Source organism: Littorina saxatilis, linkage group LG6, assembly GCF_037325665.1.
Source record: "Littorina saxatilis isolate snail1 linkage group LG6, US_GU_Lsax_2.0, whole genome shotgun sequence".
Lineage (NCBI taxonomy): Eukaryota > Metazoa > Mollusca > Gastropoda > Littorinimorpha > Littorinidae > Littorina > Littorina saxatilis.
Genome location: NC_090250.1, coordinates 1162957 through 1267956, shown reverse-complemented (window position 1 = coordinate 1267956; position 105000 = coordinate 1162957). Strand labels below are relative to the sequence as shown.

At 42.5% G+C, this 105000-nt stretch overlaps 2 protein-coding genes and 3 long non-coding RNA genes across 6 annotated transcripts in view; 2 read left to right on the top strand and 3 right to left on the bottom strand.

Annotated features, from left to right (window-relative positions):
• Window positions 1–8111: 8111 nt before the first annotated feature.
• Window positions 8112–16211, bottom strand: LOC138968236 (uncharacterized). Its single transcript, XR_011456111.1, has 3 exons — window positions 15885–16211; window positions 10999–11175; window positions 8112–9147 (listed from the first exon to the last, which is right to left on the bottom strand). It is a non-coding gene; the product is annotated as an uncharacterized lncRNA (long non-coding RNA).
• A 10044-nt stretch (window positions 16212–26255) lies between these two features.
• On the bottom strand, window positions 26256–50612 carry LOC138969656 (zinc finger protein 184-like). The gene is made up of 4 exons (XM_070342514.1): window positions 50484–50612; window positions 33551–33725; window positions 31498–32529; window positions 26256–31003 (listed from the first exon to the last, which is right to left on the bottom strand). Exons 2-4 carry the CDS (start codon window positions 33651–33653, stop codon window positions 28809–28811), a joined length of 3330 nt encoding a protein of 1109 aa, XP_070198615.1. The 5' UTR covers window positions 33654–33725; window positions 50484–50612; the 3' UTR covers window positions 26256–28808.
• A 33048-nt stretch (window positions 50613–83660) lies between these two features.
• Window positions 83661–87997, top strand: LOC138968271 (uncharacterized). 2 transcript variants are annotated; one of them, XR_011456116.1, is made up of 3 exons: window positions 83661–83774; window positions 84165–84391; window positions 86329–87997. It is a non-coding gene; the product is annotated as an uncharacterized lncRNA (long non-coding RNA). The 2 variants fall into 2 exon arrangements; XR_011456117.1 differs by having other exon boundaries at window positions 83680–83749.
• A 4504-nt stretch (window positions 87998–92501) lies between these two features.
• LOC138968272 (uncharacterized) lies at window positions 92502–97487 on the top strand. The gene is made up of 2 exons (XR_011456118.1): window positions 92502–92806; window positions 95700–97487. It is a non-coding gene; the product is annotated as an uncharacterized lncRNA (long non-coding RNA).
• A 6623-nt stretch (window positions 97488–104110) lies between these two features.
• Window positions 104111–105000, bottom strand: part of LOC138968213 (uncharacterized) — a 9245-nt gene continuing 8355 nt past the window's right edge. The window contains exon 4 of the mRNA XM_070340765.1: window positions 104111–104149. Coding sequence (XP_070196866.1) covers window positions 104111–104149 — 39 coding nt within the window. The remainder of the gene's footprint in view (window positions 104150–105000) is intronic.

Sequence of the window (105000 nt, the reverse complement as noted above, 5' to 3'; positions counted from 1 at the left end):
GTATGTGCGTATGAGTGTGTGTTTTGTGTGTATGAGATTTGTGTGAGTCAATGTGTGAGTGTGTGTGTGTGTGTGTGTGTGTGTGTGTGTGTCTGCGGGTGTGTGCGTGCGTACATGCGTGCCTATGTACATGTGAGTGTGTGTGTGTGTGTGTCTGTTTGTATAAGAGAGAAAAAGAGAGAGAGAGAGAGAGAGTGGGTGGGTGGGTGTGTGTTTGTACGTGTGCGTAAGTGTATGTGTGTGTATGTGTGTTTGTTTATATGTGCGTATGGGGGTGTGTTTTGTGTGTATGAAGTGTGTGTGAGAGAGTGAGTGAGTGCGTGTGAGTGAGTGTGTATGTGTGTACGTGTGTAACTTGGGGTATGTGTGTGTGTGTGTGTATGTGTGTGTGTGTGTGTGTGTGTGTGTGTTCGTGTGTGTTTGAGAGAGAGAGAGAGAGAGGGAGAGAGAGAGAGAGAGAGAGAGAGAGAGAGAGAGAGAGAGAGAGAGAGAGAGAGAGGTTTGTCTTTCGCTGGGGTATGCAGTGCCTTGGCGTTGCACATCTACTTAATTTGTTTGTTTGTTTGCTTAACGCCCAGCCGACCACGAAGGGCCATATCAGGGCGGTGCTGCTTTGACATTTAACGTGCGCCACACACAAGACAGAAGTCGCAGCACAGGCTTCATGTCTCACCCAGTCACATTATTCTGACACCGGACCAACCAGTCCTAGCACTAACCCCATAATGCCAGACGCCAGGCGGAGCAGCCACTAGATTGCCAATTTTAAAGTCTTAGGTATGACCCGGCCGGGGTTCGAACCCACGACCTCCCGATCACGGGGCGGACGCCTTACCACTAGGCCAACCGATAAGTTCTATCCACGCAGTAACAAATTCAAAACACAGTGATGTAAGGGGAGGGAGAACTTACACAGGGGAATGTGGGAAGCACGAATGCACCTTCATTTTGAACCGGGTAGATGTAGGGGGTGGAGTGGGGAGTAGAAAGATGGGGGGTGTAATAAAATAGAGGGGAGAGTAGGACAGAGGGTTTAGAGGGCGAGTAGAGAGGGAGGGGGCATGGGTGAGGAAGTGGGGTGAGGGAAGGGTAGGGGTTAAGTGACGTAGATTGGGGGATTTAGCGGGTGAGTGAAACTAGGAGGGGAGAGGGTGGGGTGGGATAGAGGAGGGGGTATGTCTTTGGGTTCAAAAAGGTGGGTGGGGGTCCTTAGAGGGGCATATGGATGAGGGAGTAAGGAAAAGTGAGGGGCTACGAGGGGTGAGTGAGAGTAGAGAAGGAGAGAGACTTCGGGAGGAAAGTGGAGGTACTAGAGGAGCAGATAAGGATGGACAGGGTGGGAGGTATGCAGGGTATTAAAAGGTCTGGAGGGCGAAAGGGGTGGGTATGCTGAGAGAGAAGGGGAGTAACAAGATAGATAGAGAGGGAGATGAGGAGGAAGCGAGAAGCGGAAGAGGGGGTGCGGTTCTTAGAGAGATAAACCAGTACATGTATAGAAAGCGATTGAGACTAGAGGGGTGGGGTGGGGTGGGGATAGGCGTAGACTAGGAGGGGTAGAGGTTGGAGAGGGGTCCGGGTTGGACTGAAAGGTACAAATACTTCAGAGGAAGAAGGTGGATGTGGAGGAGGTTAAATGGGGGAGGAGAAATACAATCGCATTTTAAAAGTATTTGAGGCCCTACTTAATATTTTTCGTTTTTGCTTGTTTAATTGCTCTTTAATTAAAAGACACACACCCAATATCAGTGTACTTTATCCTATGCATGCGCACAGCAAAGAAACCTGCAGGCCTGGAATGCAACCCCATTTTGCACTAGCTTTCAGTGCCAGGTTTCACCCATTCCTTGCAGTCTTCCAAGACGGTTTGCACAGATCGGGGCAGTTGGATTATTTGCTTTTGTGTTCACAATTTCAATAAACACTGAAACTAACACACATACAGGTGTTCTTTCTTTCTTTATTTGGTGTTTAACGTCGTTTTCAACCGTTCAAGGTTATATCGCGACGGACATACAGGTGTGCATGCACACACACACACACACACACACACACACACACACACACACACACACACACACACACACAACCATTTACATGTATATCATTTTAGCACATACTTTACACACAACCATTTACATGTATATCATTTTAGCACATACTTTACACACACACCTAAACACGTGCACACACACACACGCACACAACCATTTACATGTATATCATTTTAGCACATACTTTACACACACCTAAACACGTGCACACATGCACACACACACACACACAACCATTTACATGTATATCATTTTAGCACATACTTTACACACACACCTAAACACGTGCACACATGCACACACCCATTTACATGTATATCATTTTAGCACATACTTTACACACACACCTAAACACGTGCGCACATGCACACACACACTTTACACACACTTACACACTAGCGCACATGCACACACACACACTGACACTGACAAACACCCCCACACACACACTGACACTCATAAACACCCCCCCCCCCCCACACACACACACACGCTGACGTGCTAAAGAAAGTAGAAAATGAGTAAATGTTTTCAGTTTTTAATTGAAAACAAAAAGACTTTTTCAAGAACCCATGTAATCAGTCACTATTGTAAATGCACCTGAGATCTGACTCATAACTATCATAAACAAGAAATTCCTCCGAGGTAGGAAAAACACCCCCGTCAAAGGGAAATAACCTTCTCAGTTGGTGGCAGTGACTGAGTGAGAATGGTTATTTCCCTTTGACCATTAAGATGTCCCTCTATAAGTCCTTGTATAATTTTAATCCACCAATAACTCCCTAACCGTGTGTTTGACTGGTCCCAATTTTTGTTTGTTTGTTTGTTTGTTTATTTGTTGCTTAACGTCCAGCCGACTACGCAGAGCCATATCAGGACGAGGAAGGGGGGGATGAAGGGGGCCACTTGTCAAGCGATTCCTGTTTACAAATGCACTAACCCATTACTTGTGTCCCAGCAGGCTTTAGTAAAACTAAATTAATACCTACTGGAAGATTACCAGTTTCCAGTATGTTAAAATAGGCTTAACCTATCTACTGCTGGACTTACATCAGAACACTAACAGATTAAACTATACATGAATCGCGAGACAAGCGGCAAGAGAAGAGATTTTTGGAAAAAATACAGGTGAATGAGCAAGAAGGCAGAAAAAAGAAAAGAATTCATGAAGAAAAAGAGAGCATGACAGGAAAGAGGAACCAAAAATCTACCTAACAGCAAACTAGAAAGCTCCTGCGGTTCCAAAAACAGGAGGGGCCTTTAAATTAATTTCATAACCGCAGTGCCCCACTGCGTCCCAATTTTTGTAAGGACCGTCTCAGGAATGTATAGAACCTGTTCACCAAGTTTGGTGACGATCGGTCCGTTCATTCTTGAGATCTATATGCGAACCTATACACACCCCTATACCGGGGGTGTAAAAACACCCATCTTCCCCCTAACCCGCGGGGGGTCATGATCCGCTAACTTCGACCATTATTTTTAATAATCACTGAGACCCGGCATGTAACCTCTACCTCTCCTGTATGGGTCAACAAATGTTGCTTCAAATCACAAGACCTTAATTAAGGCTGTCCGCCTTAATTGAGCCCGAAGTCGACTTCGCAAAAACTTCGCAAAGTCATTTGACCGAAAACTCAGTGCTATATCTCCGTGCCGTCAGCTTCGCGAAGCAAATTTCGCGCAGTCAACTTTGGACTGGGTGGCCGAGTGGTAACGCACTTGCGCTCGGAAGCGAGAGGTTGAGAGTTCAACCCTGGATCAGGGCGTTAGCAATTTTCTCCCCCCTTTCCTAACCTAGGTGGTGGGTTCAAGTGCTAGTCATTCGGATGAGACGAAAAACAAAGGTCCCTTCGTGTACACTACATTGGGGTGTGCACGTTAAAGATCCCACGATTGACAAAAGGGTCTTTCCTGGCAAAATTGTATAGGCATAAATAACAAGTCGCGTAAGGCAAAATTACTACATTTAGTCAAGCTGTGGAACTCACAGAATGAAACTGAACGTAGTCCGCCGCTAGTGCAAAAGGCAGTGAAAGTGACGAGCCTGTTTGGCGCTGTAGCGGTTGCGCTGTGCTTCATAGCACGCTTTACTGTACCTCTCTTCGTTTTAACTTTCTGAGCGTGTTTTTAATCCAAACATATCATATCTATATGTTTTTGGAATCAGGAACCGACAAAGAATAAGATGAAATAGTTTTTAAAACGATTTCGGAAATTTGATTTTAATCATAATTTTTATATTTTTAATTTTCAGAGCTTGTTTTTAATCCAAATATAACATATTTATATGTTTTTGGAATCAGAAAATAATGAAGAATAAGATGAACGTAAATTTGGATCGTTTTATAATTATTTTTTTTTTTTACAATTTTCAGATTTTTAATGACCAAAGTCATCAATTAAATTTTAAGCCACCATGCTGAAATGCAATACCGAAGTCCGGCCTTCGTCGAAGATTGCTTGGCCAAAATTTCAATCAATTTGATTGAAAAATGAGGGTGTGACAGTGCCGCCTCAACTTTTACAAAAAGCCGGATATGACGTCATCAAAGACATTTATCGAAAAAAAGAGAAAAAAAAAGTCCGGGGATATCATTCCCAGGAACTCTCATGTCAAATTTCATAAAGATCGGTCCAGTAGTTTAGTCTGAATCGCTCTACACACACACACATACACCACGACCATCGTCTCGATTCCCCCTCTATGTTAAAACATTTAGTCAAAACTTGACTAAATGTAAAAATTTCCACCAAAAAAACCCGTGTGACTTGAAATAATAGGCCGTGAAAAGTAGGATATGCGCCGAAATGGCTGCGATCTGCTGGTCGATGTGAATGCGTGATGTATTGTGTAAAAAATTCCATCTCACATGGCATAAATAGATCCCTGCGCCTTGAGTCCGAGTCTGGAGATACGCGCGCGATATAAGACTTCATATAATAATATTGGACACCCTTTATTAACGTACCAAGCACCACCCCATGAGTATATATGCATTGACCGGCACGGTTGGCCTAGTGGTAAGGCGTCCGCCCCGTGATCGGGAGGTCGTGGGTTCGAACCCCGGCCGGGTCATACCTAAGACTTTAAAATTGGCAATCTAGTGGCTGCTCCGCCTGGCGTCTGGCATTATGGGGTTAGTGCTAGGACTGGTTGGTCCGGTGTCAGAATAATGTGACTGGGTGAGACATGAAGCCTGTGCTGCGACTTCTGTCTTGTGTGTGGCGCACGTTATATGTCAAAGCAGCACCGCCCTGATATGGCCCTTCGTGGTCGGCTGGGCGTTAAGCAAACAAACAAACAAACAAAAAGTATATATGCATTTTCTCTCCTGTATGTGTTACTTTCTTTATTTGGTGTTTAACGTCGTTTTCAACCACGAAGGTTATATCGCGACGACTGTATTTGTTAACATGTGTCTCTTCAAAACACACACCTCTGTGAGTCTAGCACATCTCTGACAACGCTTGCCTTTTCTCTCCTGTATGTTTTAACATGTGTTTCTTCAAAACACCAAAACGGGCAAACCTAGCATCACATTCGGTGCATGCATGCCTTTTATCCCCTGTATGTGTTAACATGTGCTTCTTCAAATTACTAGACTGGGCAAATCTAGCATCACATTCGGTGCATGCATGCCTTTTCTCACCTGTGTGTGTGAACATGTGCTGCTTCAAATTACTAGACTGGGAAAATCTAGCATCACATTCGGTGCATGCATGCCTTTTCTCACCTGTATGTGTGAACATGTGCTGCTTCAAAGTACTTGAATCGGCAAACCGAGCATCACATTCGGTGCATGCATGCCTTTTCTCACCTGTATGTGTTAACATGTGCTTCTTCAAATTACTAGACAGGGCATACCTAGCATCACATTCGGTGCATGCATGCCTTTTCTCACCTGTGTGTGTGAACATGTGCTGCTTCAAATTACTAGACTGGGAAAATCTAGCATCACATTCGGTGCATGCATGCCTTTTCTCACCTGTATGTGTCAACATGTGCCGCTTCAAAGTACTTGAATTGGCAAACCTAGCATCACATTCGGTGCATGCATGCCTTTTCTCACCTGTATGTGTGAACATGTGCTGCTTCAAAGTACTTGAAACAGCAAACCTAGCATCACATTCGGTGCATGCATGCCTTTTCTCACCAGTATGTGTGAACATGTGCCGCTTCAAAGCACTTGAATCGGCAAACCTAGCATCACATTCGGTGCATGCATGCCTTTTCTCACCTGTGTGTGTGAACATGTGCTTCTTCAAATTACTAGACTGGGCAAATCTAGCGTCACACACAGTACATGCATGCCTTTTCTCTCCTGTATGTGTCAACATGTGTTGCTTCAGATGAAAAGACAGTGTGAACCTAGCATCACATTTTGTGCATAAATGCTTTTTCTCTCCAGTATGTGTTAACATGTGTCTATTTAAACTACCAGACAGCGTGAACTTTGCATAACACTCCCTGCATCCATGCTTCTTCTCGCCTGTATGTGTTAACATGTGTCTCTTCAAATTATCAGAGTCTGTGAACTTTGCATCACACTCAGAGCATACATGCTTTTTCTCACCTTTATGTTTATGTTTCAACATACGCTGCTTCACAGTACCAGACCGTGTGTCACTTGTCTCTCTTACTTCTTGTTCCAGCCAGGTGTCACTGTGAGTGTTGACTGTAGTCTGTGTTTCTGGTGTCTGTATCATTTGTTTCAGCCCGGTATCACTGTGAGTTTTGCCTGTAGTCTGTGTTTCTGGTGTCTGTATCTTTCGTTTCAGCCAGGTATCACTGTGAGTGTTGACTGCAGTCTGTGTTTCCAGCGTCTGTATCTCTTGTTTCAGCCAGGTATCACTGTGAGTGTTGACTGCAGTCTGTGTTTCCGGTGTCTGTATCTCTTGTTTCAGCCAGGCATCATTGTGAGTGTTGACTGCAGTCTGTGTTTCTTGTGTCTGTATCTCTTGTTTCAGCCAGGTATCACTGTGAGTGTTGCCAGTAGTCTGTGTTTCCGATGTCTGTATCTCTTGTTTCAGCCAGGCATCATTGTGAGTGTTGACTGCAGTCTGTGTTTCTTGTGTCTGTATCTCTTGTTTCAGCCAGACATCATTGTGAGTGTTGACTGCAGTCTGTGTTTCTTGTGTCTGTATCTCTTGTTTTAGCCAGGTATCACTGTGAGTGCTGACGGCAGATTGTGTTTCTGGTGTCTGTATCTCTTGTTTCAGCCAGGCATCATTGTGAGTGTTGACTGCAGTCTGTGTTTCTTGTGTCTGTATCTCTTGTTTCAGCCAGGTATCACTGTAAGTTTTGACTGCAGTTTGTACTGCTAGTGTTATTATCTCTTGTTTTAGCCAGGTATCACTGTGAGTGTTGACTGCAGTCTGTGTTTCTTGTGTCTGTATCTCTTGTTTCAGCCAGGTATCACTGTGAGTTTTGACTGCAGTTTGTACTGCTGGCGTTATCTCTTGTTTCAGCCAGACATCATTGTGAGTGTTGACTGCAGTGTGTGTTTCTTGTGTCTGTATCTCTTGTTTTAGCCAGGTATCACTGTGAGTTTTGACTGCAGTTTGTACTGCTGGTGTTATTATCTCTTGTTTCAGCCAGGCATCACTGTGAGTGTTGACTGCAGTCTGTGTTTCTTGTGTCTGTATCTCTTGTTTCAGCCAGGTATCACTGTGAGTTTTGACTGCAGTTTGTACTGCTGGTGTTATTATCTCTTGTTTCAGCCAGGCATCACTGTGAGTGACGACTGCAGTCTGTGTTTCTTGTGTCTGTGTTTCTTGTTCCAGCCAGGTATCACTGTGAGTGTTGACTGAAGTCTGTGTTTCTTGTGTCTCTATCTCTTGTTTCAGCCAGGTATCACTGTAAGTTTTGACTGCAGTTTGTACTGCTAGTGTTATTATCTCTTGTTTTAGCCAGGTATCACTGTGAGTGCTGACGGCAGATTGTGTTTCTGGTGTCTGCACCTCATGGTTCAGCCTGGTATCCCTGTTACGAATACGAATACTTTATTATCTCATACAGAGAAATGTCAGTGTGGTGCACATTAAACAAATAATAAGACAACAGATAAAAATACCATACGAAGCATACTACACTCGCGCACGCATATGTACACTAACAGGAATAGTAACATGATTCCAAATAGGTTAAAAGTTTAACGCTAAAAACTATCATTATCACAGGACTAGATATGTCATTGAACAATATTTATCACAGGACTAGTCATTCGAGGGTTATCACACTCATCACAGAAATCAGTGCATATGTTCACCGGCACACATACTAGTTTTAATTAACTTAGGTATTTAAAAAGCCAATTGACTTTGGAATAAAACTGTTCTTAGTTCTGAGCGTGCGGAATCTGGGAGTGCGGAGGCGACGTCCTGAGGGCAGGACCTCAAAGTGGTGAGCGAGCACATGACTACTATCCTGGATGATGCAACGGGCCTTTCGCACCACACGTCGTTCATACAGCACAGTCAATCCTTCCTGTCTCACCCCCACAATCTTACCACATGTGTTCACCACCCGCCCAAGCACATTCTTACTCTTCACACACAGACCTCCATACCAGCAGATGAAAGAGAAAGTGAGAATGGATTCAATGAATGAAGTATAGAATGTTTGGAGGATGCGGCTGTTGATGTTCAGACTTCTGAGCTTTTGTAAGCAGTAGATTCTTGACTGACACTTCTTGTGGATAGCTTTAGTGTTTGAGGAGAAATTTAGTTTGTTGTCAATGACTGTTCCGAGATATTTGTATTCAGTCACTCGCTCAACTTTCACACCATCTATGTACAAATCTGAAACTGTAGCTGGGTTTTTGCGAAAGTCAATAACTAGCTCTTTTGTTTTTGTTACATTTAGGGCTAAATAGTTATCTTTACACCAGGAGCTGAAATTTTGAACTTCAGAAAAATAAACAGAATCAGAGTCAGACAGGTCTTCAAGGGCAGAATCGTCAGAATATTTCACAAGAGGGGTCGTAACAGTGCCTTGACAATCTGTTGAGTCTGACTGCAGCTTGTCCTTGCAATGGCTGCACTGTAGCCACCATAGATTTGTTCTCTGTAGTCACTGCCTCCCCCTCTTGTACTGGAAAAGAAAGGAGACACTGATTATGATCAGTTCATAATACAGTGTTGAACATTTCTTCGTTTAAAAAAAACAAAAACAAAAAATTTTTTAGCAACACTATAATAGCTATGTCATTAAACATCAACCGTAAAACAAGACACTACTTAGTCTGGATTCCAGCATCAAATACATATACATTTTAGCAAAATAACTTAACAATTCCACTTCACGCAGTTTCCTGAAAACTGCGTCATATACGAGATACGCGCATGCGTAGACGGTCATATCACGCGCGTTCAATGGCGGTCGAACGTGTGTCGATTTTTGCACTGACAAAATCGACGTAAATCCGAACTTGTTTTAGTTCATCGCAAGCTATTGTGTTTCTCTTTGGCGCTGAGAGTTGATTGTGTGTTCTTTCAAGTAAGTCTGGAGTAGGCCTATTTGTTATAGTTTTCCTATACTTTTGAGGCCAATACGTCTGACTCTGACCGGCTTCGTGATCGGGGGAAAAAACGGCCACATGGCGAAGATGAAAGGAAGAAAGTTTTTTCCACATGCAAAAAACTGGGACAGCCAGTACTACCCTCGGGGGAGGGGCAGAGCCAGGAGTGCTATGTACTACCCACGGAGAGGCAGGACACAAGGCTACCAGCGAGGCAGGAGCCGCAACTTTCTGAGAAGATCTCAAGATTAAAGCCACAAAGTAAGGTAAGTGATGATTGTACACCGAGTGAAGGAATACACAGACCACTACATTTCAAAGCAGGTAGATTGACAGAATATCTTGAAGAATGGCAAAAAATTACATCAGATGAATTCATACTTGGTATGGTTCAGGGTGCTGAAATACCCATTACTGACTATGATCAGTTGTCAAACATTTCTGCAAGTTCAAATCAGGTCCAAGGAAATCAGCAGAAAGTCATGGATGCAGAAATTCTAAAGCTACTTGATCTTGGTGTCATTGAAAAGAGTGTAAATGAAAAACACCAAGTTATTTCTCCTATCTTTCTTGTCAGGAAACCAGATGGTTCGTTCAGACTGATACTGAATCTAAAGCGATTTAATGAATCGGTTGCATATGAGCATTTCAAAATGGAAAGTTTGACTTCTGCAACAGATATAATAACACCTTGAGTTCCGAAGGTGAATAAATGTTCCATGATGATTACTTCTTGTATTACCAATGTTTTGCTTTGTGATGAATCGGTGTGATTGGAATTTGTTCAAACGACTTTAAAGTCTTGTATATGACGCAGTTTTCGGGAAACTGCGTGAAGTGGAATTAGAAACATAAACGAGTACTTACGTAGGAAGTCGAAGTCGAAGTTTGTGTAGAATTCCACGATGCAGTTTACCGGAACGGAGGAATATACGCCCTCCCTTATTAGTTCCCTCCCTTGCTTGACTTCGAAAGATGACGATATTGTCATCTGTTTGAAACATTACTATGATTACATGTATTGGTTTATGTTATCAGTTGTAACAAATTATTTTATCATCTTTAAGAATACCATAATATGGGGTATTCTCAAGATAAATTTGACAGGTCTTGGTAGACCTGTACTTTAAATTATGACTGTCCACGCATGCGCGTATCTCGTATATTCCTCCGTTCCGGTAAACTGCATCGAGGAATTCTACACAAACTTCGACTTCCTACGTAAGTACTCGTTTATGTTTCTAATCAAATTACAACAACATATTAGCCACTTATGAACAATACCATGAGAATAGAAACACATGTACTTAAAAAAGTCAGCGCAACAACAAGAGCAAGCAGTCTGCAGGAAATTAAGGCACACGTTTTTAGCAGAGTTGTTGAATTTGTTCCTTTTTATGTCTGAGGTGTCTTGCTAGCCTTACCGGCTGACTGTGGTTCCGTCATGTGCCAACACTGCGGTAGGTCTTCAGCCACATCAATCTCTATCTTGACGTCGGACACAACTGATGTGTCCCTTTCCTCCATGTTGTAGAGAGAAGCCAAGGTCCCGGACTGTTCGGTGTTCAAGGCGCTTACGTTCCTGACTGGTCAATGTGCCCCTGTGGAAAAAAAGAAAAACAAAATTTGAAAATCAGGGCAAAAGGCTCACTACATCAAAATTAATGATTATCAAAAAAATCCTTTTTACAAGATACTCTGTCACTTCTTTTTTTTCTCCTTCGCTTCTTCTACTGTTCTAGACATCCACTCCTGTGGCACGCACAAATGCTGCAGTCTTGTTTAGGGCCACCAGGTTTGTTTGCTTAACGCCCAGCCGACCACGAAGGGCCATATCAGGGCGGTGCTGCTTTGACATATAACGTGCGCCACACACAAGACAGAAGTCGCAGCACAGGCTTCATGTCTCACCCAGTCACGTTATTCTGACACTGGACCAACGAGTCCTAGCACTAACCCCATAATGCCAGACGCCAGGCGGAGCAGCCACTAGATTGCCAATTTTAAAGTCTTGTTTAGGTCCACCAGGTCGCCAAACAGCTTCTACTGGGAGGGTCTCATCTGGCCAAGCTGTGCTTCTTTATTCTTCCTTTTTACATTTAGTCAAGTTTTGACTATATGTTTTAAAATAGACGGGGAATCGAGATGAGGGTCATGGTGTATGTGCGTGTGTATGTGTGACCTGAACCTGCCGGACATCGACTGGAAGACTGGCTGCATCAAAGGTAACCAGTACCCCAAGGCAACAAACCAGGCATACCTCACCAAATGCCAGGACGCCGGCCTATTCCAAGCAAACCTTGAACCAACAAGAGACCAAGCAGTGCTGGACTACTTCTTTACAAATAGGCCCAGCCTCATCAGCAAGATCGGTATAATCCTGGGACTGAGTGACCATGACATTGTCAGGGTTGACAGCAACATCAAGCCAGTCAAGGTCAAACCAGTCCCCCGCTCCGTCCACCTGTGGGGCATGGCCGACACCCAAGCAATGAAGAGAGACATAGAGTCCTTTACACAAGACCTGCTGCGTGTCGGCCAGGACAAAACATCAGTCCAAGAAACATGGGACAAAATACACAGCGCCCCTTTGAAGGCGCTCAAAGACCATGTACCCACCAAAGTCTGCTCAACCAAGCACCACCAACCCTGGGTTAACCAAACCATCAAACGCCTCTCCAGAAGAAAGAATCATGCCTTGAAGAGAGAGAAAAGGTCCCAGAGGAGAGCAGACTGGGATCGTTTCAAGACCCTGCAAAAGAAAACCAGGAAGACGTGCAGGTCAGCGCATTCCACCTACGTCTTTCTTTCTTTCTTTGGTGTTTAACGTCGTTTTCAACCACGAAGGTTATATCGCGACGAGGGAAAGGGGGGAGATGGGATAGGGGAAAGGGGGGGGGGAGATGGGATAGAGCCACTTGTTAAGTGTTTCTTGTTCACAAAAGCACTAATCAAAACATTGCTCCAGGGGCTTGCAACGTAGTACAATATATGACCTTACTGGGAGAATGCAAGCTTCCAGTACAAAGGACTAAACATTTCTTACATACTGCTTGACTAAAATCTTTACAAACATTGACTATATTCTATACAAGAACCACTTAACAAGGGTAAAAGGAGAAACAGAATCCGTTAGTCGCCTCATACGACATGAGGGGTGCAGAGAAATAAGGATGTGGAAAAGAAGACTTTTGGTAAGTGAAATAAAGGTGATGGATCCATTCAGGTAGAAATAAGACAACAAGAAAAGAATTGGAAAACTGCAGGGAATAGTAGGGAGAGTTTTCTTGGAAGGAAATATAGGTGAAAGGACTGGTAAGGCAGAAATAAGACAAAAGAAGAGAAGAAACAGAACCGTTAGTCGCCTCTTACGACATGCTGGGTAGCATCGGGTAAATTCTTTCTAGTCCCAACCAATATGGGACTCCCCCTAACCCGCAGGGGGTCCACCTACGTCGCTGACCTTATCTCAGAAGAGGGTAACCTGAAGAAGATGTGGACTTACATCAAGAGTAAGAAATGCGACGCGACAGCGATCCCTCAGTGAAGGCCAACATATTAAACGAACAATTCTGCTCAGTCTTTACTGAGGAAAACAAAACCAGCATCCCGGATCTTGGCGAGAGCCCCCACTCCTCCAATTAACTGACGGATTGAGCTCCAAACTTAAGCATAATTAATTAATTTGGTTGTTCAATCGCCGAAAATGCACCGAAAATGGCGTACGTTGTCAACCATGGGACATCATTTACTACACGAAAGAGTTGTTTCCCTTGCCCCGCTCATACGGACCTTCTTTGACCCATGTAAACGAAATGCATTCGTACAGTTCATCGGAGTTCATTCCGTAACTTCAAAGGGATCTAAAATGACTTGTTATGATTACAAGTGCAGGTTCTACAAATTTGGAGACTTAAATGCCTCTGAATTATGAGCTATGAATTTAACACACTAAAGTTCAAGATGATTACCAAAATTGAGGGCCCCAAAGGGTTTAAAACCGTGATCGTGATTGGCGTTTTTTGACCTTTCTGTGACCGTGATTGCCGAAATTTCCATTTCTGTGATCGTGATGGGACTTTGCCCGTGATCCGTGATGAAAAAAAAATCAAGTCTCGTGATCGTGATCGTGATTTGTTTTCGTGATCGTGATGGGCATTATTGCAAAGCATTTTATTTTCAACGTACATTTTTCACAGCTGTATCACTCTATGATCCTCTAGTCTATTCGTCAAGGAGCCAACTCCGATTGAAGGGAAGCAACAACACATTCAGAAATATGATTTTGACAGCGATTGCTTCCCTTTAAAAGAGATCCAATCAGAAGGCAAATTGCAAAGGTCTTCCAAACTTCATCCAATGGAAGGGCTTCGTGCAAAAGTTTTGAGTGCATTCAGTCAAATTCGAATTCGAAGATCAAACATGGCGTGCAGCGGTACTGTCATCGAACTTCTGTTATATTTTGTGGATTCAAGCCAGACCAAAGCAGGCGGCGAGAATGCCTTCCTTGGTGGAAAGGTCAGGCTACGGGTCGGTCTTTCCGAAGACGAAATAGCAAGCGGTATGTTGATCTATGTTGCTCTATGACTGTTCTGAATGTAGGCAAAGATCTTGAAATTTGTTCAAGATCTTTGAGTTTGAGTGAGATCATTGACATTGTCGACATTGCCACGTCCGGCTGTCACTCGCTCAGTGTGTCCTCGACTGGCTCGAGATCGAGTCTGCGTGTAGCCAAAACCGAAACTAGAAATGTGTTTTTCATCCCAGCAACGTGGACACGCTTGGCATAGATTCTAATTGTCGCTTCTTTGCATTAAGCTTGGATTTATATTAGCGCCTGTAAACTTTAATATCAACAATGGGTTAAATTCAGAAACAATGGCGGGGAGACGTGCCAGTTTGGATCACTTGATCCTCATGTCAAAGACAATCAAAGTCATGTTCGTTGGGGATTTTGTCAGGCATGCTACTTTTCCGGTAGCCTAATTAACGGAAATTCGATAAAGCCGTTTTCAAAATCCGGTAAAGTCAAATTTTTTCCGGTGAAGTTAAAAAATATCCGCAAAAACGATCCGTGTGAATATCGCGCAACGCGACCAGGCGCCGGTCTCAATGAAGCCAGCGCACAGTAGTGTTGTTTTCACCAGTTTGGAGGTGTGTTGAATGGTGGTGGGGGGAGGCTAAAATGGGATTTTTAACAAGATCACAACACTATTACAGCCCGGAAAATGATGCCCAGAATGCACCAGATTGCACAGATTTTAACCGTTTTTTGACAAAATTTCCGGGGGGGCATGCCCCCGGACCCCCCTAGTTGGCTCGCCTGCTTCGCAGGCTCAGGCTTGTGGCTTCGCCACTGGCACTGCGCGCTTCTTTCAGGTAAAACCATTTTTGGCCTGTAGCATTCCTGTTTGTTTTTCAAGGACATGAAACCAGGCGATGGTGTACCCCCATCACACATTCATGTACTTTAATTTCAATCCACCCAATAGTTGGGGAGAAAATGGGTTTTCAAGATTTTGCTCTGGAAATGTCAAATTGTGCAAGTATATATTCATGTGTGTGAGTGAGGGTGTCTGAGTTGAATGTGTATGAGTGTAGACTAGAGAGAGAGAGAGAGAGAGAGAGAGAGAGAGAGAGAGAGAGAGAGAGAGAGAGAGAGAGAGAGAGAGAGAGAGAGAGAGAGAGAGAGAGAGAGATAACGAAATAGAGAGAGATAACGAAATAGAGAGAGATAGAGAGAGAGCGAGAGAGAGAGAGAGAGAGAGAGAGAAAACAATGAAAACAACATTCTTGTTACTGATTACAAATCATGATATGTATTTCTATGTGTGTATGAAAGAGAATTCAAAAAATAATAATAAAAAGTGCAACACTCACTTTGTGTTGAATAAACAATAGATCCAGAGGAGCGAATTACTGTGTGGTTGTGTTTACTTTGACACGTGCTTTCTGTACATGCAACTTTTACCGTGACCGTGATTTGCCACTGGTGTTCGTGATCGTGAAAAAAAAAATCAAGGTAACTGTGATCGTGAAAGCTAAAATTTCCCTTCCCGTGATCGTGATGATACCCCCCCTTTGGGGCCCTCAAAATTCATTAGCCTAATGTAGTAGCCTAATGAGTGTGCTCAATGAAGTTCTCATTAAAATTGATTTTTCGCACACAGATTTTAATTTAAATTGATGGCATTAAATAATTTGTATTTCTCATCATTCGCTGTGAGAGAGAGAAAAGGTAAAGATCGAGAGAGAGCGTCAACCTAGCTTAATGTATCTGTGCGTGCAATGCACGTCGATAAAATCTCACCTTTTGCATCTCCCGTTGTTCACAATCACAGCAAAGAACTAAGGAACGCAGGCTTCTTTTACGCTGTGATGACACACGTGGTCTTCCTTGGTCAGCTCCTATCATTGTGGTCTACGGCCGATAATTCGTACGGCCAGTTGAACAGTGAAGCAGAATGACTTCCCTTCCCTTATTACGTCTTTTTGCCAAAAACTGCCGAAAACAACCCGACGTCGGGCAAATAAGTAATGGAGGCTCCCAGGCTCGAGAACCGAAACTCACAATCATTTCTCAAAACGCAGGTTCCTTTAAAAACAATTTATTTATTCTTTATTTTGCCTGAAATGACAGTTGCGTCCTTCGTGTAGTGATAGTCGCTGTGCGGGGTTCTCAAGCCGAATCAAATAAAGTTATTCTGTTTTAACTTGAATACTGTCTGGGTACATTTGATTTAGCTGCAAAGTGAGAGTGGTGATTCTAGACTGGTTCCAGTGAGAGTGCCAGACAGGTGCGGGATAAAAAAAACCAGAGTGAAAGTGGTGCTGGTGCTACGAGAGTGAGAATGCTGGTGCCAAAGTGTGCATGGTCATTGGTGCCAATATTGTGTATTGAAAAGTCAGTTTTACTGGGTGCTGTTTATACATTTTCATTTATTAAATCATTTTTCAAATTAGGTCTAAGTTCATCCTGAACTCAGTTCAAAATGAGTTCGGCTCATTCTCTCCCTGACAGGATGCCTTGAGTTTCCTTGTCTGGCAAGGAAACCGATCATGTTTGTTTGTTTTTTAAACATATTTAGAGCTTTTTGTAATGTATTATTGATATAAGCAGATTCGCGATCGTCGATAATGATTTTTCAGGGTGTTCTGTAATTTTTAAATGACAAAGGAATTGATATGTAAGCCAAGCGAGCTATTTTTTGCGGCTGTATTTACTGTGCAAACAACTCTAAATAATTATGGCAAAAGTGTCACGTGATAATCAACCGTTTGGTTTCGGCGCTCACTGGAGCAGACAATTTTTCTGTAACAAGTTGACAGTGATGAAACCATATATTACGGTCTCCTTCCGGCAGCAGTCCCAAAATTTTGACTTGTTTTGACCTTAGAACGATGTCTTTATCATAACTGTGAAGAACAGAACGGAGATCACTGTCGAAGTCGGCCAATCTGCAATCATTTTCGTCTCGCGAACACTGATCTCAAATTTAGATCAGTACTCGCGAAAAACATATGGGAGATAACTCTGTATTCCTAGTTTTGATAGATTTGCGTAGGACTGTAGCGTCCGGTCAGAGAGACAACTGGCAATAGCTGTGGAGCGATGCTTATCAGCATGGTGCACGGGAGTGCATCTTACGTGTTTGTGTCTGTCTGTGTATTCTGTGCGATGGAAGTGTGAGTGGTGCATGGAACACACATACACACATATAATTACACACACACACATCCACATACGCATTGCTAACACACTTGCGCACACATACCCATACACACAAATATCTATGTGAATCCAAAAAATGGTTTTATTACAGTGTAACCCCCCTTTAAAGACCGCCCAATTTAAGACTCAAGACTCAAAGATTTTAATGTCCTTATAAAACAAGGAAAAGTGTCTCGCAGTGTCAGGCGGTTTAAAACACGAAAAACCCATCTCATTCACTGACAGTTCGAAATTTCACTAAAAAGATCCACAACATTCTTAGCAATCACTCATGGATCATACACCCACATTAACACACGCACGGCACAGGCACACAGGCTCTCCCGCACACACACAAACACACACACACACACACTGAGGCACACACTAACTATCTTCCTCTGTATGCTCTCCCTCCCTTTTAAAGCCTCACTCCGCCTCACATGAGGTTTACAGAATGATGAAATCTTTCATGAAATAAGCAATTCTAACCTTACACTTGCACTAGCATTTAACAGCATTAAATGACACAGTTCATTTGAATGGCTATTCAGCATGCGTAAACCACACACCGATTCTCAAGGTTTATTCAACCCCCGAGCGTTCGTGGACCCATGTGGCCCACTTTCCTGTTTTCACATACCGTATGATACGTGATTAATTTCGTCGTCGGTTTGTGGTTTCAATGTGACTAGCTGTATCTGCAATAGCACGTTATTGTGTAACTCTGACGGTTTAAAATGCAACAAACGTTTGCGAGTCACACAAACTTATCGGCGGCGGTTGACTTGAAAGAAACCAGCGATATGCAGAAAATTCGTCTGCTGGGGCAAACACGACCTTGCATGACCTGCTTCCAGAAGCTCCCTTTTTTCAAACTTTCAAAACTTCAAATTGTACTGATCTTGTCTTGATGAAAAAAGAACTCTTTTATGATTTAAGAATGTTTGTCTCACATCCTGTCAATTTATTATTTAGATTTTAAAGGTAAGTTCTATCGCCAAATTAAGTCTCCCGATTGTCTACATTGTATACTGACGTCCAAAAGAAACGCGAAAAACAGTGTCTGGTGTAATTTATTGCCTAATAAAAAAATCGTACAAAAATTCAAATTTCATTATTAATGTCCAATTTTTGGTAAAGTAGAACACTGACTTATGGTCCATAACACCGTAAAGTTGCGGAGACGATGCGTTATTAGCGCTTAACAGAACAGTCAATAGCGTGTGTGGCCCCCATTAGCATCGATGACGGCCTGGCATCGGCGGTGCATTGAGCGGACCAACGTGTTGCTGGCTTGCCTGGGAATGTTGGTCCAGGCCTGCCGGACGGCCCGATCAAGATCAGCGACAGTTGTGGGCCTTGGGACCACCCTGTTGAGCTGTTTCTGGAGCAAGTCCCAAAATTGCTCAATAGGATTCATGTCAGGAGATAACGCTGGCCAAGGCATCACCTGGATGCCTGAGCGGTGCAGGAGATCCTGAGTGGCCCTGCCATGGCAGTGTGGGGGCGCGCGTTGTCACGGTTGTGCTGGAAAACCCAGTTTCCATGGGCTTGAAAAAAGGGCAGCACATGAGGGTGCAGCACCTGGTCCATATAGCGCTGCGCTGTTACGCCGTTGCCGGGTCCAGGACCCAGGCCTTGGAAGATGACGGGACCTAGCACCTGGTTGTGGCCGATGGCGCCCCACAACATGAGGCTGGGCCCACCCCAGGCGTTGTTCTCCACGACACAGTTGTCAGCATAGCGGTAACCACTTCTTCTCCATACCCGAACACGCCCGTCGGCATGGTCAATGCAAAAACGGCTTTCATCGCTGAAAAGCACGTTCTGCCAGCGAACATTCTTCCAATTGAGGTGGCCTTGCGCCCAATGCAGGCGTGCCTGTCTATGGCGCACGGTGAGGACGGGTCTCCTGGCTGGACGGCAGTTCCTCAGCCCCCCGAAGCGCAGTCGCCGGCTGGCCGTTTGCCTAGAAATGGGTGCCTGGTGTGTCCCTATAATATAACAGTTCTAGCTGTTTCTGCAGCTGTTCTGAAGGGATGTGCAACATGGCTGGGGAAAATGTGCCGATCTTGCCTTGGCGTCGTCACTCGGGGTCTGCCGCTTTGCTCAGCATCAGCAGTAGAGCCAGTTATCACAAATCGCTGCAGGAGACGATAAATGGTGGATATGTGACATTGGAAAGTCGCAGCCACGGCTTCCGGCGTGTCCCCAGCCTCCAGACGTCCAATGGCTCTCTCGCGTTCAGCAGAAGTGAGTCTTGGCATGGTGATAGTGTCGAATGAGGGACTGATGAAACCTGTAACTTTGTGCCATTTTTATCCTCTAGTGACAGTGAACACCACTCACTGATCAGCTTTTGTGCTTTTCTTGCATGTGCAGCTGAACTGCACAAGAAAAATGTCTCAGCTAACTCGGGCTTTACGTGGATTGCAAGTGCGCTGATGCAGTAAAATTCACAATACACCTTCCTCAGACATCGGTCTTGATATACTGGCTGCCAAAAATAACGCAACTTTTGTTAATCCAGAAAAAAATATTTGTAAAATAAAAATATTTTTCGCGTTTCTTTTGGACGTCAGTATATATCCTGTTTTTACAGCACAAAATACATTCTTTGAAAATGTCTCACTTCGTCTCCGGAAAGCAGCCAGGATGTTCCCGAGCGGTAAGCGTTCAAATGAAAGTATGTTTGTACTGTCTGTAACAGCTAGGAGCTCAGAAATCAGAAATAGGTGGTTTACGGGAGGCGGAGGGTGGCTTTAAGACCCATGAGAATCCTCAGTTTTTGTTCATAACCTCTGTAAAGGTACCCCTATTATAAGACCCTTTTCAGACCTGATTTTCAAGGGAGGTTACACTGTAACGCATGTGATTACTGTTGCAGCTTCACCTGGGTTCTATTTGGACTTGTTACGAGATTCACACACATACAGACACAAACCAGTTACTCAATATCAGCGTTGGTTCACATCCTGGGTTCCCCAAGGGATTTATTTCCGAGTCAACTCTGTGCAAACTCTCCTCTGTGTCCAAACACCTTTGAGTGCATGCATGCCCACGGTAAAGATCCCAAGTTCACAGCGAAAGTCTCAAGGCTTAGAAACATGTACACACGCATGCAGGAAAAATAAACAAAAATAATTAGCGCTATACTAAAAGGCAGCTCACTTTTCCCTTGGAGAAAGCAGACCAATTTTCCATGAGAGTAACCTCGCAGGACTGGATAAAACCTTATTCTTATCCCTTTTCTCTGTGAATAATGCACGTTGTTTGTGTGATAACAGGCTCATCCAGGGCTTTTGGGGGGAGAAATTTGACCTTGAGAAACTTGACCTTTACGCTGTTGCATTTCTTTATGAGCTTCGTGCAGAGCTCTCTGGATGCTAAACTTGACGTCTGCTTGAAGGTCCTCGTCCAGCTTCCTCAGTTCACACACAACATGGTTGACAAATGCCAACTCGCAATCACTCGTCACACCAGGCGATGACTTTTCCACCAGCTTTGTCACTAAAGTCTGCAGAAGGTTTGTCATCTGACTTGTCATCACATTTGTCACCTGATTTGTTATCTGACTTGCAACATCTGTAACTTCACTGGCGGTGTGGTTTGAGTTTTGGCTGGACACCATAGTTGTCAACTCATCTCTGTTAGCAATGTTTACTTGTCTTGCCTTGTTCATGTGTATCCTATCATCTGTGTTCATGGGACCACCTCTGACTGTGGGGTGATTTTCACCTGCATTCTTCAACTGACTTGAACCATGGTGAGCCATGTTATATTCTTGCGACTGTGGTTGCACAGTGGCTTGTTTTTCTTCTTTGATTTTCTTCCTGACAGGTTCTCCACTAAAGCTACTAGAACTAGAATTTGTTGCATTGCAGCTGGAGACCTGATCCCGTCTATTTTCATCAATGTTCTTGTACATGAGCACAGAAGGCTGACCAGAGCTAAGAGCTGCCTCCATTGGTGAAAGGGAATGACCGTTGTCTTGGGAACTGTTTGGCGCGGAGAGAACAGAATGCCTGGCGGGGAGGGGTGGTGGAGGAGGGGAAGGGGGTGTAGCGAATCTTTCTCGTTTCAGGTTAACTTCTTCAGAGTTTTGACTTGAATCTTCTGCCTCCAAGGCATTTCTGTGACTGTCAACCGCTGAAGTCAGTTCAATATCTTTTGCTGATGAAGTCCCGTTGCTGTGTGCCGAGGTTTGTGCTTCTGGCCTCACAGAGGTCAAAGAATCTGAGGTCATGGCATTCTGGGACTCTGCATCCCCCTGACCATTTTGATTTAATGTACGTTCTTGCTGACCTTCATAACTATTTGAATGTCCAGGAACATCCAAATTACAACGCTGGTCCTTAGTATTACTGGACGTGCCACCTGTGTTTTCTTGAAAGGCTGAATTGTGTCTTGCAAAGAACAAACTTAATGAGGATGGAGACAGCAAAACACATTTGGATTAGAATAATTATGATACAGCAATGACAATATATATAATAGTAAGAAGAAGAAGCAACGACAGACCATTTATGTGATTTCAAATAATGTCATTGTGTTATGCATGATTCTTTATTTGCATCTCATATTAAGCACTGAGTGGGTTTTTTTCAAATGTAATTTAATTTGTGTGTGTGCTGAAACTTCTGATATTCAGTGAATAATGATGTAGGTTTTCATTTCTCTGTGTCTGTGCGTGCGTGTGTGTGTGTGTGTGTGTGTGTGTGTGTGTGTGTGTGTGTGTGTGTGTGTGTACATGTGCGTGTGTGTGTGCGTGTGCGTACGTGTACGTGCGAGTGTTTGCGTTCATTTGATGTTTGACATTTAAACAAAAATATATCAGAACTGAAATACGTTTTTATTTCGAGAGTCCTTGTTTCGAGGCTAAATACACAATTAACTAACAACGAACACATGCAGAGACATCAAAACTTCCTACACTAATCAGGATCAGATCAGAGAAGGTCAGTTCAGATCATATGCATTTCTGAATTTCAAGATAAACAAAAGCTTTTGTTGTTGTTGGTGTAATGTTAACGGATTTGTCAGAAACATAGCTTAAATTGCTTCTCCGCATCCAAAGAAAGAGAAAAGAGCACCTCTTTAAATACAATTCTTACTCCTCCTCCTCCTCCTCCTAGGCCAGTTAAGATAGAGCAGTAAAACGTCTTTTATGGCATGCAAATTTGAATAAAATAATATGGGTTTTTTTTTTTTTTTAATTCGGGGCCAACAGAAAGTGTCGCAATACCTTTTTTGTCGAGTTGATATCGAGTCACTGGCGGAAGTGGAATGGCTAGATATGAGCTTGATGTCAAAAGCAAAAACCTCTTGGTTGCTTCTTTCTAACTGTGTTGATGCACATGCACAAACAAAAACATGAACAAGAAAAGCTTTCCCATATGACGTCTTTTTGTCAAAAACTAACACAAACAATCCGACGTCAGGCAAATAGTGTACGAAGTGGCTGAGGAACCTACTCTAGAGTCTCCCAGGCTCGAGAACCGGCACTCGATCACGACTAGCGCTCGAAGCGCAGGTTCCTTTCTTTCTTTTCTACATTTAGTCAAGTTTTGACTAAATGTTTTAACGTAGAGGGGGGAATCGAGACGAGGGTCGTGGTGTATGTGCGTGTGTGTGTGTGTGTGTGTGTGTGTGTGTGTGTGTGTGTGTGTGTGTGTGTGTGTGTAGCGATTCAGACTAAACTACTGGACCGATCTTTATGAAATTTGACATGAGAGTTCCTGGGTATGATATCCTCAGACGTTTTTTTAATTTTTTTGATAAATGTCTTTGGTGACGTCATATCCGGCTTTTCGTAAAAGTTGAGGCGTCACTGTCACGCCCTCATTTTTCAACCGAACTGGTTGAAATTTTGGTCGAGTAATGTTCGACGAAGCCCGGACTTCGGTATTGCATTTCAGCGTGGTGGCTTAAAAATTAATTAATGACTTTGGTCATTAAAAATCTGAAAATTGTAAAAAAAAACTTTTTATAAAACGATCCAAATTTACGTTCATCTTATTCTCCATCATTTGCTGATTCCAAAAACATATAAATATGTTATATTCGGATTAAAAACAAGCTCTGAAAATTAAATATATAAAAATTATCATCAAAATTAAATTTTCCAAATCAATTTAAAAACACTTTCATCTTATTCCTTGTCGGTTCCTGATTCCAAAAACATATAGATATGATATGTTTGGATTAAAAACACGCTCAGAAAGTTAAAACGAAGAGAGGTACAGAAAAGCGAGCTATCCTTCCCAGCGCAACTACTACCCCGCCCTTCTTGTCAATTTCACTGCCTATGCCGTGAGCGGTGGACTATGAGTATAGGGTCTTGCTGCGTTGCATTGCGTTCAGTTTCATTCTGTGAGTTCGACAGCTACTTGACTAAATGTTGTATTTTCGCCTTACGCGACTTGTTTTCATTTTGCCTGAAATGACAGTTGCCTTTTTCGTGTAGAGGACCGGGCTGCCGTCGGTTCTCAAGCGGAAACAGTTGTTCTGTCCTGAATACTCTAGCTACAAAGATGAGTATGAGTTCCTAATTAAAAAAGGTGGCAGTCACAGATGATATTTACAGTCTTCCCTGACAGTGTGGGTGCTTTGTCGGCGGCAGATGCAAATGTCATTTCTTGAAACACAAGGGAATACAGTAGCTAGCAAGCAAACGACAGTGCATAAGTTCTATCCACGCAGTAACAAGTTCAACACACAGTGATGTAAAGGGAGGGAGAACTTATAAAGGGGAATGTGGGAAGCACGAATGCACCTTCATTTTGAACCGGGTAGATATAGGGGGTGGAGTGGGGAGTCGAAAGATGGGGGTGTGTAATAAAATAGAAGGGAGAGTAGGACAGAGGGTTTAGAGGGCGAGTAGAGAGGGAGGGGGCATGGGGGAGGAAGTGGGGTGAGGGAAGGGTAGGGGTTAAGTGATGTAGATTGGGGGATTTAGCGGGTGAGTGAAACTAGGAGGGGAGAGGGTGGGGTAGGATAGGGGAGGGGGTATGTCTTTGGGTTCAAAAAGGTGGGTGGGGGCATATGAGGGAGTAAGGAAAAGTGAGGGGGGAGTGAGAGTAGAGGAGGAGAGAGACTTCGGGAGGAAAGTGGAGGTACTAGAGGAGCAGATAAGGATGGACAGGGTGGGAGGTATGCAGGGTATTAAAAGGTCTGGAGGGCGAAAGGGGTGGGTATGCTGAGAGAGAAGGGTTTGTTTGTTTGTTTGCTTAACGCCCAGCCGACCACGAAGAGCCATATCAGGGCGGTGCTGCTTTGACATATAACGTGCGCCACACACAAGACAGAAGTCGCAGCACAGGCTTCATGTCTCACCCAGTCACATTATTCTGACACCGGACCAACCAGTCCTAGCACTAACCCCATAATGCCAGACGCCAGGCGGAGCATCCACTAGATTGCCAATTTTAAAGTCTTAGGTATGACCCTGCCAGGGTTCGAACCCACGACCTCCCGCTCACGGGGCGGACGCCTTACCACTAGGCCAACCGTGCCGGTAGAGAAAGGGAGTAACAAGATAGATAGAGAGGGAGATGAGGAGGAAGCGAGAAGCGGAAGAGGGGGTGCGGTTCTTAGAGAGATAAACCAGTACCGTAAAATCCCTAGCATAAGCCCACCCCCCCTGTGCACAGATTTAGGGCAAAATTGGGGGGTGGGCGTTTGCTAGGGATAGACCCCTTTGCACAAAGTAAGTGTTGTGCTCAACCGTGTAATTGAGTGAATACAAACCCCGAAAGCATGTAAGTTAGGTCGTGTGAGTAGAAGTGAAGGAAAAAAGAAAAAAAAGGACTTTGAGGCAAAGAAGGCCAACCATGAGAGAGAGAGAGAGAGAGAGAGAGAGAGAGAGAGAGAGAGAGAGAGAGAGAGAGAGAGAGAGAGAGAGAGAGAGAGAGAGAGAGAGAGAGAGAGAGAGAGAGAGAGAGAGAGAGAGAAAAGGACTGGCTCTTCTGAAAACAACACGAGCATAGTCATTCATATGAATTTATAAAGTAAAAAGAAAATCGCCAGACCTTTGCAAGGACAAACAATAACAACACAATTCCGGGAAAAAGAAACTTGATGAAATGTCGAAATGTCAACACCAATGAAGCCCTTTCTTTCTGTACAGGGAAGAAATTACACGATCGTCTTTGGAAATGAAACGTTAACTGAACTTGGATTTTGTCTTCAAAAGGCCCAATCTTTCTGAGAAAGAAAAACCCACAAACTTAGGGAAAAAAAGAGAAGAGAAACTCGAAAAAACCTGAACGATGGGTGGGAGTGAGGAGAGGGGACAAAGAATAAAAAAAACAGGAAAGAAACACGAAAAGGTAAAGAAGGGGAAAAAAGATGACTTTTAGAACAGTCTGCACAAATCCTAGTGAAAGTGAGCCTATAGTCTCTTTGAAAAAAGCAGGGTGGGCGTTTGCTAGGTAGTTAACCCTGTCTTTAATTAAAAGACACACACCCAATATCAGTGTACTTTATCCTATGCATGCGCACAGCAAAGAAACCTGCAGGCCTGGAATGCAACCCCATTTTGCACTAGCTTTCAGTGCCAGGTTTCACCCATTCCTTGCAGTCTTCCAAGACGGTTTGCACAGATCGGGGCAGTTGGATTATTTGCTTTTGTGTTCACAATTTCAATGAACACTGAAACTAACACACATACAGGTGTGCATGCACACACACACACACACACACAACCATTTACATGTATATCATTTTAGCACATACTTTACACACACACCTAAACACGTGCAAACACACACACACACACAACCATTTACATGTATATCATTTTAGCACATACTTTACACACACACCTAAACACGTGCACACACACTTTAAACACACATACACAATAGCGCACATGCACACACACACACACTGACACTCACAAACACCCCACACACACACACACACACACACACACGCTGACGTGCTAAAGAAAGTAGACAATGAGTAAAATGTTTTCAGTTTTTAATTAAAAACAAAAAAGACTTTTTCAAGAACCCATGTAATCAGTCACTATTGTAAATGCACCTGAGATCTATATGGACTCATAACTATCATAAAAAACACACACACTCACATCCACACTCAGACATTCTAAATGTAACTGAGTGCCCGAAGCACAAGAATCACCTTTGGAGGCAAAGCCAGTCAAATAGGATTGATATTTTAGAGCTAAGTTAATAGCCCTACAAAAACTGCTATGGGTACGCAAAGGTTTCAAAGACCATACCAGGAGACAACAGTAGCCGGGTCTCATCACAAACAGTTTTTTACAATTCGACAGGTGTCTAACAGGTGTCTAATGTACAAGAAACGTCGAGCTGGAGTTGGGTCCACTGGTGCCAGGGATTGGTCGTTGTCATGGGAACTGTTTGACGCGAACCGAATGTCTTCGGCCTCTAAGGCATTAACGTGACTACCAATGGCTGATATCTTTCTTTATTTGGTGTTTAACGTCGTTTTCAACCACGACGACAGGGAAAGGGGGGAGATGGGGTAGAGCCACTTGTCAATTGTTTCTTGTTCACAAAACAACGTCGTTTTCAACCACGCGACAGGGAAAGGGGGGAGATGGGGTAGAGCCACTTGTCAATTGTTTCTTGTTCACAAAAGCACTAATCAAAAATTTGCTCCAGGGGCTTGCAACGTAGTACAATATATGACCTTACATACTGCTTGACTAAAATCTTTACAAACATTGACTATATTCTATACAAGAAACACTTAACAAGGGTAAAAGGAGAAACAGAATCCGTTAGTCGCCTCTTACGACATGCTGGGGAGCATCGGGTAAATTCTTCCCGGATCCCCCTAACCCGCGGGGGGTCATGATCCGCTAACTTCCACCATTATTAGCGTTAGCAATTTTCACCCCCCTTTCCTAACCTAGGTGGTGGGTTCAAGTGCTAGTCATTCGGATGAGACGAAAAACCGAGGTCCCTTCGTGTACACTACATTGGGGTGTGCACGTTAAAGATCCCACGATTGACAAAAGGGTCTTTCCTGGCAAAATTGTATAGGCATTGATAAACAAGTCGCGTAAGGCGAAATTACTACATTTAGTCAAGCTGTGGAACTCACAGAATGAAACTGAACGTAGTCCGCCGCTAGTGCAAAAGGCAGCGAAAGTGACGAGCCTGTTTGGCGCTGTAGCGGTTGCGCTGTGCTTCATAGCACGCTTTACTGTACCTCTCTTGGTTTTAACTTTCTGAGCGTGTTTTTAATCCAAACATATCATATCTATATGTTTTTGGAATCAGGAACCGACAAGGAATAAGATGAAATAGTTTTTAAAACGATTTCGGAAATTTGATTTTAATCATAATTTTTATATTTTTAATTTTCAGAGCTTGTTTTTAATCCAAATATAACATATTTATGTTTTTGGAATCAGAAAATGATGAAGAATAAGATGAACGTAAATTTGGATCGTTTTATAATTTTATTTTTTTTACAATTTTCAGTTTTTTAATGACCAAAGTCATCAATTAATTTTTAAGCCACCATGTTGAAATGCAATACCGAAGTCCGGCCTTCGTCGAAGATTGCTTGGCCAAAATTTCAATAAATTTGATTGAAAAATGAGGGTGTGACAGTGCCGCCTCAACTTCTACAAAAAGCCGGATATGACGTCATCAAAGACATTTATCCAAAAAAAAAGAAAAAAAAGTCCGGGGATATCATTCCCAGGAACTCTCATGTTAAATTTCATAAAGATCGGTCCAGTAGTTTAGTCTGAATCGCTCTACACACACACACAGACACACACACACACAGACAGACAGACACACACACAGACACCACGACCCTTGTCTTGATTCCCCCTCTATGTTAAAACATTTAGTCAAAACTTGACTAAATGTAAAAATGTCCACCAAAAAAACCCGTGTGACTTGGAATAATAGGCCGTGAAAAGTAGGATATGCACCGAAATGGCTGGGATCTGCTGGTCGATGTGAATGCGTGATGTATTGTGTAAAAAATTCCATTTCACACGGCATAAATAGATCCCTGCGCCTTGAGTCCGAATCTGGAGATAAACGCGCGATATAAGACTTGATATAAAAATATAGGACACCCTTTATGAACGTACCAAGCACCACCCCATGAGTATATATGCATTGACCGGCACGGTTGGCCTAGTGGTAAGGCGTCCGCCCTGTGATCGGGAGGTCATGGGTTTGAACCCCGGCCAGGTCATACCTAAGACTTTAAAATTGGCAATCTAGTGGCTGCTCCGCCTGGCGTCTGGCATTATGGGGTTAGTGCTAGGACTGGTTGGTCCGGTGTCAGAATAATGTGACTGGTTGAGACATGAAGCCTGTGCTACGACTTCTGTCTTGTGTGTAGCGCACGTTATATGTCAAAGCAGCACCGCCCTGATATAGCCCTTCGTGGTCGGCTGGGCGTTAAGCAAACAAACAAACAAACAAAAAGTATATATGCATTTTCTCTCCTGTATGTGTTAACATGTGTCTCTTCAAAACACACACCTCTGTGAGTCTACCACATCTCTGACAACGCTTGCCTTTTCTCTCCTGTATGTTTTAACATGTGATTCTTCAAAACACCAAAACGGGCAAACCTAGCATCACATTCGGTGCATGCATGCCTTTTATCCCCTGTATGTGTTAACATGTGCCTCTTCAAATGACCAGACTGGGCAAATCTAGCATCACATTCGGTGCATGCATGCCTTTTCTCACCTGTGTGTGTGAACATGTGCTGCTTCAAATTACTAGACTGGGCAAATCTAGCATCACATTCGGTGCATGCATGCCTTTTCTCACCTATATGTGTGAACATGTGCTTCTTCAAAGTACTTGAATGGGCAAACCTAGCATCACATTCGGTGCATGCATGCCTTTTCTCACCTGTATGTGTGAACATGTGCTGCTTCAAATTACTAGACTTGGCAAATCTAGCATCACATTCGGTGCATGCATGCCTTTTCTCACCTGTATGTGTGAACATGTGCAGCTTCAAAGTACTTGAATGGGCAAACCTAGCATCACATTCGGTGCATGCATGTCTTTTCTCACCTGTATGTGTTAACATGTGCTTCTTCAAACTACTAGACTGGGCAAATCTAGCATCACATTCGGTGCATGCATGCCTTTTCTCACCTGTATGTGTGAACATGTGCTGCTTCAAAGTACTTGAATCGGCAAACCTAGCATCACATTCGGTGCATGCATGCCTTTTCTCACCTGTGTGTCTGAACATGTGCTTCTTCAAATTACTAGACTTGGCAAATCTAGCATCACATTCGGTGCATGCATGCCTTTTCTCACCTGTATGTATGAACATGTGCTGCTTCAAAGTACCTGAATGGGCAAACCTAGCATCACATTCGGTGCATGCATGCCTTTTCTCACCGGTATGTGTGAACATGTGCTGCTTCAAAGTACTTGAATGGGCAAACCTGGCATCACATTCGGTGCATGCATGCCTTTTCTCACCTGTGTGTCTGAACATGTGCTTCTTCAAATCACTAGACTTGGCAAATCTAGCATCACATTCGGTGCATGCATGCCTTTTCTCACCTGTATGTGTGAACATGTGCTGCTTCAAAGTACTTGAATGGGCAAACCTAGCATCACATTCGGTGCATGCATGCCTTTTCTCACCTGTGTGTCTGAACATGTGCTTCTTCAAATTACTAGACTGGGCAAATCTAGCGTCACACACAGTACATGCATGCCTTTTCTCTCCTGTATGTGTCAACATGTGTTGCTTCAGATGAGAAGACAGTGTGAACCTAGCATCACATTTTGTGCATAAATGCTTTTTCTCTCCAGTATGTGTTAACATGTGTCTATTTAAACTACCAGACAGCGTGAATTTTGCATAACACTCCCTGCATCCATGCTTCTTCTCGCCTGTATGTGTTAACATGTGTCTCTTCAAATTATCAGAGTCTGTGAACTTTGCATCACACTCAGAGCACACATGCTTTTTCTCACCTTTATGTTTATGTTTCAACATACGCTGCTTCACAGTACCAGACCGTGTGTCACTTGTCTCTCTTACTTCTTGTTCCAGCCAGGTGTCACTGTGAGTGTTGACTGCTGTCTGTGTTTCCGGTGTCTGTATCTTTCGTTTCAGCCAGGTATCACTGTGAGTGTTGACTGCAGTCTGTGTTTCCAGCGTCTGTATCTCTTGTTTCAGCCAGGTATCACTGTGAGTGTTGCCAGTAGTCTGTGTTTCCGGTGTCTGTATCTCTTGTTTCAGCCAGGTATCACTGTGAGTGTTGACTGCAGTTTGTACTGCTGGTGTTATTATCTCTTGTTTCAGCCAGGCATCACTGTGAGTGTTGACTGCAGTCTGTGTTTCTTGTGTCTGTATCTCTTGTTTTAGCCAGGTATCACTGTGAGTGTTGACTGCAGTCTGTGTTTCTTGTGTCTGTATCTCTTGTTTCAGCCAGGTATCACTGTGAGTGTTGACTGCAGTCTGTGTTTCTTGTGTCTGTATCTCTTGTTTCAGCCAGACATCATTGTGAGTGTTGACTGCAGTCTGTGTTTCTTGTGTCTGTATCTCTTGTTTCAGCCAGGTATCACTGTGAGTTTTGACTGCAGTTTGTACTGCTGGTGTTATTATCTCTTGTTTCAGCCAGACATCATTGTGAGTGTTGACTGCAGTCTGTGTTTCTTGTGTCTGTATCTCTTGTTTCAGCCAGGTATCACTGTGAGTGTTGACTGCAGTTGGTACTGCTTGTGTTATTATCTCTTGTTTCAGCCAAATATCACTGTGAGAGTTGACTACAGTCTAGTGTCTTTGGTGTCTGTATCTCTTGTTTCAGCCAAATATCACTGTGAGAGTTGACTACAGTCTAGTGTCTTTGGTGTCTGTATCTCTTGTTTCAGCCAGGTATCACTGTGAGTGTTGCCTGTAGTCTGTGTTTCCAGCGTCTGTATCTCTTGTTTCAGCCAGGTATCACTGTGAGTGTTGCCAGTAGTCTGTGTTTCCGATGTCTGTATCTCTTGTTTCAGCCAGGCATCATTGTGAGTGTTGACTGCAGTCTGTGTTTCTGGTGTCTGTATCTCTTGTTTCAGCCAGACATCATTGTGAGTGTTGACTGCAGTCTGTGTTTCTTGTGTCTCTATCTCTTGTTTCAGCCAGACATCACTGTGAGTGTTGACTGCAGTCTGTGTTTCTTGTGTCTCTATCTCTTGTTTCAGCCAGGTATCACTGCAAGTGTTGACTGCAGTCTGTGTTTCTTGTGTCTCTATCTCTTGTTTCAGCCAGGTATCACTGTGAGTGTTGACTGCAGTTTGTACTGCTGGTGTTATTATCTCTTGTTTCAGCCAGACATCATTGTGAGTGTTGACTGCAGTCTGTGTTTCTTGTGTCTGTATCTCTTGTTTTAGCCAGGCCTCATTGTGAGTGTCGACTGCAGTCTGTGTTTCTTGTGTCTGTATCTCTTGTTTCAGCCAGACATCATTGTGAGTGTTGACTGCAGTCTGTGTTTCTTGTGTCTGTATCTCTTGTTTCAGCCAGGTATCACTGTGAGTGTTGACTGCAGTCTGTGTTTCTTGTGTTTGTATCTCTTGTTTCAGCCAGGTATCACTGTGAGTGTTGCCTGTAGTCTGTGTTTGTGTTTGTATCTCTTGTTTCAGCCAGGCATCATTGTGAGTGTTGACTGCAGTCTGTGTTTCTTGTGTCTGTATCTCTTGTTTCAGCCAGGTATCACTGTGAGTGCTGACGGCAGATTGTGTTTCTGGTGTCTGTATCTCTTGTTTCAGCCAGGCATCATTGTGAGTGTTGACTGTAGTCTGTGTTTCTTGTGTCTGTATCTCTTGTTTCAGCCAGGTATCACTGTGAGTGCTGACGGCAGTTTGTACTGCTGGTGTTATTATCTCTTGTTTCAGCCAGACATCATTGTGAGTGTTGACTGCAGTCTGTGTTTCTTGTGTCTGTATCTCTTGTTTCAGCCAGGTATCACTGTGAGTTTTGACTGCAGTTTGTACTGCTGGTGTTATTATCTCTTGTTTCAGCCAGACATCATTGTGAGTGTTGACTGCAGTCTGTGTTTCTTGTGTCTGTATCTCTTGTTTTAGCCAGGTATCACTGTGAGTGCTGACGGCAGATTGTGTTTCTGGTGTCTGCACCTCATGGTTCAGCCTGGTATCCCTGTTGAGTCTGACTGCAGCTTGTCCTTGCAATGGCTGCACTGTAGCCACCATAGATTTGTTATCTGTGGTCACTGCCTCCCCCTCTTGTACTGGAAAAGAAAGGAGACACTGATTATGATCAGTTCACAATACAGTGTTGAACATTTCTTCGTTTGAAAAAAAACAAAAACAAAAAAACTTTTAGCAACACTATAATAGCTATGTCATTAAACATCAACCGTAAAACAAGACACTACTTAGTCTGGATTCCAGCATCAAATACATATACATTTTAGCAAAATAACTTAACAATCAAATTACAACAACATATTATAGCCACTTATGAACAATACCACGAGAATAGAAACACATGAACTTAAACAAGAAGAGCAAACGCTCGATCGAGTCACTTTCGCAGTTCTGAATATTATATGAGGCATCAGATGGACAGGAAGAAATTGCTATTCACAACACAATGCATACCTGAAGAATTCAAGACATACCTGTGACCTTGAAAAAGGTCAAAGGTCACCAAAGCAGACGTCAAAGTGTAGAGGTCACTGGGAGTCACGTTCACATAAAATTTGAGCCCGGTCACTTTTATAGTTTCCGAGAAAAGCCCAACGTTAAGTTGTGTGTTGCCGAACAGAAAAGGCTAGTTATCTCCCTTGTTTTTCTGATAACGTTCATAAAAGGCTACAGATGTAAATACTTTGATGTAAAGAATAATCCTACAAAGTTTCAATCACATCCGATGAACTTTGTCAAAGATATAAAATGTCTAATTTTTCCTTTGACGCTGACCTGTGACCTTGAAAAAGGTCAAAGGTCAACGAAACTATCGTTAAAGTGTAGAGGTCATTGGAGGTCACGACTAAACAAAATATGAGCCCGATCGCTTTGATAGTTTCCGAGAAAAGTCCAACGTTAAGGTGGTGTCTACGGCCGGCCGGCCGGACGGCCGGCCGGACAGACTAACACTGACCGATTACATAGTCACTTTTTCTCAAGTGACTCAAAAAGTCAGCGCAACAACAAGAGCAAGCATTCTGCGGGAAATTAAGGCACACGTTTTTAGCAGAGTTGTTGAATTTGTTCCTTTTTATGTCTGAGGTGTCTTGCTAGCCTTACCGGTTGACTGTGGTTCCGTCATGTGCCAACACTGCGGTAGGTCTTCAGCCACATCAATCTCTATCTTGACGTCGGACACAACTGATGTGTCCCTTTCCTCCATGTTGTAGAGAGAAGCCAAGGTCCCGGACTGTTCAGTGTTCAAGGCGCTTACGTTCCTGACTGGTCAATGTGCCTTTGTGGAAAAAAGGAAAAAAAATAATTTGAAAATCAGGGCAAAAGGCTCACTACATCAAAATTAATGATTATCAAAAAAATCCTTTTTACAAGATACTGTCACTTCTTTTTTTTCTCCTTCGCTTCTTCTACTGTTTTAGACATCCACTCCTGTGGCACGCACAAATGCTGCAGTCTTGTTTAGGGCCACCAGGTCGCCAAACAGCTTCTACAGGGGGGAGGTCTCATCTGGCCAAGCTGTGCTTCTTTATTCTTCCTTTTTACATTTAGTCAAGTTTTGACTATATGTTTTAAAATAGACGGGGAATCGAGATGAGGGTCATGATGTATGTGCGTGTGTATGTGTGACCTGAACCTGCCGGACATCGACTGGAAGACTGGCTGCATCAAAGGTAACCAGTACCGTACTTTCCGTGTCATAAGGCGCGACTTTTTTCCCTTGAGTTTGACCCCTGCGTCTTGTATAAGAGTTGTTCTTCAGTACTGGTGACAGAAAAGGGGAAAAGTGGACAAAATTCAAATCTCTAGTTTTGTTTTTGAAATATAACTTTTCATAAAGCAGAAACACTTTGTTTGTTTGTTTGTTTATTTGTTGCTTAACGTCCAGCCGACTACGCAGAGCCATATCAGGACGAGGAAGGGGGGGATGAAGGGGGCCACTTGTCAAGCGATTCCTGTTTACAAATGCACTAACCACAGAGATATAGAATAGAGCCACCAAGCGCCGCAAAACGTGCAGTAACCGAGACCCGCGCGCCGGCCATCGCGGTGTGCCCATTCTTTCGCTGGCACACCCTGTTTCGCTCTGTCCGGTCTTTGTTTTTTGAGAGCTACAATCTCAATACCACCTTGTTTAAACTTTATAATCATGTTAATAAAAAAGGCAAAGTTGTAGAATAATGATGCGTGTGTCTGTATGCTGCTTAATTTTGCTTTTTTAAATTTTATTATTATTGAAAATACTAACCTGTTGATTTTGTAGTAAGACATCTCTCTCTCTCTCTCTCTCTCTCTCTCTCTCTCTCTCTCTCTCTCTCTCTCTCTTATTCTCTCTTTTTTTCTTCCCCTCTCTCTCCCTCACCCTCTCTTTCTCTCTCTCCCTCTCTCTTTCTCTCCCTCTCCTCTTTCTCTCCCTCTCTCTCTCCTCTTTCTCTCTTTCACCCTCTCTCTCTCTTCCCCCTCTCTCTCTCTCTCTGGCTCTCTCTCTCTCTCTCTCTCTCTCTCTCTCTCTCTCTCTCAGTCGGTTTTCAGTGGGACCATTTGCCAGCACTGCTTTTTCTTTAGTTTTACTTTCAATTATATTGTATATTTATTGTATGGAGGACAATCGACTTCAACAATTCAGATTCGTTTGAAATACTCATGTTTTAATGATGAGATTGATGTATCGTTCATAAATAAGTTCACTCATGTGTTTGTACTTAATCATGTATTAAAGATTTTGGCTGAAAGATGTCAGGTTTGTTTGACTGATACAGACACTGACATGTTTCACTGATTGTAATAAGCTTGCTGTACATTCTTCTTTTGAGTACTCTTCTGTGTATAATGCTCGGATTTAAAGAATTTAGCTTTGACATGATTTCAGCCGACTTGTTTGGTTCGAAAACAAATGTATCAAGTTGCTGTTTCTTTTACAATGGAAACCCCCTTTTAAAGACACCCCCACCCTCAAATGGCTGTATCGTTTTTGTGTCACTCGTGTATACTGACTTAACCTTTGCCGGATGCCGCTTTTGACTACACACTCCCGACGATGCGGGTTTGTCTGAACCCATACATTTGAAAGAGGGTTTTTACCGTTTATTCCTCTAACGACGATGCGGGTTTGTCTGAACCCATACATTTGAAAGAGGGTTTTTACCGTTTATTTCTCTAACGACGGGGTGGGTTCAGGGAAACCCACAGCGCTACTTCAGTGGGTGCATCGAGTTTCTCCCTTCACCAACCTCTTGCAGGGGAGGGAGAGGGAGAGGGGGAGGGAGAGACTGAGAGAGACTGAGAGACTAAGAAAGAGAGAGAGAGAGAGAGAGACTAAGAAAGAGAGAGAGAGAGAGACTAAGAAAGAGAGAGAGAGACTAAGAAAGAGAGAGAGAGAGAGACTAAGAAAGAGAGAGAGAGAGAGAGTCTAAGAAAGAGAGTGAGAGACTAAGAAAGAGAGAGAGGGAGACTAAGAAAGAGAGAGAGGGAGACTAAGAAAGAGAGAGAGAGAGACTAAGAAAGAGAGAGAGACTAAGAAAGAGAGAGAGAGACTAAGAGAGAGAGAGAGAGAGACTAAGAAAGAGAGAGAGACTAAGAAAGAGAGAGAGAGAGACTAAGAAAGAGAGAGAGAGAGACAAAGAAAGAGAGAGAGAGACTAAGAAAGATAGAGAGAGAGAGACAAATAAGAAAGAGAGAGAGAGAGAGACTAAGAAAGAGAGAGAGAGACTAAGAAAGAGAGAGACAAAGAAAGAGAGAGAGAGAGACTAAGAAAGAGAGAGAGAGAGAGAGACTAAGAAAGAGAGAGAGAGAGACTAAGAAAGAGAGAGAGAGAGAGACTAAGAAAGAGAGAGAGAGAGACTAAAAAAGAGAGAGAGAGACTAAGAAAGAGAGAGAGAGAGACTAAGAAAGAGAGAGAGACTAAGAGAGAGAGAGGCTAAGAAAGAGAGAGAGAGAGAGAGAGAGACTAAGAAAGAGAGAGAGAGAGACTAAGAAAGAGAGAGAGAGACTAAGAAAGAGAGAGAGAGAGACTAAGAAAGAGAGAGACTAAGAAAGAGAGAGAGAGACTAAGAAAGAGAGAGAGAGACTAAGAAAGAGAGAGAGACTAAGAAAGAGAGAGACTAAGAAAGAGAGAGAGAGAGACTAAGAAAGAGCTAGAGAGAGAGAGAGACTAAGAAAGAGAGAGAGACTAAGAAAGAGAGAGACTAAGAAAGAGAGAGAGACTAAAAGAGAGAGAGAGAGACTAAGAAAGAGAGAGAGAGACAAAGAAAGAGAGACTAAGAAAGAGAGAGAGACTAAGAGAGAGAGAGAGACAAAGAAAGAGAGACTAAGAAAGAGAGACTAAGAAAGAGACTAAGAAAGAGAGAGAGAGAGACTAAGAAAGAGAGAGAGAGAGAGACTAAGAAAGAGAGAGAGAGACTAAGAAAGAGAGAGAGAGACTAAGAAAGAGAGAGCGAGAGACTAAGAAAGAGAGAGAGGGAGACTAAGAGAGAGAGAGACTAAGAAAGAGACAGAGACAGAGACTAAGAAAGAGAGAGAGAGATACTAAGAAAGAGAGAGAGAGACAGAGAGACAGAGACAGAGACAGAGAGTCAGATAGACAGACAGTCAGATAGACGGATAGACAGATAGACGGATAGACAGACAGACAGACAGACAGAGCAACTGACAACAGACATACAGACAGAGAGATACGGACAGACAGACAGAGAGACAGACAGTCTCTTGGAGACAAACAGGCAGACAGACACTGTTCCGCCGCTTTGGTAATTATGGGTGTAGCAGAACCCGCGCCGTCGGCAGAGGGATAGTTACAATCACTACTACTCTTTAAAAGTATGGGTTTGTGTGAACCCGCGCCATCGGTAGTGTTTATGTAAATTATCATAATCAATTAATTCTGATGTTTTGTCATGTACACACTAAAAATTTGCAGACAGAGAGCAAATTAGGTGTGTGAGAGATACTTAAAATTTCAAAACGATACCTTTAATGGTTCCAGAGTTACAATGATTTTAGTGTGTCTCTGGGTACAGGTGAACCCAGGAAGCACGGCAAAGGTTAAATTGACAAATTTAGCTTTGATGTCACTATTGCATTTCCTATTACGGCAAAGATTGTTTCATTTACAGAGAGAGAGAGAGAGAGAGAGAGAGAGAGAGAGAGAGAGAGAGAGAGAGAGAGAGAGAGAGAGAGAGAGAGAGACAGAGAGAGAGACAGAGACACAGAGAGAGACAGAGAGGTGGATAAGGGTGGGGGCGAAAGAGAGAGAGACAGAGAGAGAGAGAGAGAGAGAGAGAGAGAGAGAGAGAGAGAGAGAGAGACAGAGACAGAGACAGAGACAGAGAGAGACAATGACAATGACAATGACAATTCTTTATTTAACGAGGGTAGTAGATTAAGCAGTAGTCTGCTTTTGTACATCCAGCCCTCGCCCTAAAGATCAATCAATCAATCAATCAATATGAGGCTTATATCGCGCGTATTCCGTGGGCATGGGTACAGATCTAAGCGCAGGGATTTATTTTTTTATTTTTTTATTTTTTAACTTTTATTTTATGCAATTTATATCGCGCACATTTTCAAGGCGCAGGGATTTATTTATGCCGTGTGAGATGGAATTTTTTTACACAATACATCACGCATTCACATCGGCCAGCAGATCGCAGCCATTTCGGCGCATATCCTACTTTTCACGGCCTATTATTCCAAGTCACACGGGTATTTTAGTGGACATTTTTATCTATGCCTATACAATTTTGCCAGGAAATACCCTTTCCTGGACCCTTTTGTCAATCGTGGGATCTTTAACGTGCACACCCCAATGTAGTGTACACGAAGGGACCTCGGTTTTTCTCATCCGAAAGATGAATAAAGAGAGACTAACTACAAAAAATGAAATAAAAATACAAGATAAAAAAAATAGAAAAAAAAGAAAAACTAAAATTCTACATTTTAACAGATAACTAAAGTGAAAACACATTATACATATATGCACACAAAATGCATTGCATTGAGGTCAATTGCGAGTTAATTGATGTGAATTAAGTGGTATGGTGCAGCTTGCACTTTTTCAACATCATGCGAGAGAGAGAGAGCGAGAGAGAGAGAGAGAGAGAGAGAGAGAGAGAGAGAGAGAGAGAGAGAGAGAGAGAGAGACATCATGCGAGAGAGAGAGAGAGAGAGAGAGAGAGAGAGAGAGAGAGAGAGAGAGAGAGAGAGAGAGAGAGAGAGAGAGAGAGGTTTATGAATAACATCTACAAATTTGTTTAACTTTGTCATCTTGATGTTTGCTTCGTCTGATTGGCTTCTCTTGTGACACTAACTGGTTTTGCATCATTTTTTTAATTGTTATAAAATTAATGTTCTTGGTTTCGTATAACCTTTTTGTCTCAATCTGTCTGACAGTCTCTGTCTCAGGTGTGTGTGTGTGTGTGTGTGTGTGTGTGTGTGTGTGTGTGTGTGTGTGTGTGTGTGTGTGTGTGTGTGTTTTCGTTCGTTCGTTCGTGTGTGTGACTGTGCGCCCGGTTTTTTCTCTCTTTCGATCAGTGTAACGTATTTAGTATGCGGTAAGAAATACCATTCTCCCCCTTCCATCCACCAGGTACCGCCACTAGCAGATCATATTATTTTCTGAATAGTTTCTTCATTACTCAATAACATTATGCCAGCTGATTCTAATCAACCAACGGAGATAAGAAGCCCAGTGTGCCACATTCCCACTGAAATGTACACTGCTCAGGCTGTGGGATGGGCACAGCGAAATGGCGGCCCGGTAGCTGCAATCGTTTCCCCTGCCAGCACAGCGCTTGGTGGCTCTATTCTATATCTCTGTGGCACTAACCCATTACTTGTGTCCCAGCAGGCTTTAGTAAAACTAAATTAATACCTACTGGAAGATTACCAGTTTCCAGTATGTTAAATAGGCTTAACCTATCTACTGCTGGACTTACATCAGAACACTAACAGATTAAACTATACATGAATCGCGAGACAAGCGGCAAGAGAAGAGATTTTTGGAAAAAATACAGGTGAATGAGCAAGAAGGCAGAAAAAAGAAAAGAATTCATGAAGAAAAAGAGAGCATGACAGGAAAGAGGAACCAAAAATCTACCTAACAGCAAACTAGAAAGCTCCTGCGGTTCCAAAAACAGGAGGGGCCTTTAATTTCATAACCGCAGTGCCCCACTGCGGGAAGCAGAAACACTGTAGTATCTGATTTACAACAAAAAAATCACTGATTCACATGGTTCTTACATAATATTACTTTTAAAGCTGGTTTTTGTATGTCTGTGTGTGTGTTTGTAAGATAACGACAGGCTCCGAAACGGTTGCACCGACTGAGACGGGAATTGCAGAGAATGTTCTTTTCCACTCGAATCGTGTCATAGTGTACTTTTGGAATAGCAAATTTGAAAGGATTCTGTAAAAGAAACGGGGGAAAACATTTGACATCCTTTGAGCTATGGAGGATCCTGGATGTCAAGGCTCTCGAAACTTGGTCTTGGTAACAAAGACAATTCTGTGACGTCACGCTCTCTCTCTCTCTCTCTCTTGGATTATAAGTGGTGTGATACGAACATGCGCAGCGTTCTCCGCTCTGTTCTGATTTAATAAGTCATGTAACACGACCGTTCGCAGCGAACATAATTATGTATGTGTGTGTGTGTGTGTGTTTGTTTGTTTGTTTGCTTAACGCCCAGCCGACCACGAAGGGCCATATCAGGGCGGTGCTGCTTTGACATAATCGTGCGCCACACACAAGACAGAAGTCGCAGCACAGGCTTCATGTCTCACCCAGTCACATTATTCTGACACCGGACCAACCAGTCCTAGCACTAACCACATAATGCCAGACGCCAGGCGGAGCAGCCACTAGATTGCCAATTTTAAAATCTTAGGTATGACCCGGCCGGGGTTCGAACCCACGACCTCCCGATCACGGGGCGGACGCCTTACCACTAGGCCAACCATGCCGGTGTGTGTGTGTGTGTGCGTGTGTGTGTGTGTGTTTGCGTGCATGCGTTGGTGTAAGTGCGTACGCGCGCGTGTGCACGTGTGCTCGCTCTCTCTCGCTCTCTCTCTTGCCGCAAGCAAAAGACGTGTACATACAAATATCTCTCTCTTCTCTGTGCGGGTTAACAAGTCGTGTAATACGAACGCGCTGCAGCGCGTGTAAACATAAACGAGTATAATGTGTGTGTGTGGTGTGTGCGTGTGTAAGCGCCCGAACCTATTAGAGGGTTTCCTGAAAAAAAACGCCCCCCCCCCCCCTCCCCACCACCGATCCGCCCCTGTGCTTCAAGTTGTGTCTCTTTCTTCCCTATAGTTTTGGATTTTTCTCAAATGGTTAAACGGGGAGATCAAAGAGGTTATAAGCTGAAACAAAGGTCCGACTCTTGATTTGTTGCTCTGTACTCTGAACTTTTTTTTCCATTTTGTTATTCTAAAATGTTGTGCAGTGCAGTGTTACAAAAAGAAGACTGGTGTCTTCAACCACTGCCTGTGGTGTCAGATCAAGACTACAGTTATAATTCACAAAACTCATGCACACGATTATGTTTTTGTACAATCGAACCTGTTTAAAGAGACCACCAAAGAGAAGTGGTCTCTTTAGAGCGGTGGTCTCTTAGACAGGTGATTAATATAGTCGTAAAAACCGTCGGGGATCCTTTGGGGTGGTCTTTAATGGGCATGATGTGGTCTTTATGGACAGGTGGTCTCAAGGTAAGGTTCGACTGTACAATCTGTTTTGGATGAACGTATTCGTCTTTGCACAATGATCTAAAATTAATTAACCTGATTTTGCAACTGAAGGAGATCACTGATTCAATTAATGCACACTGGGATGATTTTTGACACTATCATGAATTATCAACCTTATATTCTACACACACACTGACATACACACACACACACACACTGTGACACACACGCACACACTAGGCCGCCCCCCCCCCCCACACACACACATACACACAAAGAAACACATTCATCTTCTGTGAAATGCACAAGCACCACCACAAACGCGAGAGACACTCATATGCTGATTAAATGTATAAATAACCGGCAAAACAAACAATTCCTCTTGTAAAATTCCAAACTCCGAAGGATGATTTGAATTCGTGTGTTTTGTCCAGTTTGGGGTTAGCTTGTCACATGTGAAATTCCTGACTTTGTTCCATCTTTGAGTGTACTGACTCATCACGCACTTTCCTTGTCGCACTGGTACCCCCCCCCCCCCCCCCCCCCACACACACACACACACAGCAACAAATTTGGATATTCGGCCCTCCTTCTCAGCTGTCTCAGATATACTCGAAGTATATTTTGCGAATTTATGTTGCCAAATAGATCATAGATCAATATTTCACTACACGGATCGATGCACAGCCGAAATAGGTGTGACTTTCACACTACCTATGACTACTTACCAGCAGTAGCTCACGAAAAACAGAGAATAACAGATCTAAAAAAAAAATAGATCCGTTACAGCAATTCGCTCAAGAACAGTTACTCCGGTTATTTGTGTTTAGTTATTTCCCCTGCAGTCAGTTTCCTTGCAGTCGCGTAGTGAAATTAAGTCATTGGAAGATTTTTCGAGTCGTCTCAGTCTATTGGGCACGGTAAGTTCTATGCTGACAAAAGTCACTTTCGGACAACACGACGATTGACTTAATTTATGAGCCCAAATGTAACAATATCGACAAGAATGTATGCATTTGACATTAAATGAAACATTCATAGGCAGTTTCCAACTCACCAGATCTGCCAAAGAACCTTCATTCGTGAAAAACGATGATTTTAATCCGACAGGTATCGGAAACAATCTCTTGGTAACCTGCGTTTCTCCTTCCGAAGCGAAGTGACGGCGCCACATTTGTTTGTTTAAGGCTGTTTATCGCGAAACAACACAGTTGAAATTTGTGTGTAAAATACCATAAATGTGTGGCGTGTAATCTCCGAATCAGTTCGTTATAGATCTGCGTTTCGATGGTAATTCAGTTAGCGTGGATTTACTTTAAATCGAAGGCGAAGGTAACCTGCGTGAGCAAATTTGATTGCAATATTTTATACAGGAAGTACATTTTAATGATTCTGACTCAGTCTTGTAGATCTGTTATGCAGTGTGTTGGTAGTGTATCTGCTTTTCTACTATGAAGCTCATTTGGAGTGATACGCTAATCGAAGTGGGGTACCCTATGTGGGACATCAGCCGTATGCAGATTACGCCTCAGAACACTCTCGTATTTCACAAAGACAACAATAATTCGCAACATTTCAAGAACTGCATCAGTTTTATTAGATACTATTTCAACAAAAACAGCACAAACACGACTATTATCAACAACACAGAACGGGAGGTAAGTCTTCAAAGACGCACCAAGTGTGCGTTCCCGTTTTTGGACGCCATTTTTGCTAGCATTTTCACAGTAAATCTTAATATTTCCATCCGCGCACACACAGAAACATCACTCTCTCAGACATCAAAGAAGACCGCCCCATAGGTTAAACTCGGTCACTGAGTACAAGGCAACCCAGCTATCACAATGGACCTGCCTTTGATCTCGCCGCACACACAGAAACATCACTCTCTCAGACATCATAGAAGACCGCCCCATAGGTTAAACTCGGTCACTGAGTACAAGGCAACCCATCTATCACAATGGACCTACCTTTGATCTCGCCTCACACACAGAGCACACATATTTCCACTCTGTATTCTTCCTTTAATGTGCGGCTTATTTTCATTCTTCGACCGTTTGTTACCGGTATACTTTTTCAATCTTGGTGCGCCCTATCGGCCCCCTGCGCCCAATGGGTGACTGAATTACAATTTTTTGTAAAAAGAAGGGGGTGCGCCTTATGCGCTGTAGCGCCTTGTCACCCGGAAAGTACGGTACCCCAAGGCAACAAACCAGGCATACCTCGCCAAATGCCAGGACGCCGGCCTATTCCAAGCAAACCTTGAACCAACAAGAGGCCAAGCAGTGCTGGACTACTTTTTTTACAAATAGGCCCAGCCTCATCAGCAAGATCGGTACAATCCTGGGACTGAGTGACCATGACATTGTCATGGTTGACAGCAACATCAAGCCAGTCAAGGTCAAACCAGTCCCCCGCTCCGTCCACCTGTGGGGCATGGCCGACACCCAAGCAATGAAGAGAGACATAGAGTCCTTTACACAAGACCTGCTGCGTGTCGGCCAGGACAAAACATCAGTCCAAGAAACATGGGACAAAATACACAGCGCCCTTTTGAAGGCGCTCAAAGACCATGTACACACCAAAGTCTGCTCAACCAAGCACCACCAACCCTGGGTTAACCAAACCATCAAACGCCTCTCCAGAAGAAAGAATCGTGCCTGGAAGAGAGAGAAAAGGTCCCAGAGGAGAGCAGACTGGGATCGTTTCAAGACCCTGCAAAAGAAAACCAGGAAGACGTGCAGGTCAGCGCATTTTACCTACGTCACTGACCTTATCTCAGAAGAGGGTAACCTGAAGAAGATGTGGACTTACATCAAGAGTAAGAAATGCGACGCGACAGCGATCCCTCAGTGAAGGCCAACATATTAAACGAGCAATTCTGCTCAGTCTTTACTGAGGAAAACAAAACCAGCATCCCGGATCTTGGCGAAAGCCCCCACTCCAACATGCCTGACATGGAGGTGTCGACAGCTGGCGTGTTAAAGCTGCTGAAAAACCTAAACCCCCGCAAGGCAGCTGGGCCTGACAACATTCCATGCCGCCTGCTTGTCGTAGTGGAAATCACCCCAGCACTTGCACATCTTTTCAGGATGTCCATCACAACCGGCAGCCTCCCTGATCGTTCTTCCCGTCAGCGATCCGCCTCTGGAATACCTTCCCCCAAGAGGCTGTGAGCGCAGACTCCGGCCCCGAGGCCTTCAAGACCATCGTTGAGGCCTGGCTCCAAGGCGCGAGCCCATAAGCACCCCCTGTCAGAATCCACTCCCTCTGTTACCCCCTCCCCTCCGCATTAGATTCACCTACCCTTGCATAGATTTCCTTCCCCTCTCTCATTAGACCCATCCCCCCTCTCCATCCCTTGCAACCCATAGTTTGTTTGTTTGTTTGCTTAACGCCCAGCCGACCACGAAGGGCCATATCAGGGCGGTGCTGCTTTGACATATAACGTGCGCCACACACAAGACAGAAGTCGCAGCACAGGCTTCACGTCTCACCCAGTCACATTATTCTGACACCGGACCAACCAGTCCTAGCACTAACCCCATAATGCCAGACGCCAGACGGAGCAGCCACTAGATTGCCAATTTTGAAGTCTTAGGTATGACCCGGCCGGGGTTCGAACCCACGACCTCCCGATCACGGGGCGGACGCCTTACCACTAAGCCAACCGTGCAGGTGCAACCCATAGTAATTAGTAGTGATATACATGTAGGTAGAATCTATTACTCTTGCTCCATATTGTTCGTCCTGTTTGTATTGTTTCGTCTGGGCCCAGTAAAAATTGCTGCGCTAGGTAGCGCTGGGTGGTAGGCTAGCCCCTCAGCCCAGGGCCTGAAATCGAGCGCCACGGCAAATCATGTAGCGAAAGCAATAGCTTGCCTACCAACCCACCACTGTTTTGATTTTCGTAGGTACACTATCCACTTTATCTTTCACTCTAGGGAAATTAGGCGCACCAACCAAAATGAGGATCGTTGCCCTGTAAAGGGATTTCCTCACGAATATGAAGAAGATTTTGTTTGTTTGTTTGCTTAACGCCCAGCCGACCACGAAGGGCCATATCGGGGCGGTGCTGCTTTGACATATAACGTGCGCCACACACAAGACAGAAGTCGCTGCACAGGCTTCATGTCTCACCCAGTCACATTATTCTGACACCGGACCAACCAATCCTAGCACTAACCCCATAATGCCAGACGCCAGGCGGAGCAGCCACTAGATTGCCAATTTTAAAGTCTTAGGTATGACCCGGCCAGGGTTCGAACCCACGACCTCCCGATCACGGGGCGGATGCCTTACCACTAGACCAACCGTGCCGGTATTATGAAGAAGCAGAAGAGAGTTCCTAGGCATGATAAAATTGATATCCCCAGAAATATCTTTCATTTTGTTGATAAATGTCTTTAATGACGTCATATCCAGAGTTGGAGGCTTAAAAATTCAGGTAATCTTGAACTTTAGCGTGTTAAATTCATAGCTCAGAATCCAGTGACATTCTTTACTTATTTTTGATACAAGTTCATGTAAGCAAGCTAAAGAACATTTGTCGTGAAATTAACTGACGGATTGAGCTCCAAAGTTAAGCATAATTAATTAATTTGGTTGTTCAATCGACGAAAATGCACCGTAAATGGCGTACGTTGTCAAGCATGGGACATCATTTACTATACAAAAGAGTTGTTTCCCTTGTCCCGTTCATACGGACCTTCTTTGACCCATGTAAACGAAATGCATTCGTACAGTTCATCGGAGTTCATTCCGTAACTTCAAAGGGATCTAAAATGACTTGTTATGATTACAAGTGCAGGTTCTACAAATTTGGAGACTTAAATGCCTCTGAATTATGAGCTATGAATTTAACACGCTAAAGTTCAAGATTACCAAAATTCATTTGTCTAATGAGTGTGCTCAATTTTTGTTTGTTTGTTTGTTTGCTTAATGCCCAGCCGACCACGAAGGGCCATATCAGGGCGGTGCTGCTTTGACATATAACGTGCGCCACACACAAGACAGAAGTCGCAGCACAGGCTTCATGTCTCACCCAGTCACATTATTCTGACACCGGAACAACCAGTCCTAGCACTAACCCCATAATGCCAGACGCCAGGCGGAGCAGCCACTAGATTGCCAATTTTAAAGTCTTAGGTATGACCCGGCCGGGGTTCGAACCCACGACCTCCCGATCACGGGGCGGACGCCTTACCACTAGGCCAACCGTGCCGGTCAATGCATATATACTCCTGGGGTGGTGCTTGGTACGTTCATAAAGGGTGTCCTATATTATTATATGAAGTCTTATATCGCGCGCGTATCTCCAGACTCGGACTCAAGGCGCAGGGATCTATTTATGCCGTGTGAGATGGAATTTTTTACACAATATATCACGCATTCACATCGACCAGCAGATCGCAGCCATTTCGGCACATATCCTACTTTTCACGGCCTATTATTCCAAGTCACACGGGGTTATTTGGTGGACATTTTTACATTTAGTCAAGTTTCGACTAAATGTTTTAACATAGAGGGGGAATCGAGACGAGGGTCGTGGTGTATGTGTGTGTCTGTGTGTGTGTGTGTAGAGCGATTCAGACTAAACTACTGGACCGATCTTTATGAAATTTGACATGAGAGTTCCTGGGAATCATATCCCCGGACATGTTTTTCATTTTTTTGATAAATGTCTTTGATGACGTCATATCCGGCTTTTTGTAAAAGTTGAGGCGGCACTGTCACACCCTCATTTTTCAATCAAATTGATTGAAACTTTGGCCACGCAATCTTCGACGAAGGCCGGACTACGGTATTGCATTTCAGCATGGTGGCTTAAAAATTAATTGATGATTTGGTCATTAAAAATCTGAAAATTGTTATAAAAAAAATAATTTTAAAACGATCCAAATTTACGTTCATCTTATTCTTCCTCATTTTCTGATTCCAAAAACATATAAATATGTTATATTTGGATTAAAAACAAGCTCTGAAAATTAAAAATATAAAAATTATGATTCAAATCAAATTTCCGAAATCGTTTTAAAAACTATTTCATCTTATTCCTTGTCGGTTCCTGATTCCAAAAACATATAGATATGATATGTTTGGATTAAAAACACGCTCAGAAAGTTAAAACAAAGAGAGGTACAGTAAAGCGTGCTATGAAGCACAGCGCAACCGCTACAGCGCCAAACAGGCTCGTCACTTTCACTGCCTTTTGCACTAGCGGCGGACTACGTTCAGTTTCATTCTGTGAGTTCCACAGCTTGACTAAATGTAGTAATTTCGCCTTACGCGACTTGTTTATCTATGCCTATACAATTTTGCCAGGAAAGACCCTTTTGTCAATCGTGGGATCTTTGACGTGCACACCCCAATGTAGTGTACACGCTGGGACATCGGTTTTTCGTCTCATCCGAATGACTAGCACTTGAACCCACCACCTAGGTTAGGAAAGGGAGGTGAAAATTGCTAACGCCCTGATCCAGGGTCGAACTCTCAACCTCTCACTTCCAAGCGCAAGTGCGTTACCACGCGGCCACCCAGTCCAAAGTTGACTGCGCGAAATTTGCTTCGCGAAGCTGACAGCACGGAGATATAGCACTGAGTTTTCGGTCAAATGACTTTGCGAAGTTTTTGCGAAGTCGACTTCTGGCTCAATTAAGGCGGACAGCCTTAATTAAGGTCTTGTGATTTGAAGCAACATTTGTTGACCCATACAGGAGAGGTAGAGGTTACATGCCGAGTCTCAGTGATTATTAAAAATAATGGTCGAAGTTAGCGGATCATGATCCCCCGCGGGTTAGGGGGAAGAATTTACCCGATGCTCCCCAGCATGTCGTAAGAGGCGACTAACGGATTCTGTTTCTCCTTTTACCCTTGTTAAGTGTTTCTTGTATAGAATATAGTCAATGTTTGTAAAGATTTTAGTCAAGCAGTATGTAAGAAATGTTAAGTCCTTTGTACTGGAAACTTGCATTCTCCCAGTGCCGGTCTAGTGTGCTCAATGGAGTTCTCATTAAAATTGATTGTTAGCTCACAGATTTTAATTTAAATTGATGGCATTGTATTTCTCATCATTCGCTGTTCTTTCTTTATTTGGTGTTTAACGTCGTTTTCAACCACGAAGGTTATTGGTGGCCGAGTGGTAACGCACTTGCGCTCGGAAGCGAGAGGTTGCGAGTTCGACCCTGGGTCAGGGCGTTAGCAATTTTCTCACCCCTTTCCTAACCTAGGTGGTGGGTTCAAGTGCTAGTCTTTCGGATGAGACGAAAAACCGAGGTCCCTTCGTGTACACATAGACCAAATAGCCTGGACCGCCAACTCGTCACGTGACCCTTCGAGGTTACGACTTTGGGACTTTCAGGGGCGCGTTGCGACCGGTTTGAAAGGCCAGCGATTCGAAGACAGTGAAAAGAAAGCACGCTCCAGTTATTTGTGACAATGGGAGGTGACAATGAACTGGATTTTCCAAAACTCCAAACTAAACTTAACAAAACTCACCAAAAAACATGTTCCATATGCACTTTTGCTGAGTTTATTTTAGTATTTTCAGAACTTACCTCGGCAACTTCGTATATACACACACAAAATACAGCTTTTTCCGTATAAACAGGCAGGTGGGGATATTTCAATAAGAGAGAGACAGAGAGACACTTGCACAGACGTAATACAGACAGGTGGGGATATTTAAATAGGTCCCCCAATTTTTAGTATGTACCCCCCATACATCAACTCCCCTTACTTCTCTCTCTTTTCCCCAAAAAAGAACCCTTTTGAGTGGAAATGTGTGTTTGTCAGTCATGCTGTGTGTATATATATATACTCCCGATATACCCCCAACTCCTTCTTTGCGCTATGTACAGAAAGTACTGAGTTGGGGGTATATCGGGAGTATATAATATAGACAGTCCAGGGGAGAGTAGCACTTCTTACTTCATTAAGCTACAAATTATTTGCTATTACTATTATTATTGCTATTATTATTATGAACCAACCACTTCCTTCGCTGCACTTGCCCACCTGCCGTGTTTTCCGCCGACGGGGCCGAAATCGCGTGTGGCCCGTGCACTTGTAAGTTATTCCTTACTCTTTAATTATTTACTATTATTATTATTATTGTTATTACTATTATTTTTATTATGAACAAATCATTTCCTTCGCTGCACTCGCCCACCTGCCGTGTTTCCGCCGGCGGGGCCGAGGTCGCGTGTGTCCCGTGCGTCCCGTGCGCTAGGCTTATAGTTAATGCCACATTACATTCATATATTCCATGTGTCACCTTAGGTGTATATATTAGATTAGACAGCCAGCCTCTGCCTACCATATCTGAGACGTCCGTCTCTTTTGGGAGGAGGAGGGTGGCCTTTGTAGCTGTGCGAGAGTATGCGAACGACTGTGTATGACAGTGTAAATAGCCTATCCTCTTTTTCTCACCCCCACCCCAGAGGGGGTTACAGAGACACATCTCTGGCCTCCTCACCTGATCCCCTTCCCATGCCTCTGTAGACAGAGGGTGCCATAAAGGCGTTGATGAATAAACCGACATAAAGTCGCAGCCCTGTACATATGTTTTTAACCGGCCAGTATAGGTCCTAGGGAGGACCGGGTTTGCTTTTCGCCAGTTGACTAGCCGCCGAATCCACAAGTACGTAGAGGGTGCCTCAGCTTCTCCACCACGACCCTCCTTGGTCTGACACTCACTCCTTTGCCATGATCAGTCGGATGCCACTTTTCACAATTTTATTCTAAAGTACCAACAAATCAAATCAATTCCCTTCCGGAATAGCAACGTTCCACGTTTCTTGAATACAAAAGCATTTCTGCCTCGGAATGAAAGAATAAATCTCTACAATCGTGTATCTCCTGCAAGGAATTGATTTTAAATCCTGTTCTTCCAGCATTTCCATTACGGAAAGTAAAAGGTGTTTTTGTTTTTTTTGTTTTTTTTGTTTTTTTTGTTTTGTTTTGTTGTTGCTCATCTTCACCCAGGCACACATCGTAGAGCTTCGGCTCTGATATCTTTGACCCAAATTGCTCTAAGCAGAGAGGTCGTTAAACTGTATTTTCGTCGAGAGTAGCACTGATTTCAAGTTCAGTCTACTTGAAGTGGTTCTCTCCCCGAAATACAAGAAACACTTAACAAGGGTAAAAGGAGAAACAGAATCCGTTAGTCGCCTCTGACGACATGCTGGGGAGCATCGGGTATATTCTTTCTCGTCCCAACCAATATGGGACTCCCCCTAACCCGCGGGGGGTATCATTCGCTGTGAGAGAGAAAAACTAAAGAGAGAGAGACAGAGAGCGTCAACCTAGCTTAATGTATCTGTGCGGGCAATGCACGTCGATAAAATCTCACCTTTTGCATCTCCCGTTGTTCACAATCACAGCAAAGAACTAAGGTACGCAGGCTTCTTTTACGCTGTGGTGACACACGTGGTCTTCCGTCGACTTTACCTGGGCTTGGTCAGCTCCTATCATTGTGGTCTACGGCCGTAGAATGATTTCCCTTAGACCTTATTACGTCTTTTTACCGAAAACTGCCGAAAACAACCCGAGGTCGGGCAAATAAGTAATGGAGGCTCCCAGACTCGAGAACCGAAACTCACAATCATTTCTCAAAACGCAGGTTCCTTTAAAAACATTTATTCATTTATTTATTTATTCTTTATTTTGCCTGAAATGACAGTTGCGTCCTACGTGTAGTGATAGTCGCTGTGCCGGGTTCTCAAGCCGAATCAAATAAAGTTATTCTGTTTTATCTTGAATACTGTCTGGGTACATTTGATTTAGCTGCAAAGTGAGAGTGGTGATTCTAGACTGGTTCCAGTGAGAGTGCCAGACAGGTGCGGGATAAAAAAAAAAAACAGAGTGAAAGTGGTGCTGGTGCTAAGAGAGTGAGAATGCTGGTGCCAGAGTGTGCATGGTCATTGGTGCCTTCTTCTTCTGCGTTCGTGGGCTGAAACTCCCACGTACACTCGTGTTTTTTGCACGAGTGGAATTTTACGTGTATGACCGTTTTTTTACCCCGCCATTTAGGCAGCCATACGCCGTTTTCGGAGGAAGCATGCTGGGTATTTTTGTGTTTCAGTCTATAACCCACCGAACTCTGACATGGATTACAGGATCTTTTTCGTGCGCACTTGGTCTTGTGCTTGCGTGTTCAAGGGAGGTTACACTGTAACGCATGTGATTACTGTTGCAGCTTCACCTGGGTTCTATTTCAACTTGTTACGAGATTCACACACATACAGACACAAACCAGTTACTCAATATCAGCGTTGGTTCACATCCTGGGTTCCCCAAGGGATTTATTTCCGAGTCAACCCTGTGAAAACTCTGCTCTGTGTCCAAACACCTTTGAGTGCATGCATGCCCACGGTAAAGATCCCAAGTTCACAGCGAAAGTCTCAAGGCTTAGAAACATGTACACACGCATGCAGGAAAAAAAAATTAGCGCTATACTAAAAGGCAGCTCACTTTTCCCTTGGAGAAAGCAGACCAATTTTCCATGAGAGTAACCTCGCAGGACTGTATAAAACCTTATTCTTATCCCTTTTCTCTGGGAATAATGCACGTTGTTTGTGTGATAACAGGCTCATCCAGGGCTTTTGGGGGGAGAAATTTGACCTTAAAACGATCCAAATGTACGTTTATCTTATTCTCCATCATTTGCTGATTCCAAAAACATATAAATATGTTACATTCGGATTAAAAACAAGCTCTGAAAATTAAATATATAAAAATTATTATCAAAATTAAATTTTCCAAATCAATTTAAAAACACTTTCATCTTATTCCTTGTCGGTTCCTGATTCCAAAAACATATAGATATGATATGTTTGGATTAAAAACACGCTCAGAAAGTTAAAACAAAGAGAGGTACAGAAAAGCGTGCTATCCTTCTTAGCGCAACTGCTACCCCGCTCTTCTTGTCAATTTCACTGCCTTTGCCATGAGCGGTGGACTGACGATGCTACGAGTATACGGTCTTGCTGAAAAATGGCATTGCGTTCAGTTTCATTCTGTAAGTTCGACAGCTACTTGACTAAATATTGTATTTTCACCTTCCGCGACTTGTTGATAAATGTCTTTGATGACGACATATCCGGCTTTTCGTGAAAGTTGAGGCGGCACTGTCACGCCCTCATTTTTCCACCAAACTGGTTGAAATTTTGGTCAGGTAATGTTCAACGAAGCCCGGACTTCGGTATTGCATTTCAGCGTGGTGGCTTAAAAATTAATTCATGACTTTGGTCATTAAAAATCTGAAAAATGTTAAAAACATTTTTTTTTTATATAACGATCCAAATTTACGTTTATCTTATTTTCCATCATTTGCTGATTCCAAAAACATATAAATATGTTATATTCGGATTAAAAACAAGCTCTGAAAATTAAATATATAAAAATTATTATCAAAATTAAATTGTCGAAATCAATTTAAAAACACTTTCATCTTATTCCTTGTCGGTTCCTGATTCCAAAAACATATAGATATGATATGTTTGGATTAAAAACACGCTCAGAAAGTTAAAACGAAGAGAGGTACAGAAAAGCGAGCTATCCTTCCCAGCGCAACTACTACCCCGCTCTTCTTGTCAATTTCACTGCCTATGCCGTGAGCGGTGGACTACGAGTATACGGTCTTGCTGCGTTGCATTGCGTTCAGTTTCATTCTGTGAGTTCGACAGCTACTTGACTAAATGTTGTATTTTCGCCTTACGCGACTTGTTTCCTTTTGCCTGAAATGACAGTTGCCTCCTTCGTGTAGAGGACTGGGCTGCCGTCGGTTTTCAAGCGGAAACAGGAAGTTGTTCTGTCCTGAATACTCTAGCTACAAAGATGAGTATTCCTAATTAAAAAGGTGGCAGTCACAGATGATATTTACAGTCTTCACTGACAGTGTGGGTGCTTTGTCGGCGGCCGATGCAAATGTCATTTCTTGAAACACAAGGGAATACAGTAGCTAGCAAGCAAACGACAGTGCATAAGTTCTATCCACGCAGTAACTAATTCAAAACACAGTGATGTAAAGGGAGGGAGAACTTATAAAGGGGAATGTGGGAAGCACGAATGCACCTTCATTTTGAACCGGGTAGATATAGGGGGTGGAGTGTGGAGTAGAAAGATGGGGTGTGTAATAAAATAGAGGGGAGCGTAGGACAGAGGGTTTAGAGGGCGAGTAGAGAGGGAGGGGGCATGGGGGAGGAAGTGGGGTGAGGGAAGGGTAGGGGTTAAGTGATGTAGATTGGGGGATTTAGCGGGTGAGTGAAACTAGGAGGGGAGAGGGTGGGGTAGGATAGGGGAGGGGGTATGTCTTCGGGTTCAAAAAGGTGGGTGGGGGTCCTCAGAGGGGCATATGAGGGAGTAACGAAAAGTGAGGGGCTACGAGGGGGGAGTGTGAGTAGAGGAGGAGAGAGACTTCGGGAGGAAAGTGGAGGTACTAGAGGAGCAGATAAGGATGGACAGGGTGGGAGGTATGCAGGGTATTAAACTACTCACTTATCGCCCCCCCCCCCCCCCGGCGCAAATCAAGAGCACACGATAATCCCAAAGAAATGACGCTCCTGTTTCTCTCCCTCTTATTACTTACAGTTATACCCACACACCTGCGCGAGCACACACTCACATACACCTGACACACACGCAATCACTCTCGTGCGCACATACATCACACATAGCCAAGTCATGTATTGATTTGGGCAAATAACGAGGGCAGTTTATTCAAGAGAATACCATCTGACAATGAGAGATATCATTGTGCAGTGATAAGTCCACAACAAAAAACAACAAACATTTGGTTACACTAACAACAAACACAAGGAGCCCTCACTCAAAAATTTAACACCGTGAATAATGATTACATAACAAGGTTCGAGTCGCTTCATGCACAACCTCACTTCAAGTGAAGGCACAAACAGGCATGCATTTGCCTCAAAATTAAAAACATCATGCAACGGATTGCTAACAAAATACAACGGTGGATGCCGGGGTGGATGGGGGGTAAGAAATAGTTGGCATATGCCCGCTGCGCCGCGCTGGTAAGGACTGACCACAATGTGTTGCTCTCCCGTTCTTATAGACCCCCGCTGATGCATCACACGTGCAAGCCCCCCGGCAACATGGACATTGCGGCTGGGCTCTTCTCCTTGACTTTCACAAGTCCTCCTCTCCCCTCTCTTTCTAATTACGGGCCTAAGTGTTGATATCCTGCTTTACTACCCTCTCTTCCCTACCTGCCAACACTGATCCCTTTAGGCCTACCTCAAGTATCTTCTTCTTGTCGTTCGCTGTTAGATCGTCAGTCCGGACTGCAGGGCGAAATGTGCTGTCCTCTCCAAGTCCTCTCTGGGGCCGTATAGCTTCTTTTGTAGCGCTGTCTCCTCTGGCCAGGTGGTGTCCCTCAGAGCACTGTGGTATGGACAAGCCTGCAGGATGTGCTCTGCTGTCTGATTCTTGCCACACGGACATAGGGGGGAGGGAACTAGCTTCAGCTTTGTGGCCATATGATGGTTTAGTCTGTTATGTCCAGTGCGGAGTCTGAGTAGGACGACTTGTTCTTCACGTTGGAGCAGGTGGTAGTCATCTTTCTCCGCTCTGGTTTTCCTCTTGTTTTTGATGATTGTCTTTTTTTCCTTGTACTGCAGCTGGGACGTGAACTGTTCCTTTGAGGCACCTTCCTTGGCAAGTTTGTCTGCAGCCTCGTTTCCTGCTATGTCACAATGAGCTGGTATCTAACATCCTCCTCCTCCACCCGCGGCTAATCTGTCTCGTTTAAATAGAGTTTATCTGACGCTGTCCGCTCTATCTAAACTCACACTTAAAAGGTCTGGAGGGCGAAAGGGGTGGGTATGCTGAGAGAGAAGGGTTTGTTTGTTTGTTTGCTTAACGCCCAGCCGACCACGAAGGGCCATATCAGGGCGGTGCTGCTTTGACATATAACGTGCGCTACACACAAGACAGAAGTCGCAGCACAGGCTTCATGTCTCACCCAGTCACATTATTCTGACACCGGACCAACCAGTCCTAGCACTAACCCCATAATGCCAGACGCCAGGCGGAGCATCCACTAGATTGCCAATTTTAAAGTCTTAGGTATGACCCGGCCGGGGTTCGAACCCACGACCTCCCGCTCACGGGGCGGACGCCTTACCACTAGGCCAACCGTGCCGGTAGAGAAGGGGAGTAACAAGATAGATAGAGAGGGAGATGGGGAGGAAGCGAGAAGCGGAAGAGAGGGTGCGGTTCTTAGAGAGATAAACCAGTACATGTATAGAAAGCGATTGAGACTAGAGGGGTGGGGTGGGGTGGGGTGGGGTGGGGTGGGGTGGGGTGGGGTGGGGATAGGCGTAGACTAGGAGGGGTAGACCGGGTTGGAGGAGGGATCCGGGTTGGACTGAAAGGTACAAATACTTCAGAGGAAGAAGGTGGATGGGGAGGAGGTTAAATGGGGGAGGGGGGGGGTGAAATACAATCGCATTTCGAAGGTATTTGAGGCCCTACTTAATATTTTTCGTTTTTGCTTGTTTAATGGCTCTTTAATTAAAAGACACACACCCAATATCAGTGTACTTTATCTTATGCATGCGCACAGCAAAGAAACCTGCAGGCCTGGAATGCAACCCCATTTTGCACTAGCTTTCAGTGCCAGGTTTCACCCATTCCTTGCAGTCTTCCAAGACGGTTTGCACAGATCGGGGCAGTTGGATTATTTGCTTTTGTGTTCACAATTTCAATGAACACTGAAACTAACACACATACAGGTGGGCATGCACACACACACACCACACAACCATTTATATGTATACCATTTTAGCACATTTTTTACACACACCTAAACACGTGCACACATGCACACACACACACTTTACACACACATACACACTAGCGCACATGCACAAACACACTGACACTCACAAACACCCCACACACACACACACACGCTGACGTGCTAAAGAAAGTAGACAATGAGTAAAATGTTTTCAGTTTTTAATTAAAAACAAAAAAGACTTTTTCAAGAACCCATGTAATCAGTCACTATTGTAAATGCACCTGAGATCTATATGGACTCATAACTATCATAAAAAACACACACACTCACATCCACACTCAGACATTCTAAATGTAACTGGGTGCCATAAGCACAAGAATCACCTTTGGAGGCAAAGCCAGTCAAACAGGATTGAGAGTTTAGAGCCAAGTTAATAGCCCTACAAAAACTGCTATGGGTACGCAAAGGTTTCAAAGACCATACCAGGAGACAACAGTAGCCGGGTCTCATCACAAACAGTTTTTTACAATTGACAGGTGTCTAATGTACAAGAAACGTCGAGCTGGAGTTGGGTCCACTGGTGCCAGGGATTGGTCGTTGTCATGGGAACTGTTTGACGCGAACCGAATGTCTTCGGCCTCTAAGGCATTAACGTGACTACCAATGGCTGATATCTTTCTTTATTTGGTGTTTAACGTCGTTTTCAACCACGAAGGTTATATCGCGACGGGAAAAGGGGGGAGATGGGATAGAGCCACTTGTCAATTGTTTCTTGTTCACAAAAGCACTTTCTTTATTTGGTGTTTAACGTCGTTTTCAACCACGAAGGTTATATCGCGACGGAGAAAGGGGGGGAGAAGGGATAGAGCCACTTGTTAATTGTTTCTTGTTCACAAAAGCACTAATCAAAAAATCGCTGCAGGGGCTTGCAACGTAGTACAATATACGACCTTACTGGGAGAATGCAAGTTTCCAGTACAAAGGACTTAACATTTCTTACATACTGCTTGACTAAAATCTTTACAAACATTGACTATATTCTATACAAGAAACACTTAACAAGGGTAAAAGGAGAAACAGAATCCGTTAGTCGCCTCTTACGACATGCTGGGGAGCATCGGGTAAATTCTTCCCCCTAACCCGCGGGGGATCATGATCCGCTAACTTCGACCATTATTTTTAATAATCACTGAGACTCGGCATGTAACCTCTACCTCTCCTGTATGGGTCAACAAATGTTGCTTCAAATCACAAGACCTTAATTAAGGCTGTCCGCCTTAATTGAGCCCGAAGTCGACTTCGCAAAAACTTCGCAAAGTCATTTGACCGAAAACTCAGTGCTATATCTCCGTGCTGTCAGCTTCGCGAAGCAAATTTCGCGCAGTCAACTTTGGACTGGGTGGCCGCGTGGTAACGCACTTGCGCTTGGAAGCGAGAGGTTGAGAGTTCGACCCTGGATCAGGGCGTTAGCAATTTTCACCCCCCTTTCCTAACCTAGGTGGTGGGTTCAAGTGCTAGTCATTCGGATGAGACGAAAAACCGAGGTCCCTTCGTGTACACTACATTGGGGTGTGCACGTTAAAGATCCCACGATTGACAAAAGGGTCTTTCCTGGCAAAATTGTAAAGGCATAGATAACAAGTCGCGGAAGGCGAAATTACTACATTTAGTCAAGCTGTGGAACTCACAGAATGAAACTGAACGTAGTCCGCCGCTAGTGCAAAAGGCAGTGAAAGTGACGAGCCTGTTTGGCGCTGTAGCGGTTGCGCTGTGCTTCATAGCACGCTTTACTGTACCTCTCTTCGTTTTAACTTTCTGAGCGTGTTTTTAATCCAAACATATCATATCTATATGTTTTTGGAATCAGGAATCGACAAGGAATAAGATGAAATAGTTTTTAAAACGATTTCGGAAATTTGATTTTAATCATAATTTTTATATTTTTAATTTTCAGAGCTTGTTTTTAATCCAAATATAACATATTTATATGTTTTTGGAATCAGAAAACGATGAAGAATAAGATGAACGTAAATTTGGATCGTTTTATAATTTTTTTTAATTTTTTTTACAATGTTCAGATTTTTAATGACCAAAGTAATTAATTTTTAAGCCACCATGCTGAACTGAAATGCAATACCGAAGTCCGGCCTTCGTCGAAGATTGCTTGGCCAAAATTTCAATCAATTTGATTAAAAAATGAGGGTGTGACAGTGCCGCCTCAACTTTTACAAAAAGCCGGATATGACGTCATCAAAGACATTTATCGAAAAAAAAGTCAGGGGATATCATTCCTAGGAACTCTCATGTCAAATTTCATAAAGATCGGTCCAGTAGTTTAGTCTGAATCACTCTACACACACACACAGACACACACACACACACACATACACCACGACCCTCGTCTCGATTCCCCGTCTATGTTAAAACATTTAGTCAAAACTTGACTAAATGTAAAAATGTCCACCAAAAAACCCCGTGTGACTTGGAATAATAGGCCGTGAAAAGTAGGATATGCGCCGAAATGGCTGCGATCTGCTGGTCGATGTGAATGCGTGATGTATTGTGTAAAAAAGCTAGTTATTGACTTTCGCAAAAACCCAGCTACAGTTTCAGATTTGTACATAGATGGTGTGAAAGTTGAGCGAGTCACTGAATACAAATATCTCGGTACAGTCATTGACAACAAACTGAATTTCTCCTCAAACACTAAAGCTATCCACAAGAAGTGTCAGTCAAGAATCTACTGCTTACAAAAGCTCAGAAGTCTGAACATCAACAGCCGCATCCTCCAAACATTCTATACTTCATTCATTGAATCCATTCTCACTTTCTCTTTCATCTGCTGGTATGGAGGTCTGTGTGTGAAGAGTAAGAATGTGCTTGGGCGGGTGGTGAACACATGTGGTAAGATTGTGGGGGTGAGACAGGAAGGATTGACTGTGCTGTATGAACGACGTGTGGTGCGAAAGGCCTGCTGCATCAACCAGGATAGTAGTCATGTGCTCGCTCACCACTTTGAGGTCCTGCCCTCAGGACGTCGCCTCCGCACTCCCAGATTCCGCACGCTCAGAACTAAGAACAGTTTTATTCCAAAGTCAATTGGCTTTTTAAATACCTAAGTTAATTAAAACTAGTATGTGTGCCGGTGAACATATGCACTGATTTCTGTGATGAATATTTTTTACACTCTTTGATGTGCACCCTTATGCTGAGTGTGATAACCCTCGAATGACTAGTCCTGTGATAAATATTGTTCAATGACATATCTAGTCCTGTGATAATGATAGTTTTTAGCGTTAAACTTTTAGCTAAAGCTGACGGCAATTAACCTATTTGGAATCATGTTATTATTCCTGTTAGTGTACATATGCGTGCGCGAGTGTAGTATGCTTCGTATGGTATTTTTATCTGTTGTCTTATTATTTGTTTTGTCTTTTAATGTGCACCACACTGAAATTTCTCTGTATGAGATAAAAAAAAAAAGTATTCGTATTCGTATTCGTAAATTCCATCTCACACGGCATAAATAGATCCCTGCACCTTGAGTCCGAGTCTGGAGATACGCGCCCGATATAAGACTTCATATAATAATATAAGACACACTTTATGAACGTACCAAGCACCACCCCATGAGTATATATGCATTGACCGGCACGGTTGGCTAAGTGGTAAGGCGTTCGCCCCGTGATCGGGAGGTCGTGGGTTCGAACCCCGGCCGGGTCATACCTAAGACTTTAAAATTGGCAATCTAGTGGCTGCTCCGCCTGGCGTCTGGCATTATGGGGTTAGTGCTAGGACTGGTTGGTCCGGTGTCAGAATAATGTGACTGGGTGAGACATGAAGCCTGTGCTGCGACTTCTGTCTTGTGCGTGGCACACGTTATATGTCAAAGCAGCACCGCCCTGATATGGCCCTTCGTGGTCGGCTGGGCGTTAAGCAAACAAACAAAAAGTATATATGCATTTTGTCTCCTGTATGTGTTGACATGTGTCTCTTCAAAACACACACCTCTGTGAGTCTAGCACATCTCTGACAACGCTTGCCTTTTCTCACCTGTATGTGTTAACATGTGCTTCTTCAAATTACTAGACAGGGCATACCTAGCATCACATTCGGTGCATGCATGCCTTTTCTCACCTGTGTGTGTGAACATGTGCTGCTTCAAATAATTAGACCGGGCAAATCTAGCATCACATTCGGTGCATACATGCCTTTTTTCACCTGTGTGTGTGAACATGTGCTGCTTCAAATTAATAGACTGGGCAAATATAGCGTCACATTCGGTGCATGCATGCCTTTTCTCACCTGTGTGTGTGAACATGTGCTGCTTCAAATAATTAGACCGGGCAAATCTAGCATCACATTCGGTGCATGCATGCCTTTTCTCACCTGTATGTGTGAACTTGTGCCGCTTCAAAGTACTTGAATGGGCAAACCTAGCATCACATTCGGTGCATGCATGCCTTTTCTCACCTGTATGTGTGAACATGTGCTGCTTCAAAGTACTTGAATGGGCAAACCTAGCATCACATTCGGTGCATGCATACTTTTTCTCACCTGTATGTGTAAACATGTGCTGCTTTAAAGTACTTGAATGGGCAAACCTAGCATCACATTCGGTGCATGCATGCCTTTTCTCACCTGTGTGTGTCAACATGTGTCGCTTCAAAGTACATGCATGCCTTTTCTCACCTGTGTGTGTCAACATGTGTCGCTTCAGACGAGAAGACAGTGGGAACCTAGCATCACATTCTGTGCATAAATGCCTTTTTTCTCCTCTATGTGTGAACATGTGTCTATTTAAACTACCAGACAGCGTGAACTTTGCATAACACTCCCTGCATCCATGCTTCTTCTCGCCTGTATGTGTTAACATGTGTCTATTTAAATTACCAGACTTTGTGAACTTTGCATAACACTCTCTGCATCCATGCTTCTTCTCACCTTTATGTTTATGTTTCAACATACGCTGCTTCACAGTACCAGACCGTGTGTCACTTGTCTCTCTTACTATTTGTTTCAGCCAGGTATCACTGTGAATGTTGACTGCAGTCTGTATTTCTGGTGTCTGTATCTTTCGTTTCAGCCCGGTATCACTGTGAGTTTTGCCTGTAGTCTGTGTTTCTGGTGTCTGTATCTTTCGTTTCAGCCAGGTATCACTGTGAGTGTTGACTGCAGTCTGTGTTTCTGGTGTCTGTATCTCTTGTTTCAGCCAGGTATCACTGTGAGTGTTGCCTGTAGTCTGTGTTTCCAGCGTCTGTATCTCTTGTTTCAGCCAGGTATCACTGTGAGTGTTGACTGCAGTCTGTGTTTCTTGTGTCTGTATCTCTTGTTTCAGCCAGGCATCATTGTGAGTGTTGACTGCAGTCTGTGTTTCTTGTGTCTGTATCTCTTGTTTCAGCCAGGCATCATTGTGAGTGTTGACTGCAGTCTGTGTTTCTTGTGTCTGTATCTCTTGTTTTAGCCAGGTATCACTGTGAGTGCTGACGGCAGATTGTGTTTCTGGTGTCTGTATCTCTTGTTTCAGCCAGGCATCATTGTGAGTGTTGACTGCAGTCTGTGTCTGTATTTCTTGTTTCAGCCAGGTATCACTGTAAGTTTTGACTGCAGTCTGTGTTTCTTGTGTCTGTATCTCTTGTTTTAGCCAGGTATCACTGTGAGTGCTGACGGCAGATTGTGTTTCTGGTGTCTGCACCTCATGGTTCAGCCTGGTATCCCTGTTGAGTCTGACTGCAGCTTGTCCTTGCAATGGCTGCACTGTAGCCACCATAGATTTGTTCTCTGTGGTCACTGCCTCCCCCTCTTGTACTGGAAAAGAAAGGAGACACTGATTATGATCAGTTCATAATACAGTGTTGAACATTTCTTCGTTTAAAAAAAACAAAAACAAACAAGAAGGGCAAAGCCCATACGACTCACATGCTTTACACATTTTTCCTACCAAAATACATGTGACCTTGACCCAAGGTCAAGGTAATCCAAGGTCATGCAACACAAAGCTGTTAATTCAAGACATAGGAAGTACAATAGTGCTTATTGGCTCTTTCTACCATGAGATATGGTCACTTTTAGTGGTTCACTACCTTATTTTGGTCACATTTCATAAGGGTCAAAGTGACCTTGACCTTGATCATATGTGACCAAATGTGTCTCATGATGAAAGCATAACACGTGCCCCACATAATTTTTAAGTTTGAAACAGTTATCTTCCATAGTTCAGGGTCAAGGTCACTTCAAAATATGTATACAATCCAACTTTGAAGAGCTCCTGTGACCTTGACCTTGAAGCAAGGTAAACCAAACTGGTATCAAAAGATGGGGCTTACTTTGCCCTATATATCATATATAGGTGAGGTATTGAATCTCAAAAACTTCAGAGAAAATGGGAAAAATGTGAAAAATAGCTGTTTTTTAGGCAACATTTATGGCCCCTGCGACCTTGACCTTGAAGCAAGGTCAAGATGCTATGTATGTTTTTTGGGGCCTTGTCATCATACACCATCTTGCCAAATTTGGTACTGATAGACTGAATAGTGTCCAAGAAATATCCAACGTTAAAGTTTTCCGGACGGACGGACGGACGGACGACTCGGGTGAGTACATAGACTCACTTTTGCTTCGCATGTGAGTCAAAAAACTATAATAGCTATGTCATTAACAGACCTGTTTACCCTAAACCTGAGGCAAGAGTACTTTTTCAAAAAGTTAAGTGTATTTTCCAAAAAGTTGGTGTACTTTGCAAGCAAAGCCATATGGGCTAGGCAAAACGTACGCCGTGGGTGCAAACGTGTTTGTGTAAGAATAGCATATCTTGTGAACATCTTCAGAATTTAACTCCTTCCGATACAACAAGTATAAAACAATTTTATTTACCTGTCAGTTTATAACATTATAACCAGTGTCTTCCAAGCAGATTGATAATGAAAAGATGAAGTTCGTGAAATAACATCTGCGGTTGACAGTGGCAAGTTCATTTTTACAATCATCTCAGAAAACATTGCTTCAGCACGGACTACAGCCTTTTCTTCTGGCAGGATTTGCTTTGCGGGAATGAACTTAATAATTCCTTGGCAGCTTTCTTTTTTTTTTTTTTTTTTTTCTTTTAGGAGATCAGACATTGTTAATCACACATGTGCGTGCGTGCGTTTTTTTTTTATCAGAAGTTTTTTTTAGTTTTTTTTTTAAATCATTTTAATTCTTATTAAGTTATTATTGTTTTCCTTCAGTCTCGCTCTTTCTCTCAGCTTCACACTCAATGGACAGTAAACAGATCATGGACAATTGTTTATAAATTTTTTTTAATTTACATTTACCCTCTCTCTCTCTCCTGTCTCTCTCTCTCTCTCTCTCCTCTCTCTCTATCTCTTTCTCACACTTGTCCACACAACATCTCTCTCTCTCTCTCTCACACCTGTCAAACGAAAGTGCAGCTGTGATTTCGATGTCTGCATGTGATGAACAACAATCTGACGGTGAGTGGCCTGAGCTGTCATCAATAGATTCTGACACTTCCACCCTCATCATTGGTGACTCAGTTGTGTCAGGCCTCCATCAGGCAAAGATGAACATTGACAATGAAAGATCACAAGTATTGTCTCTTTCTGGCCTTGACAGAGAACAACTTATTGGGCTTCTAAAAGGAACAGCAATACATCCCAACGTCACCACAGTTGTCCTGCATGTAGGGATCAACGACTGCAAGCGTGGTGGCGTCCTTGGAAAAGGAGCATGGCGCTCGATCATTGCACACACTCGGCGCTGTTTTCCAAAAGCAAGATTAATCATGTCTTCAATATTGCCCCACCGAGATCAACATGAACATATCACAGCATGTATAAATGAATCAAACGACAACTTAATGCAGCTCTGTCATCAACAGCACATTGATCTTGTCAACAATGACGTCAGCTTTTTCACCATACGAGGGGACATCAAAACAAGATGGATGAGGGATGCTCTACACCCCAACAACAGAGGGACAAGTGCCTTAGCTATCAACATCAAGCGTAGTTTCTCTGGCAACATCCCTGAAAACAAACATTCAACAACATCAAGACAATATCATAATGATGTTGGACGATCAGAAAAACGAGGAAACGATGATATATCATCATGGTGTGATAAGACCCAACCACGTCCTCAAAGGCAAGCGACTGCATCATTCGTTGGACGTCACTACGGACCCAAAACTTCAGGCCCGCCACAACACCAACAACCTCCAGGTCAAGTTCCTCAACCTTTAATGGCATTGTCAATTGCTCCGGGAGTCAGCCAACAACCGGGTGTACATGTATTTGCTGAGCCCCACCCTCGGATCAGTGCAAGAAACCTGGATCAGCACCTCGGATGGCACTCACAGGAACAAAAACCTCCTCTCTTCCATTTCCCTAATATGCCACGTCAACAGCTGCCAGAATTGTATAGACCTGAACATATGTCTCTGCATCAACAGAGCATGAGATCAGAGGCTCCGAGTGCCCTCGACAAAAAGTTAATGTTTGATCTACTATCTAGAGCACTATCTTCCATTTAAACCCAGCGGTGTGCATCTGTGTCGCTTTTTGCAATATCAGTTATTGTGTTAGGATATAAACGGTTTCGTTTTAACCGAAGTCCTGAGTCTGAGTCAGCTGCCTCTTTTCAAATAACCTTGTAAGTTAATTGTGTTCATTCTGTATAAATATGCGTTCAAAAAGTGGATTAAACATTGGACACGTGAACGTATATCACTTGGGGAACAAACTGCATGATGTCAGTTTACTTCTCAATACGTCACCATCGCTTCATCTACTTGGGTTAACAGAGACAAGACTGTCAAACCTAAAGCATAATGATGATTCTGTTGAGATTCAGAATTATTCTTTTATAAGACGTGATGCTGCTCATCCAAATCACACGGGAATCGGTGTGTATGTGCACAACGATTGTTTTCATGTTGTAAAACGCCGGCATGACCTTGAACCACAGAGTGTAGAGTGTATTTGGCTAGAAGTAAGGCCAAACAATTCATCTCCTATTCTAGTTGGATTCTTATACAGAAATCCCGCCTGCACGGATGAATGGTTTGATGACTTTATAGATATGATGGACAAAGTCAACGTGTGCAATTGTAATATGCTATTATTGGGAGACTTTAATATTAACATGTTAGTAAACCAATCTCAATGGCTTGACAAAACTGAATCGCTAGGTATTACTCAACTTATACAAGAGCCCACAAGATTGATTATTTGTTGCTTAACGTCCAGCCGACTACGCAGAGCCATATCAGGACGAGGAAGGGGGGGATGAAGGGGGCCACTTGTCAAGCGATTCCTGTTTACAAATGCACTAACCCATTACTTGTGTCCCAGCAGGCTTTAGTAAAACTAAATTAATACCTACTGGAAGATTACCAGTTTCCAGTATGTTAAAATAGGCTTAACCTATCTACTGCTGGACTTACATCAGAACACTAACAGATTAAACTATACATGAATCGCGAGACAAGCGGCAAGAGAAGAGATTTTTGGAAAAAATACAGGTGAATGAGCAAGAAGGCAGAAAAAAGAAAAGAATTCATGAAGAAAAAGAGAGCATGACAGGAAAGAGGAACCAAAAATCTACCTAACAGCAAACTAGAAAGCTCCTGCGGTTCCAAAAACAGGAGGGGCCTTTAATTTCATAACCGCAGTGCCCCACTGCGGGAGAGCCCACAAGAGTAACTAGCATGTCTTCAACTCTTCTGGATCATATATACACGAACAATGATAGCATGGTTCTAAATGCTTCAACATCTAATATTTGCATGAGTGACCATAAACCGATCACGTGCACTTGGTCGTGTAAACGACCAAAGGTAATGTCAAAAGGTCATACCTATATCACGTATAGATGTTTTAAAAAATTTGACAATTCTGCGTTTTTACTTGACTTAAGTTTGGCAAATTTCCAATTGGTGTCAAATTGTTTTGATCCTGAAGAAGCTGCATTGTTATTTGTCAGAACATTATTATCTGTTGTTGACAGACATGCTCCAATCCGCAGGAAAAGAGTTAAATTTTCGACTGTACCGAACTGGATGACAGGTGAAATTAAAGATGCTATGTTAGTTCGAGATTTTCTAAAAAAAAATTAAACAGTTTGAACTTTACAAAAAAATGCGAAACAAAATTTCTGAATTGGTGAAACTTGCAAAAAAGAAATATTTTCAAAATCTTATAATAGATAAAAATGACATATGTCAAATTTGGCGTGCCTTGAATGAACTGACTAGTAAATCACGTAAAGCCCCATCCTGTATTAATCCTAATATAACTGCTGATGATTGTAATAGTTACTTTCTATCTATGTATGACCGACAATGTTCTTGATTCCTCAGCCAGTTCTGATCAGATTGGCTATAAGGTGCCTGAAGTACTCAGTCAATTTTGTAATGAGAAACTTTTGCCATCTGACTCGTTTGATATACCTGTAATCACAGTCGTTGAAGTTGGTGCACTAATTTCTAAACTAAATAACAAAAAAACAATGGACACAAACAATCTTAATTCACAAATTGTAAAAATGTCACTTCCTTATATTGTAAACAGTTTAACCCATGTATACAATCTCTCTATCAGGAAGAATGTCTTCCCATCAGTGTTTAAAACGGCTAAAGTTATTCCAGTACCAAAGTCAAAAGACACCGATAGCCTTGACAACTACAGACCAATATCTATTCTCTCTATACTGTCTAAACCCCTGGAAAAGCATATACACACCCATCTCCTTAAATATGTTGAAGAAAACAATATTTTTCATCCTTATCAATCAGGTTTTCGTCCTAAACATTCATGTCATACTGCCCTTACCCGGCTCTGTGATACCTGGCTAAAAGCAATAAACAATCGTGAAATGGTTGGAGCGGTATTCCTTGATCTCAGGAAAGCATTTGACTTAGTTGATCACGCTATTTTGTTAGACAAATTACTTATTTACCTGCAAAATAGCTCATTTGTTTGTTTGTTTATTTGTTGCTTAACGTCCAGCCGACTACGCAGAGCCATATCAGGACGAGGAAGGGGGGGATGAAGGGGGCCACTTGTCAAGCGATTCCTGTTTACAAATGCACTAACCCATTACTTGTGTCCCAGCAGGCTTTAGTAAAACTAAATTAATACCTACTGGAAGATTACCAGTTTCCAGTATGTTAAAATAGGCTTAACCTATCTACTGCTGGACTTACATCAGAACACTAACAGATTAAACTATACATGAATCGCGAGACAAGCGGCAAGAGAAGAGATTTTTTGGAAAAAATACAGGTGAATGAGCAAGAAGGCAGAAAAAAGAAAAGAATTCATGAAGAAAAAGAGAGCATGACAGGAAAGAGGAACCAAAAATCTACCTAACAGCAAACTAGAAAGCTCCTGCGGTTCCAAAAACAGGAGGGGCCTTTAATTTCATAACCGCAGTGCCCCACTGCGGGAAAAATAGCTCACCTGTGTCCTTTTTTTACATCATATCTGTCAGATAGGAAACAAGCAGTCTACCTAAACGGTTCATATTCATCACAAGGCACTGTAAAATGTGGAGTCCCACAAGGTTCTATCCTTGGTCCCTTACTGTTTGGACTATACATTAATGATTTACCATTACACCCCAAACAAGAAAATGCTGTACTTGATCTTTTTGCGGATGACTCAACACTTCACAGCAGTAATACAGATACATATAAATCTCATAAGAAAAGTACTCCAAGAAAGTATAGCAAATATTAATGATTGGTGTAATTGTAACAGAATGGCACTGCATCCTAAGAAAACAAAAAGCATGTTAATAACCACAAGACAAAAACACCAGCGACAGCCTCTGAGCCTTGATCTTATGCATGGTACAGTTAGCATTGCTCAAGTCCATCAACACCGTGTGCTTGGAGTTGTAATTGATGATGAACTTAACTGGCGCTCTCACATTGATACAGTTTATAAACGAGTTTCTAGGAACCTTTTCTTACTTAACAAGCTCTGGTGCGTTGTTTCTGTGGATGCCCTTAAAATGTTTTTCCACGCACACTGTCTCTCTCACATTTGCTATGCATCTACTGTCTGGTGCAATGCCAGTGATGTTCATATAAAGAAAATAAACACACTTCACAAGAGAGGTGTAAAGTTATTAAACCGAGATCCCAATATGACTACTCAAGAAAAATACACTCAACTGAACATTCTTCCGCTACATCAGCAGTTCTTTTTAAATGCTAGTGTTTTCATGTTTAAAATGTACAACCATGAAACACCTTCATACATCCAAGACCTGTTTGAGCGTCCTCCTGGTAGAGCGAGGCTTTTGAATTATACGCTACCGCTCCCACGCATTGATTTGTATAAATCTAGTTTATCCTACTGGGGATCGCTTGTGTGGAATATACTTCCAATGTACTGTAAAACATGTCAAACCCTTTCATCTTTTAAAAAAAATGTTCGAAAATATCTTTGTCAAAAATAATTCTCTCCCTACGCTTTAAAATCATAACTGTTACTGCATAACATCTTAATCATCATTTTATTAATCAATGAACCACGTTATTATAACTAGTGTTTTGTTACTTTTAACCTGATTACAAATTCTTAGTTAATTAGTTATTCGTTTGGCTGTTCAATACATGTTATATAAATATATAATTGTAATATATAATGTCATGTATGTCTAAAAGGGACAGGTTGGAAGATTAGGCATTGCCTAAAACCTTTATCCCTTTGTATTAAAGTTTTGAATCTGAATCTGAATCTGAATCTCTCTCTCTCTCTCTCTCACACACACACTCCCTAGTCTGTCTTTCTCTGCATCCACTTTCTTTCTCTTCGACTTGTCTGTTTTTTTTCTGAATTTTGTTCTTCGGAATTTTCTGTCTTCTTCTTTGTTCTTTTTTGCTTCGTCTCTCTCTCTCTCTCTCTCTCTCTCTCTCTCTCTCTCTCTCTCTCTCTCTCTCTCTCTCTCTCCCATACTCTGTCGGTCTCTCCCATAGTCTGCCAATATCTCTCTCTCTCTCACTGTCTCCTCTCGTTCTATCTTCTCTCTCTCCACCTATTTTTTTTTTTTTTTTACATTTTGTCCTATATTTTCTTCCGTCATCATTTCTCCTTTTGTTACCTAACGTTTCTTTATTTCAATTTCACAGATAGCAACATATATGCTAGTCACAAGTCAATTATTTTTCTTAAACTTAACTCTTTTTCAAAAATACATCCGATCTCTAAAGGGGTACCGTATCTATAAATACCTATGCACATTTTTGCAATCAAGATCAGCAAATTGACATAGTTTGCTTCAGCGGATGAAATAGAATTCCTTTTAACTAGGCCAAATAGGGCATCCCGCACATCAACATGAATTCTCTTTGAACAAGCGGTGAAGAAGGCTTCTTCAACAAGATTCCACACTTTGCTTATTTTTATACAATAATAAAAGAAATGTTCGATATAATCTGTCTCTTCTGTACAATGTGTACAACTAATACTCTCAGCAATGCCCATTTTATACAATATAATGTTCGTTGGATAAATGTTATGAGTTATTTTCCAGTGTAGCAGTCTCAATCTTACTTCTTTTGATGCGTTGCTTGCTATCTGCCAAATGTCCTTGTTTATGTCAATTCCCATCTTTCTTTTCCAGAAACTGACTGCAATAGTGTCAGTTTGATAAGCGTCGTGGCAAGACAATGTTTCTACGTGATTGGGTTACATCTGATATATGCTATGTGAAGGATTTATACGAGAATAATATGTTTTTACCATTTCACAGGATTTGTGAAAGAGTTGGGCATAAACCAACAAGACTATTTGAATATGGGGCAATTCGCACAGCAATAGCATCCCTTTTTTTGAAGATGAATGATAATGGAATACAAGCTATGAAGGTAATGGATTATCAAAAAATAAGTACATTTAAACCCAGGCAGTTTCGTAAATTAATGGCCTTGGCAGCTTTCAGCGGATTTCTTTGCAGCAACCTTGTCCATGCGAGTTTTGGAACTGCAGTGCAGTGTCGTTCGATGTCATATATTTCCCAGCATGGACAACGGAGAAATCTGATGTACAATACTTGCAGTGTGCATGACTTTTTCCCATAGTAGACTCCACAATTCCTGGCTCTTTCTTATATTTCTCCAAGAAAATCTGCTGCTTCTGCTGTTTAGACTTGGTACAGTCATCCGAAACTGGCACATTTTACCGCTTCATTTTGCCACGATTGTCCAGACGATCGCACGTGCCAACAACTGAACAAGGTTTCCACAGCTGAAGACTCGCTGTCATAGTTATCTCCCTTCGACCGAAACCGGTATCAGTTGTACCATCCCGTAATCAGCACACCAACACCGGAAAACGTATTCTAGATTTTTTCTTATGCGTATTTTGTGCGTGTGTCGCGTATTTGCGTACTGATAATAATTTGGCGTACAAAATACGCCCAAATCGTACTGGTAAACAGGTCTGCATTAAACATCAACCGTAAAACAAGGCACTACTTAGTCTGGATTCCAGCATCAAATACATATACATTTTAGCAAAATAACTTAACAATCAAATTACAACAACATATTAGCCACTTATGAACAATACCACGAGAATAGAAACACATGTACTTAAAAAAGTCAGCGCAACAACAAGAGCAAGCAGTCTGCAGGAAATTAAGGCATACGTTTTTAGCAGAGTTGTTGAATTTGTTCCTTTTTATGTCTGAGGTGTCTTGCTAGCCTTACCGGCTGACTGTGGTTCCGTCATGTGCCAACACAGCGGTAGGTCTTCAGCCACATCAATCTCTATCTTGACGTCGGACACAACTGATGTGTCCCTTTCCTCCATGTTGTAGAGAGAAGCCAAGGTCCCGGACTGTTCAGTGTTCAAGGCGCTTACGTTCCTGACTGGTCAATGTGCCTGTGGAAAAAAGGAAAAAAAAAATTTGAAAATCAGGGCAAAAGGCTCACTACATCAAAATTTGAAAATTTTCATCTAAATTGATTATATACTTACCCAACTCACATCAAGCAATTTACTCCAGTTTAGTGCTAGGACGCTGAATAGCATCGCCTTGGTAACAAGGGGAGGTCACCCTAAAAAAGAGCTACCTTGACCCCTTATCATGACAAAGTCACGCGTGACTTCCTGACCTTGCCGCCATCTTTGAATCATTCAATCGAAAGCGAACATAGAAAAATTTCCCTCTTTTTTAGGAAAAAACCCCCATAAAAACCCCAAAAGCGGGGCAGGCGGGCGGGTATCAACTATGTGAGTTGGGTAAGTATATAATCAAATTAAAATTTAGATGAAAATTTTCAATTAAATTACATTCTTATCCCAACTCACATCAAGCAGAATGCTAATGAAGGAGGTGGGGAAACAAAATTCCACTTGTCCAGCCGACAATGGCTGGTAGGGAGCTACTGCCACCATGACGAGTGCTGGCCACATCTCGCAGGTAAAAGTTGATGAAAACACCCTGCGATTTCCAGTAGGCAGCGCCTAAGACCTCTGCCAGCACGCCTGAGCGGAGGACTGCCAGAGAAGTAGCCCAGGCTCTGGCTTCATGAGTTCTTGACAACTTCATAGGAAGGACAGAATGCCCAATCCCAACTTGTCTGTGCCACCACGCATACGCTTGTTTAATAAGCGTAGAGACCCATCTTACCAAAGTGACCCGCGACAAGTCCTTGCTCCTTTCAGTGTCAACTGAGATGAAGAGCAGATTATGGTCCCTAGACCTAAAGGGCGTGGTACGGGATAAGTAGCTGGTAAAAGTACGAACAGGACAATTGACCATATCAGGGTCACCAGACGCAAGCATCCTACTTAAAGGAGGAATGCGAATAACAGAGGAGGACAGACCTTGTTTTTGGATTTGGCAAGGAACTCCGGCCGAAATCTTAAAACAAAAGAGCCATAGCTCTCAAAAGAAATATCCTTAGCCAGGCCTGAAAGAGCGTGCACCTCACCGCCTCCACTGGCAGAGGCTAACAAAACGAGGAACAAGGCTTTACGAGTCAAGTTAGCTAAGCTCGCTGAAGCTAAAGGTTCGAAATCCGAAGAGGCTAGAAACTTGAGTACCAAAAAATAAGTCCCACGCGGGAAGAGGGGACTTAGCCTTCGTAAAACCAATCGCTGCCCCCTTAAAGAACACTAGCAATTACACCGCCCAGGTTAATGCTATGCCCTAATTGCTTCAGAGTAGAAGAAATGGCTGAGCGTCTGACTCTCAAAAAAGAAGGAGCCAAGCCCTGAGCAGCCAAACACGAGAGATGATTTGCTACATGCATAGAGCGAGGTGAAGTAGCAGTAACTCCATTCTCCGAGCACCACTTTGTCCAAGCTGACCAGTGTGACGCATAAACAGTGCTGGTCGATTCCCTGTGGGCCTTTTGGACAAAGCCTAAAGTAGCGTCTGAGGAGCCAGAACGGCGCAGCGACCTAGAAAGAATGGAGGGCCGTCTGCGAGGCGAAGGAGGACGGGGAACCAATGTTGGCTGGGCCACCAAGGGGCCACCAACACCAAGCAAGGCTGTCCCCGCTCCGCCTTCCTGAGAACCTTTCCCAAGAGATGAAACGGGGGGAAAGCATAGGTTCAGACGCGACCAATTTACTTCGAGGGCGTCTGTTTCCCTCCCCTCTGGGTCTGGAAAGGGGGAGATAAAGACCTGAAGCCTGCAGGAGAATCTTGTCACAAACAGATCGACTGTAGGCTTGCTGAAATGCCACCCAGACGTTGTAGGACCTGATGAGTCAGAGTCTACTCCGTGTGCATCGTACACTACGGGCGACTGAAGTAGTCCGCAAGAACGTTGAGTATGCCTGGGACGTACTTCGCTGACAACAGAATAAGGTGCTGGCTGCCCCAGGCAAGAATCTGACCTGACCTGACAGAAAGAGCGAGAGACAAAGTGCCTCCCTGTTTGTTGAAATAGGCCGCCATGGTCGTGTTGTCTGTGCGAACCCCAATTTATTCGTTCCTGACCATAGACAGAAACGATTGGAGTCCCAGGAAAACAGCCTCTAACTCTAGGGCATTAATGTGCCCCCCACTCTGCGTCTCGTTCCACAGACCTGACGCAGTGTGAACAGAAAGATGGGCACCCCAGCCCTCCATAGACGCGTCTGTGAACAGAAACTCGTCCGGGGGGGGCAAACGAGATTGGCACTCCCTGTGAAATCCCAGGGAGCAGCCACTGCCTCGTTGTGTGCCGAAACCAGCTTTCAAGAGAGACTACTGTCTCCCAGCCCTGAAGAGAAGGCTTCCACAGCGAACTCAGGGCAGCCTGAAATGGCCGCTTGTGGACTCTGCCTAAGGGCACAAGAGTGGCCATCGAATCCATTTGGCCAAGAAGAGAGGTCAGAACACGTACAGCCGCTCTCTTTATCAAGGACAGAGTACGAAAAAGACTTTGCAACCTGTCCACCCCTCTCTGTGAAGGGCGTACCCGCCAATCGACGGTGTATGTCTTTGCGTGTGGAAGAAAAACAACCCCAATGCTAAAAACGTCTGTGCCAAACCTAGGCTTAGCCACATGATGGTGTTTAGTTCTTTCCGTAACCTCTTAGAAAGAAAAGCTGAAACTAAGGAAATCCTGCGAGTCCTTTGTGCTGCGCAGCGAAAGTCGCTGACAGAAGCCACTGCCTCAAGAGGTAGGCTTAGCCGGAAAAGTTCCGACTGAGAGGTTACGAGCAATGGCTCAGTGAGCCTAAAAATTTAGTCAGAATGTGAGCCCATAATCTGGACATGTTCTGGCGACTTGTCAGAAACCAAAGCTTATGACCCTGATGAGAAAGCGCAATTCCGTAAGCCGTAAAAGCCGAGAAAGTTTTAACAGCTTGCCTTGTTTTTCACCACAGAGGCAAAAAACAAAAATTGAGGCCTTAGCAACTTCACCCTAGAAGGTGAAAAATAAGAGGTATGCCGCACCAAAGATGGGCGTACATACCGCGAAGCTGCCTAAGGCAGAGGGTTTAACCCAATGTGTGTTTGCTTAGCTCCGCATCTTGCCTAAATAAAGGCCAAATGTGGCCAGCCGACGCAGATCACAGCTTCTCCCAGAAGATGAACCACAAAAAGCAAAGAGCGGAGTAGATCCGCCTCTTGTTTGCAACCTGAGCCAAGCAATGTGCCAAGAAAAGCGCTGGGAGGCTCCGCTGTTCAAAAGACTTTAGCCAAAGCAGCTAGAAGCGACATGACATCCTTCTCCCGAGCGTCACGACGAAACTCGAAGTTAACAAGAGCAGAGAAGATAGAGCTCTATAAAAAAATCTTGCAAAGTTTCCTAAACAGAGGATAACTTGAAAAGATCATGTGCTTATTCCCCCAGAGACAAGAAAGAGGACTCAGTATAACAAACTGTTCTACTGTAGCCGTCTTCCCTACCAGAAGAGTGACAACTTTCTCTACCGCATCGTCACGAAACCTGAATGGGTCTAATGACGACGCGATCAATCTCGACAGAGATCTCTGCACTGTAGGAGCAGAGGGACCGTGTGCAAGTACCAAGGCAGGGTCTGACAAAGGCAGAAGTCAGACAAACCGGCTGAAAGCCGGAGCAAAATCAAAACACGTCTGTAGACACAGATCGCTGGAGAGTGAATGATTCAAAGATGGCGGCAAGGTCAGGAAGTCACGCGTGACTTTGTCATGATAAGGGGTCAAGGTAGCTCTTTTTTAGGGTGACCTCCCCTTGTTACCAAGGCGATGCTATTCAGCGTCCTAGCACTAAACTGGAGTAAATTGCTTGATGTGAGTTGGGATAAGAATGTAATTTAATAATGATTATCAAAAAAATCCTTTTTACAAATATACTCTGTCACTTCTTTTTTATATTTAGTCAAGTTTTGACTAAATATTTTAACATCGAGGGGGAATCGAAACGAGGGTCGTGGTGTATGTGCGTGTGTGTGTGTGTCTGTCTGTGTGTGTGTGTGTGTGTGTGTAGAGCGATTCAGACGAAACTACTGGACCGATCTTTATGAAATTTGACATGAGAGTTCCTGGGTATGAAATCCCCGAAAAAAATTTTCATTTTTTTGATAAATGTCTTTGATGACGTCATATCCGGCTTTTCGTGAAAGTTGAGGCGGCACTGTCACGCCCTCATTTTTCAACCAAATTGGTTGAAAATTTGTGACCCTCCACCACGAAATGAGTCGCATGTCACCTCGCGCGGTTCTGCGCTAGGCTTAATATAAGACCGGGGAGTGTATGGTAACAGTGGGAGGATCACCTTAGTCACAGGCTTATAACTCAAACAGTTTTTGCTCTTTTCTAAAACGGTTTGCACCACTGGATAGAGCTTAAAAAACTCTTTAGGAAAATGTAAAAATATGAAAATCATGCAAAGGTGACATGCGACTCATTTCGTGGTGGAGGGTCACATTTGGTCAAGAAATCTTCGACGAAGCCCGGACTTCGGTATTGCATTTCAGCTTGGTGGCTTAAAAATTAATTAATGACTTTGGTCATTAAAAATCTGAAAATTGTAAAAAAAAATAACAAGAAGGGCAAAGCCCATACGACTCACATGCTTGACCTTGACCAAGGTCAAATAACTAAACCTAGCAATGACATCATACACTAAGAACTGCTTTACACATTTTTCCTACCAAAATACATGTGACCTTGACCCAAGGTCAAGGTCATTCAAGGTCATGCAACACAAAGCTGTTAATTCAAGACATAGGAAGTACAATGGTGCTTATTGGCTCTTTCTACTATGAGATATGGTCACTTTTAGTGGTTCACTACCTTATTTTGGTCACATTTCATAAGGGTCAAAGTGACCTTGACCTTGATCATATGTGACCAAATGTGTCTCATGATGAAAGCATAACATGTGCCCCACATAATTTTTAAGTTTGAAACAGTTATCTTCCATATTTCAGGGTCAAGGTCACTTCAAAATATGTATACAATCCAACTTTGAAGAGCTCCTGTGACCTTGACCTTGAAGCAAGGTAAACCAAACTGGTATCAAAAGATGGGGCTTACTTTGCCCTATATATCATATATAGGTGAGGTATTGAATCTCAAAAACTTCAGAGAAAATGGAAAAAATGTGAAAAATAGCTGTTTTTTAGACAACATTTATGGCCCCTGCGACCTTGACCTTGAAGCAAGGTCAAGATGCTATGTATGTTTTTTGGGGCCTTGTCATCATACACCATCTTGCCAAATTTGGTACTGATAGACTGAATAGTGTCCAAGAAATATCCAACGTTAAAGTTTTCCGGACGGACGTCCGGACGGACGGACGTCCGGACGGACGGACGGACGGACGGACGGACGGACGACTCGGGTGAGTACATAGACTCACTTTTGCTTCGCATGTGAGTCAAAAATTTATAAAACGATCCAAATTTACGTTCATCTTATTCTTCATCATTTTCTGATTCCAAAAACATATAAATATGTTATATTTGGATTAAAAACAAGCTCTGAAAATTAAATATATAAAAATTATTATCAAAATTAAATTGTCGAAATGAATTTAAAAACACTTTCATCTTATTCCTTGTCAGTTCCTGATTCCAAAAACATATAGATATATGTTTGGATTAAAAACACGCTCAGAAAGTTAAAACAAAGAGAGGTACAGAAAAGCGTGCTATCCTTCTTAGCGCAACTACTACCCCGCTCTTCTTGTCAATTTCACTGCCTTTGCCATGAGCGGTGGACTGACGATGCTACGAGTATACGGTCTTGCTGAAAAATGGCATTGCGTTCAGTTTCATTCTGTGAGTTCGACAGCTACTTGACTAAATGTTGTATTTTCGCCTTACGCGACTTGTTTTCTCTTTCGCTTCTTCTACTGTTCTAGACATCCACTCCTGTGGCACGCACAAATGCTGCAGTCTTGTTCAGGGCCACTAGGTCGCCAAACAGCTCCTACAGGGGGCTGGGGGGGGGGGGGGGGTCTCATCTGGCCAAGCTGTGCTTCTTTATTCTTCCTTTTTTACATTTAGTCAAGTTTTGACTATATGTTTTAAAATAGACGGGGAATCGAGATGAGGGTCATGGTGTACAGCAGTCTCTGCAATGTACTGCCCCCGGCGTGAGCGGACACCTGACATGTACGGACACATTTGCTCGGCACGGAGTGTTTTCCTTCTATATTTGCCCCCCCTTAAACGGACACCTGCAAAACGTGGACGCGGACACTCATTTTTGGTCCCAACAGCAGGTCATACCTCCAATGTACGGACAGACCATCGTCAAATTTTCACCACAACAAAATCGATAACAGAGCAGTCCGGCTCTTGGTACAAAGATCACAGCCGCAATGGCGTGATGACAGTCACTGGTAACTTGAGTGCACCTGTACCCATCAGGAGGGGGGTAGTTTTGGTCAGGAGTGGAGTACATGCGAAGATGCCAACATGAAACTGCACTGTGCTCATTATTCTTGTCTGTTGGACGTAAACAACAGAAACCACAGTCGATGAAGGTCCTGAGCGAAAGAGAGTGAAAAACCGGCCACAGTTCTCAGCATCGTGTGTCTGTGTGTAACCTCTTTCATTGACAAGATACTCTTGTTTCCCCTCAGCCTTGACCAGTGAGTCGGTTGCCTAATCTGTGAACCCTTCAGTTGTCTTGCTTTGTCAAAAGTTACGACACAGTCAACTGGTTTTGCTCTGAGTGAACAGTTGGAGCTGACCTCTCTGGCCACAGCTATGACGGCTTACTTGTGCCAAAACCTAGGGTTATCGTTTTCACGTGAAAATTAGTAATTAACAGTGTTAATTACTAATTTTCATTTTTGCCTCGTTTTCGGTCACAGTAGTCGGATTTTAAGAGTCCGCACTGAGAGGCTTCAACGCGGCCCGGCAAACATCACTCTCACACTATTTCTAAAATATCTTTTAATAGAAGGCCTTATCGAGCAAGTAATTCGACGGGAAGATGCATGTCACTGTTTTCTGCAATAGCGCTATCCTAAACGTTGTTTTGGGTATCTTAGAAAAGAATAATCGACCCTGAAAACTTTCGAAACGAAGCTGTTCGTAGCAGACGGACTTTTGATCGGCTGTGGTCTCACACTTTCACAGATATCTTTCAATATAATTCCTTATTCGAAAAATTGTCAGGCAGACAGCTGTACTTCATATTTGTTTCCACTACCACACTCATACATTTGCTTAAAAGTGTATTAGGGAAGGACAATCGATCCGAAAATGTTCGAACCGAGAGAGGAAAAATGGCGGCCGGTCGGACATGTGCAAAAGGTCCGACGACTAGCAGACGGATCTCTTCATCGAGACTCACACACTTTCACAAATATCTTTCGATAGAATTCGTTATTCAACAAGTTTTCGGACAGACAGTTGTATGTCACGGTTATCTACACATGCGCTCAGCTCTTAGTGTTAATTTACATCTAATTAAAGAACTATGGACCAGAAAAGTTTCGAATCGAAGGATGTTTTGCTCTGGCAGGTGAAACAGTCGCGCATGCGCATTGAGCCCCCACAGTCACGAGGTACAAGAAAATTAGTAATTAACGCGTGAAAATTACTAATTTTTAGTTTTGGCACTAGTAAGCCGTCAGGAAGCGAGCCAAAACTGAAAATTAGACATTAACACTTGAAAATTAGTTATTAACACTAGAAAATTAGTAATTAACACGTGAAAATTACTAATTTTCACGTCAGAATTGTAATTTTCTCGTGAAAATTAGTAACTTTCACGGGTTAATTACTAATTTTTAGTTTTGGCGCTAGTAAGCCGTCATACACAGCACCAAACAGTACATGGCTGAGGGGAGGGAGAGAGAGGGAGGGGGGGGGTGGTGGAGGGGTAGCTGGCTAAACTCGGTGGGGTGTCCGGTGTCACTGCATGTCAGCAGGAAGAGCATTGGAGATAAATAGAGAGGTGTACTCTTCCACACAATTTCCAAGCATCAGTTGTCACGGCTTGGGGTAGGCATTAGTGAGGGAGAGTGGGAGCTGTGTTATGTACAGTGTATTTCCGACTGAAGAGTGAAAAGTCACTGCCATGCCACATGATCGGCATGCAGTCAATAAAGTCAGACAAGATGAAAATAAATTACATGATTATGACATGCAGCTCTATCTGCTGCTATTTATTCAAACTGGTCTGTTAAGCTTATTCTTGCAAGGCATCTGCACACGCTCCTCTGTGCTGTGTTTGTGTGGCTGCTTTCGTATGTCAGTGCATATGGTGAGTGTGTTCACTGCCTTGAAGATTTATTTTATCTCTTCTTTTCAACACTTTTCATACAAATCATTTTTACAGAACGTTTAAAGAAGTATTAGGAGTTTATTGTTTAGCAGCCACAAGAAGTGATTAGCATAGACTCAATGCTGTTGTTTGTGTGTCTCTGTGTGTGTATGGGGGAGGGGGTGGTGTGGTCACCCCTCCCGTGACCGGACACCTGCAATGTACGGACAGTTTTGCTATGGCCCAAGGGTGTCCGTTCATGAGAGGGACTGGTGTATGTGCGTGTGTATGTGTGACCTGAACCTGCCGGACATCCACTGGAAGACTGGCTGCATCAAAGGTAACCAGTACCCCAAGGCAACAAACCAGGCATACGTACCTCACCAAATGCCAGGACGCCGGCCTATTCCAAGCAAACCTCGAACCAACAAGAGACCAAGCAGTGCTGGACTACTTCTTTACAAATAGGCCCAGCCTCATCAGCAAGATCGGTATAATCCTGGGACCGAGTGACCATGACATTGTCAGGGTTGACAGCAACATCAAGCCAGTCAAGGTCAAACCAGTCCCCCGCTCCGTCCACCTGTGGGGCATGGCCGACACCCAAGCAATGAAGAGAGACATAGTCCTTTACACAAGACCTGCTGCGTGTCGGCCAGATACACAGCGCCCTTTTGAAGGCGCTCAAAGACCATGTACCCACCAAAGTCTGCTCAACCAAGCACCACCAACCCTGGGTTAACCAAACCATCAAACGCCTCTCCAGAAGAAAGAATCGTGCCTGGAAGAGAGAGAAAAGGTCCCAGAGGAGAGCAGACTGGGATCGTTTCAAGACCCTGCAAAAGAAAACCAGGAAGACGTGCAGGTCAGCGCATTCCACCTACGTCGCTGACCTTAATTATCTCAGAAGAGGGTAACCTGAAGAAGATGTGGACTTACATCAAGAGTAAGAAACGCGACGCGACAGCGATCCCTCAGTGAAGGCCAACATATTAAACGAGCAATTCTGCTCAGTCTTTACTGAGGAAAACAAAACCAGCATCCCGGATCTTGGCGAGAGCCCCCACTCCTCCAATTAACTGACGGATTGAGCTCCAAACTTAAGCATAATTAATTAATTTGGTTGTTCAATCGCCGAAAATGCACCGAAAATGGCGTACGTTGTCAACCATGGGACATCATTTACTACGCGAAAGAGTTGTTTCCCTTGCTCCGCTCATACGGACCTTCTTTGACCCATGTAAACGAAATGCATTCGTACAGTTCATCGGAGTTCATTCCGTAACTTCAACGGGATCTAAAATGACTTGTTATGATTACAAGTGCAGGTTCTACAAATTTGGAGACTTAAATGCCTCTGAATTATGAGCTATGAATTTAACACACTAAAGTTCAAGATGATTACCAAAATTCATTAGCCTAATGTAGTAGCCTAATGAGTGTGCTCAATGAAGTTCTCATTAAAATTGATTTTTCGCACACAGATTTTAATTTAAATTGATGGCATTGTAATATTTGTATTTCTCATCATTCGCTGTGAGAGAAAAACTCAGTAAAGAGAGAGAGCGTCAACCTAGCTTAAAGGGATAGTATCCGCCGGGAAAAGGCCTTCAGATCGCTTTCAAAGCTTCACCATAAGATTCTATGTTACAAATAATGCTACCATCCACGAGGAATAACTTTACTTTGCAAATTCAACAGTTTTGATAGCTAATTAACTGTCGTAAAAGAATCCAAGGAAAGAGCACTCTTGTAATGGTTGGGTGGGGTCTGACTAATTACTACGCGACCGCACGCAACCACACGCGACCTTGCACTACCTTGCGCGACCTCAAACTAAAGCATGTACATGTAGTATCTTCACAACATTATCTGACTTTATACCAAGTTTTAAGTCAAAGAAATTAACAATAACGGAGTTATAATGTATTTTGCGACAAGCTATCGAGCGAAACTGAAAGCATCGTGGTTCAGCGTCCGACCATGTTCGCATTGATTTAAGAACGCAGGCTCAATGCGAACATGGTCGGACGCAGATATCCGATGCTTGCACTTTTGCTCGCTAGCTCTTCGAAAATACATCATAACTTCCTTATGTTTTATATCTCTGACTTAAAACTTAGTACAAAGTAATGATAATGTTGTAAAGATACTAGATATATAAACATATTACATGAATATTTATTTAGTTTGAGGTTGATCTTAAATCAATGCGAACATGGTCGGACGCTGAACCACGATGATTTCACTTTCGCTCGATAGCTCGTCGCAAAATACATTATAACTCCTTTATTTTTAATTTCTTTGACTTAAAACTTGGTATAAAGTCAGATAATGTTGTAAAGATACTATATATATAAAAATATTACATGTACATGCTTTAGTTTGAGGTCGCGCAAGGTAGTGCAAGGTCGCGTGTGGTCGCGTAGTAACTAGTCCAATTTGTCACAACAATCAAAATGGCATCTCTCGGCGATTATTTTAGTCTGACAAGGTGAGTGTTACATAGTAAACGTTATCTGACAGAAAATAATGCTTTCAATGAGACAGTCAGTATCTGTTTACAAGTTGCTCTGAGCAGGACTGCAAAGCCTGAATCGATCATGCGAGTCAAATAGCTCTGGTGCACTCCGAATCTTCTTCTTCTTCTTCAGCGTTCCAGAATTGTCTGGTTACGTGTGAGCTCGTTTGCCTATTTGGGTTCCCCACACTATACTCTGAGAGCATAGTCAGCTTCACTCCGTTTTCGTTGAGTAGGCATGCTGGGTATTTTCGTGTTTCCATAACCCACCGAACTCTGACATGGACTACAGGATCTTTTCCGTGCGCATTTGGTCTTGTGCTTGCGTGTACACACGAAGGGGGTTAAGTCACTAGCAGGTCTGCACATAAGTTGACCTGGGAGATCAGAAAAATCTCCACTCTTAGCCCACCAGGCGGCAGCGACCGGGATTCGGACTCCCGACCTCCCGATTAGGAGGCCGACGTCTTACCACCACGCCACTGCGCCCGTCTACTCCGAATCATTCGCCTTGATAGAGATCATTCAGTACAGGTAGTGGTAGTACTTGGTCCGATTATTTTGGACATGTTTGTTGCCTGTTGGTGATCCTTTCAAATATATATGTCTCTGAAGTTGCACGTTTACTCCCTTACGTATCTATGCATTGTTAAAACTTCCATTCATGTCACTGATCGATCACTTGTGTAGTAACGGCCGAGCTGTAAACATATAACAAGACGAGACATTTCACGCATGCACTCTATCGCTCTGACGTACATGTAAACACACGTGTTAAAAGGCAGAACCCAAGCCCAGCTCGGAAAGTGCTGCTAATTAAAAGACGTAAACGCCGCCCGGGGCTTGTAAGGCCCAGCCTTAGGCAAAAAAAAAAAAAATTGTCTGTTTAGGGTAACCCGACCGACCCTATCGATTTGGCGCCGACCCAAAAACTTTTTTTTGATTTAAACAAAAAACAAAACAAAAAAAGAGGTAACAAGAGGCGAAGCCATCAAGGCTCACGTAAGAAATCGACAAACAGTAACACAAACTCAATCACTCCGTCACACACACACACACACACACACACACACACACACACACACACACACACACACACACACACACACAGAAAGAGCATAGGTGAAACTGTGCAAGAAAGCGAGACACTAGATCTAGATCTGTCTGTCTGCATGTAGCCTACAGTACTTACAAGGACACGACTGCCAACTAGTCTCGGCGCGCTCAAAATAATAATGACCGAGACTGTCAGTACTTCCTTCGCGTGACGTCTAACCCTCTTACGTCATAATGTGACGTCAATGTAATGTGACGTCTTCAAATGTTAGAGTTTCTACCACAGACATACACACGCACAGACGCACGCACGCACGCACGCACAGACAGACAAAGTTACGATCGCATAGGCTACACTTACGTGAGCCAAAAATGCTTAAAAGAGACATTTGGCGTTTCTTTCTCTCCCTTTCTCTGTTTTATTTATACGTTAGTTTTGAAACATGTGTTCATCAAATATAAGAAGTGAATGTTCAGCCAACATAGCATTTACACACACACACCAAAAAAAAAAAAAAAAAAAAAAAAAAAAACTTACCTACCTACCGACCCTACTTTTTTTGGTCATGTTACCCTAAACAGACAATTTTTTTTTTTTGGCCTTATCTTAAGCCCGGACAGCATAACGCCACGACTACATCATTGAGTCACATAAAGGGTTTGCGAGCTCCTGCGGGGAGACTTACCTTAGTTCTCTGTTACTGTCTTCGGTTACGGCGCGCTCGGTGCAATACGTCTGCTCGGTTCAGTTTCTCAGTCAACACTCCCCAATAAGCCCGCCGAAGCGTGGCTTATTGGTTCCGGTCACGGGAGGGGAAAAGGGAGTTGTTTCCCTTACTCCGTACGGGAAATCCACAGATACTACACTTGGAACAGTAAACGTGCGCTTTGCGTGCAAGACGGAGTTCGAAGCAGTATTTCACCGAACATGAGAGAGCTCTTGTGATGTTATTGTTTACTGTTCATGTTGTTGTATAACAGTATGTGTGTCATTCACTCACGCTCACTGCATACTCGGGAGAAAGGGGTATCCATCTTGCAGGAAGTACAGGCATAAGGAAAGGGAAGATACTCTTATAACAGTATCCGCTATAGCTCAGAGGTACTGTGTTCCTGGTGTTTCACAGGTACCATGGATATCATTACAGCTCTGAAAATCGTGTTTATTCTCAGAATAGTAACCCAAAAGAGAAGACATACTTATCCCACTGAACAGTGTCGAGGAAATCATTGTCTTGTGCATCTGTTGTGTGTGTGTGTGTGTGTGTGTGTGTGTGTGTGTGTGCCTGTGTGTTTGTGTGTTCTCAGACTTGTGTATGCATGATCACTGTGTGTGTGTGTGTGTGTGTGCGTGTGTGTGTGTGTGTGCGCATGCAGGGGAGTATATATGTCAAACTCAAGTGAGCTTTTCTTGAAGTTGATGATGATTGAAGTTTGATACAATAACTCATTAACTGTAAGGTGGATTGATGAATAGTGTAGGCCTATCCTTTTCATGAATTTGTCTTTATTTCCAGGCTATGGAAGTTTCATGTTCAAAACAACAACAGAGCTGCCCCTGCAAGAGAAAAGGTGCGGAGGCAGGATAGGGAGAGGAATTAGCAGTCTCTATGTGTGGGCAGATGAAGAGGAAAGGACTGGTCTAAGTCCTCTCAAACTGAAATTGGTTTGCTGGGGAAGAAGGCTGATCAAAAAAACAACACCGCCCTCCAAGTCCAACCCTCCTCTAAACTCAATAATTCCAGTAAGTACCTTTTTATTCTGCAAGATTTGTTAGGTGGATGACTTTGTGGCCGAGTGGTAACGCACTTGCGCTCGGAATCGAGAGGTTGCGTGTTCGACCCTGGGTCAGGCCGCTATTTTCTCCCCCCTTTCCTAACCTAGATGGTGGGTTCAAGTGCTAGTCTTTCGGATGAGACGAAAAACCGAGGTCCCTTCGTGTACACTATATTGGGGTGTGCACGTTAAAGATCCCACAATTGACAAAAGGGTCTTTCCTGGCAAAATTGTATAGGCATAGATAAAAATGTCCATCAAATACCCGTGTGACTTGGAATAAAGGCCGCGAAAGGTGAATGCTCGCCTAACAGGCTTGAGGTTTGCTGGTCGATGTGAATGCGTTATATATTGTGTGTAAAAATGTTTGTTTGTCTGTCTGTCTGTAAAAAAATTCCATTTCACACGGCAGAAATTAATATGTAAAGCGCGGAGAGCACAGTTAATTGTGGTTCGCGCTATATAAGCTCACCATAATAATAATAAAATAATAATAATATTAAATAATGACAAAAAGTGAGGTTTGCAGGTCTCAGTCGCAAATTATATTACTGGTGCCTATTGTTTTTTGCTATTCTAGTGAATGTGTATGTATACATATATTTATTTCCTATTTTCAGAAGATAATGACAAATAATTAAAATTCAGCTTCAGCATCCAGATTTTGTCGAGATATTTTGTGCAGTTAAATGTCACTACACACAACCTTTTAGTGTCTCATAAAGGGAAATACAAATGAACAGTCCCCACAATTGGGGTGCTGTACCATGAAACCCCTCTTTTAAAAACCTTTACAATTCAAGATCTCCCCTATTTTAAGACCTTGCGTTTCAGATGTTTAGGTCATAACCTCTGCAAATGTACCTTCATTGTAAGACTTCTTGCTTTTTAAGACCTTATTTTCTCAGATTTTGGGAGGTCATAAAAGGGGGTTCCACTGTATTCTAAAATATGAATTCTTGTTTACTGTTTAAACTACACCCATTTGCTCTTTGTAAATGAAGGATATTTTTCAGATTGATTATTTCTGCCTCCATACTGATCTTTATAATATATATGACACATTGGCGAGCAGATTCCATGATCATGCTAAAAATGTAGGAAGTCATAATTATGATGTTTTAAACTTTTAGAATTGTGTATGCCTTGCAGTTCAAATTCATGTCTGCCATCCTGTTCAATTGTTTAAAAATCAAGACAATCCCTGAGACACATTTTCCAACCACATGTCACACAGCAGTTCTGCTTGAAACATCAGAATCGAATAGTATACCAAACAGGCCTTTATGCGGTTTAGCACTTGACTACTGCTGCTTCAATACCACTTGTGCAGAAAAAAATTAGAGATACAGTGGAGCCCTTCTTTTAAGATATTACAAACTCAATTAAAGATCAAAACTTGACTAAATGTAAAAAGCAATATGTTTTAGAATGGAGGTTATAAACAAGACATCTGAGAAAGTAATGTCTTAAAAGACAAATGTTTAGAAAAAAAAGGCGGAGAGGGGGGGGGGGGGGGGGGGGTGGGGGCTGGCAAACTTAGGTTTTACTGTTCAATGCATGGGTAAACTGGGCATTCATTCCAAGTACCTAAAGATGTGTAACTGGCACTTTTGCTCATCGGTAGTACTGGAACACATTTTTACACAGTGCCACTGGTCAGTGTGTCAGAATGCCAACAATCTGGAAAGCCTATGCCCACAAGTAAACCCCCCCCCCCCCCACCACACACACACACCTTTTACTCACACCTGCACCCCATTACATAGATAAATAGATTACAAATACTATTCTTTTACTTTTTATTTTCACACTTTTTCTTGCATTTGGTTCATGTTTATTACTTGAAGTTTGATTCTGAATCAAGCGTCTTTAGTGATGGGTGGTTTTCTGTTTATGCTCCAGGACTTCAAGGCACTGGTGCTTGATGACAGCAGGCTCCCACTGGCCCACACACAGAGAAGAGATTGGAGGTGACCTCGCCCTGGAAGAAGAAGAGGATGGGAATATCAATAAAACAAAACGATACGCAACAATACACAGCTTACATTGTGGACATACATATTTGGGTGAAGGTCGCCATGTGCAGTTGCTGTGTATGGGTCATAGGAATGACAATTTAGATCCAACTGGCCAGTACACTGACTTTCGTCCTAGTCGCCTGTATTGAAGTACATTGTGGTGTTATATGAAGTACATTTCGTTGGGGGTTGGTGTAACCATACTCTGTATTTAGCACCGTTCTGAATTTGTGTATGTTTTATCTCTCAAAGCACATTGTTTTTTGCTTTTTTTATGTACCATAAACTACCTTTTCAGCGCCCGCAGTACCTAGTTAACGCCCATCCTCCAACATTTGGATCAGTGTCGTCAACATATGTTGTGTGTTTTGTGTGTGTGTGTGTGTGTTTTTTTTTAAATGATGTGCACAGTTCTGCACCCTGTAGTGACATTGTCATTCTAGGGAATGCTGAAAGACAACTATAATGTTTATTTAATACTCTGGTCACTGGAGTATCTGGATAGCCCTGTGAAAAGAAGATGGAGATGAGAGAGCGTCTTCGGAAGTTGAAGAGGTCTGATTTTAGTGATTTAAGGGAGCATGTGAAACGACCAGTGTTTGGTTACGCCATTTCCTATGGATTGGATCAGTATCAATGACTGACTGACTATTAACTTTGTGGTTTTTAGGATGTGTGTTCATTCACTCTCAGTGAATTTTTTGTTGTGTTTTTTTTTCTGTTTAGACACTTGCATATCAGACGAAAGATACTTACAGGGTGACTAATTGTGCACAGATACATCTCCAATTAAAATGTTCACACCAAGATACCAAATATCACCATTTCTAACGAGGAACTGATCCTGCACAGGCACAGTACCTAGTAAACGCCCCACCCCCTACTTTGGGCAAAATCTGTGCATAAAGCGGATGGAGACTTAAAAGGCAATTTACAGTACTAATATTTTTCCTCATTTGAATTTCTAGTCTCAGTATAGTTTCGTGTAGGTATTGGGATAATTGGAGTTACAGGTATATATACATGTGATTTCACTTGCAATTCTTTGCATAAAATAAACTCAAATGAGCAGACATAAAGGTGCACCTACAATTATTGTGACTGTTGCTGTAAAACAATTTCCCCTGTTTAAGATGTAGCTGATTTTCTCAGAATTTTACAAGTTCCACTGTAGTATTTCCCTCTGCAGCATTATTGTCAGTCAAAAGGGATACACAATCTGGCACAAAGAACGGCTGACATGAACAATAAAGTCTGGGGAAGGGTCCTGAAAGTATCTTGATTAATGCGTTGAATTGACAGGTCTAGTAAACCTTGTGCAAAACAAATATGTGTTGAAGAGTGCTCGTTGACATGTTGCAGCAAGCCAAGCCATAATTATACCCTGTTGAAGTAATACAAATCATGGGTGTGGGTTATATTAATTCACATCTTTTATATGATTGAAATGCAGAATTCTAAGACTTGTTTCTGAAAATGTGTACATTTGCATTTAAGATCTACATGGAATAAAACTGACACTGTTCTCGACAATTGAGTATGTTTTTGTGTGCGCATGTTGCTTAGTTTATTGATAATAATTGACTTTTGGTCAAGTTGTAACCACGAGTTTTGTAGCAAAGGTGCAATGATAACAAGAAGAGCAAACGCTCGATCGAGTCACTTTCGCAGTTCTGAATATTATATGAGGCATCAGATGGACAGGAAGAAATTGCTATTCACAACACAATGAGTCACGTTCACATAAAATTTGAGCCCGGTCACTTTTATAGTTTCCGAGAAAAGCCCAACGTTAAGTTGTGTGTTGCCGAACAGAAAAGGCTAGTTATCTCCCTTGTTTTTCTGATAACGTTCGTAAAAGGCTACAGATGTAAATACTTTGATGTAAAGAATAATCCTACAAAGTTTCAATCACATCCGATGAACTTTGTCAAAGATATAAAATGTCTAATTTTTCCTTTGACGCTGACCTGTGACCTTGAAAAAGGTCAAAGGTCAACGAAACCATCGTTAAAGTGTAGAGGTCATTGGAGGTCACGACTAAACAAAATATGAGCCCGATCGCTTTGATAGTTTCCGAGAAAAGTCCAACGTTAAGGTGGTGTCTACGGACGGCCGGCCGGACAGACTAACACTGACCGATTACATAGAGTCACATTTTCTCAAGTGACTCAAAAATAGACAGAAGATAATCAGATAATAAGACACTGGGCTGCAAATTGCTTTCAATTGTCATTGTATTTATCTGTAAAATCATCATGATTTCCATGGCATGTATAATGCAGTGGAACCCCCCTTTTAAGACCCCAAATTTAAAACTCCCTCCTTTTTAAAACCTTGTTTTCTCACATTTTCTGTTCATAACGTCTGTAAAATTACCCCCATTTTAAAGGCATACTAACGCACTCGGCCGTGTTTACAAAGTGTAGTTTGCCCACAATCGATGTCAAACGCACCATAAGACAATATAATGACGATATGTCACCATGCGCGGACCATAATACATGCATTACAGCTTGTTCTAGCCTCTGAAAAAGTGAGGATGTCAACAAAGCCGCGGTGTTAGCTCCCTTGCTTCAACGTTACATGTGTTGCCAAATCTATAAATAGGACCATCTAGATCAAAATAAAAATTCAAATATCTCAACATTTAAGGGCTCCTAGACCACAATATTTTGCAGGGAACTTAATTTAGTCTGTCTCCAGCTCTGGGTAAAGCAATTAGCGTGTATATTCATCAGCTTTCTATGCCTTTAAGACTCATTCCTTTTTAAGACTTGATTTTCTCAGATTGTTTGAGGTCTTAAAAGGGGGGTGCCACTGTCGTTATAATGCATCTTCAGAAATTGAAGACACATGCTGCAGTTTTGTTATAACCACGAAGAAGAAAAATACTGTTTCTAAACGTTTACAGTGTCTTATCCTCTAACTACATCTTTTTCAAGACTCCATAACTTTTAATCACTCAACAATTCCTCTCTGTATGGCTGCAGTTCAAGTAAACCAGAAATGGTAAACCATTGCCACACTCAAGGAATTGGTTCCTGGCAACTTATGTCGGGTGCGCAGCCTGAGAGAGACACGACAGAGATAGTTGCTCAAGATAAAAGATAAGCTTGACTTACACCAAAATTATGAACATTTAAACTCACCTTACTGATCTTTTTGTCTGAAATATGTTAGGCCAAAAAAAAAAAGGTATGTTTACGGTAACATAGGGTGAAAAAATAGGGTCGGTAGGTCGGCTTTTTTTTTTCTTTTTTTTTTCTCCCCTCTCTATGATGTTTCACAGTTCATTTCTTCTCATCAATCCCTGTTTTTGCCCAAAATAACTATAAACAGTACTTTGACCTTACCTCCCTTCTGTCGTCTGCTGTTTGAGCGCAAACAGCTCTATTTTGGATGCGTTTTTTTTTTCTTTTCAGAAGATCCAAAAAAAAGATTAGGGTCGGGCCTAAAAACTAGGGTCGGTCGGGTTACCGTAAACAGACTATTTTTTTGAGTCACTTGAGAAAAAGTGACTCTATGTAATCGGTCAGTGTTAGTCTGTCCGGCCGGCCGTCCGGCCGGCCGTCCGGCCGGCCGGCCGTCCGGCCGGCCGGCCGTCCGTAGACACCACCTTAACGTTGGACTTTTCTCGGAAACTATCAAAGCGATCCGGCTCATATTTTGTTTAGTCGTGACCTCCAATGACCTCTACACTTTAACGATGGTTTCGTTGACCTTTGACCTTTTTCAAGGTCACAGGTCAGCGTCAAAGGAAAAATTAGACATTTTATATCTTTGACAAAGTTCATCGGATGTGATTGAAACTTTGTAGGATTATTCTTTACATCAAAGTATTTACATCTGTAGCCTTTTACGAACGTTATCAGAAAAACAAGGGAGATAACTAGCCTTTTCTGTTCGGCAACACACAACTTAACGTTGGGCTTTTCTCGGAAACTATAAAAGTGACCGGGCTCAAATTTTATGTGAACGTGACTCCCAGTGACCTCTACACTTTGACGTCTGCTTTGGTGACCTTTGACCTTTTTCAAGGTCACAGGAATGTCTTGAAGGAAAAAAATTGAAATATCATATCTCTGAAACTATTCATCGGATTTGATTCAAACTTTATAGGATTATTCTTTACATCAAATTATTTACATCTGTATTGTGTTGTGAATAGCAATTTCTTCCTGTCCATCTGATGCCTCATATAATATTCAGAACTGCGAAAGTGACTCGATCGAGCGTTTGCTCTTCTTGGTTTTTTTTTGCCTTATGCCATTATTGCCACACATTGCAAGAATGTTTGATGTCCAGGTGCTTGGTCCCTGAAAATGTCAGAAAATTGTTATAGTAATTATAGCAACATCTAAAACCACTAAGTGTAAACCAAAGGCTGGCCAATTACATAGTTCTACAGCAACATCAGTTCTGAACATGAAGCTTTGAACATGCACAGCGACACTTAAAATGGCAGTCAAAAAAGAAAGGATGAATGAAATTCTGCCACATTTAGTGTTTGCTTCAATGAACACTGAGGAAGAATGTGTTCTTCATTAAAAGTAACCCTTTCACAAAGCTTTACCAATAAACTTCAATCATAGTTCTTACTGCACAGAAAAACTCATACCACTGAGAATATAAAATGTCAGTTATAGATAACATGTTCTGTTGCACAACCTCCAAAGACTGCAAAGAAACAACTGCCCATAAAGCGTTAAAATATCAGTATCACCCTACTTTTTTCCATCTGAATTTTTTTTTTTAGGGGGATTACTCACAGACTGGCTACTCTGTCAGTCTCTGTCTCATATACAGTGCATCACAGGAGCTTGTATTCAACCGCCGGTCGATCATTATTTACTTCTGCATGCTTACCCTTACTACGATGATAACTTTGCTACGATGATCGACCGGCGTTTTGATACAAGCTCCTGTGCAGTGCACAGACACACACGCACCGTAGTTGCAAACACACACACTGACACTGTCCGTGTTCAAACAAAAACAGGAAAACTGCGGGACACATTCGGCCGCTTGATTGATCCTTCATTCGCACTACACACCAGCAGACACACATACAACACGGCAGCAAAATGTGTCCAGGTCTTTCCAAAGTATACACGACAACACTCGCTTTATTTAATACTTACAACTCCAGTAGCAGGATAGAGCTACGTCGCGGCACACACTGAACGGTAAAACACTCAGTTGAATCCAGCTTTCCGTCTGCTTGCTGGTGATAACTTTGCATTTCGTGCGCCGAGCGTGTCTTTCTCGTGATTCTGTGTCGTTCTGAGTCAGTCGGCTGCTTTCTGAACCACATGGAGTCGATTTCTTACCGAAACTTGCGGGCTTGTCCCACTGAGCGGCTATTCCACCCGCCATTGTTTTGAGTGAAAGAATGGGCAAACACCTGGGGCATGCGCTTTAACGCAAAAAAATGCTACATCCTTAGCAGTCAGAAACAAGTCCAGCTTTTTCTACAACCTGGACAACCACATTCTTCAGAAAGTCAATAGCAACCCCTACTTAGGCGTCACCTTTACTGATGACCTCAGCTGGACCACACACATCAACAAAATCGTCAAAAAGGCAAATTCCACCCTCGGCCTACTTAGAAGTATGGAAAGCCGTTTGGCTCATAACTATTACAGCTGTAATTTAAAATAAATACACCTGTATTTAATGATAAATACAGCTGTATTTATTTCTTAAACGTATACAATAAGTATCATTATTAATTACAGGTGTATTTTTTTTATTAATTACAGGTGTATTTTTTATTAAATACAGGTGTATTTATTATAAATTACAGGTGTATTTATTTTTAAATACAGGTGTAATTATTATTAAATACAGGTGTATTTATTTTTAAATACAGGTGTATTTATTATTAGATACAGGTGCATTTATTATTAAATACACCTGTATTTATTATAAAATACAGGTGTAATTAATGATAAATACACCTGTATTTAAAAATAAATACACCTGTATTTAAAAATAAATACACCTGTATTTAATAATAAATACACCTGTATTTAAAAATAAATACACCTGTATTTAAAAATAATTACACCTGTATTTAAAAATAAATACACCTGTATTTAAAATTAAATACACCTGTATTTAATAATAAATACACCTGTATTAATCAGTTATTAGTCACGTGGTTAAGCGACTTAAAAACTTGGACTGGGAATCCACATGAAAAACACTAAGCTTATACGCGTCTTCATCGCCTCGCTTTGCCGCCTTTTGACAGACTGAACAGCTCAAGATGGCGGGGGTGGCAAATGTCCCTGATGTTTTGGAAGGTTTGCGAGTGCAGTTTTAATTAACGCTGTTGCCCAGGCTCGCACAGCAGGGTAAGTTAATTGTTTTATCAGACGAATTCGGTTCTTGTGACGATCTACACCGAGTCAGTGGGGCATCCACATCCAGAAGTTGAACTTGAAGGGAGGCCTGTACGCGTTTTTGACCAAAGATGCAAAATATTGGAATTCGGTGCGAGAGACTAGCTGCTATATCGTGTTATCGGTAATCTTGAACTTTAGCGTGTTAAATTCATAGCTCTTAATTCAGAGGCATTTAAGTCTCCAAATTTGTAGAACCTGTACTTGTAATCATAACAAGTCATTTTAGATCCCTTTGAAGTTACGGAATGAACTCCGATGATGAACTGTACGAATGCATTTGACCCATCAAAGAAGGAATTATCCGTGTGACCAGACAAGGGAGACAAATCTTTCGTGTAGATGATGTCCCATGGTTGACAACGTACACCATTTTCGGTGCATTTTCGTCACGCTAAAGTTCAAGATTACCTTGTTATCTGTGTGTGTGTGTGTGTGTAATCCGTTGTAAAGTGTATATTATGATTATTTGGTGGCGGCGGCAGTGGTACGTATATAATCTCATATGGAAAGCCGTTTGGCTCATAACAAACCTTGATTGATATGGGTTAAAGCTGTGGTCTATTTATGACTTTCCGGGGCTACGAGTTTGAAAAATAGGGACAAAATCATGTACAGATTTCTGTACAGCAAACACTACCCGAAACCCCACCTATACGGCGTGTATGACCTTGAGAGCTTCAGTCAACGCTTGAATTTTGCAGTGGTAACATCTGGTTTGCTCTCGCAGAGCTGAGCATATTTGTTGTCAAGAAGGATCGAGCAGAAAAAATAAACGACTTGGCAGGGATTCGAACTCAAGGCATCGGGGCCTCGAAATGTCAGGGCCGATGTCTTAACCGCTAGGCCACTTCACCAGTATTGTCAAAGATAAAAAAATTGATAATTTTATATCATTCTACGCTTGAATTATCATTTATGCGTTGCAAAAACGTAAAAATTGACATTAAAATTTGCCTTTATTTGCAAACATGTTTTACAGAATCGCAGTACATGTTTACACCGTCATGCTACACGACATTCGCGCCATGCAAATAGCTGCGATATCTCTATTTACAACATGCAAGAAAATGACAAGAACAGTAATTGAATCTCTCCAAAGCCAGTTGAAACCAGACATCTAAGAAATAGTTATACATGTATTCACTTCTGAACAACCGGCACGGTTGGCCTAGTGGTAAGGCGTCCGCCCCGTGATCGGGAGGTCGTGGGTTCGAACCCCGGCCGGGTCATACCTAAGACTTTAAAATTGGCAATCTAGTGGTTGCTCCGCCTGGCGTCTGGCATTATGGGGTTAATGCTAGGACTGGTTGGTCCGGTGTCAGAATAATGTGACTGGGTGAGACATGAAGCCTGTGCTGCGACTTCTGTCTTGTGTGTGGCGCACGTTATATGTCAAAGCAGCTCCGCCCTGATATGGCCCTTCGTGGTCGGCTGGGCGTTAAGCAAACAAACAAACAAACTTCTGAACAATGGGCGGATAGAGATATAAATCATGCTGCTTCAAGAATAACATAACATGAATTCATATCAATGTTTTTCCTTCATTTTCTCAATTGGCGCAGTAGCCTAGTGGTTAGGACATGAGACACGAAGTCGAGAGTTCGAATCTTCGCCGGGGCGTTTATTTTTTCCCCTTGATCTCTCTTGAAGATAAAATATGAGAGAGCAAACCGGCTGTTATCCCTGAAAAATTCAAGCGTTGACTGAAGCTCTCAAGGTCATACACGCCGTATAGGTGGGGTTTCGGGTAGCGTTTGCTGTACAGAATTCTGTACATGATTGTATCCCTATTTTTCAACCTCGTAGCCCAGGAAAGTCATAAATAGACCACAGCTTTAATCTCCAGAGCTGTGTACCAGGGAAAACCATGTTATAAAGTAGACTTTTTATTAAATTTAACTTGAGACATTTAAGCTGTACAAATTAATTTCATTCACAAATACTAGTTTCATAAATATCCTTGGCCTGCAGAGATAGAATAACAAATACTTGCACATTTTGTTTGTCTTAGTGTTCAGTAAATATACAAAGGTTTTAAAGTAAAGCACCTTCATAACATGGAAACCGGAAGTTGTGACATGAATTTGAATACTGCTAACACTACCAAGAAAATAATATATATATATTCTATGTTGTTTTGTTGCAAGTCTGCATCATTAACAACCTGGAGTATTACTGGAAAAAAAATTATTACTAAAGAAAATATGTATACTCTCGATACTCTCCATGCACATGATTTTTGTGCAGACGAGAATTTTTGCAATTCAATAAAAGGGCGACCACCCAGTAAAGTCTTGGTTCAATTATGTTCTTTTTATGGGTTAGTTGTTAGCAACAATGTAACCGACAAACTTCAAACAGAATTTTGGTGCTTTCCTCTAACATATATTATATATTTGAAAAACATCAATGTTTACCTGTGTCAAGTTTCTTTTTTGGGAGAGTATACATTCAAGTTGCCATTTAATACATGTTTTAAGGACTGAAAATACATGTCACAAAATGGGAAACGGCCCAGGAGAATAACTTGTATGTAAAGCAGCAAATGATAAACACATGGTTTTACCCCTGAAAGCTCCAAAGATTTGGGAAAATGAATCTCGTTTGCCTTCACATATCAAACTGAACGTCAAGCAGCTCAAAAAAAGTCTCAAGAAAAGTTACGCTTTCAAAATAGCATTTCATTCTGTGTCGCAAAGCATGCTTAACATTTCTACGCTTCTACAAATGAACACAAGCATGCAATAATTCCCTCTCTTTTGAGTCCTGGTACTTGTATGCTTATTAAGAAAGCGGGATGATGTTTCCTTTATTTCAGAATTTCTTTTTTGTCTTGTTTCAGATGGAAAGTGCGGAGAAACCACCATCTCAGATTTCGTGTTTTTCATGTCTGGGAGCCGGTCCACAGTACCAGGAGGGTACCAGAGTCCTCTGACCGTGGTGTTTGTGGACACACCCGAAAAGCCACTCCCCAGAGTGTCAACTTGTGCCCTCAGAATGCAGGTGTCTGCCCGACAGGTCAAGAACTGAGGCAGAAGCTGTCCCAGGCTGTTCTTGAAGGGGGTGGATTTTATTTATTGTAAAAACTTTCCTTCAATGGTGCGTTTAGTTTCTGCTTGGTAGCCGTAGCTGTTGGTGTTTCTATCTGTACACACCCTGGGGGGGGGGGGGGGGGGGGGGGTGTTAACGTTGAACTTTGAAATCTTAAAATTATTAAGACAAGGTGTGTGTGGTTTTTTTCTCTCCGTAAAATAAGCTTTATTTTAGGTGCCTGTACCGTACATCATTTCTTACTTGCTATTAAATGCAAGAGAGAGACTTTCGAAGATTTGATGTTTGTGTTTCGCATTATTTTTGCTTGGTAGCCGTAGGTGTTGGTGTTTCTTTCTGTACACACCCTGCGAAAAAATGTTTGTTCTGCAATTTTGAAGAGAATTCACAAATGTATTCAAACTGAATTATTTGAGGTCATGCTGCAAAGGAAAAAAAAAACATGACCCTGATTTAACCGGTTTCCTATACTCCTTTACATACCTTGTTTTTGTTTTGATTGTTTTCTTTGCTTTTTGCAGGGGGGGGGGGGGGGGGTGTTTAACGTTGAACTTTGAAATCTTAAAATTATTAAGACAAGGTGTGTGTGGGTTTTTTCTCTCAGTAAAATAAGCTTTATTTTGGGTGCCTGTACCGTACATCATTTCTTACTTGCTATTAAATGCAAGAGAGAGACTTTCGAAGATTTGATGTTTGTGTTTTGCATTATTTAAATTGCCGTTGTGTTTCAAGAGTGTGTTCTGTTCTTATTTGTTTTTTTGCACCACTGTTTGTCATTATGTTGCCTGCTTTTCGTGTTCCGTGTAACGCTGTCCATGGAAAACATGTAAAGCATTGTATTTCTCTCGACTATTGATCAAGTAAACTAAGCACTTCACATCATATCAGGTATCAGTTACCTAATGTACAGAATAAATGGTTCAACCCCCCTACTACACGAATAACACGTTGCCAGCAAAATATCAAAAGCACTCGGACTAGCGTTACAGTGTCCCATACAAAACTTGGCAATATACACCATAAACCGGATACAAACAAATCAATTGCACGCTAACAACTTTGTTATACTGTCTCATAATGGTATACAAATTAATAAACTCAAAAGCGTTTGTAACAGTTATGATAATGTGATATTCGTGCCCTGTGTAACGATAGTCTGTTTTTATGTTTTACCAAATTAACCAAAACTGGCGTTGTCTACTGCTTTTCCTTTTATAGTTTTACACTCCTCTGTAGTGAAGGTCACTGCTCACACAAGGGCGGGGATGTAGCTCAGTCCTGTTGGCCGCTGTCAGCGCGAGTTCGTCCCCACGTTCGGCGAGAGATTTATTATTGCTCACAGTCAACTTTGTGTGCAGACTCTCCTCGGTGTCCGAACACCCCCGTGTGTACACGCAAGCACAAGACCAAGTGCGCACGAAAAAGATCCTGTAATCCATGTCAGAGTTCGGTGGGTTATAGAAACACGAAAATACCCAGCATGCTTCCTCCGAAAGCGGCGTATGGCTGCCTAAATGGCGGGGTAAAAACGGTCATACACGTAAAAGCCGTGGGAGTTTCAGCCCATGAACGAACAAACGGCTCACACAATTTCAGCTTTCTTGTTTAGTTTATAAATTTCAGCCTCAATTCCTCGTCTCTGTAACCAGTATTAAATAGTGACTGTTTTGCTAACTGTTCAGCTGTCACCTGCCAAGTAGAACCGATGTATTCTTTATGATGTGATAAAATTAAAGTATTCATTCCACTTTGTGATGGATGAACTCGCAACTGCCAAGTATTACCAGTCTTATGATGGGATAAAAATTAAGTATTCATTCCATTTTGTGATAGGTTAACTCTCAACTGCCAAGTAATACCAGTCTAATGATGTGATAAAAATATTCATTCCATTGTGTGATGGGTTAACTCTCACCTGCCAAGTATTACCAGTGTGTCTTGTGATGTGATAAACATAAAGTATGCATTCCATTTTGTGATGATTTTCCTTATTTAAAGTGGATTTTCTGCATGACACTTGTTTGATTAAAATTAATTGTATTTGTGGCAGACAACTTGAGTTATGTTTTGTGTTTTTGTAAAAACAACTTGTTTTTTTTAATATGACTGGAAATGAGACTAGCAGCCATGAATCCATAACTACATTTTGCTGTCCATCATAGACATCTCACTCGCACATGTTCATTGCCTCACCATACAGGAATCAAAATCCATACAAACAATTTGTATTATCCAATATTCAAACTTGTCATACACATTTATTCATACACAAGAATTATGTGTCATACACATTCAAGCAATCAAGATCCAATAAATGTATATAATTGATGTTCTTAAAAAGACTACACACACACCTAAATATATAGGTGATCTTTGAAATGGGACATTTACATGCAAAATTCAGAATGCAAACAGAGCTTTGGCTTGCAAATTTAATAGTCATTAACCAGCACATAATATGAATAATTTTTGAAATTGTTGTGATACTGATTCAATTTTTCACATAAAATCAGAATTTCATTTATTTTAGTTTCCTGATACAAATGATTCGTCTAGCTTACCTTGAATAAACATACCAATACGTCAAAAAGTAGGACATCTGAGCTCAAAGATTAATAGTTTGGTTTGAAAAATCTCTAAATACACATAATTACAAAAACAAAACAAAATTCCGTGATAGAACATGTACTGATCTTGCAACTAAAGTAAAAAGGGGACTCGGGTGTGCTGTTAAAATTGTTGGCACATTTTAGTATCTAAAACTCACCTTTGATTTTAGGGGGTGCCTATTCTTTCTTTATTTGGTGTTTAACATTGTTTTCAACCACGAAGGTTATATCGCGACGGGGGAAGGGGGGAGATGGGATAGAGCCACTTGTCAATTGTTTCTTGTTCACAAAAGCACTTAATCAAAAATTTGCTCCAGGGGCTTGCAACGTAGTACAATATATTACCTTACTGGGAGAATGCAAGTTTCCAGTACAAAGGACATAACATTTCTTACATACTGCTTGAGTAAAATCTTTACAAAAATTGACTATATTCTGTACAAGAAACACTTAACAAGGGTAAAAGGAGAAACAGAATCAGTTAGTCGCCTCTTACGACATGCTGGGGAGCATCGGGTAAATTCTTCCCCCAAACCCGCGGGGGGTACCTATGCGACTGACCACAATGTTTACTTTCATCAGGCACAAAGTTCTTCAGCAGAAGAATGATTAATATTCTAGCAACAAACATGCAATAAATTCATACATGATTATTGATGTTCAAAAAATGCTCTACACTACTTCACCAAACTAAATGGAGAACTGAAAATGTTTAAAACACTTTCTTTCTTTATTTGGTGTTTTCAACCACGAAGGTTATATCGCCACGTGGAAGGGGGGGGGGGGGGGGGGGGGGGGGAGATGGGATAGAGCCACTTGTTAATTGTTTCTTGTTCACAAAAGCACTAATCAAAAAATTGCTCCAGGGGAAAACACTAACCATAAACAATAAACACCACTATGAGGTTTGATAGGTAACTTAAAGGGACCTTGACCTTCAATGAACGTTGCAAAAAGCTTATGTTCTGATGAATATGGGTGAATGAGGCACCATTGAATATAAAAAGAAAAATAACTGATTTGACTCTAGTTAAACTATGGCGCTCATGGCATCATACCAAAGTTTGAACGAGTATCCCTTTCACTGTTCTGTACAGCTGTGAAAACACAGTGAGACATAATAATAATGAACATAAATTAATCACCCCTTCTCGCCAGAGCTCACGGCAATACACAATAGCAAAACAAATCAGAGCATTCACACACCGACACACACAAAGTCGTTAAAGGTTTATTGGCTGCGGCAATAATAGCCGCAAGAATAATCCTTTAGTTCGTTCAAAGTACCCAAGCATGTCCTGTATACAAAAGTAAGGCGATTGAGATTTTATTTTGTTTTTTTTACACAAGCCAGAGAACACCAGTGCTTGTGAGAGCAAAATGTTTGCCCGTAGGGAAGTGAACCTTCCTTATCTTTCGCACCAGAGAGCTGTTCAAAAGGGGTATTGTGCAAGTTGGCTATTAAACCATTGTAATTCGGAAAATGTCTTTAACCTTCGCCGGCACTCGTGGGTCCGTGCGGACCCAGAAGGGTGTTTGATTGCAAATATCTTTTAAACGAGTTGGAATTTTTTAATGAGCTTTTAGAAATGCCTCAGACACCTAACAAGCTATCATCTCCTAAAAGCTCATTAAATTTCAGTGATAATTAATTAATTAATTAATGGTCAAATTTAGACTACACACAGAAGCATTTGTGGGGACGTGCGGACCCATACTTCTCAAAGAAGAAAAAGCGTGTATACCCTTCCGAGGCACTCGTGGGTCCGTGCGGACCCAGAAGGGTGTTTGATTGCAAATGAGACAGTGACAAAAGGTCAGGTGTCATGTCTACTGTCCCGAATGACACACGATTGCTGACATTTCACCATTGCCAAAAGAATAAACAAATAAGAAATAGGTAGAAAATGAATGTGAAAACTGACTTTGATTGTTGATCAGTATTTTCTATACCACTAACAAATAATCTACTTACACATAGCTGTTTGGCAAATGTATGTTGCATGGGACACACTGACATGAAAGTGGAAGATGTTTTTCCCTCTAGAGAAACTACATATCAAGTTACACTTTTTGTGCTCTTCCATTCCAGTTGGCAATCAATTGTTAACGCATGTTATTAGAAAAAATAGAACGAAAACAGATTAGATAGAATGAAAAATGTACTGGTGATGTCATTTGGGACATACTGACATGAAAACGTCACCTTTTGTCATTGTCTCAAATATCTCTTAAACGAGTTGGAATTTTTTAATGAGCTTTTAGAAATGCCTCAGACACCTACAAAGCTTTCATCTCCTAAAAGCTCATTAAATTTCAGTGATAATTAATTAATTAATTAATTAATTAATGGTCAAATTTAGACTACACACGGAAGCATTCGTGGGGACGTGCGGACCCATACTTCTCAAAGAAGGAAAAGCGTGTATACCCTTCCGAGGCACTCGTGGGTCCATGCGGACCCATACTTCTCAAAGAAGGAGAATTGTGCAAACCCTTCCGTGGCACTCGTGGGGCCATGCAGACCCATAATATTTTACCAAATACCGTGTGCAGTCTAAATTTGACCATTAATTAATTAATTAATTATCACTGAAATTTAATGAGCTTTTAGGAGATGATAGCTTTTTAGGTGTCTGAGGCATTTCTAAAAGCTCATTAAAAAATTCCAACTCGTTTAAGAGATATTTGCATCAAACACCCTTCTGTGTCCGCACGGACCCACGAGTGCCACGGAAGGATATGCATATTTTTCTTTCTTTGAGAAGCATGGGTCTGCACGGCCCCACGTAAGGATATGCACATTTTTCCTTCTTTGAGAAGCATGGGTCTGCACGGCCCCACGAATGCGTCCGTGTGTAGTCGATAACGAGTGCCGGCGAAGGTTAATGGCTGAATAACAATGAGTTCCTTTATACGTTGGATTGGGCAAGCCATATATATATATATATATATATATATATATATATATAAATATATCTAGCATCAATAAACCTAAAAATACACTAAGGTCTTTTTCAAAAACAATAGTCTGTTTTAAAAACTTTCAGCAATTTTCAACCTTATAAATCTATACTATAGATACATCAAAAGAAATTTGGTCAGACATGGGATTCAGAAAAAGTGATAATTAAGGGAAAAAAAGTGGGGGTCTGGGGGCCGCAGAAGGCCCCCAGTAGGGTCCAGGGGCAACGCCCCTGGTCGGGGTCTGGGGGCTTCACCCCCAGAAGCTGAAGGTTTTTAGTATTTTAGACACACAAAAATGGCCCTGAAATGCATATTTCAGCTTAATCATAGCCCCCCCCCCCCCCTTTCTCTTCCTTCCCATGTTTCTCAAATTAATTTTACGCTAAGACTCAAAATAAGGAGGAGAAAGAGAGAGAGAGAGAGAGAGAGATGGGGGGGGGGGGGGGGGTGGTGGTGGCGTGTGACGGTGTGGTTTCAATGTTCTTACCTTGTCGGTGCCAAACGACCCCAGTGACTGATTACACGACTGGGTTTTCAGGATAGTCAGGTGCTTGTTGCTTTTCAAGTGGCTTTTGAGGGCAGTCTTTCCATTGGAACCGTAGTTGATAACATTAACATCGTTGCACAAAGTGCACTAAGCTTTTCCCGGCAAGTTGATTTTAGCAAAAGCATCGCCAACTTTCAGTTTCACGTCTTGTGTCTTCTGGCCTTTCTCGTATTTCCAGCTCAATGATACAACTTCATCGAGCCAGTCGAATCTCCAGAGATTTTTCTTGTACTTCTGCTGGTCAATTTCCCGGGATAGAACGGTTTCGTCTCGCTTTAGCTTCCTCATCATTTTGGCAAGTGGCTCGAAGCGATGTAAAAATGGCGCCGAATCATTCTCATACGGTATGCTTTAGCTTATACTGAATCCCCGATAGCTACGTTGAAACGGTGACTGTAGGAGACAAAGACACAGAGCGCGTTCCCATACGGATCGACCAGCAACAGTCTGACCGTTTTAGGAACCAACCGTTCAAGAATAGTATGGAATGGAGCGTCGCGATCAGCGGACCGGCCGAAAAACTTGGGTCTTTACCTACATATATCCCAACATTTTCTCAGCGGATTTGCACGAATCTCAAGAATGATCCCTGGAGCCTAAAAATTTACGGAATTCCGTAATTTTACGGAAGAATCCCATGTCTGTTTGGTGCAATTAAACAGGTAACCTAATGGCAAATCATTGTGTAAAACTTTCTTTACAACTTTCTTTCACAAAGTGTACATATTTTTTTTTTTTTTTTAGCAATATTGTTTTCGTGGTGCAGTACCTGTGTTTAAAAATAATAAAATACACAGCGGACATAATTTCGCTTTATTTGAATGACTTTCCACTTTACAAAGATTGGTTTAGAATTAGAGCGCAGATTTAAACCAATTTGAAAAAAACAGTTGCTTATACCTTCTACCATGCTTGGTACTTTGAACAAACTTTATGATTGTTTTTGAGGCTTTCATTGTTGCAGCCCAATGCTGCTCAGTGCAAATTAACTTTTTTGAAGGCGAAGTGTCTGCACCCAGACACATCCTTACTCTGAGGTCTCAAAGCAAACCCGCAAATTGAGGCACACCTCCCAACGCCATGCAAGATATTGCAGATTTATTGCACGATTACGTGGCTGGAGCGGATAGGGCAAGTAGCCTAATAAGTTTACAATTTAAAACGAATGCTTCTTTCATTGACAAAAGCAGTAATCATGTGTCAAAACACTGGATCGGCTTTGGAATGCGCTTGTAAATAAAAGTAGACAATGAATTTTTCTTGTGATTCCACTGACCAATCTGCTTGTAGTCTGGACAATCAAGCGTACAAAATATGGCAAAATCGTATGGGTTCACAGGTCTGCTATACACTTCAGGTTTGGGGTGTCCACAAGCTAACTTTTTTTTTACTCGAGCATGTTGGCAACGAACTGGAGAACAACATCTGACCATGTTGATTGGTGGGTGGCCCACTCCGAGGGTCAATGCGCTCCGTTAGTTGCACGAGCTGTTCCTCAGAGAGGGGGCAAGCCGTGGCAGGCACATCCTAACGACTGTCTGGCAAAGGATGGTCCTCGATTATCGATTGAAGGCTTCTCCCTTTCCAGAAGTCCTGTACTGCTGTGGATGTGCTGGCTCGTCTCTCCAGCATCCCCCTGAAGAAGAGCTGCAGGGGAGTTCTGTTGCGCTCTGTCCTCAGGGGTTGGTGGTTCTTCTGTTCCACAATCCACTGTAGGGACCGGTTCGGCAGAAAAACATAGTGGAGGGCCCACAAGTGAATGGGATTGTCCATGTTCAGTATCCCCAGACCACCTTCTGCCTGTGGTGTTCTCATTGCAGTAAACAGGTCATGGTAAGGGTTCACCACATCTTTCCAGACGTCGAGCCAGAGACGCTCGATCCTTTGGTTATGGTCACTGCGGCCTTGCATCGCACTGCCTCTCCCTTCTCCCCTGTGTTCATTCATGAGGGCGACGACATCCAGATTCTCGCCACCATGGTCCATGCGGAGTCCAAAGCGTTGGGTTCCACCCAAAAACAGATCCCGAACGGTCTCTGACCTGTTGTTTCGGTGGCATGGAGGAAGGTAGTGGCCCGGCTAAAGCCATCGATTGCCCCATGAATCACCATTTTCCACCTGCAATATAACAAACAGAGATCCGTTTCCATATGTGATTTCACCACACAAATTCTGATTAAAGAGTTATTGGGAAATAAGTACAGGTAACATGCTCAGTAAATATTAAAAAGTAATGGTCAAAGTGCTTTTTCATGACCGAGAATCAAGACCATTATTTTTAATATATATCATTGAGAAAAGGTGTGTAACCCATTTTATTCCCCCCTCTGCTTCTTTACCTCTGTAAACTTGTAGGGGTAGTTATTTTTCGATAATGACCCAGCAACCAAACAAATAACGACCCAGCAACAGCCTGAATCCTCGATAGTGCAATGGGTTGAGAGGTTGTTCTGTTTCGGTACTACTTTTTGCGACTGAAAAGTTCAGAACGCTCTAATGTACGAAGTATACATCTCTGGAGCAAACAATACAAACATACCGCATTTAAATTAACAACTACAGGCCTGAACACATGAATCTCCATATAAAATCCATGAGTTCGGTTGTTTTCTGAATCTCATCTGCCGTGGCTCAAGCCGTTCATCACAAGCAATTTCCCAAGGCAAGTAACTCATACTTTGTCTAGCGACAAGAGTAGTTCCCCTTCTTTTCACTCAGTTCCTTCGACAACAGACTGCAATCCGACGGTCAGTTTTCAACAATATTTCATTTAATAAACAGATCACACGCAACCAAATGCACACATCTCATCAATTTAAACAACATAAAGGGGTTTCATACACTATTTTCCCCGGAAAACTGAACTTCATACAGTTTTTAACGTTGGAACACGGGTGCAAAAGTTCGTCTGCTAGTCCCATTTGACGAAAAAACATTACCCTAAGCGATACCAAAACATATACAGAACA

Excerpts from the sequence above, each read along its gene's own strand:
- LOC138969656 (XM_070342514.1), bottom strand. The coding sequence starts at position 33,653 with ATGGAGGAAAGGGACACATCAGTTGTGTCCGACGTCAAGATAGAGATT. Across the intron at positions 32,530-33,550 it reads GACGGAACCACAGTCAACCG|TACAAGAGGGGGAGGCAGTG; the intron begins GTAAGGCTAGCA and ends TTTCTTTTCCAG. Across the intron at positions 31,004-31,497 it reads GACTGCAGTCAACACTTGCA|TCAACACTCACAGTGATACC; the intron begins GTGATACCTGGC and ends TACCAACTGCAG.